At 43.8% G+C, this 144,179-nt stretch overlaps 2 protein-coding genes across 5 annotated transcripts; both read right to left on the bottom strand.

Moving 5' to 3' along the window:
- Positions 1-52,827: 52,827 nt before the first annotated feature.
- Positions 52,828-100,721, bottom strand: CDC5L (cell division cycle 5 like). 2 transcript variants are annotated; one of them, XM_045498427.1, is made up of 16 exons: positions 100,383-100,721; positions 97,989-98,092; positions 96,347-96,508; positions 95,626-95,753; positions 94,153-94,252; positions 86,311-86,529; positions 84,539-84,683; positions 82,763-82,951; positions 78,093-78,241; positions 75,890-76,052; positions 73,440-73,604; positions 70,602-70,682; positions 70,070-70,312; positions 66,372-66,569; positions 54,032-54,244; positions 52,828-53,269 (listed from the first exon to the last, which is right to left on the bottom strand). In XM_045498427.1, exons 1-16 carry the CDS (start codon positions 100,425-100,427, stop codon positions 53,165-53,167), a joined length of 2,409 nt encoding a protein of 802 aa, XP_045354383.1. In that variant the 5' UTR covers positions 100,428-100,721; the 3' UTR covers positions 52,828-53,164. The 2 variants fall into 2 exon arrangements, 1 of the variants encoding a protein (XP_045354383.1); XR_006717236.1 differs by lacking the exon at positions 52,828-53,269 and adding an exon at positions 63,962-64,109 and having other exon boundaries at positions 54,192-54,244; positions 100,383-100,711.
- Positions 100,722-107,372: 6,651 nt separating this feature from the next.
- Positions 107,373-134,892, bottom strand: SPATS1 (spermatogenesis associated serine rich 1). 3 transcript variants are annotated; one of them, XM_045498424.1, is made up of 9 exons: positions 134,603-134,892; positions 134,140-134,274; positions 126,069-126,204; positions 123,138-123,262; positions 120,823-120,984; positions 115,191-115,311; positions 114,309-114,371; positions 108,000-108,115; positions 107,373-107,749 (listed from the first exon to the last, which is right to left on the bottom strand). In XM_045498424.1, the coding sequence occupies exons 1-9, from the start codon at positions 134,871-134,873 to the stop codon at positions 107,721-107,723; spliced, it is 1,158 nt and encodes a 385-aa protein (XP_045354380.1). In that variant the 5' UTR covers positions 134,874-134,892; the 3' UTR covers positions 107,373-107,720. The 3 variants fall into 3 exon arrangements, with proteins under 3 accessions (XP_045354380.1, XP_045354382.1, XP_045354381.1); XM_045498426.1 differs by having other exon boundaries at positions 134,607-134,693; XM_045498425.1 differs by lacking the exon at positions 120,823-120,984.
- Positions 134,893-144,179: the final 9,287 nt, after the last annotated feature.

Genomic DNA, 144,179 nt, shown 5'->3' with positions numbered 1-144,179 from the left:
CCTCGCACAACAAGGAGGACACCGCAGAAGGGGTCCTGCTAACTGAGTGGGTAGCTGGAGTTTTAGCGGAGCAAGTATATGGATACGCTTAGGGGAAAATGACCCGCATTCTATGCTTTGTAGATTGTATTAATCATCAGTTATGACTCAAGGATTCCTAAAGATAATAGCAAATGTGTTCCTAGTCCCAAAGGGTGGACATTATCTGAAAGGAGTACTGAAGACTGTATCTCTCCTGACCCAGACCCCTGGGCAGTCAGGCCTGCAACACTGGGTACAGGGCAGGACTTGTGCTTGGAGAGAGCTGTAGAAAGTGCAGAGGGAAGTGGCCGGGCCTCCTTTTACCAACCACTCTCCACCCTTCGCCTTGCTCTAGGCCCCGGGGAACCAACCCTGGGCTACATCCATGACCCACTTGTCCCCTGGCTCCAACCGATAAGAGGCCCTGGCAGGAGCCAGAGGACGGGAGAGAGTGAGGCCTGGGCGCCCGGGCACCTCTTTCCCTCCCTGCATCCCCCCCCCTCCCCAGTCTGGCTGTGTCCCTCTGCTCCCCTTCCAGGTGCCAGTAACCACCCCTCCCTCCTCCCTTGGGCCTAAGAGTGGTAACAGCTCGGTTATATCAGCCCCAGCCGGGCACAATCCCTTATGGCTCCCCTACACCCACACCTTTGTCCACAAGCTCTCGTCTAAATGCTCTGTTTTTAGTGAGGCGCCAGTCTCCAGTAGGAATATAGGGCAAGGCCACGGATGGGAAAGGCAGACCAAAGAGATGAGCCTCCCAGACTTGGCGGGGAAAGGGTAGGGAGACAGCATGTGGTCTACAAAGGGCAGATCTTGGGGGACACAGACTCACTCCCATACCCTCGAATATGAGACCCGGGTGGGGCACCTCGGTGGCTCAGTCAGTTTAGCATCAAGTTCTCACAGTTATGATCGCACAGTTCATGAGTTCGAGCCCTGCATCAAGTTCTGTGCTGACAGCACGGAGCCTGTTCAGATCCTCTGTCTCCCTCTCTCTCTCTCAGAAATAAAAACATGCACACACACACACACACACACACACACACACAAAAGAATACGAGATCAGAGGAAATGCCTCCACCAGCAGAACACAGGCCTATGACAACTACGGGCAAGTATCGTATAAGTAACACATCATAAGGTCTCTGCCCCACCTAGGCCCCCTTCTCTGGTCATTGCCTGTGCCCATAACATCTGCTGAAGATGGGCCTGAGTAGGAACATCTGTGTGTGAGTCCTGGTTTCCGACCCCCTCCCAATGCCCCCAGTTGGACCAGCCGCAGACAACTGACACAAGCTGGACCAATCATGTTTTCGCCATCTAGAACCACAAACAAGAGACCCAGGCCACTGAGTCGGTGACCGACAGATCTGAGGGAACACATTCTATCACATGGTTATTATGTTACAGAAACGATCACTCCAGAAGATAATAAAGGCCAAAAACATAATGCAAGACAAGACAAGTGAAATATACCCATGGGCCATTTACTATAAATGGATTTGGATTTTGCTCATGTCTTTTTAGATATATAATATGTATCTTAAATATATTTTAATATATTAACATTTTATAAATTAATATATTTTTATTCATGTATATAATTTTACACATATATCATTTCTTCCCAGCTTTTTTAGAATAGATTCTCTCTTTTTTTTTTAATTTTTTTAATGTTTATTTATTTTTGAGACAGAGAGAGACAAAGCATGAACGGGGGAGGGGCAGAGAGAGAGGGAGACACAGAATCAGAAGCAGGCTCCAGGCTCTGGGCCATCAGCCCAGAGCCCAACGCGGGGCTCGAACTCACGGACGGTGAAATCGTGACCTGAGCTGAAGTCGGACACTTAACCGACTGAGCCACCCAGGCGCCCCTAGATTCTCTTTTTTTTAATGTGTATGTATTTATTTTGAGAAAGAGAGAGAGAGAGAGAGAGCAATTGGGGGAGGGGCAGAGAGATCGGGGGAGAGAATCCCAAGCAGGCTCCACGTTCAGTGTGGAGCCTGACACGGGGCTCAGTATCACAACAGTGAGATCGTGACCTGAGCCGAAACCAAGAATCAGACATTTAACCGACTGAGCCACCCAGGTGCCCCTAGAATAGATTCTTAGAGCAGCTGGTTATGGGGAATAAGCAGGAATGTAGGAAGAAGACCTAAGGTTTACTGAACACTGTTCTGTACCAGACTCAATGCCATACACTCTACATAAACCTTACTTGTCCTCACAACCCCCTCAAAGCAACTGTACTTTTCCTCATTTTGAATTTTTTTTTTTCAACGTTTCTTTATTTTTGGGACAGAGAGAGACAGAGCATGAACGGGGGAGGGGCAGAGAGAGAGGGAGACACAGAATCGGAAACAGGCTCCAGGCTCTGAGCCATCAGCCCAGAGCCTGACGCGGGGCTCGAACTCCCGGACCGCGAGATCGTGACCTGGCTGAAGTCGGACGCTTAACCGACTGCGCCACCCAGGCGCCCCTACTTTTCCTCATTTTGTAGTTAAGAAACTCAGGTTCAGAAAAGTTAGGCTCATGTATTGGGCAAATGGCTTTTGAGCACCTGCTATGTGCGCAGCCTGGTTCTAGGCTCTAGGGAAGCATGTCTGTGAACAAAACGGACCAAAGATCTGCCCCCGTGGAGCGACACCTGACACGCCATAGAGAAGAGAGACAAGAACTAAATATCTAGAGTGTGCGGCCATCAGATGACCAAATGCCATAGAGAAAAGAGCAGCAGGGAAGGGGCAGGGGAGTGTACGGGGAGGGATGGAGGGGACAGAGAAGGGCATTCACTAAGTACCAGCTGGTGCAGGCTTTACAGAGGTGACAGCGTGTGCCTCACAGCCATCTCGGCAAGACTGTTCCAGTAGAAAGGAATAGCGAATGCAGGCTTGAGGCTGGCGGAGAAGCAACGGGGAAGCCAGTGTTCCTGGAACAGGAAGGAAACAGGAAATGATGTTACAGAGGTCGCAGGGGGCCGGAGGGTCAGCACCTGAGTGCAGCAGGAGCCTTTGGAGGATCCTGAGCAGAGGAGCGATGTGGTCTAACTCGGGTCTTACAGGCTCTGTCCAGGTTGCAAGAGAGGAGACTGAAGAGGGGTGTTAGGAGGCTGCCCGTGACTTTGTGGGTCAGGACTGGGCTGGCTGGGTAGTTTGTTTCTGCTCCGTGCAGCCGCAGCTGGGGAGGCCCGGGTAGCACATCAACCTCCAAGGTGGCTTCTCCACTCATGCTTAGTGCTCAGTGTCCCTTAGCATCTCTCTCTTCTCACAGCATGGTGGTCCCCAGGCAGGTACACTTCTTACATGGCGGCTGCCTTCCAAGAGGCAGGAAGTGGAGGCTGCCAGGCTACTGAAGGGCTATGCCCCCAAACTGGCACAGCATCATTTCTACCATATTCTATTATTATTCAAAACAGTCCAGGGGTGCCTGGGTGGCTCAGCCAGTTGAGCATCCAACTCTCGGTTTCATCTCAAGTCACGGTTTCACGGTTTCACGAGTTCAAGCCCCACATTGGGTTTCATGCTGATAGTGCAGAGCCTGCTTGGGATCCTCTCTCCCTCTCTCGCTCTCTGCCTCTCCCCCACTCTGTCTCTCTCAAAATAAATAAATAAACTTAAAAAAAAAAAAAAACAGTCCAGAACCTAGCTTATTTCTTTTTCTTTCTTTCTTTCTTTCTTTTTTTTTTTTTTTTTTTTTTGAAAAAGAGAGAGAGAGGGACCGAGAGCAAGTAGGGGAGAGGGACAGAGTGAGAGAGGGAGAGAGAGAAAGGGAGAGAGAATCTTAAGGATGCTCCATACTCAGAGTGCAGCCCAATGCAGGGCTCGATCCCATGACCCTGAGATCATGACCTGAGCTGAAATCAAGAGTTGGACGCTTAACCGATTGAGCCATGCAGCCACCCCCAGAACCTGGCCTATTTCAAGGGGGTGGAAAAATTAACTCTACCTCTGGATGACGGAGTAGCCTGTCACATTGCAGAAGAGCATGGCGGGGACACCGGGGATATTTTCAAAGCCGTCTTTGGAAAACATGATCTGGCCCAGAGGAAGTTCGCATTTCCTAAGATGGAGAGGACAGCAGGGGTTGGAGGGCGATCAGCGTTCCATTTTAAGCATGTTAAGTTTGAGCTCTTCATTGATGGTCTAGGCAGAGGTGGAGAATAAGGCCCCAAATCTGCCTTCAGCCATCCAGTCACCCACCTATCCATCTGCCGGGCCTTTGTGGAGTAAGAAGGAGCTCTCTGGTTGGCTTTTTGGTGTCTGAACTGTTTCAGGGAACATTTATAGCTTTCTGTTGGAGAGGACAGGACAGTGGAGATAAGAAGAGAGATCAACACAGCCTCCTCCCAGGCAACATCAGGCCATTTGTAGTTATAATAAACCCTTCTGCTGGCTCCATCCAAGGCCCCAGCACCAAGGTGTTGTAAAAAAAAAAAAAAAAGGCTCTGAGTCAATGAGAGGCAGCTGGTTGAAGCATTTCCCAGTTTTTCATATGACTCATAAATTTGTTACATGGTGAGGAAATTCCCTGAAAGCTTTTTGGCAGTCTCATCCAGTCTGACCAGTAGCTAAGAAACACATAACCTTCCAGTTAAGAAAAGGAAAGAAAACACACAGGCTTTAACTCAGGGCTTAAACGGAGGGTCACTTTAAAAGCTTTCCTTACACTGAGTTCACAACAGCTTTCCGGGAGAGATCAGAAATTTATCTGGAAGGTTTGCAGTTGCAAGCAGACTCTAAGCTGCAGATAGGTCACAGGGAAGTGTGTGTGTGCACGCGTGTGTGTGTGCACGCACGTGTGTGTGTGTGCACACGCACATGCACGTGCCTCAAAGACAAGCCCCTGGTTGGGGTACATAAAAAGAGGTCGCTCCCTTGACGCGTCTTTCTCTGATCGTTGAGAAATGCATGGCCTTCTCTCCAGAGACACAGACGCCTGTACCTACATGTAGCAAAGTCAAGGCCAGGACAGAGCAGAGCCATGAGTCAAGCCTAGGTCTCCTGTCACTGCCCTCACAGGAATGCCATGCACTTTGGGGGCTCATGTTATAGGCAGTAGAAAGACACTGGTCCCTTTCCTCAGGGAGGAACTTCAGGCAAACTCCCTCACCTATTTGTTAGAAGTCAGATGATGGTTATCTTTGGGAAGGAGAACAGCAGAGAAAGGGGGGGTATTGCTGGGGCACTGGTGGCATTCTATGCCTTGTTCTGAGCAGTGGTCAATGGATGTGTTCACTTTGTGCTAATCTATCAAGGTTTCAATCACCAGACCTAATTATTTTTTTAGGCAAGTTACTTGAAACTTGACATCTTGGCAACATGTGATTCTTCAACCATTCTCTTCTCTCAGCTTCTATGACACGGCTTTCTCTGTATAGGATGTGGGTACTTCCTATGGAAATATATCTATTTCCATTAAAAGTTTATTTTCAAAAATTACCTTGTCAAATCATTATACTGTACACGTTAAATTTATACAGTGCTGTTTGTCAATATATCTCAGTAAAATGGGGGCGGGGATTACCTTTTCCATCTGAGCCTCAACTTCTTCATCTGTAAGAGGGTGATAGGAATTAACACCTCATGCCTCAGGGAGAGTGTAGTAAGGTTAGAGATATTGACACAAAGTGCTCAGCAAGATACCATCACGTAGTAGACATTCGGCACCTGCTGACGCTACACATGACAAAATGTATTTGTATGTTGACCTCTTATGATATGACATGATTGTCATGATAAACCATGACTTATTTTTCCCATCTTTCTCATTGACTCCCAACCGTCAACCCCAAGGCGTCTGTTGGTTGTTTGGCACTGGCATTATTTTCATAGGTTAAATTTTCAGAATTAAAATTCTAGATAAGGGGCACCTGTTGTGGCTCAGTTGGTTGAGCATCCAACTCTTGATTTCAGTTCAGGTCACGATCTCACTCATGAGATTGAGTGCTGTGTCGGGATTCTCTCTCTCCTCTCTCTCTGCCTCTCCCGCCCCCCTGTGTTTCTCTAAATAAATAAATAAATAAATAAATAAATAAATAATTAAAAAATAAAATAAAATACTAGGGGCACCTGGGTGGCTCAGTCAGTTAAGCATCTGACTCTTGATTTCGGCTCAGGTCATGATCTCACAGTTCGTGGGTTTGAGCCCCACGTTGGGCTCTGTGCTGACAGCTCGAAGCCTGAATCCTGCTGCAGATTCTGTCTCTCCCTCTCTCTGCTCTTCCCCAGCTCATGCTCACTTGCTCTCTCTCCCTCTCTCAAAAATAAATTAAATTAATTAAAAAATATATTGACAAAAAAACAGGACACTTCAAAGACCCAAAGGATGTTGTTAATGTTGAATAAAAACCACTGAGGACATGCTAGTGGATGGAATTTCTTGAGGAAAGCTTGGAGGTATAGAGGCAAGGAAAGTCCTGGAACAAACCCAGATAGTAGGAGGATGTTAATGAGAGCAGAAGTTAATGGACATGAGGGCAGACAGGGAACCTTACATTTCCTGGTGCAGGTTGGGATTTTACCCTGAAGGCAGAGGGGGAGACTGAGTTTTAAAGTGTCAGGGGCACCTGGGTGGCTCAGTCAGCTAAGCATCTGACTTTGGCTCAGGTCATGATCTCACCGTTCATGAGTTTGAGTCCCGCATAGGGGTGAGCTCGATGCCCGCTTCAGGTGAACATGAGCCCCACTTAGGTGAGCCCCATTTCTCTCTCTCTCTCTCTCTCTCTGCTCCTTGTGGGATTCCTTTCCTCTCTGCCCCTTGCTAACTTGCTCCCTTTCTCTCTGAAAAGAAAAGAAAGAAAAGAAAAGAAAAGAAAAGAAAAGATAACTATCAGGACTGGAGCCACATCTCAGGAAGAAAGCAGCATGGAGGGTGGAGACTGAGAAGAGGGGCAGACCAGAAGATGCTTAAATCACTTTTTAAAATTGCAGTAAAACACACATAAAAAGTTTGCTAGCTTTTTAAGTGTCTAGTTACACTTACTGTTAAAAGTAACACTTTTAAATGCACAGTTCAAAAGGAGTAAGTATATTCACATAGTTCTGCAAGCCACCTCTAAAACTTGTTCATCTTGCAAAACTGAAACTCTGTGCCCATTGAACAACAACTCCCACCCCCACTCCAGCTCGCTTTCATACAGCTTGCTAACAAACTGGATGTGGAATCGAGGAAGACGGAGGTGACTGGGTGACTCTCAGGTTTTGAGGTTAGAAGGCTGGTTAGGTGGCCGTGCCACTAACCAACTTAAGGGATGTAGGATATTTCAGTTATCTGTTGCTCACAACAAACACTCCAAAACTTAGGGACTTGAAATGACAGATAATTACGATTGCTCATGATTTAGGGGTTAGCTGGATGCTTCCTCTGCTGGCTTCATCTGGGCTCACTCATTCAGCTGTAATGAGCTGGAAGATGCACTGGGCTGGAAGGTCAAAACTGGCCTCACACACGAGTCTGGTGATTGGCACTGGCTGTCAGCTGGAACACTTCCGTTCTCCCCCACCCCTCACCCTCCAACAGGCTAGACTGGCTTCCTTACATGGCAGCTGGCTTCTCCCAGGCCTAGGCTTCAGACTCTCGCAAAGTTACAAGACCAGCCCAGAGTCAAGAGGAGGAGAAATAGATCCCGCTTCTGGACAGGAGGACAGGAGGAAGAAGGTGCGGCCATATTTAATCTGCCACATGAGAGGAGGACCGGGTTTAGCAGGGAAAATGAGTTTACGGTCATAGACATAGAAGACGACATTGAAATCAACTCAAAGGAAGAGACTTCCCAACCCAAAGGGAACATAACACTAAAAAGAATGTAAAAAAGAGGGGAAAGATGGGCCCAGAGAGACAGAGATGAGGTGGAGGTGACCAGAGACTGGAAAGAACCAGAAAACTCAGTCTAGAAGCTGAGAGAAGAGAGGTTGACAGAATCATATGTTGCCAGCATGCAATTTGCCTTTGAAAAAGAAAAAAAGATGGGGCGTCTGGGTGGCTCGGTCGGTTGAGTGTCCGACTTCAGTTTCAGGTCATGATTTCATGGTTCGTGGGTTCAAGCCCCATGTCGGGCTCTGTGCTGACAGCTCGGAGCCTGGAGCCTGCTTCAGATTCTGTGTCTCCCTCTCTCTCTGCCCCTCCCCCACTCGTGCTCTGTCTCTGTCTCTCTCAAAAATAAACATAAAAAAAGCCTTTAAATTAAAAAAAAAAAAAAAAAAAAGAAAAAAGAATCACTACCTGTGACAACTAAAAACACTCTAACGATCATGGTGAGGGAATTTGGGGAGAATGCCAAGAAGAGACACAAAACTACTCTAGATACTATGTCCGAGGGTGCTGAATTTTTCCTGGCATACCCAGGAAGATGCTTGTGCTGGCACTCCCTGGCGAAAGGATTCTTCCTTCCCATCCCACTGACTTCAGGCTTGGTCAAGTGGCCTGCTTTGGCCAATAGGAGATAAACAGAAGTCAGGTGTGCCGCATGCGAGCGTAAGTTTTAAGATCCATACGGGGTTACATCGTTGCTGTCTTATTCCCTCTGGGTGCTGCTCCTTCAACCTGGATCCCAGAATAAATCACTGAGAAGTTGTGGTGTTGGTTAACACAGTATAACCTAGCAAAAGCTAACTCATACAGTACTCGGTAAATACTCATTGAGTTCTATCAACTAACGACAAAACAATGAGAGCCCAGAATTAGGAGTGCTCCATTGTGACTGAGGTGACAGTCAGAGAGGGACTCCAGAGAACAGAACACTTGTGCCAGACGTTGAAATCTGGCCAGGATTTAAAGAGGAGGCAACTGGGGAAGTGGTATGTTAATGTCCTAATAACCAAGACCACATATGCTCTTGGGAGAATTTTTTATGTTATAAACTCTGCATAAAAACTTTCTAGTCCCTATGAATACTTATTTAATAGTATGCTTTGGTTCCCTTTTGAAATATGCTTCGAAAACCTGTAACAGCAAACAGGGGCTGCATGTTAATGGCTTGGCCCAGCTTATGCATAGGAAGGAGGTCCAAATAAAATTGGAGTTTCAGAGGAGAGAAAATAAAGAGGGATTTGAAAAGAGCCCCAGATTCTTGCCTGAAGAAAATTATTCTCTTTTTAAGAGACAGACATCTGACACCCAGGAGACGCTCACCCACAGAAACTGAGCCCCCTTCAGAATGTGGGCAACTGGGGCCTTGCAGCAATATGGCCCCACCAATGCTCCCCTTTCCCTCCCCGGGACCTAGCTGTCTTCAAAATGTAGCAGGAGAAGGCAGGCTGTGAATAGGCTGGGAGTGGAAACCCTCTGGAATTCAGAGGCTGTACCTACCCCTCCAGACGGTGCGTTCCAAGGCTTTGGGTGAGCAGATCTGACAGGGGTGACTCTGTGTGTGTGTGTGTGTGTGTGTGTGTGTGTGTGTGTGTGAGTGTGTGTGCACTCATGCACGTTCAATTTAGCAGAGGAAGTCAAGGCAAATAGTTTAATCACGACCATCCCTCGAGGCAATTTGGAATAATTTTCTCATTAGAGAATGTAACGTGCAGCATGACTAATGTTCAATCAGACGGTAGCTCTCGCAGTCCCCCTGCTCACCGCCATTACGCGGGCCTCAGCTCTGATTAATGGGGGCGGGCTCCCGTCCTTCCTTTTGGGGCCTGGAATGGTGGCTGGAGAAAGGGAGTGGGGGCAAAATCTTTTTCCAAATATAAACAAGAGAAATAAAGTAACGGGACCCCTCGGGGCTTGAAGCTGCAGTGATTAGAGCTGGAGGTGTCTTCACCCCCTGGGAGACCAGGAAGTTGGGGAAGCACACTCCGGCCCCGGAGGGGGCAGAGCCGGGAGCCTCTACTTCTCCCCATGCCCCCACAATTCCCTCCACTCTCCACCTGTACTCTCCCCGGCTGCTTTCCTCCTTCTGTGTGTTTCTCTGCCTCTCTCTCAGGGAACAAACCTCTCCTCCTGTGTTCGTACTATTCTCTGCATCCCTCACTGTACCTGCTCCCTGCCACATGGCACCCACTGCCTTTTTTCCCATTCTTCTCTGTCTCTGTCTTTCCCCCTGTGAAGTGTGTGTGTGTGTGTGTGTGTGTGTGTGTGTGATCTCTGGGTCCAGAGCTGTGTGCTTGAGAAATCCCTGGAATGTGAGAACCCCAGCTCTGCTTGCCCACTTCAAAACCATAGTTCAGCTCTGACTTCACATTGAAAAGACTCTTGGCGATTTTCTAGAGCCTTCCCATTCCAAGTGCAGCCAGTGGACCAGCAGCCTTGGCTTCTCCTGGCACTGGTTAGAAAAGCTCTCAAGCCCCTCCTCAGATCTACTGAATCAGAGCCTGCCTTTTATCAAGATCCCCAGGGGGTTGATGCTCATGGTAAAATCTGGGTTGCATCAGCTTCACTGCCTCATTTCAGAGGATGTGCCCCGGCCCCAAGGCCCAGAGTGACACCACTCACCCTAAGTTAAAGATTGTCACAACTCCCAACCCAGGACGCCTGCCTCACCATAGTCCACACCCCACCCCTAATGATAAGAAGCCCTGTTATTGTCAAGACACCTCTCATTTTAAGATGTCTGGTTTCCAGGTGTTTCCTTCAGGGATCACTTTAGAGAAAGTTTACCCCTCAATACAAAAAAAGATCCTTCTCTTCACAGGGGTAGCACCCCCATCCCTTCTCTCCAAGTGCACTAGGTTACGGGTATTCAGAAAACCTAATAATACACAGGTGCTTTAGACGCACCTGTGAGGTATGGCAAATGCACCCATTTTGGGGCCATGACAGGAGCCATAGACAACTCAGAGCTCAGTTCTTGCCCCCAAGAAACATTCACTCCCAAGATTTCCCACCTGTCCCAAGATACATCAATAGCTCAAGTCAGGGTGGCTGATTCCCCAGGTGCCATAGACACTTGTATGCTAATTACACCCATATCAACACACACACACACACACACACACACACACACACACGTTAAATAAATCAAATAACTGAGACAGCGTGGAATGATCGGGGCCAGAAACACAGTTTACCAAGCCAGACTCCCCTGGAATTAGAACTTCTCAAAACTCTCCCAAAAGTTGCTTTGGGGCAAACCACCCCCGCCCATGCCCCGGTTTTCCCAGTGTAATCAAGCAACAGCACCCGAGCTGCAGGAAAGAGTTGCCCATGGTGGTGTCCTCTTTTCTCACTCTCAGAAGCCTGAGGCTCAGTGGAGAGACAGGAGGGGATGCAGAGCCAGACGACCCCAAATTCCCATTTCCCTTCCCCCATCCCCGCCCCAGAGACAGTGAGTTAACGGGTCATGGAATCCCAATTTACACCAAACAGTACGTTGCCAAGGCCAGCACGTACCAGGCACATCACAGTGAGGACATTCTCCTGCCGTCTAACCTAAATGCTAGAAGCCCGATCAAAATGGAGGAGGCGTGGCCTGTGGGCTCAGGCAGACCTGCAGAATCCCCAGCTGCCTCTTCCGGTTGTACGGACCGACTGTGGCCCGTGGCCTCCCTCAGCCTCGCCTTCCTCTTCTGTGAAATAGGGAGCATCCAAAGAAGGGAGGTACGCGAACGCCTTAGCACGTGTGCACGGCCAGCAGACAATGCTCCCCAGGTGTTGTCGGCAAAATGTAAATATTTCAGAGACCCTCCAGCGACTCCAGACCCCCGAGGCGCGAGGACAGAGGCACGGGGTAAACACTGGGATCTGCTGAGTGGTGGTTTTCATTACACGGTGCATGAGTACCCAAAGATCCGCCGGGCCTCCCCTGACCCCGAGCCCCACCTGGCAGCCCACAGAGTCAGGGGCACCGGAGCACAGCTGGAACCCATCGGCACCACACGTGGGGGCCCCTTTCAGCACCACAACCCCCCCAGCCCCCACAGGTTGGAGTGGGAGGTGGGGTGTCAACACCGACGGACACACTTCACCCCCTCCTGACTCCCACTGAGGCGGCTGGACGGGCCCCCCCATACAAGCCTGAATGCAAAGGTTGTGGGGAGCACCTGTGAGGAGAGCAAGATTTGCTGTGGTGCTCCCCACTCTCTTCACCACCCCCACGTCTTTGCAGCAAGCACCCCTCACTGCCAGCACCTCACACCCACCGTTGAAGTGGCTGCCTTCCCCTCAACATCCCCATCCGGCATCTTCAAGACCCCCAACTGCCCAGACCCCACGTGGATGTTAATGGGGCATTCAGTAGCCATCCCCCTCCCCCTACACACACACACACACACACACACACACACACACACAAAAGCCCCTCTGTGACTTTACTGGAATAGCTACCGGCTTAGTGAGGGACTGGCTGATCTTGGACCTGACTCATTCAAGATTATTAACCCAAAGTCATGGCTTTTAAAAAAGCAATTTGGCGGCGCCTGGGTGGCTCAGTCGGTTAAGCATCTGCCTTCGGCTCAGGTCGTGATCTCACGGGTGGTGATTTCCAGCCCTGCATAGGGCTCTGGGCTGTCAGCTCAGAGCCCGCTTCGGATCCTCTGTCTCCCTCTCTCTCTGCCCCTCCCCTGCTCACGTTCTCTCTCTCTCTCTCTCTCTCTCTCAAAAATAAATAAGCATTTAAAAACTCAATAAAAATAAAAAAGCAATTTAGCCGTAAATGGAGAGGGGGACCAGCCAGGAGAGGCAGGCAGAGGTACCAGGGTCTAGCAGGGACCCTCCGGCTCCACGGCTGGAGGAACCGGACAGAGGGGCAGGAAAAAAGCCCTGAGGGAGAAATCGGTCTGCAGCCTGACCGAGGGCAAATGTCTTCCCCGATCCTACTTGCCCAGGGAGGGAGAAACAGAGCTCCGCGTTCCTAGAATCCTGAATCACCTGGGCTACGAGCCTCTTCCCATGTTGAACCTGAACCGCTCCACAGGAGTTCTGACATCAACTGCCATTGTCCCATCATCCTTCCTCCCTCTGAGGTCCCTGATCACTCAAGCCTTCAGCACCTCCCCGCCCAGAACCAACTCCCAGGAGGTGATGGGGCGGGGGGGGGGGGGGGGAGGGGGGGGGCGGGGGGGCGGGTGGTGACCTCCATCCTTCCTGAGGGCCCAATCTCTGATTTTAAAGACTAAATGAACTGAGAGTGTGAGTATGACTTGGAAACTGGGCCAGTTAGAACAATGTTCTTACAGTTATTTGTGTCTTGACTTCTCTCCCTCCCTTGAGGTCAAGGACCTGACTCATTCATCTTTGAATCCCCCTACAGCACCTAGGGCCATCCCTGGCTCAGGATAGGAGAGCAAAAGACATTTTGGATAGATGGATGGATGGATGGATAGACGGGCGGTTCTGTGGCTGGGAGGGTACAGCAAGCCATCCTGGCAGACAGAAGACGAAGCAGCCCTGACTGCCAAACCCAGTGAGTGGCCAGCCCTCCTGTAGACAAGGCCTGGAAGTTGGGCCCAATTACAGGCACCAGACAGCATTCTTGTGTTCAGCGGTCAATACGGAATATTTGTCAATCTTTAAAAATTCAAATCAATCTTTAAAAAAAAACAAAGGCCCAGTAGAGACCTCTGCACTTAGAGGGGGAATGCCCAACACCTTCAGTGTCTAAAGCCCAAACCACCTTCCCTCATCACCTCTTCAAACCGAGCTATGCCACGCGGTGAGACATAGGAAGAAGGAGCTTGGACAGGAGACAGGGACCGGGATCCAGCAGCCGGCCAGCCTCCTGTGGTAGCCAGTCCCCGGCATCCCGTGTGGAAAAGACCCAAGTGGGATCCAGAGTTGTGGCATCTGGCTCAGCCCTGGCTCCCTGATCTGAGCCTCAGTCAGAACAAGCCAGTCTCCTTCCCGCACTGACACTGTGTGTGCGGTGGGGACTTCTGATCTTTGGCACTTACCGTGATGGTGGTCAAAGTGCCCACCAGACTGGAGGCCAGTGAAAGCCCACACCCCGGAAATGTCTTCTGAATGTAGTGATGCCACATACGCTAAAGCCTAGTTGCTCAAAGCATGGTCTAGACCGATGGCGTGAGCACCACCTAGGAGCTTATTAGAAAGGTGCCCACCCCAGGAGGCACCTGGGTGGCTCAGTCAGTTAAGCATCTGACTTTGGCTCAGTCATAGTCTCACAGTTCGTGGGCTGGAGCCCCTCATTGGGCTCTGTGCCGACAGCTTAGAGCCTGGAGCCTGCTTCGGATTCTGTGTCTCCCTCTCTCTCTGTCCCTCCTCTGCTTGCGCTCTGTCTCTCTCAAAAAAGAAAACGAAAGAAAGAAAGAAAGAAAGAGAAAAAAGAAAAGAAAACAAAAAGAATAAACGTTAAAAAAAAATTTTTTTTATGTTTATTTTTTTTTTTTTAATTTTTTTTTTTCAACGTTTATTTATTTTTGGGACAGAGAGAGACAGAGAATGAACGGGGGAGGGGCAGAGAGAGAGGGAGACACAGAATCGGAAACAGGCTCCAGGCTCTGAGCCATCAGCCCAGAGCCCGACGCGGGGCTCGAACTCACGGACCGCAAGATCGTGACCTGGCTGAAGTCGGACGCTCAACCGACTGCGCCACCCAGGCACCCCAATGTTTATTTATTTTTGAAGGAGAGAGAGGCAAAGCATGAGCAGGGGAGGGGCAAAGAGAGAGGGACACACAGAATCCAAAACAGGCTCCAGGCTCTGAACTGTCAGCACAGAGCCTGATGCAGGGCTCGAACTCCCAAGTCTTGAGATCATGACCTGAGCCAAAGTCAGAGCTCAACAGATTGAGCCACCCAGGCGCCCCCATTAAAAGTAATTTTTAAAAGAAAGGTGCCCACCCCAGACCGAGTGGGTCAGAATCCGCATTTTAGCACCAGTCCTAGGGCGTGCGTGTGCACACTAAAGTGTGAGAAGTGGGTTCTGAAGCACTCTGAGCCTCGGAGGAGACAGCCTTGAGGCCTGGGGCAGGGACTCAAAAGCCAGCTGGCTCTGCACCTTACTAACCGCGTGGCCACAGGACTTTGGCCCATCTCTATGCTCCGGGTTTGCATTTGTAAAGAAGAGGGGATAATGTTTGACCTACACACATCAAATGGCAGATGGGAATGCATTTCTGTAAGTCGGTTAGGTGCCCGGCTAACACAGGGGTGTTCGCGGCAGCTTCATGATAGCCGCCGAACTCGGCACAGTGTAAATATCAGTCCCAAGGGACCTGTGGCAAGAACTGAACTAGGACCATACGATGCAGGACGGCACAGCGAAGAAGGATAAACAAGGACTGTGTGTCCATGATCTACTTGCTAAGTGAAAAAAGTAGCATTACAATATGTGTAGTGTGCTACCAGCCATGTGAAACACACACATGCACACACACACACACACACACACACACTCACGTGCATGTTTATGTACAGATGGAAAAGTCTAGAAGATTATAACCCAAACTGGTAATAGTGGACACATGAGAAATAGAGGGACCTGAATCGGGGGCAGAGAAGAGGCTTTTGCTATCTCGCTGTTGTTTCAAATATTCAAATTGACCAGAAAAAAATACCATGTTGTATAAATCTGGGGCGCCTGGGTGGCTCGGTCGGTTAAGCGCCCGACTTCGGCTCAGGTCATGATCTCGCGGTCCATGAGTTCGAGCCCCGCGTCGGGCTCTGTGCTGACCGCTCAGAGCCTGGAGCCTGTTTCAGATTCTGTGTCTCCCTCTTTCTCTGCCCCTCCCCTGTTCATGCTCTGTCTCTCTCTGTCTCAAAAATAAATAAACGTTAAAAAATAAATAAATAAATAAACTAAATCTGAGATATTATTACCATCATTACTGATGGGACGGAAATAACGTAGTGACTTTATCCAGGAGAGAGAACACATCCAAAAAGTTGTGCTTCTCTCATTGGCATTACTACCCTCCGCGGGATGGAGACACAGGGGCCATGGGGACAGTTGTGAGGCTCCAGGAGGTCCTCAGTCTCAGTTCCTGCGATTAAGTGCGTTGCTGCTTTAGTGAAATAACTCTCAGAGGGTAACGTTTCCAAGATAAGTGCTCCCCTCCCTGTATGTTTGTTCCTCCTACAATACCTATTGTTTACAGTAGAATACAGGTGAAAATGGCATCCAATTTAGAGCAGAATTATATCGCACTCAGTCATTTTGACTTGAATATGTCTGTATCTCATGGGGTTCCACAAAGTCCTGTGTTCCACAGCTGTCGGTAGAAGGTGGGGGAGGTCTGTGGGGTGTTCAGGGATGCCAGGAAGGCTACTGAGGGGTCAGAAGACACTGAATGAGAGCACCATGCCCATGCAGCCCGGAGGTGGCCTCAGGAGAAGGGCACCCTGACAGACCACTACCTCTGCCCAGGGGTGCGGGAAAGTCAGCTGTATGGGATTCACCCAAGAAGGGGAGATAGCAAAGCAAAGGAAACAATCAACAAAACTAAAAGGCAACCAACAGAATGGGAGAAGTTATTTGCAAACAACATATCAGATAAAGGGTTAGTATCCAACATCTATAAAGAATTTATCAAACTCAACACCCAAAAAACAAATAATTCCGTGAAGAAATGGGCAAAAGACATGAATAGACACTTCTCCAAAGAAGACATCCAGATGGCCAACTGACACATGAAAAAATGCTCAACATCACTCATCATCAGGGAAATACAAATCAAACCACAGTGAGATACCACCTCACACCTGTCAGAATGGCAAACGTTAACAATTCAGGAAACAACAGATGTTGGCGAGGATGCAGAGAAAGAGGAACCCTGCTTCCTTGTTGGTGGGAATGCAAACTGGTGCAGCCACTCTGGAGAACAGTATGGAGGTTCCTCAAAAAATTACAAATAGAACTACCCTTCGACCCAGCAACTGCACTCCTAGGTATTTATCCAAGGGACACAGGTGTGCTGTTTCGAAGGGACACATGCACCCCAATGTTTCTAGCAGCACTATCAACAATAGCCAAAGTATGGAAAGAGCCCAAATGTCCACTGATGGGTGAATGGATAAAGAAGATGTGGTAGGAGCGCCTGGGTGGCGCAGTCGGTTAAGCGTCCGACTTCAGCCAGGTCACGATCTCGCGGTCCGTGAGTTCGAGCCCCGCGTCGGGCTCTGGGCTGATGGCTCAGAGCCTGGAGCCTGTTTCCGATTCTGTGTCTCCCTCTCTCTCTGCCCCTCCCCGTTCATGCTCTGTCTCTCTCTGTCCCAAAAAAAAATAAACGTTGAAAAAAAAAAAATTAAAAAAAAAAAAAAGAAGAAGATGTGGTATATATATACAATGGAGTATTACTCGGCAATCAAAAAGAATGACATCTTGCCATATGCAACTACGTGGATGGAACTGGAGGGTATTATGCTAAGTGACATTAGTCAGTCAAAGACAAATATCATATGACTTCACTCATATGAGAAATTTAAGATACAAAACAGATGGACACAAGGGAAGGGAAGCAAAAATAATATAAAAAAAGGGAGGGGGCCAAAACATAAGAGACTCTTAAATATAGAGAACAGAGGGTTGCTGGAGAGGTTGTGGGAGGCGGGTATGGGCTAAATGGGTAAGGGCCTTAATGAATCTACTCCTGAAATCATTGTTGCACCATATGCTAACTAACTTGGATGTAAATTTAAAAATTAATTTATTGATTAATTAATTTTTAAAAATAGGGGTGCCTGGGTGGCTCAGTCAGTTAAGCATCCGATTTCAGCTCAGGTCATGATCTCGCGGTCCATGAGTTCCAGCCCCATGTCGGGCTCTGTGTTGACAGCTCGGAGCCTAGAGCCTGCTTCAGATTCTGTGTCTTCCTCTTTCTCTTCCCTCCCCCGTCTCACACTCTATCTCTCTCTCTCTCTCTCAAAAATAAATAAACATTAAAAAAAATTAAAAATAGAACTACTCTATGACCCAGCAATAACACTACTAAGAATTTATCCAAAGGATACAGGAGTGCTGATTCAAAGGGGCACATTCACCCCAATGTTTATAGCAGCACAATCAACAACAGCCAAATTATGGAAAGAGCCCACATGTCCATCAACTGATGAATGAAGATGTGGTATGTGTATACAATGGACTACTACTCAGCAGTAAAAAAGAATGAAATCTTGCCATTCGCAACGTGGATGGAACTGGAGGGTATTACGCTAAGCAAAGTAAATCAGTCAGAGAAAAACAGATACCATATGATTTCTCTCACGTGGAACTTGAGAAACCTAATGATGAACATAGGGGAAAGGAAAGGAAAATGAGATCAAAACAGAGAGCGAGGCAAGCCATAAGTGACTCTTAAATACAGAGAACAGGGGCGCCTGGGTGGCTCAGTTGGTTGAGAGACCGATTTCGGCTCAGGTCGTGATCTCACGGTTTGTGAGTTCGAGCCTCGCATCGGGCTCTGTGCCGACAGCTCGGAGCCTGGAGCCTGCTTCGGATTCTGTGTCTCCCTCTCTCTCTGCTCCTCCCTCACTCATGCTCCGTCTCTCTCTGTCTCAGAAAGAAATAAACATTAAAAAAAAATTTAAATACAGAGAACAACTGAGGGTTGCTGGAGGGGGGTGAGGAGGGGTGCGTTAAATGGGTGATGGGCATCAAGGAAGGCATTTTTCGGGATGAGCACTGGGTGTCATATGTAAGAGATGAATCACTGGGTTCTCCTCCTGAAGCCATGTCTACACCGTATGTTAACTAGCTTGAAAACTGATTAATTAATTAAAGGAGATAAAGAAAGAGGCCCAGGAGATTCTCGAATAGCTGCCTCAATGCTATCCATTTACACCTGCATAAAAGATTGGGATCCAAGGAGACCGAGGGGAGACCAGAGAGGTAGGATCTTTGGGGGAAATCTCTCCTGACCCAGCACCTACCAGGAGACATATATAGAAAGCCAAGGGCTGAAGCCCCAGAATTATTTCCAAATATACTGCCTGACGAGGTAGGAATCGGGCCTGGGTGCAGAGAGGTGTGGTGAGGTCTGGGAGGGTAAGGGAGTCAGGAAGAGGGTTAGCACCTATGAGCAGGGGGTAAACATGGACACTGGAGTGTTTACCAACTGCCTAGCACACAGTAGGTGCTCAGTAAATAACAGTGCACTGTCCTCACCCCTGCTGCTCGAGGGCCTCAGCCCTCCTGCACTTGTCAGTGCTTGAGGAGCTGTCTCAAGTCCAAGGACGGAGGAGCCCTGACCTCCCCAAGAGAAAAGAGCCCTCCCTCCAAAGGGACAAGACCAGCTGGGGTCCTGGGGAGTCACCTCCCAGGTCCCATCTCCCAATCACTTCCCCGTGTTTCATCTCATGTAGGGTTGCCAAGTAAAATACAAATGAAATATGCCATGGGACATATTTATACTAAATAATTACCCGTGGTTTATTTGATTTTTTTCAATGTATTTGTTTATTTTGAGAGACAGAGTGTGTGTGTGTGCACGCAAACAGGGGAAGGACAGAGAGAGAAGGAGAGAGAGAATCCCAAGCAGCCTCCACGCTGTCAGCACAGAGCCCGAAGTAGGGCTCGATCCCATGAAGGTCAATCTCACAAACCTGAGGCATAATCAAGAGTTGGATGCTCAACCAACTGAGATCCCCCACCCCCACCGGCCCCGGGCGCCCCCCCCCCCCCCAAGATGTATTTGAAATTCAAATTTAAGTAGGCATCTTGTTTGGTCTCACATTGTTGTATTGTTTTTGTTTGTTTGCTTGCTTGCTAAATCTAATCCCAGAACAATCCACAGGCAGGCAGGCAGGCATCAAGGATGTCATTGTCCCTACACTGCAAAGAAGAAAGTGAGGTCCAGAATTTCTTACAGTGCTCACATTCCCAGTGCCGGTGAGTGGGGGAGCTGGGACAAGACCTCAGATTTCTAGTTCCCAGACTATGCTGCCCCCCACAACAATAGTTCCCCATCTTCTCATGCAGCAAAGACAGCTGAGAAACTTAGTACAAATAAAAATGAGACTAAAGAAGTACGTCCCTAGCCAATGGGTCCTCAGGGTGGCGGGGGGGTGGGGAAGTGCTTGGCTGGGGAAACCCAAGGACTGTGTGTTTTGTTTCACACACCTTCACGTTGCTTGACTGGCCTCCTCGAGCATGTGCTGCTTTTGTGATTTTTTTTTTAAGTTTATTTACTTGTTTTGAGAGAGAGAGAGAAAGCATGCACATGAGCATGAGTGAGGTAGAGACAGAGAGAAAGGGAGAGAGAATCCCAAGCAGGCTCCAGGATGTCAGCACGGAGCCCGACGCAGGGTTCGGACTCAGGAACCGTGAGATCATGACCTGAACCGAAATCAAGAGTAGGATGCTTAACCAATGGAGCCATCTGGGCACCCCTGCTTTTGTGATTTTAAAAGTAAGACCATAGGGGCGCCTGGGTGGCTCAGTCGGTTGGGCAGCCGACTTCGGCTCAGGTCATGATCTCGCGGTCCGTGAGTTCGAGCCCCGCGTCGGGCTCTGTGCTGACAGCTCAGAGCCTGGAGCCTGTTTCGGGTTCTGTGTCTCCCTCTCTCTCTGACCCTCCCCCGTTCGTGCTCTGTCTCTCTCTGTCTCAAAAATAAATAAACGTTAAAAAAAATTTTTTTTTTTTAATAAATAAATAAAACTAAGACCATAAATGAGGCTCCACATTGGAAGGGAGCAAAAGCTGGGTGTATCGGGGGAGTGGAACCCAACACAAGGGAATGAACAAAGCTAAGTATTTCAAAGTCTACTCTAGAGCTTTTTCACACACCCAAGAACCCAGCTCGCGGAAGTAATCGGACAAAGATTCCCTTATGTGCGACCCGTACAAAACATGCTTTCAGAAAATATCGAATGTCACGGGAAAATACTCATGAAGCTCAAAAGGAAAAGGACACCAAAGTGAGTGTGGTACTTCTCCAGATATAAATGTCTGTGCAATAATAAAGACCGGAAAGAAGTTTGCAAAAACGCTCAGTGTGACTGTTGGAGGGCAGAAAACATTATGGTTCATATTTTCTTAATTCTCAGAAGGTTTTAAACGAACACGCATGCTTAGATACTCTCTTGAAATAAAAATAAAGGTGCTTGAGTCCTGCATCAGACAGACTGCACCTGAATCTCTAAAGGCCGTGAATTCTAGAAATCTGTGAGTCTTGTGAAGCGTTTGGGATTCCTCTGTGCCTTCGCCAATTCCTTATAACTTGCCACCAAGAATCAAAGGCCAGAAGAGGGTTTGCTAGCACAAGTCTCTGCCCACGTGATTCATTCTGCCCCACCACGTGGTTCTAGGGAAAGAATGGCTGCAGGGGAGAGGGGGCCCTGCCGGGGAGGAAGGGCGCCTCCCAGGCAAATGCTCCCCAGCATGTGACCTCCTCGAACTTGAAGGAAACAGAGCTCTGCGGCTCTATGGAAATGGCTTTGCAAACAAAATGGAAAGCAGGGCCTTTGAGACAGCCAGCCCCACAGCACCCACCCAGAGTCCCTCCCGCGGACACACAGTTATAGTCAAACAGGTGGCACCACCCAGTGTAATCCAATCAGAGTCTTATCTATGAGTTGACATCACTCTGCCAAGGGGCTGCCATCTTGGACTCTGGAGCCCAGGAGGCCCATGTGCTTCGCGAGAAGAAATCTGTGCGCGATCAAACCACAGCAATGAGTAAGTGGTCTGTAATCACCTTAGCCAGGGGTCTGGTGGCGTCTGGACAGAACAGGAGACAGAACACGTCAGCTTGGATACAGCTGAGAGTGGGTGGACCGTTGGACCCTTGAGGTCTACCCCCACCCCTGGCATGTCTTCCTCCCCAAAACACCAAAGTGCCCAACATGTCCTCCTACAGGTGCCACGGCCTGAGCGCCCATAAAGGAGCTCAGCTGTTTAGTTGAGATTCCCTCTCTCTCAATCCATTCTTTCTCCCAAACTTTCAGCCCCTCGAGGGGCAGGGCTTGACTACATATTAAGCAGAAAGAAAATGACCAAATTAATTCACAAGAAGGTGTGATGGACCCATAAACTGACCCCTGTGAGCCACAGGAAATGGGCAGGCCATGAAGAACATCTTGGTTCCTGCCCCCCTTCTGGGCTTGGGGCTCCCATCTCCCCCTGAGAGGTTCGGAAGAGAGGGTCTCTTGGATAACTGCCACCATCTAGAAAGGAGGCTTCTTCCTGGGCTGCCTCGGTGACCATCAGCAGGCCTGGAGCCCCGAGGAGAGACTCACGGGGCAATTACATCAGCACAGGACGCCTTTGTTTTGAGCTGAGGCTGGTTTTCCCACAAGCGACTGAAATAAATTAGAGCATTTTCAACGAGGGCGGTTGAAAGCAGCACTCTTGGAAAAATCACAGCAGCTGCTCTTTATTGGATTATAACTAGGAGCAAAACACCCCAAACCACACAATCGCCTGCAAAGGGGGGAAAAAAATCAAATCAAATGCAACATTGTTGTAGGCTCTGGAAAATGTTTCCCCAGGAAAACCAGCCTGGGAACCTGGTCAATGTTCTCTAGCTCGACTGCTCCGGGAGACAGACACTGCTCCTCGGGGGTCAGATACAGTTTGTCTACACACGGGCGGCCAGAGACACCGACAGACAGCCACACACAGGCAGGCTGGAGACAGGGAACAGGCACCCCAGTGCAGGCTGCCGCCACGGGGGTCTGTGGGGGCCCCACGAGAAGGTCCTATCTGCAAGGCGGCCCAGCCCAGGACCGAGCCACGCCGGGCCCTCTTTGCAAGAGATCTTTAAAAGTCGGTGGAACCACCCTGTTTGTGGGGCAAGCAATCCCCACCGCGCCCTGAAAGCCAGAGGTGGGACACCTTCCCTAGGGAGCCCAAGGAGGCATTAAATCCACTGTTCAGTTCAGCAGCTGGCTTGAAATGGAGAGAACACTTGGCTGGCAGACCAGAAACCTGGGTCATTCTAACCCTGCCACCACCGAGCTCTGTGAGCGTAAGCAAGCTACTTGTACTCCTTTGAGCCTCATCCCTCTTATCCATAAAATGGGTATTATCTTGTTTTCCCTCTTTCCAGGGTGGTGTGGGAGGTGGGGGACAGTTGCTCATTAGCCTCCAATGAGAAGCAAAAGGAGACAGAAATGAGAACAGTGGTTGTTTGGTGGGGGTGGAATGGACCTGGAAGGGGCAGAGGGATCTCTCTGGGTGGATGCAGATGTTCTAGATCTTGACCCCGGGGGCCAGGTCCTCGAGTATGTGCGTCTGTCAGAATCGATCGAACTACGCACTGTGTTTAAAGATGAGAAATAGGGGCGCCTGGGTGGCGCAGTCGGTTAAGCGTCCGACTTCAGCCAGGTCACAATCTCGCGGTCCGTGAGTTTGAGCCCCGCGTCGGGCTCTGGGCTGATGGCTCAGAGCCTGGAGCCTGTTTCCAATTCTGTGTCTCCCTCTCTCTCTGCCCCTCCCCCGTTCATGCTGTGTCTCTCTCTGTCCCAAAAATAAATAAACGTTGAAAAAAAAAAAAAAATTAAAGATGAGAAATAAAGTGGGCTGCCTGGGTGGCTCAGTTGGTTAAGCATCCGATTCTTTATTTTGGCTCAGGTCATGATCCCAGGGTTGTAGGATCGAGCCCCCAGTCGGGCTCTACACTGAGCATGGAATCTGCTGAAGATTCTCTCTCTCTCTCTCTCTCTCTCTCTCTCTCTCAATTCCGGGGCACCTGTGTGGCTCAGTCAGTTAAGCACCCAACTTTTAATTTCGGCTCAAGTCATGATCTCGCAGTTCGTGAGATCAAGCCCCGCATCAGGTGGGGAGCCTGCTTGGGATTCTCTCTCTCTCTCTCTCTCTCTCTCTCTCTCTCTCTGCTCCTCCCATGCTCATGCTCTCTTTCTCTCTCTCAAAATAAACAAATAAACTTAAAAAAAAACCTCTCTCTCTACCCCTTCCCTGCTCACGTGCACACACTCTGTCTCTTAAAAAAAATTAAAATTAAAAAAAAGATGAGAAGTAAAGTTACAGTGCCGAACAAATGAAATAAAGGAAACTCGGCTGGCCTGCTGGGAACAGGACACTCTGAAGCAAATAAAGTCTCACTTCGCCCTCGGATAGGAGATTATTTTGAAGTTCAGGTTCAATAGTTTCAGAAAACACATATGTTTGTGTCTAGTTCAAACTGGCTTGGTAGGTATTTAAGAAAAAAACAGTTCAATTCAGAGTTCAGTTGAAAAATAATAATATTTGGATTCGGTTTTGGGTTCAGTGAATCGGGGCAGTGTTTTCCAATGTGGGGGTCATGGTTCGGTTCAGTTCAAGTTCTTGTTAGAGCGGCCCAGCATGGGGCTTGGCCCCTGGGACACGGCCAGCCTGGCCCACCAACCATTGTGTGCACACTTTCAGCCCCTCCAGATCAGTTTCGGTCAAGGGAGCCCTTTCCAGCCTCTCTCCTGCGCCTTCCAAAAAGAGAAACCAAAATACGAGAGAAAAAGAAAAGAGCTAAATTCTTTGGCTACGTAAAATCAAACTTGGGTCCTCACTGGTGTGCAGGGTGGGTGAGAGGCGGTGGTCGGTCCCTGAGATGCTGCCACCCAGCAGGAGGAAGAGGAAATAATCATGACATCCAGGCAGCTTATGCCCTGGCCATAGGGCGAGTGGGAGCTTCTGGGCCCTTCGGCAAGCAGTGGAACCCCGCGGAAGTGGCTTACCCGGTGCCCTTGTCAGGGGTGAAGACTATGCCTACGGCCAGGTCTACACAGGCAGTGGGCAGGTCTGAGAAGCCCTTGCAGACCACCCCAAGCACAGGGCGGACTCCTTCGCCCCGCACTCTCTGTGCCCTGTCGGTCCCAGCAGGCACACGTGTGGTATCCAAACTCTCTTCTACAGACTTGTCATTTCTGTTGAGAGTAAGGTTCCCAACTTTTATTTCTAAGACTCTCAGCAGGATCAGGCCCGATGGGAGAAGACAGAGCTCAGAACTACCAATGGAGGTTTCCGGACGTCGCATTTATACGGTATGGGGATAAAAATCAGGGGAGCCTACAAAAAGAAGTGTTACCTCCCCGCTCTTCCCTCCTTGCGGCCCCCTTCTCTCCAAGTCCGATTCCTCCCATCCTCAACCACAGAACAACGCACAAAAGCCCAGACCTCTACCCTCTGGCCCCTGCCCACCTCGTCCCCCACTGTCCCCTCCTTGCACCCCACCCTCCAAGCAGCCTGGAGATTTTAGGCCTCTGCGCATCTTCACATGTTATTCCTTTGCCCACGAGGTCCCTCCTCTTCCTTGTCTTCCTGAATAACTTCTTGTGGGTACTTCCCAGGAAGAGGCGGCCACTCCAAGCACACTCCGGCCTCACTCCTGAACCCATTCATGCATGCCTGGCACTCCTCCTTCCTGACAAATTCCCTCCCAAAGGGTTCCTCGGCCCCTGACACAAACAGGCTTCTGTCGGCAGGACCACCATGTGCAGTCGCACAGTTTACGCACTGCACAAAGGCACCCAGCTGAGGGGGTTAGTGGGATCTGAACTTGCAAAGCTGTGCTGCCGAGAGCCGTACACATCCAGAGAGGGCATTTGTCCTTAACTCTCGCCTGTGAAGGCAGCAGCCCTGCTCGGCAGACACACGTAGATCCCAGGAGTGGACGGGTGACACCTTGAGCTCTGTCTTAATGAGCTCGTCACTCGTCCTGGTTGCAGTGACTTGCTGAGGAGTCTGTCTGCTGGGGGCCCAGGAGCTCTCACAGGCAGAGATGGGAAAGCTGGGGCTTCTCTCTGTAACACTGGCCCTGAGCTCGGCAACCAGCCTGGGGGGACAAGAGTTGCTTTTACCGGGTGGATCAAGGACCATGTGGATCATTTCACCTGGGTTTTCACGCTCGTTTGAGTGTTTCCCCAGCTCCCCTGTCAGAACCCAACACCACTCCATGACAAGCTGTGGAGGTAGCTGATGCTGTCCCTGCCCGCCCCACAAGGGGGATGACCGTGAACTTCCTTCAGGATCTGCTTCTTCCCGCTCACCCGGTCCTGCTCGGCTCAGCAAGACAAACCCACAAGTCCTGAGCTCACCAGGCGTTTGTTCTTGTACCAAAAGACATTTAAAAGAAAGACAATTTTTTTAATGTTTATTTATTTTTGAGACAGAGAGAGACAGAGCATGGACAGGGGAGGGTCAGAGAGAGAGGGAGACACAGAAGCCGAAGCAGGCTCCGGGCTCGGAACTGTCAGCACAGAGCCCGACGCGGGGGTCGAACTCACGGACCGCGAGATCATGACCTGAGCCGGAGTTGGACGCTTAACCGACTGAGCCACAAGGCGCCCCCAAAGATACTTTTCTTTAAATGTCTGGGCTATCGAGGGGGTACACGAAATTGTCAGAGCCTCCTTGGTGGTGTGGTCTGTCCCCCCTCCGGCTGACGTAACCTGTGTTGTCCCCCCGCAAGCCCTGTCGGCCCCAGCAGTGCCCCCTTGGCCTGGCCCGTCCCACATCTTCCTTCTGCGTGTGCTCTCGCCGACATGTCCTCATCTCCCCCCAGTTCAGGCAGCGGCCGCAGCACACGTTATAATTATCTATGCCCACGACCCACAGCTGCCTACTGTTTGGGCCTCCCAGATTTGCCTCCGAAAGTCACTTCTCAACTCCCAACTTCGGAGGAATCCAGGAGGCTGTGGAGTGCAATGGAAAGAACACCAGCGCAATGGACTTTCATTCCAATGTCAGCTCTTTCCTCCCCATTCTGAGACCTCCGGCAGCCCCTTTAAGCTCTCTGGCCCTCAGTTTCTTCTTCGGAACAACGGAGGTGACAATGCTACTGCCGGTGTGGATTACATGAAACAGTGCCTGAAACGTGGCGGCTACCCAGTTAGGATGACCAGGGTGTTCCCAGCTTCCCTGGGCTTTCCGGGGTGTAGCACCAAAGTCTTGTATCCTAGCAACCCCTCAGCCCCTAGCCACCCGTCGCTGGGCAAATGGGACCACTGGTCACCCTCTAAACCCATTCAGGTGAGCTACTTCCTTTCCTCCTATGTTGCAGAGGAATAACTCAAAACCTTAGAACAGGACCCTTCAAGAAAGAAAAACCAGGCTGGGGACTCAGCTTGCCAGACCCAGGCTGGGCCCCTCCTTGTTACACTTACACATTCCCCTTCAAGTTGTCCCATCCCCCTGCCGGATTATGAAGTCCAAAACGCCTCTTCATCGGAGCACCCCGACAGCTCCAGGGAGAGCCTGGCAGGCAGTGGTGCCCTGGAGCCCCACGTGGCCAGGAGGCCAGGGAGGACACTGCCAGCCAACCTGCATGGAGTTCTCTTCCGCCCACAGCCTCCCGGCCTCTTTGGGGGAAGGAGGAAGGGGGGGGGGGGTGTCACCCCCTGTCTTAGGCAGAAGTGGGGACGTGGGGGAGAACAGGCTTCTAACCCTGTTATGGCCCAGGGTAAACCCTGCCGGGCGGGAACAGAGCTGTTTGGTCCGTGCGCGGGGCCGTCTGCTGGGGTAGCAGCGACACCTGCTGGTACGGGCCGCCACCGCCACGCTCGGGATGGGCCGGACCGGTTTGCCGCCGCACTGTGCGGGAGCCTCTCTGCGCGCTCGGGGGGGGGGGGGGGGGGGGGGGGGGGGGGGGGGGGGCGCCTGCTCCAGGCCCTGCTCCAGCCTCCCGCAGCCCGGAAGGAGCACCTGGGGTCTGGACGGAGCTGCGAGGGCGTGTAGCAGCCCACACCATGTCCCCGATTTCCCCATCTCCCCTCGTAGTTCTCCAGATGCCCAAGAACACATCGTTTCTCCTGTAAAACTTTTTTCAACGTGTATTTATTTTGAGAGAGAGAGAGAGAGAGAGAGTGCAAGCGAGCAGGGGTGGGGCAGAGAGAGAGGGAGAGAGAAAATCCCAAGCAGGCTCCCCACTTGTCAGGTCAGAGCCGGACATGGGGCTCGATCCCTCTAACGTCAGGTCATAACTTGAGCCAAAATCAAGACTTGGAGGCTTCGTTGACTGAGCCACCCAGGCGCCCCTCTCCCATAACACTTCTTAGTTGTAAGAATCATCCCTCTCTCTGAATCTTCTAGCCCTCATAGCTGGTTTTCGCTTTAGGGCTTCTTCCAGAAGTTAGCGTTTTCGCAATGAGTGAGCATGACGAGGAGATGCCTCTGCCTGCACTCCAGCCTCACAACAGCAGCTTCGGGAAGATGAGGGCTCAGCAAAGTCACAGGCCATCCTGTGCCTCTGGGGCCAATGATCTATACATTATACATCTATACGTATCTATGCTAATTCCCATCGGACAGATGGGGAAACTGAGGCTCAGAGAGGTGGAGTGCCTTGCCCAGGCTCTCACAGGTACCTTCCACCGCCGTAGGCCCCGCGTTCGGCTCCCGGAAGAAGCCATATACATATTTGGGAAGGTCATGATACCAGCGAGAAGAACTGAACACAGCCTTAAATGTTTAGAAGTAGGGGGACTGATATAAACAATGCCTATCCACTCAAAGGAATACTATGGAATACTATGCTCACCTTAAAAAGTAGGCAATAGATACACACATATAGAACTATATGAATGCATTACTACTTTTGGTACACACACACACACACACACACACACACATCTGCATACACAGACTACAAAACAATGTATGTGCTCACCATCAGTCAAGGTCCTACAAAACCTGAGGTGGGGTGATTTGGGGAGAGTTTAATAAAAAGGGTCAGAAAGGAAGGCGGGAAGGAGGGAAGAGGGTGCCTGGGTGGCTCAGTTGGCTACGCTCCAACTCTTGATTTTGGCTCAGGTCATGAGCTCACCATTCATGGGATTGAGCCCACATTGGGCTCCGAGCTGGGTGTTGAGCCTGCTTAGGATTCTCTCTCTCCCTCTGCCCCTCCCACCCTGCTCATGCACACATGCTCGCTCTAACTCTCTCTTAAAAAAATAAAATAAAACAAACAAAAACGCCTAAAAATAAATAATAAATAAATTTTTAAAAGGGTTCTTTATAGGGTTAAGGGAATGGGCAAGGCGTGATGAAGGACTCAGGGGCCAGCAGCACCCCCTCCCCAGCCCGCCACGCGCTAGAGTAAAGGGAGGAGGCGGCTCTGGGGATGGGCAGGAGGGAAGGAATGCACTTGACAGATGCTCTGACCCAGAACAGACACACCTGGCAGAGAGGAAGGAAAAAAACACCACGACACTGTCCTTGCAGGGGCAGAGAGAGGCAGAGCAGGCTGGAGGAGTGAGAGTGGGCCTGGAGGTGTGTCCGGGGAAGAAACCACGCAGGTTGTACACAGATGAAAATGTCCAAAGGGACACACGCCAACATGCGAACGTGTGCGGACTGTTAATCTTGGGGGCGGGGGGCCAGAACTGCAGGCAGTAGGGGAAATGACATGTGACCTTTCACTGTCTGTGCCTCTGCCTTTGAGCTGATGACAAGTAGCATACATGAAACGTACAATGGCCACTAAGAATGAAATACTCAATCCTGGGCACCGTACCTGGACTTCAGGGAGCTGTGATGGCAAGAGCCCTGTGGGGGAGGGAGGGTGGCCGCCTTCACAAGGTCCTGCCAGTCTCCCTACTCCAACCACCCTCTGCCCTCCCTTCTCAGAGCGCCACGTGGGCTCCAGCTCACCTCGGGCTGTTCTGGACTGTTCCACTTAAACAAGGCGTGTGTCTCCACGGCTAGACAGCAGCCACCTCAACGTCCTTGCCAGCAGCCCAGCGTGGGGCACAAAGGAGGTGGCTGCGGCAAATACGCGGTCACGACAGACGGACGGAATGCACAGGGCGACCCGCGCTGTGAGTCAGTAACGTGGTGTCCTCGTCTCTCAGGTGCACAGATCGATGGGGGCCCTGCTCGCTGCCCGGGGCTGCTGTGAATGGGGAGCCTTCTGAGAAGGCAAAAGCACACGCAAACCCAACGTGTCAGGAGTAACACGCTTGGATTCATGCACCTTTGCGAACACTTTTCTTTTCGTTACACATTTTTTTTTTAAGTGTGTTTAAGAAGAGTGATCATTTCTCTTCATTTCCTGCCCTCTCCCCTTCTCGGGGGCATGAGACGTTTCATTCAGGGTCGCAGATTCTGTTTCCGTCTGGGGGAGGCGGGCCTCGGGGGAATGGCCCCCTTTAGGAATTTATACCGGCTGGGAAATATAATCCAGTGTTTTCCAGCCATCATTTAGCAGAGAGTTGTCATCAGAGTGGTTTCCTCCCGCCCGACTTTGCCTCCCACCGCACCCCCTCCCGGCCCCCGATGGACCGACTTGGTGACTCTCTTCGTAGTTATGAACAAATCTGCGAAAACTCAGGAGGCCTCGGCTGAACCAAAACGTTTTTCAAAGAAACACTTTCCAGCCCAAGAAAGGTAATATCCTGGAGGGCTGCCCGCCTTCCTGCAATTAACTAGAATACCACCCAACGGCGCTTTTGTTGGCTACCATTTCCCGTGGAAATACCTCAAATGCTTTTCCTCCTGGTGGTTCAGCAACTAGAGACATGGAAACAGACAGCAGCCCTAAAATGGGACCTTTGTCTCTTTCCTGTTCAAGCCGCAGATGGGCAGCCGGGACCAGTGAGCCCTTCCTCTGCCACCCACCGCAGCCCAGGCGCCGTGGGCAAGGGACAAGGGGCCGGGCTCCCAGGTGGGCTCTGGAGGCCAGGGGCCCAAGGGAGGGAGAGAGGGGAGAGGAAGGGGCACTGTCTTGAAGACGGGCCAGGGGTTGGGATTGTACCAAATGTGCGTGTAAGTGCGGCCCCGCCAGAGAGCCGCCAGCTCTGTGACCTTAACCGAGTAACTGTACCGTCTCAAGCCCCCAAACCTCCACTTCCCTGTCTGTTGAATAGGAAAGTAAACCCATCTGTTGTGGGGATGAAATGAGATGATGCTTTGTGCAAAGCTCCTGGCATCCAGTGGGCGCTCATGACACCCAAGTCTTTTCTTAACTTTTTTTTTTCTTTTGAGAGAGAGAGAGAGTGCACGCATGCGTGCCTGAACTGAAATGGGGGAAGGGCAGAGGGAGGGAGAGAGAGAGAGAGAAACAGAGTCCTAAGCAGGCTCCATGCTTAGCAAGGAGCCCGACTTGGGGCTCAATCCCACGACTCTGAGATCAAGACCTGAGTTGAAATCAAGAGTCAGACGCCCAACCGACTGAGCCACCCAGGCGCCCCTCCACCCTAGTCTTCATTGTGTTCTTTGAGTTGGAGCATTGCCCTCTCTGGTTGCCCCAGTGTCTCCTTTTATAATATAAAAAGGGAGGGAGACCCTTAGAGGGTTTCCAGGAGCCTATCAGGAAGAGAAAAGGAGGCAGGTGATGGTGTCAGGCGGAGGGTCCCAGAGCAGGCACGTCGGACAAACCGAGCCGCAAGGCAGCCATGCTACCAAATAGGGGCCGGTAGCGGAGAAGTCCCCCCAGGCAAGCATCGGGGTACCTGAGCCCCAGGGACACCGAGAAAATGCCCATCAGACTCAAAGGCTACAAAAGCCACCTCCTGTCCGCCCCCCCACACCACCAGAGTTTCACCACTGGCAGGGTGCCCAGGGGAGCTGGCACGCAGGCCACCCCTCCAGTTTCCCGCCTGCCCTGCACCCACCTCCAGGGCCCGCTCTCCGGGTCCGCCGTCTCCTTCATCCACCCCGTGCAGTCTGCCTAGCCTCGGGAGGATCTCCTACCTCAAGCGACCTGTCCCAGCTGCAGTGTCTGTCACTGAAATCACACCACTGGCTGTCGACCTGTTTCAACAGGAAATGTCCAGATCTTGAACACGTTCAGACCATGGGGGAGGAGAGGAAGGGGGAAAAAAAAAAAGTTAGAAAGGGCGGAAGGCAGACCCTAAGAGACTCTTAAAACCTGAGAACAGGGGCGCCTGGGTGGCTCAGTCGGTTAAGCGTCTGACTTCGGCTCAGGTCATGATCTCACGGTCCGTGAGTGAGTTCGAGCCCATCGTCGGGCTCTGTGCTGACAGCTCAGAGTCCGGAGCCTGCTTCAGATTCTGTGTCTCCCTCCCTCTGACCCTCCCCCATTCATGCTCTGTCTCTCTCTGTCTCAAAAATAAATAAACATTAAAAAAAATTTAAAAAAAAAACCTGAGAACAAACTGAGGGCTGATGGGGGGTGGGGGAGGGGCATGGAGGAGGGCGCCTGTTGGGATGAGCACTGGGTGTTGTATGGAAACCAATTGGACAATAAATTTCATATTTAAAATAAAATAAAATCAGGAAAAGAATAAAGAAATAAACAAACAAACATTAAAAAAAAATTTTTTTAACTACTTAAGCACCAGCCCCTCATTGGGATGAATAATCTCAATAGCAATGAGAACTGACACTTACAAAGGGCTTGTTCAATGCCACACACCTTTTTAAATGTATTAAAATGTATAAATGCCACACACCTTTTTAAATGTATTATGTATTAAAATGTATTAAATGTATTTTAAAGGAGGCACCTGGGTGGCTCCGTTTGTCAAGCGTCTGACTCTTGACTTCAGCTCAGGTCATGATCTCATGGTTTTTAGGTTCAAGCGCTCACAGCTCAGAGCCTGCTTGGGATTTTTTTCCCTCTCCTCTGTCTTCCTCTCCCCCTTCCCTGCACACGGTCATACATTTGCGCTGGCTCTCTCTCTCTCCCTCCCTCTCTCTCTCTCAAAATAAATAAACATTAAAAAAAAGTAAATGTACTATATACCTCACTAAGTACTATCATCACCACCATCCCCATTTTTACAGGTGAGGAATCAGAGGGCAGAGATATTTAAAACTTCAATGGCAGAGTGAGTCCAGGCTTCAAAACAGGCCATCTGGCAACGGAGAGCCCACCCACTCAGCCAAGCAGGCTGCCCTCCCTCCAACCGCCTGAAACTTTGCACTTGACCCAACTACACATGACATTTCAAAGAACGATTCCTGGTGATTTTGTCAATAATTAGAGGTATGGAATATAGAAAGCTCAGCTAAGTTTATAAGGCCTAGAAAATGTTTAATTTAATTGCTGTTAGTTTAGCAGAATCGAAGATAAGCATCATTTATAGTATCACTGACATTCAGAATAATTTTCCACTTACGGAGGCTACACGTTACCCAATGACTATAATTTAAGTAGGGAAATTGCCAGAAGAGCTTGGTGCCATGTCCTGCATCAAATCATCATCCAGACAGGTTGCATCACTTCAGAAGGGTCAGCCACAGCAACCGGGAGCCCACACCAACGGTTGTTAAACGTGAACAAGTAATGTGGAAATTATCAGATGTGTTTGATGAACCATTTGTGCTACGACTTAGAGAGTAAAAGAGAATATGTTGTTTTTTAATTTATTCTGTCATTCTGAAGAAAGACAGACTTAAAGTCACTCAAGTTCTGTTTGTCTTTATTAATCATTGCACTGTCATTGCCCATTTCAAATCCGTTGTTTAAACCCAGAAGTACTCACCCGGGGGCTGGAGACACGGGCTGCTCACCAAGCCTGAATGCTTTTGAATAGCTGTGAATTTCTCCTCCAAGTGAATGTACACACAGTGAGTTCCCATGGGTCTGGGGCCACCTGTAGAACTGAGTATTCTCCAAATGTACTTCCAGGTAAAATAGTAATCTTCCTTCCTTTCTTTCTTTCTTTTTTTTAAAGTAGGCTTCACGCCCAGCGTGAAGCCCAACACGGGGCTTGAACCCACGACCCCAAGATCAAGACCTGAACTGAGATCAAGAGTTGGGCGTTCAACCGACTGAGCCACCCAGGTGCCCCAAATATTTATTTCTTAAAAGATAAAGGAGGCGGCTGGGTGGCTCAGTCGGTTAAGTGCCCGACTTCAGCTCAGGTCACGATCTCACGGTCCGTGAGTGAGTTCGAGCCCCACGCCGGGCTCTGTGCTGACAGCTCAGAGCCTGGAGCCTGCTTCGGATTCTGTGCCTCCCTCTCTCTCTGCCCCTCCCTTGCTCATGCTCTGTCTCTGTCTCAAAAATAAATAACAAAACCATTAAAAAAATTATTTTAAAGATAGATTAAAACAAGCTAATTTAAAGCTTATGTATATGTTACAACAATTGTTTATGACTTAAGCCAACAAAACATTTTTTCAAGGAGTCATGTTATCACTGCCATGGTTCAGAACTGCCGGCTTTATTGCTGATGCACGGTGATCGTGAAAAGCTGGTTTTTTGTTGCTGTTGTTCCTTTCATTCTTTAGTCAATGTGCCCCCTTGCCAACTGCTCCCCCCATTCACACCACTGCCATGCTCAGAAGTGTTCCAGTTTAGATGATACATTATTTGGTTAATAATTTATTGGCATCTTTGTTTTTGCTTCCATAGGGACCGGAGGGGGAATGGGGAGGAAATGGCCATTGGATACAAGTAGGAGAGGAGAGAAACAGCCAGAAGCACAGAAGCTTTGAGACACAGCCCTGCACCTTCTTACCAGACAGTCCTCCGTCTCTGCGGAACTGCCCCCCGCCCCCAGCCCTGCTTCTCTCCCTTGAGGTCCTGTAGAAGAAAATTAAGCCTCTTTCCCAGGGCAACCCTCCAAGTATTAGAAGAGGGCTTGTTATGGCTTGAATGGTATTCCCTCCAAAAAGGTGCTGAAGCCCTAAGCCCCCAGTACCTGTCAATATCTTATTTGGGAACAGGGTCTTAGCAGATGAGCCAGTAAAATGAGGTCATTATAGAATAAGCCTAACTTAATATGACTGTGTTTGGACACAGAGACATGCACACAGTGAGACGACCACGTGAAGATAAAGAGATAGGGCTGATGGGTCTACAAGCCAGGGAATGCCGAAGATTGACGGGAAATCACCAGAAGCTAGGAGAGAGGCACAGAAGAAGGAACCAACCCTACCAATGCCTTGATCTTGGCTTTCTAGCCTCCGGAACCATAAGACCACACATTTCTATCATGTTGGAACTTGGTTTTGGCAGCCCAAGGAAACTAAAGGGGCTCTTACCTCATTTCACCCTATCCCACCAGCCCTTCCCTCAACCGGATCTCCCATAACACACGTCTGAGTCTCTTCACACTGATGGCCAGTTGCCCCCAAATTCAGAGCTCAACACAATTCCCGCAGTGGGAATTCTACTGAGGCTGCTGGTGTGTGGTTCCCACATCAGGCAGATTCTTGCATTCAGCCTCATCTCGTGGACCATATTGTTACATTCAGCTCATAAGGCTGTTGGATCAAAGTATGCTTTGCATCTTTCTAATATTTTTCAAAATATCAGCTCTCCCAACTCGTTTCAAATCATCGCCAAATGTTGTAAGGATGCTCTTTAGGGCTTTAGCCAAGTTATTGCGTTATCTATAGGGTCAAGGTCAGAGCCTGGGGCACACCACCAGGTACCACCCTTGGGAGCAGCACTATTCCCGGCACTGGCCGGAGCATTTCCTCTTCCCGTTTCTCTCGCTTACCCACAGCTGAGCTAAGCTCACCAGGCACCACCGCAAGCCTGCTTACTCCTGCTGAAATTTTAAGTACTGCATCAGGAGAGATAATCAGCTTCTTTAGGGATATCTTTGCATGGTCAGAAGTCCAGAGATGGTCCAACTGGGGCGAGTGTGTCCCTCCCTGGTGTCGGGGACCTAAGCACCTTTTATGTTCTTCTCTCCTAAGCCCGGTTTCCCTTATCAGCATGTCCCTGTGGGACTGTCGGTGGCTACTGTGTCCTAACCCCAGTTCCTGGCACAGGGCTCCTAATCTGTTTGGAATGTCCTTGAGTGGTAGGGGTGATGGGAATGTCTTTTGTTATTCGTAACAAGCCCTTTTAGACCATAAGGTGACTCTAATCTAATAAGGTGACTCTTGGTGGTCCCCTAGATGGTGGTAAGGAGGGAGGCTGGTCGTCAGAGGAACGGACCATGTGACTGATTAGAGGGTTGGAACTTGCAGCCCATCCCCCACGCCCCAGGGAGGGGAAGGGACTGGAGGTTGAGTGCAGTCACTAGTTGATTATGACTTTTTTAATGTTTATTTTTGAGAAAGGGGGTGGGGGGCGAGTAGCAGAGAGAAGGGGGACAGAAGAGCAGGCTCTGCACTGACAGCAGTGAACCTGACACGGGGCTCGAACTCATGAACCATCTGACCATGACCTGCGCCGAAGTTGGATGCTCAACCAACTGAGCCATCCAGGTGCCCCATGATTTAGTCAACCGTGCCAACGTAATGGAACCTCCATAAAAACCTGCAAACGACAGGATTCAGAGAGCTTCCAGATGGCAAATGCATCCGTCTGCTGGGAGGGTGGTACACCCCAACTCCATGGGGCCAGAAGTACCTGTGCTTGGGACCCATCCAGACCTCATCATACATGTCTCTTCTTATGGCTGTTCACTAGTACTCTTTATCATATCCTTTATATCCCCAACCAGTAATAGTTGGGGCACCTGGGTGGCTCAGTCAGTTGAGCATCCGACTTCTGCTTGGCTCGTGGTCTCACGGTTTGTGGGTTCAAGCCCCGCGTCGGGCTCTGTGCCGACAGCTCAGAGCCTGGAGCCTGCTTCAAATCCTGTGTCTCCCTCTCTCTCTGCCTCTCCCCCACTTGTGCTCTGTCTCTCTCTCTCAAAAATAAATAACATGTAAAAACAATTTTTTTTTTTAAATAAACCAGTAATAGTTACGTCGAGTGCTTTCTTGTGTTCTGTGAGCCATTCTAGCAAATTGTCAAAACTGAAGGGGTCACGGGAACCCCCGATTTGTAGCCAGTTGGTCAGAAGTGCAGGCACTGGGGTGCCTGGGTGGCTCAGTCGGTTAAGCGTCTGACTCTTGATCTTGGCTCTGGTCGCGATCTCAGGATTCTTGAGTTTGAGCCCTGCGTGGGGCTCTCTGCACGATTAGCACAGAGCCTGCTTGGCATTCTCTCTCTCACTCTCTCTCTTCCCCCTACCTCAAAATAAACAAACAAACAAAAAAACAAACTTAAAAAAAACAAACAAACAGGAAGTGCAGGTGACAGCCCAGGACTTGTGATTGGGCATCTGAAGCGGGGCAGTCTTGTGGGACAGAGCCCTTAACCTGTGGGATCTGACACTAACTCCAGGTCAGTAGTGTTGGAACTGAACTGAACCGTAGGACCCCCGGGTGGTGTGCAGAGAACTGGGAGAATTGGTTGGTGTGGGAAACAAAACCCACACGGTTGGTGTCATAAGTGTTGGGAGTAAACGTGCGGAAAGAGGGACGAAGGGCACCCGGCCTCTTTTTAAGAACACATCTCTCACCTACATTTCTGCTTCCGTCCCACTGGCCAAACCTTAGACACATAGGTCTTTCTTTTTTTTTTTTTTTTTTTTAACGTTTATTTTTTATGTTTGAGACAGAGAGAGACAGAGCATGAACGGGGGAGGGGCAGAGAGAGAGGGAGACACAGAATCGGAAGCAGGCTCCAGGCTCTGAGCCATCAGCCCAGAGCCCGACGCGGGGCTCGAACTCACGGGCTGCGAGATCGTGACCTGAGTTGAAGTTGGACGCTCAACCGACTGAGCCACCCAGGCGCCCCAGACACGTAGGTCTTTTATATGGCCTTGAAAACTTACCGCCAAACCGTGCCGAGAATGTTAACTGAGAAAGTAGTTATTTTAGAAAAATACGAAACAGGCTTAAAGGCTAGGCCGTGTGTAGGAATTCTGGGGCTCGTAACTTTGGGTTCCTCTCCTAAGAGACGTGCGGAGTTTATTTGTAAAGTGAGTGTATTAGTCAGGATTAAGTTCAGCTGTAACACAAAACCCCAAAGTAACAGTGGTTTTGTTCCGTTTCCCGCTTCTGGGCGTTTTAAGTGACGGTAATACCTACCATTGACTGGAGGCCTGCTGCGTGCTGGGCACAGTCCGAGGCACTTTACATTTAATCGCACAAGAGCCTGGAAAGGAGGATCTGCTTTACAGGTGAAGAAACAAGAAACCAAAGCTCAGAGAAGGTAGGTCACTCGCCCAAGGTCACACAGCTCCTTCGTGGTAGAGGCTGCATGAATCCAAAGCTCTTTCCACTCTGCTGTCTGGCCTTCTGGGGACAAATGCCCCCCCACCCCGCCCACTTCTCCCCCCTCAGCCTAAGGGAGGAAGGACATCACCCAGCTTACCGTACAGTTGACAGAAGCATGTTTTTCCAGACCGGCTTTCCGAACATATGTGTTAATGGTTGAAAAGGCAAACCAAAATGTGCTTCCACACTCATCACCCCCACACTGCTCTTCCTGTTAATTTGTTTAAATCCCACAAAGGAACATATTTGGGTTGTGCTTCTGGTTCACCAAGTACAACTAATCAGCACATCCACTCACTCAGATACAAACCAATGCCAAGGACTTCTGAGTCAGGACACTGTGGAATGAGGGAGTCTGCAGGCACTCCCAGCCTTCCCGGCCAAGTCCCCTTTTCCTCCGCAGTCCCGTGTTTGGGCTCGGAACCTGATAGGGGGCTCTCGCTAGAATCTTTCTCCATGAAGGATGGGTCAGGAAGTCGTGAAGAGCTTGGGTGGTAAGGAAGCTTTGCAGGCATGAGCGCTCGGCAGCTCACAAACCCACCCTAACCGGACTCTCGGGACAATCCACGAGAGCAGAACAGCCGCATCGCGCACAGAGAAGTTCAGAGACATCAAGTAACCTGCCCCAAGTCACACAGCCTGAAAATAAACAGAGGCAAGACTCACACCCAGGACTTGAGACTCTGAGAACAGTGGTTTCTCCTTCCCAGGACATTTCTCCTCGACGACTCCCTCTTCCCTTTCCCTTCTGTCCAGCCAGCAAAAGTAATTGTTATTTTCCAGATTGAAGGAGCATCTGCTGGCATGGGGGTCAGGGGTGGGGACTGACAAGGGGATCTGTTTATGGGCCAGAGGTGCCAGGACACAAGAGGTAGACGGGGAAGAGACACAAAGAGACAAAGACAGAGACAGAGACAGAGACAGAGATGAGCAAGATACTTAGATACCCAAGTATCTTTCTGAGGAGATGCTTGAAAGACATGGTTCGAAGAAGCTCTGGTCTAGCTAAGGAGTCAAGAGGAGACACAGGAAGAAATGAAGCCTAAAATACATGCAGCCAAGGAGCACCAGTGCGGCGCAGTCGGTTAAGCGTCCAACTCTTGATTTTGGCTCAGGTCATGATCCCACAGTTTGGGAGATTGAGCCCCGAGTCCGGCTCGGCACTGACAGTGTAGAGCCTGCTTAGGATTCTCTCTCGCTCCCTCTCTTTCAAAACAAACAAACAAACATTTTTTAAACAAATAATAATAATAAAATTCGTATTTTTTATTCACATTTATTCGTATGGGGGCGCCTGGGGTGGCTCAGTCGGTTGAGTGTCCGGCTTCGGCTCAGGTCATGATCTTGCGGTTTGTGAGTTCGAGCCCCGCGTCAGGCTCTGTGCTGACAGTGCAGAGCCTGTCTCAGATCCTCTGCTTCCCTCTCTCTCTCTGCCCTTCCTCCTCTCTCTCTCTCTCTCTCAAAAATAAATAAAACATAAAAGAATTTAATAAAATAAAACAAAACGCGTGAGACCAGATACGCGCCAGCACCACAGGTGACAGAGGAGGGCTGAGTGGGGGAGGGTGGGCTGGGGCTGGCCTTGCTGGACTTGAACAGGGCCGAGAGGGAAGACAAAGACAAGACCGGCCTGAAGCAGGGGTGAGCAGGGGTGGGGGGTGCCCCAGCCCCAGGGCACAGGACTGCATAGCGTTCCATGGCGCAGGCGTTGCTGTGAAGAATTGGATCCGTTTACCGGCATCTGGGCTGTTCCCAGTACTCAGTGCTGCAACAGGGTACCCTTTCGTCGCCGCGGTCTCTGCAGGTAGCTATTCCCAGATGGGCCACTGTGCTAAGACGGCCCCAGAACCACCCTCCTGCTTCTTTCCAGCTCAGTGACATGGAAATCGGTGCTCCGATCGTGCATTGGAAGAAATGTAGAGAAATGAAGGTTTACAGGCTTATTCTGACCTTTTCAAATGTCCGAGGGGGCTAAGCAGGTCTGTAAACCCCACCCCGACTCCCACATACAGCGACCACCCTCTCTTTTATGTGCTGTGGGAAAATGTGTGGGGAGGACACCGTCCTCTGGCAGTGACCTCCGTAACCCCAGGCCCGAGAGGGCCACGCCGGACATGAGACGGAGAACTGGGCTGAACCGCGAATGCCTCCCAACCTTCGCCCTCATCCTAACCTTATCTGAAGCTGGGGTTCCTGACTTGGGCATTCCCTCCCTCACGCCCACTTCCGTGCTGCTGAGTAAGCAAGTTTCCCCCTGTGATCACCCCGTGTCCATGGGATCTCAACGGAGTGCGAAATATTTTGAAATAGGCTTCAAAGACCAAGGCACAGAGAGGAAAGCCTTCGAGACACCGTTTTACTTGTGTATGAGGAGAACCAATCACCAGGGCTAATAACTAAACGCGCCGAAAGAAAAAAACCTTCTTATTCACAGAGGAAACAACTGCTAAGACGAGGTGCTTTGAGCTTGAGGCAGGAAATGTACAGACACATTTGATACGTGCAAACCCTTACGCTTAACCGTTAGCCGTAGGAGAACGCGAACCCGCGAACACCTTTGTGTTTGAAAAGTACCATTTTGAGGAGCTGCCCACTGAGGTTTTGTTCTGTAAAACGGCCTGCATCGGGGTAAGTTTCGAACCTGTTCAAATCAAATCTCTCAAGCAACACGAAACTGGTACAGCTTCCTTGTCTAATACGGTTTCAAGAGCTCACTTCTGCCATGTTTGCCGTGCCTGGTTTTCTTCCAGAGAGAATAATACGCACATTGCTGGAAGTGCAGGGAGCCAGGAGTGTCTTTTTTGTTATTGTTGTCACTTGCTTTTATTGTGGCCGTTTTACTTAACTGAATGAGGATCCGTGAGTTGTTGTTTTGTGGAGGGGTGGGGGTGGGGGGAGGATGGTGTTTTTATTGAGAGACAGAGCATGAGCAGGGGAGGGGCAGAGAGAGAGAGGGAGACACAGAATCCAAAACAGGCTCCAGGTTCTGAGCTGTCGGCACAGAGCCCAATGCGGGGCTCGAACTCGTGAACCGTGAGATCATGACCTGAGCGGAAGTCGGACGCTCAACCGACTGAGCCACCCAGGCGCCCCATCCATGAGTTTTCTTCTGATAAGCCTTGTGGGCAATTCAGAACGACACCATCTCTCGCCTCTCTCCCCACCCCCACCCCCACCCCCCCGCCGTCTCTCTCTCTCTCTCTCTCTCTCTCTCTCTGGCACCCAAGCACACTTCCCAGTTAGTGACACACTATCCTTAGAGACCACTACTGTCCCCTACTGTCCAGTGTGACACAAGGCAATGAAACATGGCCCACAGTTCCTTATCACTTGGGCAAAATGAGCACGGGTGCCCTGTTTTACTTGGTCTTCAAAGCTTTACAGAACTGAAAGGCACACTTATCCCACCACGTCTAGGGAAGACCAGGCAGATCTTCGGGTCCCCTCTTGTAAATTTACTCTTGTGAGTTAATACTGCATGCCAGCAACCGACATGTCAACCCTATACGGCTTTCCCAAATAGCAATGCCCAACAGAACTTTCTTGGTGGAAATGTGGCCGTTGAGCACCTGAAATGTAGCTGAGATCACTGAACATAATTTTATTAAACTTAATTAAAATGTTCATTTTAATAGCTACATGTAGCTAACGTCCATATTGGACGGCGTAGTTCTAGAACCCGCACTTTTTTTTTAAATTTTTTAATGTTTTATTTTTTTACGAATAGAACTTGTCAAATTGGCTTCCATACAACACCCAGTGCTCATCCCAACAAGTGCCCTCCTCAATGCCCATCACGCATTTTCCCCTCTCCCCCACCCCCCTCCATCCACCCTCAGTTTGTTCTCTGTATTTAAGGGTCTCTTGTGGTTTGCCTCCCTCCCTCTCTGTAACTTTCTTCCCCCCATCCTCTCCCCCATGGTCTTCTGTTAAGTTTCTCAAGATCCACAAACGAGTGAAAACATGTACCTGTCCTTCTCGGACTGACTTATTTCACTTGGCATAATACCCTCCAGTTCCATCCACGTTGCTGCAAATGGCCAGATTATATTCTTTCCCGAGTAGTATTCCATTGTATATATAAACCACAGCTTCTTTATCCATTCGTCAGTCGATGGACATTTGGGCTCTTTCCATAATTTGGCTGCTGTGGAGAACGCTGCCCTAAACATTGGGGTACACGTGCCCCTACACATCAGCACTCCTGTGTCCCTTGAACCAGCACCTTTTTGAACTTTTTTCCTTGGATTTCCCGGCCTCTTTGTCAAAGTACAAAAATGGGAATTTACGGATACAGCACGAGTCCTTGTTCTCCCCATCCTCACCCCCTAACCGCCCCTGCCCTTTCTACCTTCCCCCCTTCCACCCAAGTTCTCTAGAGCTTTCTAGGACCAAATATTATTTCTAATAACAGAGCTTTCTCACTCCAGTTATAATCACAAATCCCTCTGGGGAGAAAGTCTTATAGAGAAACAAATGGCCTATCCAAAGGTTTCCGAAAATTGCTTTTTAAAAACTCTTTGGAGTGGACTATGCAGGGAAATGAAATAAGTATCAGGTTGGTTTGAGTAAGTTATCACATAAGCCCCACGAGCTCCAGGGCATGTTTTGAGAAGGCTTTTTTCATGGCTCCCAAATAACGGACAAATTGTTGATATAATGAGTGATCGAAGGAAGGGCTGGTCGGCAGCCTTCAGAGCAGAAAGGCCTCTGCAGGGAGGAGAATATTAATGCAGGCTTCCCGAGAGCAGGGGCAACCGGGAGAGAAACAAGCTTCTCCTTCACGTACAAGGCCGCTCCTGGGTATGTTTCCAGCAGTGTTTCCCGAACTTTAACGTGCATGCACACCAGTTGGGAATAGCATTAAAACGCAGATTCCCATCCAGTGGGACCGGTGCTCTGAGGCCGCTGGTGCAGAAACCACACTTTGTGTAGTGAAGCTTAAGGCCTCAATGCTGCTGGCATCCACGGAGAGAGCCCACTGACGACAGCCGGCAGCTGGTTCCAGCGCCCTGACTCCCGGCCCACTCCTGCCTGCCGAGGGCTAGGTTCTCTTGCAAGGATCACCTCGAAGCCTGTCTCGCAGAAAATCGGCCCTGCTTTGTAAACTCACCTGCTGCAATCAGCAATCAACAGAACTCTGCGAAGTTGCCAGAACCCATCCGAACACAGAGGACCGACGCCCCGAGAGCCCAGGGTCTCTGGGAGAGCCAGCAGTCTGAGTGAACACATCTGCGCCACAAACTCACCGGCTCACAAGGGGGCTGTGCTGAGGCTTGGGAGTGGGGGAAAGACTCCAGAAGCCACTGTCAGCACAAATCTCGGCCCCACCTTCCAGCCTTGTTCCATCGGTAATAATGTTGATATTTTCGCTGATTTCTTCTCGGTTCCTACTCCCTCACACTTAATTCCGTCTAAACTGGGGGTGAAACACTTGGCCCGTTCAAACCACTTTACCTCCATCTGGAAAAGGAGGGTGTGAGAGCACCTACGCTTCTCGGTTTTGTGAGGATCAAGTTAGTGCACAGGGGTCTAGCACCGTCCCTCGTATGACAGGTACTTACTACATGCAAGCCATTACTATAGGCACTTTACAATGTTCGTTCCATGAATAAATACAGATCAGTCTGCAGTAACGACTGCCCTCTGGGCCTCTAGAGCCAATGCCTGCTTGGTATTTTGCTAGAAGCAAACATTTCACCTTTTCTCCAAAATCTGGTCCCCTCAGCATCTTCTGTCAGAAATGACTAACCCGTAGCTTTTTGTTTGTGTGTTTGTTTTGCCTCCATATCCAAATGCCAACACTTTTCAATCCTGCCTTCACCTCTTGAATTCTTCTGCCTTCACTGCCCCCCACCCTCGTCACCTCGGGCTCCTTCGGCAACTTCTCACCAGCCCTCCTGCCTCCACCTCTCTCCTTCCCAACCCCATTACAGAAACAGCCTCCAGGTCAGTCTTTCCCGAGCACCGCTGAAGAAATTCCGAACAATTCCAATAAGCAGTTCCAAAGACTTTTATTTTTAAGCAGTGGTGGCACTGTTGAAGTAAGTGCATGGCTTCCTAGGGGACTGCTTGGGGAAAGGCCACACAAATACACCCTGGCGCTTACGAAATTAGTCCACAATCAGTCATGGTACTTTAGAGCCACATCGCAGGTACTGTGTGACAGAGACGCAGACAGACCTTCGCTGCCTCGTCCACGCTCAGGGAGCCCCCGCTAGGGCTAGACGGTGAGGCATTAACAGCTCAGTCTAGTGAGGGACAGACTCGTCTCGGGTTGGAGGAGCCCGTTTCTCAGACAGCACTGGTTTTGCTTAGGTTTTTTTCCCTTACATATTGGCTGTGATTTTGTCATCAGGAAATCACTGCTTCTGTTTCTTCATTACCTGCTAGGGATGTTAGGGCCTAGTATTATTTTGGAATTCATCTGGTTCAAAAATCAGGATTTCCAAAGAAGCAAGTTCCCTTGAAAATAGCAGTGACACTGGAGAATGAACATGTTCTGTTTCTCAGATTTGAAGGTCAAAAAGTCTTAACCCAGTTGTTGGTTCCTTGGTTGAAAAACAATTCCTCCACTTAACCACTAGATGGCACTTGAGCCGCGGTTCACGGAGACAGCTGGGTGGAGTTTAGGGCCAAACCCCGCTGGGGGCTGACAAGAGACTTGGAATTCGGAAGGTATGCCGCTACTTCCTTAACCCAGACATAACAAGCATGTCGCTCAGAACTGATTCTTATTAAAGGCAAGAACAAAATACTGGACTATCAGCAAAGAAGTAGCAGAAAAGCAAAGAGATGACTTGGAAAATAATTCCACATAGGAGTCTAGGTCATGATTCTTCCTAGCCCCACCCTCTAGTTTCAGCTCCTCACCCCGTGAAAACGACAGCTTTTGCAGGTTAACTATTTCCAAATCCCTCTGGCTTAGCACCAGGTCCCTATCCGCAGGCTCATCGCCGCTAAGATCCCCGCCTTCCCTCTGAGCCCAACTCTCCAAGATGCTATCCTGTAAGTATTCAGAAACCATTCGTTCACACGGGCTCTTAACTCATCAACCAGAAAAGTGGCTCATTGCCAAGCCTCAGTTCCCTTAGCCAAATACCAAATTAAAACATGGCTGTCATCCTCTTTCTTCTTCCTTTACTAGATTTTACGAACCCATTCTGAACTTTGAGGGCAGACACTGGACACTTCCACGGTTGTTAAAAACTTCTACATTTCTCAAGCAAGCAAATCCTGAATCTGGGCAGGTTTTCCGGACATCTCCTTCCTCCAGTAAATAATTTTAAACACAAAACTAATAGTTGGCAGACCTGATGCTTTTTGTTGGGGAGTAGGGAGTTCTCCTTGGGAGAAATCAAGTAACCATCACCTACATATTTTTTTTTTTTTTTTTTTTTAAATTTTTTTTTTCAACGTTTATTTATTTTGGGGACAGAGAGAGACAGAGCATGAACGGGGGAGGGGCAGAGAGAGAGGGAGACACAGAATCGGAAACAGGCTCCAGGCTCTGAGCCATCAGCCCAGAGCCCGACGCGGGGCTCGAACTCATGGACCGCGAGATCGTGACCTGGCTGAAGTCGGACACTTAACCGACTGCGCCACCCAGGCGCCCCTCACCTACATATTTTGAACAGTTCTCTTCCCCGTCAGATACTAAATTTCCCTGCGAGGGCTCTTCTGGAAGCAGAGAGTAAATTACACATTTGATCTTCCAATTAATCCATAACATACCTCCTCGAGGCAAGCCATATGCATCACTTCTAAAATCTGGTCCAGCTTCTGTCTTTTGGCCACTTCACTATACCAGGACAATCTTCAAGTACATTCTGTCAGAAACTCTTGGCAAGAAGGGGCACAGGGACAGAACATCAAGTGATGCTCGGTGGGAAAGGGTGACAATTGCTCTTCCCTGAATCAGTTTCAAGGGTAATCAGTACAAGATAATACTCCTAAGATATAGAAGGGAAGTCCGTAATTATTCATTATTCATTAAAGAGGGATTATTCAAATAGGTGGATTTCTTTAAACTGAAAGGCAGGGCGCCTGGGTGGCTCAGTCGGTTAAGCGTCCAACTTTGACTCAGGTCATGATCTCACAGTCGTGGGTTCGAGCCCTGTGTTGGGCTCTGTGCTGACAGCTAAGTGCCTGGAGCCTGCTTTGGATTCTGAGTCTCCCTCTTTCTCTGCCCCTTCCCTGCTCATGCTCTGTCTCTGTCTCAAAAATAAATAAACCATTAAAAAAAAATTAAAAAATAAACTGAAGGGTGATGAGTCAGTCCCAAGTTTATTAGATTATAGGAACGTACAGTGTGATTTCATTTAAAAACAAGTGTCCTTGGATGCATCTTCTTTGAGATTTCAGATCCCATGGTGCCTGCCTACAGTAGAAAAACCAGGCCTACACTCTGGACGTGGCTTGAACATCAATTTCACTATTTAGGTAAATCCCTTCCCCTCATGAGATTTCAGTCACCCCATCTGCAAAGGAAATTATACTGCACTAACCGCTTCGGGTTTCCTCATGACTATATTTTGCACACCTAATATCAAGAAAGAAAAAATAACAATAAAAACAACAAAATCTAACTAGTCACTTCTGCTATTTAAGTTGAAAAGCCCCAGAATCCAAGAATGAGTGTAAGGACAGGACAGTGACACAGTGCACACACAGGACACAGCCACCACCAGCCTCTCTCAGGCACATACATGTGGGGTGAGAGGCCCAGGAGGGCAGGGCACACCACACTTGTTTTGTTTTTTAATTTTTTTATTTATTTTTGAAGGAGAGAGAGACAGAGCATGAGCAGGTGAGGAACAGAGGAAGAGGGAGATAGAATCTGAAGCAGACTCCAGGCTCTGAGCTATTAGCACAGAGCCCAACCCAGGGATCGAACCCATGGACCATGAGATCATGACCTAAGTTGAAGTCGGATGCTTAACGGACTGAGGCAGCCAGGCGCCCCATCTGCATTTTTTTTGTGTAATTTTTTTTGACATTTATTTATTTTTGAGAGACAGAGCAAGACAGAGCATGAGTGGGGGAGGGGCAGAGAGAGGCAGAGACACAGAATCTAAAGCAGGCTCCAGGCTCTGAACTGTCAGCACAGAGCCTGATGCAGGGCTCGAACTCATGGACCATAAGATCATGACATGAGTCGAAGTCAGACACTAAACCGACTAAGCCACCCAGGCGCCCCGCCCCATCTGCACTTCTGATCAAAGAGCAGAGAAAGCTGTGGATTCTCTGAGTAGATGTTCCTTATTTCCAGCCAGCTCAATCTAAATTAGCAGTTCTCAACTGGGGGGGGGGGGGGGGGGGGGGGTCTCAGGATCCCTTTATACTTTAAAAAAAATTGAGGACCCCGAACATCTTTTTTGTGAGTCACATCTGTTGATATTTACTGAAAACATCACACTCCCTGATTTCTAACTATATTACAAAGCTACAGTAAGTAACACAGTATGGTGTTGGCATAAAAACAGACACACAGATCAATGGAACAGATTATAGAGCCCAGAAATAAACCCATGCATATATGGAAAATTAATTTACAACAAAGGAACCAAAAACATACACTGGGGAAAGAACAGTCCCTTCAATAAATGGTGCTGGGCAATAGGACAGCCACATGCAAAAGAATGAAAGTGGACCCCTGTCTTATACCATACACAAAAATTAACTCAAAATGGATTAAAGACTTAAATGTAAGCCCTGAAACCATACACCCTCTACAAGAAACATAGGCAGTAAACTCCCTGCCTTGGCAATGATTTTTTGAACCTGCCAAAAGCAACAAAAGGAAAAATAAACAAGTGGGGCAACATCAGACTTAAAGCCTTCTGCACAGCAAAGGAAACCATCAACAAAATTAAAAGGCAAGCTATTGGGTGGGAGAAAATATTTGCAAATCATGTATCTGGTGAGGGACTAATATCCAAAATATATAAAGAACTCATACAACTCAATAGCCAAAAAAAAAATCGATTAAAACATGGGCATTTTTCCAAAGACATACAGATGGCCGATGAGTACATGAAAAGATGCTCATCATCATTAACCATCAGAGAAATGCAAGTCAAAACTACAATGAGACATTACCTCACACCTGTCAGAATGACTAGTGTCAGAATTACTAGTATCAAGGGGCGCCTGGGTGGCGCAGTTGGTTAAGCGTCCGACTTCAGCCAGGTCACGATCTCGCAGTCCGTGAGTTCGAGCCCTGCGTCGGGCTCTGGGCTGATGGCTCAGAGCCTGGAGCCTGCTTCCAATTCTGTGTCTCCCTCTCTCTCTGCCCCTCCCCCATTCATGCTCTGTCTCTCTCTGTCCCAAAAATAAATAAACGTTGAAAAAAAAAAAAAAAAAGAATTACTAGTATCAAAATGACAAGAAATAATAAGAGTTGGCAAGGATGTAGAGAAAAGGGAACCCTCGTGTACTGTACTCAGGAATGCAAACTGGTGCAGCAACTATAAAAAACAGTATGGAGCTTCCTCAAAAAAATTAAAAACAGAACTACCCTATGATTCAGCTGTTCCACTTCTGGGTATTTATCCAAAGAAAATGAAAACACTAACTCCAAAAGATATCTGCACCCCCGTGTTCATTGAACCCTTTACAATAGCCGAGATGTGGAAACAACACAGGTATCCATCAGTGGGTGAATAGGTAACAAAAACATCACACACACACACACACACACACACACACACACACACACACACAAGAATATTATTCAGCCATAAAAAAGAATGTTCCTTACTTAGGTACTCTCTATCTGTCTACAAGTAGTAGTTCCTCTCTACATCTGCTAGTCCTACATTCTTTAAGGTTGCCTTTGTCCCTCTTAGTGTTTGATCTCCTGTTACTAGCAAATAATTCTTCGTATTAAATTTCCCTGTTCAAATTACTGGTATGGTTTCTTTGTCCTGAATGGATCCTGAACCCTAAATGATACCATCATCATCTGTAAAACTTAAAAGAGAATGCATATTTCCTAAATCACTAAGAAAATTAAAGCCCAGGGCATTATAGCCCATTTAGGAAATGAGAGGAATCAGTGAGAAAGCATAAAACATGATCACAAAGACCAAAGTCAGTAATTAACATAAAAGCAAATGGATTAGTCTCCCCTATTAAATTGCAAAACCTCTCCAAATGGGTTGAAGTATAAAATCCAACAAGACATGCTCTTTAGAGAAAACAAAAAATTATATAAAAGTTAAAAAAAAAATAGACAACTTATCAAGCAAGTATAAACAAACAAAAAAAAAAGAATATTCCAATCTCAAAGAGATAACACATAAAGGACAAAAAGAATAACTTTATAGATTGCTTGTCTTCTTATGAATGATCCCCAATAGACACAAGTATTTACATACTAAACAACCGTATCAAAATATACAAAGAAAAAGCTCCAAACAAGATAAAACTGAGAGAAAGAACGATCTAGAAGCCTTTAAGACAACACTACTAGTCTATGGTAGTTTACACCCAAAAATAAGAAGATAAAATTTCAATCATATAATTAAAGTGGTTCAGTACGTGTTCAGCTGTCCCACATACACTGAATAAACCTTCATTTATCCATAGCATGCTTTTTTAAAATGCTGGGCCCCAAAACCTCAATCAATTCTAAAAAGCAGAAACTACATAAGCCATTTTTCCTTGCTACAAGTAACAATTATTTAAAACAAACAAAAAAAAGCCAACCACACAGAAAATTTTAAATATTCTTAATTATTTAACCAAAAGTTTAAACACAATGATAAACTACTTAGAAAAAAAAGACACATCAATGTAGCTGGGATAGGAACATATTTGAAATTAAAGATAACTAAAACCCTTCATTTGTATACATATAAAAACAAAAAATAAACATCAGACTCAAAAAGTTACAGGGAAAAATTCTACAGAAAACAAAAGAAATACACATGAGAAATTAAAATATTTTAAAATAAATCACACGTGATAAATCCAAACAGCAGGGATTTTTTTTTAAGGGAAAAAAGATTACCTTTATCAAGTCTAATCAAGGAAAAAAAGGAATGGTCAAACTAAGAAAAGGTCATTTCTTATAACTTAAAAGTAACAAACTTAATATAGAAAATTTCTTACCCTATTCAAATTCTCTGCTAATAAATGTGTTAAATTTCAACAAAATTCAGTTTTCTGGAAAAACATAAATCACTTAAATTTAACAAATAACAAACACAGAAGGAGAAATACATTTGAAACAAAATTTTAAAATCAGATATGAAAGTACTTAAGTTTAAAAATAGGTAACAGTCACAGAAGAAACTTGACAGTTATCAAGAAATGACTTCCAAACAGGGCTCTCAATTCAAAAGTGTTATAAGCGCAATCCTTCCATGTTTAGTGGAACAAGTCACCCCAATGATATACGTGCTTGATGCAAATACCCATATTTATCCTATTCACCTCATACAGCTAGCAAAATCTCTATGCCAAAAATTGGACATGAGCCCAAAAGACTAAATTCACTCACGTAAAAGTGCCATTTTCCTAAATCACATATTAGCAAATCAAATTTTATAAGACCAACAGGGCGGCCACATTTGAGGAGAAATGCACTGCATGACATCACAAATTTCACAACGGATTTTCCCAGAAAAATAAATGTAAAAATCAGGAGAATAAAACGGGTGGACAGCAGAAGTCTACAATTGCCGGTAGCAGAGACGTGACATCATTTCTAATATTTCAGAGAGGAGATCCCACTCATGCTGGCAGGTTTGAGGGCTCTTTATCACATTTAATGTCTGTCCCAAAGTTACTGCCACTTGAACATGATTTTCAACACTAATGTTACCACGACCATTCAATGAATGCCTGTAAGAGAATACGATAAATGTGAAAGTGAAAACAGTCACCAAAATCACTCTGAGTGGTACTGGTGAAGAACCCTGGGCTTTACAGGATGCTCACAAAGGATGGCAGAACTCTTTACCAGTTAAAGCTTCACTGCTACGAAGCAAAAGCAAGAGCCATCCACGATGCAGACTGCCGGTTATGAAATTACACAAACCTTGGTCATTCTTTAGGCTGGAAGTATGTGTGTACTACTTCAGATTTTGAAAACAAAGGGAGCCTTTAATATGAGAGCAACTATTTTAAATCCATATAATTCAAGTCTACACAAGATGCAAGTAAAATGTAAATCTTAAAAAAAAATTTTTTTTTTAATTATCTACCTGATTCCAGGAATTCAAAGATTGGTTTAAAGTTGGAAAAAATCGACTGATGATGTCATCACCAAACTAAATGGAAAAAAACCCATATGACTATCTTACAAGATACCCAAAAAGTGTATGTGACAAAATTCCAGAGCCAATCCTAATTCAGATTCTTTAAAAACTAAAAATAGATGGGTATTTCCTTTCTAGATAAAGAAGAACTCAAAACAGCCAACCTCAAATGAAAATATTACGGACATTCCCATGAAAATCAAAAACAAGAATGTCTGCCATCATCGTCATTTAAAACTGTTCTAAACATTTGTGCCAACAAAATATGCAACAAAAATGAAACTACTAGAAGAAACATTACTGCTATTCACAGATGATGAAGTGTTTCCTAGAAAACCCATGTGAAATTATTGAAAAAAGTTCTAGAATTAAAGTGACTAGGTAACTAGAAAAATATATAGTCTGAGGAGACCGCATACTGATTACTGCTCAAGTCCCTGCACCTGCCCCACCAGGACTGCCTCTATCCTGGTTGGAGTCAGTATTATTGTTCGTCTGCCATTACCTTCATGCTCAACTAAGTGGCTTCCCCACCCCCGTCAGCCTGGTGAGACGTTATGCACTATGACCACAGGATGTTTCTAAACCAAATCTGATGCCATTCCTTTGCTCAGAATCTTCTCACAGCTTCCCATAATAGAATAAAAACCAAATTTCTTACCAAGGCCTTCTACATATGCCCCTATACGCCCAGGCCTTACTCAAATGCCATTCTTGACACCCTAGCCACCTTGTCTTCCTTCCTCTTCCTCAAATACCCCAAAGGCGCTTTGCCGGCATTGCTCTTCCCCACATCCTATCTTAAATGTTACCCCTTTAAAGACCTCTTCTGATCATCCAAACTAAAGTCGCCATCCAGTCACTGTCTCCCATCACCCGATTTTAATTCCCTCCATAGAATCAAAGTTCATGATCTGATACTTTTCCCTGTATGTTGAGTATCTCCTCCCACTAATGTCACCTCCATGAGAGCAAGAAGTTTGTCTTAACTCTTTATCTCCAGCACTTAAATAAGTGGCACTTAAGAAGAGTCACTCAAAAAACATCTGAATTTTAGTCGCCTATCATCATTCCCAATGGACTGTAAGCTCCACAAACTAGGAGTCATACCTACTTTACTCATTGTTCTATCTCCATGACTCTGACACTGGGCGGTTAATAAATTACCTGATAACTGAATAAATCCCTCCTTCCCTCCTTTTAATCCCTAGGATTAAGATGGGGAAATATTCCTGGTATGTCCAACATACTGTTGGTCTATACTGAACTTGTAGCCAACTAATAACTATCCCAAACGATTTCAGGTGAATTATAAAGTCTGGTCTTCCCACTTCTACCAATTCCCAAAATTCTACACTTGTGTAATTAACTTAGGATAAACACAAAGCTTTAATAAAGTGTGATAGCCTTACTGAAATTAATCTTCAACACACCTTTGTAGAAAAGACATTTAAAAGAACCTAACAGGTCAATAAAAATGAAATCTTTTGAGTCCTAATCCATAAACTGTGTGAGTAGCTGGGCAAAGAAGAGAACTTCTTAAAATTATACTTGAAAAAAATCCAAAAAAACAAAAAAACCCTGAGGTATTAAAATGTTAATCCATCTTGTCAGTGTATAGAGAAATGAGTGCCCTGTGCTAAAACTAGCGAGGCCACAAAAGGACTGCCTCTGAAGGAATTAAGATACCGGATCACCATTCTGATTACCCAAGAGTTACTCATTAAATATGACACAGAGTACATGCTTGCTGGTTTGTGGGCACTCTAAGTATCTAATTACTTCAAACAAAAGGCTACACTCACAATTTTTTTATTTTGTTTTTATTCAAGAGTTTACTCACAGGCAGCACTTTAAAACCAGGCTTTTAAAATTAAAGGCCAAAACTAAAAAAATTTTTGCAAATATGACACTGCTAAAAGAATGATCATCTTAATAATTTAAACCCTAAAACATTTTGTGGAGTTAAAGTCTTTATACATAGACTATGTAAGATCAATATCATTTAAAGTAAACAACTGAAAAACCACAGATCGTGGGCAAATTTGTCAATGAAGATAATCATCAGTTTCAGCCTTCCAGAGTATGAAAACCAGCAATTAATTCATCCTGTGACAGAGTATAAACTATGCTTCAGAATTTGGACTTTAAAGTCTCTTTCTCCAGCAGCAGATCAGCATATCTATGCTGAAGTTCTTTTTCTCTTTCCTGTTGTCGCTGAACATCTTCTTTTAGACACTTGAAGAGACAAAAATATTAAATCATTATTTCGTATGTAAGCACGCAATGAAAATTAAAAATATCTTATGGCACTTTATCATCTTACGAACAGAAGGGTTAAGTCATGACTCTTAAGAGAGAAGTATTCCCCAGAGAAACAAGGAAGAACAACTACTTATGCTCTAAAGCCAGTACTACAACCGTTCTTTGGTCATACGACTACCATCTTGTTGGGAGAATCTCTGCTAGCTCAAATACACAAGCCACTGCTGCCCTATCAGTACCCACAAATGCACCTCGATAAGCCCTCACGGCCCTTTATCTGGGTAGGGACTATCATGCACACTTCGGAAATAAAAGTTAAAACAGATCTGGCCAGAGGAATTTCATGCTGTACAATGACCAGCTGCTATATTCCCAGCATTCTAAATTACAAAACAGACAACGGTTTAATGTACCTCAGAGAGCTGTAAGAATGGGATGCAATTAAGTTTCAGGGGGACAAATCACAAGGGTTACTTATTCTATTTCACCGTGTATCTATATGCAAACCAGAAAATCAGTAAAGAAAAGCCATTGTATCCACCACTGGCCTGGTCTATCCACCTATACACAGACAATTCTAGATAAGAAAGTCAAAAACTTCAGGCTCTCACTGAAAAAAGCCAGACAGTATCAACTTCAGAGATAAATCTGCACAGGAGAAAGAAAAAAACAGGAAAGCCCTGGTAATTTTTTGCAGTTCTCTTTTTAAGCAATGCTGCAAGGCAATGATGTTACCTCTAGCCTCCGGGGAATAGCAGAATCTTCGTGTTTCTTGAGTTCTTCAAAAGTGCGTAACTCCAAGTAAGCCTGCTCGATTTGGTCCCATAAGTCATTCAACTGTTTCATAAGCCCCATAGCACGAGACTGGTAACCCCCAAGCAAAATTTTCATCTTCTTTTCCATCTTTGCAGCTCTCTTGGCTTCCGTTGTCATGTGACCCCTGTTTATCTGGGGGAGCAGGGGAAGGTCACATCAGCAGACATGAGAAAAGCAGGCTAAATAACAGAAAAGGCCCTGTTGGTTCATCTACCTCCTCAAAGCCAAGACGCATTAGAATTCCTCATACTTGAGCTACCATAACACAAAATGTGGCCTAAGAAGGATTTGTCTTGCACTGGAAGGGTTGTACAGTGTAGTCCCAAATAATCGATTTGTAATAATCTCACCCATAATTCAATTTCAAAGCAGGCTTGAATTTCACAGTGTAAGAAAAACTAACCTGCACTTCTGAAAATAACTTCTGCTATCATTAATCTGCATGGATTTGGGGACTGGCAGAGACCCGTCTTCACCAGCTTCATCCCCAAAACGCATTGCTATACAACATGACGACTACAGCTAAGACTCCTGTATGACGTACCGGGAAGTTGTTACAAGAGTAAATCGGAAGATCACAAGAGAAAATGTTTTTCTTTCTCTGTTTTCTTCTTCCTTTTCTTTACATTTTATCTATGTGAGATGACAGATTTTTAACTGAGACGAGACTGTGATAATCATTTCACAATATATGTAAGTCAAACCATCATGCTGAATGTCCTCAGTTTATACAAGGATGGATGTCAATTATTTCTCAGTAAAAGTGGAGAAAATGCACTTCTATATTATACATCCAGTACATTTTTAATAACTGAGTAACAACCAATTACTGCACCACAGTTGTAATCAAAATGTAACCCCCTCAAACTATAAAACTACTGGTTATTTTTATAACGTTATAATTCTAAATTTGGCATAAAACCCATAAAGGAAAAACAATGCCACATTTGGCAAAGAAAAAAATACTTAGTTTTTGTACAGTAAAAAGACACCATAAAATTGAGAGATGGCAGTTTTCCTATTAAATATGTATACTGGGCACAGATGGGCTGCCTCCTCGGCTCACTCTAAAATTAGGGGAAAAGAGTTCAAAATATATAAACTCACAAAAGAACAGGAGAAGGACAATGAACAGGGGCAAGATATCAACAAAATTCTAGAGCTGAAGCAGGACAGAGAAGGCCCCAGTTGAGAGAGAACGAGAGAGTCCAAGGAGAGATGGATGAGAAGGGTTTGAAAAGGTATGTAATGCAGAATCCCATCCACATGGCACCTACGCCAGGTATCTAGTCTACGTCCCACAGTATAACCACATCATATTTTAAAGTGATCTGCAAATGCACATACGACACTTACAACTGTGAGGTCAAAGCCTTAAGAGTAACAATTAAATCTGTTAGCTTCTTATATTCAATCTGTGTTACTTTATTATCTATCTATGTCTGTCCGTTCCTTTCCTCTCTCCCTCCCTCCCCTTACTTCACCTCTCTCCACTCTCTTCCACTCCCCCTCAAACTGATTTCATCAAGTGACTCCAAAACTAAGTAGTTTCAAGATAACATACACCCAAATGATAACCCATAATTCATAACAATGTAACTATAAGCAAGGAAGACCATGTGACAATGTAAATACTCTTTTTTTTCTAAGATACCAAATGTGGAATAAATAGGATAGGGATAAGTAAACAGAAATGGTACCACGGATAAATGTCAAATGCAAAATAACTGATAGGAAAAACTATACATAGGATGTTTTATTAAAATATTTAGAAACCATATAATCACCAAAACAAATATATAGCTTTCCAAAATAACAACTTTGAAACATTCACTTCAATGCCTAATATCCGATTTAAAAATAAACACATCAATTACAATGTTTTATGGTTAGAATATATAAGAACACCAAAAAATTAAAATGTTCCTCAAGGGCACCTGGGTGGCTCAGTCAGGTAAGCGTCCAACTCTTGGTTTCGGCTCAGGTCATGATCTCATGGTTCCACGAGTTCAAGCCCCCTCATCGATCTCAGCACTGACAGTGCAAAGCCTGCTTGGGACTCTCTCGCTCTCCCTCTCTCTCTGCCGCTCGCTCCCTCCCCCTCTCTCTCTGCCGCTCGCTGCCTCCCCCCTGCCTCTCTCTCTCGCTCTCGCTCTCAAAATAAATAGATAATAAAGTAAAATAAAACATAACAAAATATTCCTCAAAATACAAAGTATAGTTGAGCCTTGAACAACATAGGTTTGAACTGCAGGGGTCCTCTCACATGGATTTTTTATAGTACTGTAAATGTATTTTCTCTTATAATTTTAATAACATATTCTTTTCTCTAGCTTACTTTACTACAGAAACACAGGGCATAATACATACACAATAGAAAATATGCGTAAATTGACTTTATGTTATCAGTAAGGTGCCCCAGTCAACAGCAGGCTGTAAGTTTTGGGGGAGCCAAGCCATGCATGAATTTTGAACTGGGGGGAGGGGGGCGGTCAGCGGCCATAAACCCTGTGTTGTTCAAGGGTCAAGTGTATACTTTTACCGGAAAAGTAACACTTCATACCTATCCACCTCCAGCTTCGTTTATTAAAAGTCAAAGTCAAATAAGCCTGAGGGGTGGAAAGAACGAACATGTTGCATGTCCACGCCTTGCCTTAAAAATGTGAGATGGATCTAAAATTAAAATACAGCTTTTTAACAACCATTTATATCTTCAGCATTTTATACAAGTTAATAAGCTTTTATTCCTCTGCAATTCATTTGAAGAATAAATCCAAGAATAAACAATGTCCTTTATAAAGGGGCCACTTTCCTCTAATAGATAGCAAATCAAAGTAAGTTCCATGGCAGTTGTATGTCTTCTAAGGAAATACTGGGTGAAGTCAAGGCAGCACAGTATAGTGGGGGAGTGAGTCATTATTTCCTCGCAGCACAGCCACCCAACGGTTGTGAATCGATGCAAGTTATTTAACCTGTCTCCATTTCTCCATCAGTAAAATGGCAGTCACTGCTAAGTTATTATGAAGCTTAAATAAGATAATGTACGTAAAAGCCCTTAGCCACCCAGTGACTGGCACAGAGTAAGCAGTTAACAAATGTCAGCTCTGATTACAATTATTTCATATATACTAAGAGTTTAACCATTTTGACCTCCTCTCTAATGGACCACGGGACTAATGATGAGGCTTTCAAACCTTCTTTAAAATTCCAACCTTAATTAAAAAACGACCTGGAATCCTTGCTGGAAATAAAACAAGGAAAAATAGCTGTTCCTTCTTTAAGAGAGCAGTTTGCCTCATGAGGACAACCATACCAAGTAACACGTACTCAAACACATCTTCTCAAGCCAGTGGTTTTCAATCCCAGCTAAACTTTAGAATTACCTGTAGAGCTTTTACAATGTGCCAGTGTCAGTGCCCTAAACCCAGAGACGCTTATTTAAATGGTCTCAGACTTTGGTATTTTTAAAGCCCCCAAATGATTCTCCTGGACAATCAGGATAGAGAATCTGTTTCAACCACTGTCATTACAGAAGCTGGACATCAATCAGCTGTTTTCTCTGAACTAGACCCACCAAAAAGCTCTCATTCCCAATAATAAGTGAACTAAATCAATGAGTTGCATGCAGTTCCTTAAATATAATTCAGCACATTCTAAGATACTCTAATCACATGTGGATTCAAATAAACATTCCAAAAACCTTACCAGTACAGAATTTCAAATACACATAGCACATTTTTAAAAAAATAGACATACAAATTTTCATTTTCATTGGTCAAGATAATCCACTTAACTATACGCTGCACTCCATGGATATTCAATTTCCAATTTGGTGCAATAGCTTAATACTTATGTTCCAAAAGTGTTTAATTAGTCATCAAGGCACATTTACTATGACTGGTACCTTGCATCCGGGGAATACCTTGCCTCGTACAGTTGAGTCATTTATGCTTCCCTAACTATCAAGGATTTTAAAACTACTAAGCTGCTAGGTTCCATTTCACACCAACAATTTAATTTAGCTCAAGCTTTATATAAAATCTTCTGGCTCGAACACTGTGCTAAGATTTCAAGCAAATATGGAAATAAATGATACCCCAAAAAATTAAGTACAGGAAAAAATTTAGTCGAGTAACTATATAAATTTAATCACTAAAAGTATAAAGAAGAAATTAAATGAAGCTTTTAATATTCAATTTAAGCTCAGTTACCTTAACACTTATCATCTTATCATCTGATCATTAAAATGTGAAGGAAGATATCTGTACACTTTGTAAAATGTTCTATGACTGCTCAATGTGCTTTAGGAGGGAAAAAACTAACCTATAAGGCTGGCGTTTTTCTAGCAACAAGAAATCACAAGCATGAAATAAATGCATATGCAAATTAGTCCAGCCCCCCCCCCCATACACTACAGAAACATTAAAGTCCAACAGGATATAAGACCTTATTGTGGGGCGCCTGGGTGGCGCAGTCGGTTAAGCGTCCGACTTCAGCCAGGTCACGATCTCGCAGTCCCTGAGTTCGAGCCCCGCGTCGGGCTCTGGGCTGATGGCTCAGAGCCTGGAGCCTGTTTCCGATTCTGTGTCTCCCTCTCTCTCTGCCCCTCCCCCGTTCATGCTCTGTCTCTCTCTGTCCCAAAAATAAATAAACGTTGAAAAAAAAAAAAAAAATTAAAAAAAAAAAAAAAAAAAAAAAAAAAAAAAAAGACCTTATTGTTTAAAATACAAAAAATCAGGGATGCCTGCTTGGCTCTGTCAGTTGACCACCCAACTTTTGATTTAGGCTCAGGTCATGATCCAAAAGTTGTGGGATCAAGCCCTGCATCTGGCTCCACTGCTTAATATTCTCTCTCCCCCTCTGCCCCTCTCCCACACTTGCTCACTCTTTCTAAAATAAAGAAAATTTTTAAAGATTTTAAAATACAAAAAAAAAAAAAAAAAAAAACGGAAAAAAAAAGACTCTGATTCAATCATATTCGTGTTTCTAAACGTTTTTTTAAAAATTAAGTATTCGTGGGGCGCCTGGAGGGCTCAGTTGGTTGAGCATCTGACTTTAGCTCAGACCATGATCTCACAGTTCGTGGATTCAAGCCCTGCATCGGGCTCTGTGCTGACAGCTCAGAGCCTGGAGCCTGCTTTGGATTCTATGTCTCCCTCTCTCTCGGCTCTTCCCCCACTCGCTGTGTCTCCCTCTCAAAAATAAATAAATGTAAAAACAAAATTTTTAATAAAAAAATATATATTAAGTATTAGCAACTGCCCTTCCTGAAGGACAACTTATTTTAAACAAAACGATACTGGCTTAAGGAGCTTGGATGGTACATTAGAGCTGACTTACAAAAAGTTCTCAAAAATTTTTTTCAAATCCTTATCTGCACTATAGATATGCACTTCAAATTCCTCTTCAAACATCTAACAGAGGGGTACAGAGGGGTAGCTGGGTGGCTTAGTCACTTGAGCATCCAGCTGGCACAGGTCCTGATCTCACGGTTGGTGAGTTTGTGCCCCACATGGGGCTCGCTCCTGTCAGCACAGAGCCCACTCCAGATCCTCTGTCCCCCCCTCCATCTGCCCCTCCCCCACTCGTGCTCGAGCTCTCTTTCTCTCTCACAAATACTAACAGAGCAGGTAGTGGAGACAGGATTAAATACTTTGTTAACTTGTCACTAGACAAACCTACCAAATATGGTCATAATGGAAGTTTATGCTTTAAATACATTATCAGCACAAAATTTCTAATATCTATGAGGAAATTAAAGTAGGCAACACTTGATATAATTAAAGCTGACTACGCCCAAAATGAAAGAGTAAAATTCAATCCAAGAGATGAATGAGAATATATCTACATATAAGTGTGTAGGGACACCAAGACGACAAATTTCATGTACCATAACTGTTTTACAATACAATGTCTGGAATTTGGTTCAAAATAGTGGGGAAGGGAGAATGCCATATGAAAACAAAAGTGGCGGTGAGTTGATACAGCTGGATGATAACACTGGAGGACTCATTAAACTAATCCACTTCAGGATGTATTTGAAAACTCCCATAATAAAAGGTTTTATAAAATTCAAATTCAAGATCTACTGCAGAGGCTATTTAAGACTGTACACCACAAACCATGAAACACCAATACAATGAAATATAAGAGACATCAAAATTTACATGTCAACGATTTTAGCACACCAGATGTATATATGAAATGTTAAATTAAAATCCACAATTACGTTAAGATCCATTTATACTAACCAAAATCTGAGCCTTCAGTCTTACTCAATCTCTGCGAAAATCAACTCATATCTCCAATTTCAGACAGTCATCAAAACTTCTAGAATAAAAACTCAGCCACCCTGCTGTTCAAGGTAACAAAGTTACTTCATGACACCTAAAAGTATCAAACCAAGTTTAATCCAATTTAGACAACACTAACGGTGGTTAACAGACCTGAAGAGACATGGGAGGGAATTCCCATTTGCTAATACTTGCTATTTGCTAGGCAGACAGTATCTCACTTAATCTTACATTATCTCAAACTCTCACTTCCGTGAGATAAGAACTATTACCCACCCTAATTTTACAGGTAAGTATGAGGAAATACGAGGCTCAGAGATGGTGGTAAGTAACTTGCCCTAGGCCACATGGCCACTAAGTGATAAAGCTATGAAGTACGTCCTACTTGAAAGTTCAACACACCACTACTAATAAACCGAATGTCCCCTCTGCCTCAGCCCGTGAAATGCAAACATGCCTGAAGAAATTCAAGCTGTGGGATTGAATGGCTTAATGCCATCAGACAGTTCCCTGAAAAACAAGTTATTCTAGACACATGTAAACAAGATCTTAATTAATGGATCTGCCCATCACTCTTTCCCTGATTGAGACATTAACCTACAAGAGTTTTATTTGACACTTGAGAAAAGCTTTGACTTTCCTCAGCTTATCCTTTTAAATTCCTAACTCTTCTATTCTTAACAAGCTATAAAATTATAAGAACACAAACATTTCTCAGGAAAAATTTACAGGGAAAAAAAAATGTTATTTAACAACTTCTCAAGAAGTTGGGCAGAATATAACTAGCATAATTGGGGATTTCACCAAACCAGATCTTTGCCACAACTCTATAAATGAGAGCAAGTGATCAGGTCTTTTTAAAATGGTATTTGTAATATGTTATTAAATCTACAAAGTAGTATATGATGATTCCAATTCAGTTTTAAACATCTTCCTCCTTTCATCCACACACAGATGCATACAGTAATTTTTTTCTATATTTAATTATACACACACACACATATTAATAGATATACACACACATACATATCCCTCAAAATGTATAAGGCGATTATGTTTGGATGGTAGGCTTCTTTTCAAATTGTTTTTTAATTTCTTTTTAAATTTTCTACAAAGTACAGGTATTATTTTTAGAAAAACGCCCACAAATGTTATTTTTTAAATGCATAGAAGAGAAACTGTCTAAAAAAGGCTGGCCAGAGACCAATGGAAAACTGATGGTCCCCAGGAGATGAATCAGTGGAACCATAAGTGTTTCCTCGGGTCATTACAAAAGGGGGCTGTATGGGACTTATAAAAGTGTAATTGTTACTTTCAAACTCACTAAGTTTGTTAAGGTTACTAAGCTTAAGTAATTCCAAAATAAACACATTATCCTTGGGTCTCCAATACTGTCTTCAGTTAAACTCTGTTACAGTGAGGTTCAGAAACATTAAGAGCATCCCTCAGTGAAACTCTTGCTTGGAGGCCCAGAATATAACTTTACACCACTGGAAAAACAGGTTTAAGGATACCCAAAGTAAATACATAGTTGATGGCAGCTCCACTTCCTAGTCCATCGTTTAGCAATATGATCCTATGGTAGTAACGATGCGGTTCAACCACCGAAATGTTTGCAAACAACAAGAGCCCATCAGTGCCTTTCCTTTCATCTCTATACTATTCACTAGCATTAAATCGTATCAGTGAACCTTCTCCACACTGACGAGATGCAGGTCCAAGCATGTGATTATTGCTTGCATCTACCAGAGTTAGCATCCACCAGACTGCATCCCGGCAAAGCAAGCTAAACAGTAAGGCAAAAAACCTTACCAAAAACCTTTCCAAGAACAGTAATGTACCAACAAAGCAATACCAAGAGCACCTGACATCTGCATGAGCTAGGAAATGAAACACATAAACTGCATGAAAGAAATTCAACTCAACGTTGAGGCATAACAGAAGCAACACGACTGTACCAAGGAGATCTCTGGTCCAGCTCTTCTTGATAGAAAAAGCAAGAAATCTGCCCGTGCCCTTAAGGGTCAAAGCACAGAGCAGAATTTGAGAAAGGGAGCATTCCAGAGTACCAGAAACTTCTCTCCTGTGCCCCATGTCACCCCTCCCCCACACGCACAAGAGAACATAAACCTGCCGAGTTACTTCAACATACAGTCCTCCATCCAGATCTGCCCAACAACTTGATCCTTACCCTAAATTTTCACTCTTTAAAGTATTAAGGGAATTTTTTCCTATGTAAAAATATCTGACTTTATAAATAAAATCACTGAGAAAATATGATCCATTGTACAGCCAATTTTGCTGAAATATAACCATTCAGTAAAGTCAGGGGTGCTCCTAAGAGTTCTACAAGTACACTGAGAAAGATGTGTTATCTGTGTTTTTCAAGTTACTTTATTTCCAAGAAGTCGATGTTACATAATATTTCTTGACTAAGTTGACTGTGCCAGTAAAATACAGAGAGAAGTATTACTTCTGGACCTAGTTTCCACCTCTAAGGAAAGCCTTTCCATTTTTATAGCTAACATGACAAAATCTACTTTTCAGCCAAACTTCCTCCACGCAGCAGTTTAGATACTATTTCAAATACTATTAAATTTAATAGCAGGCCTAAATTCAGACTTCTCTTTTCACTTTTGCACCTCCTGGAAATTATTTCACTCAAAATAATTATGTCTTCAGACGATTTCCTATTTCCACTTAAAGTGGAAACAAATTAGAACACTTCAAATTCTATTTGCACTTCCCAAATACAGTAATGACTCATTTATCTGGCATCATCAGAAAATGAGGTTCTCCTCCACATGAAGCATTTTCCAGATAACTGATGTCCACAAGAGCATAGAGCTTGTCCGCTTTGTTCCTGCTACACTCCCAGGTGCTAGAACAACGGCTGGCACATTATTAGATGCTCAGTAATAGTCATTGAACATACGATCACATCAAGGACTATAAAGTCCTTTTATTTTTTACCATTTGATACAAAATTTTCCTACTATTTTAGGCATCCTTCTTTGAAAATATATATATAATAGTGAGCAGAAATTAACCATTTTTTTTAAATATCTGGGGCATCACTACAGATAGCAATCACTCTGCTCTCCCACCACACACCCATAATGCCCTCAGAAGCTAATAAAATACTGTATCTAGACATGCTATGCTTTCTAACTTTTCCTTTTCTGATATTAGTTATCATTTCTGTTTGCTGCTGCTGCTGCTGCCTTGTTTGACACACAAATGTATGGCACAGTTCTAAAATTAATTCTGCCTCCAAAGCAGAATAAAACACATGAACTTGGTTACAACTCAGAAGTCTTTCCCACTTACTTCTGACCTGTGACTACTTTCTGATTCCATTTATTTAACAGACTCCTTACACCACCCACCACATTCTACATAAAATCTGAGATGGTTCCATTAGTTTTAAGTGAGTATCCTAAGGATTTTCATTTAAATTCTGCATTTCAAATACTAATCATGAGTAATGGCTCAAAGACCCAGCTCCAATATAAACCTCAGGGCATATTTTTTAATCCATTTAGGAGACACCAACCACGACAAAGCTGGATTTCATCTTGCTTGATACACTGTGATAGGGCCATAATTTAGATTCGCTGTTCCAAAGTTCATGACAGCAAAAATCAAACACACTGGCAGCCATGGTGTATTGTGCTTGCACAGAAAGGCATATCTCCCTGAACCTAAGAGTGGAAAGAATAATTTAAGTATAGCATTTAGTTTATATAATACAACTGGAGTTCCTTCCCCACAACAAACTTTGAATAGTGTTTATAATTTAGCAATCAACTGAAATGATGAAAGAATTACCACAATTGAAATAAAATATTTATGTATTTCAAACCAGGAGAATTGTGTCTTCAAAAACTAAAATAAGCTAACACAAGCCTAGTTCTGAATTAGGGATGGATACAAATAAAATGGGGGAGTTGTTTATTTGGGTTTTTGAGTCTCTTTTCTTCTTTTTAAAGATTTAATGAACTTTCATTTGAAATAAGTGTAGTTTACTAAATTAAAGGATTTGATTACATATTCTTTAAAAGTAACTAGCTGGGTAAACAATAAAGTAAGTTATCCAGAAGTCAAGAAAAGAAAAATTACTTCAGACTGTTCTATGAATATTCTTCCAAAATCACCAATCCTTCAACAAAAATAGTTCAACGGAAGATTTCAGTTCCTGGTACTGAACTGAACAAAGAGAGCCACATGTTTTTAATGGTTGCTCATAAACGACCCAAATAAATCTCCAAAAGAACGGCAGTGGTTCTTTCTGTACTTTTCCCTTCAAAACTCACAAGACCAATTCAACATAAAAATAAAAATTACTGTACTTTATGGCACCACTCACTTCGTGACACATTTATTTGCTGTCACGAAAGTTAGTGCCTCAGCAAAGTAAATGAGATTTAGGGAAAACTTTTTTTATATTTTAAAGAGCACAAAATGTCCTTACCACGTGGGGCAGAAAACGTTTACCCACCTCAAATGAGAAGATTTTCAAACTAAGTGAGAGACCAAAGTATTTATATATAAAGGTTACAAGAAAGCTTTCCAAATAGCTTTCTAATCAATTACAATGCTGACCTTAGATCAGGATTACACTGCTAACTACCACTTATAAATAAACGAAGCCAACACAACAGAAAATGTAACTCAAAATGTGCCCACTGATGTTCTACTTTCCCTGACTTTAAATCCCAAATTAAAACACAGAACAACAGCACACCCTGCTGGAAGTTAGCAGTACAACGGAGTAACAAGCAGCAACTGGACTGCAAAGATTTCACCCACAATGAGAATTACTTCAAAGAGAAACTAATTTCCCACTAAGTGATAAAAGAGGCTCAAAGGCATTAACCACCAGATGCCTATACGTGTAGTCTTAAAGGTAAAATTAAGACTTAGAATAATTTCATATTACAAGAACTCTTTTTCCTGTTCATTTCCCTAGCCCCACATGATACCGACCGCTCCAAGTGGTACTGCTATTTTTATTTTAACTCTAAATAAAAATATTTTCCAATCTGCTTTCTGTAAAGAGAAATTAGTAATCACAAAGGAGGAAATTAGGCCATTTCTGCATGTGACTGCCTGAAGCACCCTTTTCTCCCCACCCTACCCTAGCCTCAGAAACATCCCTGAAGACCACCTTGAAAAATCCACAAGACAGCCCAGTGGTCCATGAACCACAATTTACATGCCATTGGCAAAATGCCTACACAGATTCTGGAATTCAAAACCTGCAGACTATATTAAGAAACCATGTGCCATGAAACTCCCATCTAGTACATTTCAACATTTCCTCAGATGTGAAAAAAATCACAGAAGCCATTATCTAAGATAATCCAGCTCGGTGCTCTCTAACCAACCCAAAGGAATCAGAGAATGAACAGAAAGGAACCAAAGTTACATGAATGTGCTCTCTTGGCTCCAGAAAAAAAAGCTCCTTGGTACCACTGAGATCCTTCTTTACAGAAAACAAGCTATTCTAGCATTGATGGACATTGTTCTGGGTGACCAGTGTTAACTTCTTGTCTTCCTTGCTCCCACATCTAAAAGGTCCTGTTTGACCTGTGATCAACCTGGAGGGCACCATTCTTTATCATAAAGGCCAGCAATTCTGAAAAATCAATGAAAGCCAAACAAGACCAAACACTTTAGTACAGTTTTCCCTCCAGAGCTGCAAAAGCAAGGGGCACTCGGCTGGCTCAGTCAGAAGAGCATGCAACTGTTGATCATGGGGTCGTGAGTTTGAGCCCCATACTGAGTGTAGACATCACTAAACAAAAGAAATAGACTTTAAAAAAAAAAAAAAAAAAAGGCAAGAATTGCAAAACCAGTAACTGCCTCAGATCTATTTTTCTGTAATTGTCTCCAGTGGTTATTACTTGGTCCATTGTCTCAATCAAGGTACATTTAAATTAGAATTTTAAAAGGATACCAACCTCAAGCCTCTTTTCAAGTGACTCGATTCTGTCCTTTTTGCTAGCTAAGTTGGCCCGTGTGTAGCGGCTCTGCCCAGGAAGATACAAAACTTGACTGTAGCATTCTTCCCACACCTGGTTATAAGCTTCACTTGAGAGTTCTCCGTGGCTCATACCTTGTTTCACCACTTCCATCTCCTGTACCAAAACATCCTGGGCCTGTGTACAGTAATAATTTCAGTAAGCTTGGGTACCAGAATTACTTGCTATCAAGAGAGAACTTTAAAAAACTAATTTTTCCTCTTTCTTTGGGTAAAGGCAAGGTGTTGTGGTTGACTGGGTTTTTTTGTTTTTCGTTTTGGAAGGGGGGAACAATATCTAAACAAAATGAATTAAGAAGCCAGTAAGTTGACGCAGACTGATTTGAAAGTCAAGCTTCCATATATCACCAATAAACATCTTTGCCTTCACTCTATTATTAACAGTAGCTACCATTTCTTGGACATCTATTCTATGCCAAGAACTCAATTTAAAAATTTTATCTACATTATCTCCAAACACCATTAACACATTACAAAGTAGCTGGTATTACTCTCTTATTAAAGATGATGAAACTAAGGCTCAGAAAGATTAAGCAATTTTTCAAAAACACATCACACTAGTAAAGGCAAGACAGGATCCTGCCCCAAGCCGAATGGTACCTTCGCTTGGGTGTGCTCCTTCCACTCTACCAATTCCTCCATACACTTCAGACTTCACAGGATTATGAAGGGGAACCAGGCATTTATTGCTTCTGATACATGCCTTTTTTCTCATCTGAAGAGATGCCCCTGACATTGCCAAAGAATGAGATGGGGGCACAGATCAAATAATAATGGCTCACACACCAGCCTTTACTTTACTAAAGAGAGTTTAAGATGACAGAATGAGGAGAGATAAAGTTGGACAGGCCTGGGTACATATCATACCCTTACCATTTAAGTAGCTGTCTGAACTTGCTTAACATCTCTGAGCCCATTTCTCATCTGTAAAATGAGGATAATACCCACCTGACATGTTTGTTATCAGAATTAAATGATAAAACATACACACAGAGTGTGGCCCAACTCGAGACCCAAGGACTCCACAAGCATACCACATCAACTTTTTCCAGCCCTTTGCATCCTGGCTCAAAACTGACAACTATCGTTTTGTGCCTTAAAGAAAGCTTTCGATCATTCCAGTACATCAAAGACCAAAATATATAATAAAATCAAATACAAAAACTTAAAACAACGGAAAATCATGTCTATAGAAGATAAAGAACGGATATTTTTAAACAAGATCTCTGAGAAAATAACAAAAACCAATTTTAACACACTTAATGAAAACCCAACATTTCATAGTAACAGAAATGGTATTTCACTCCAAAACTGTACACAGTAAAAATTTACAAATTCAGCTCTTATGATTATTAGAAGACAGTAGTACTAAGTTATCTTTAAATTTTTTTTTATGTTTATTTTTTTTTTTAATTTTTTTTTTTTTCAACGTTTATTTATTTTTGGGACAGAGAGAGACAGAGCATGAACGGGGGAGGGGCAGAGAGAGAGGGAGACACAGAACCGGAAACAGGCTCCAGGCTCTGAGCCATCAGCCCAGAGCCTGATGCGGGGCTCGAACTCACGGACCGCGAGATCGTGACCTGGCTGAAGTCGGACGCTTAACCGACTGCGCCACCCAGGCGCCCCTATGTTTATTTATTTTTGATAGAGAGACAGAACACGAGCGGAGGGACAGGCAGAGAGAGAGGGAGACACAGAATCTGAAACAGGCTCCAGGCTCTGAGCTGTCAGCACAGAGCCCGACGCGGGGCTCGAACTCACAGATGCAAAATCATGACCTGAGCTGAAGTCGGACGCTCAACCAACTGAGCCACCCAGGCGCCCTACTAATTTATCTTTAAACTGCCCATAGAGAATCTGCTCGCTAAGTAAATGCTGTTTCAAATTCATTTTGGAACAGAGAAGAATATAAATACATACAATAAAATATGAAAGAATATTTAAACTAAAAAAAAAAAAAAAAAAACAAAAAAAAAAAAAACTAGGGCTGCATGGGTGGCTCAGTCAGTTAAGCACCCAATTCTTGATTTCAGCTCAGGTCACGATCTCACTCATGGTTCATGGGTTTGAGCCCTGCATAGGGCTGCACACTGACAGCAGAGGCTGCTTGGGATTCTCGCTCTCTTTCTCTCCTCTCTGCCCCTCCCCTACTCACCCTCTCTCTCAAAATAAACTTAAAAAAAAAAAAAAAAAATTCAAACTACTTTGTAATGGTTTCCAATAATTCTAAAGCACTACCTACAACTATTATTTTTTAAAGTTTTATTAGAATCGATTCCCCACAGAACCTTCTGTTACGTAACAATGTGATCCCTATTTCAGGTTTCCATACACACAGTAAATTTCTCAAATCCCATCTTCCCCTATTTTCACTTTAAAAAGAGGAGACTGGGGGCGCCTGGGTGGCGCAGTCGGTTAAGCGTCCGACTTCAGCCAGGTCACGATCTTGCGGTCCGTGAGTTCGAGCCCCGCGTCGGGCTCTGGGCTGATGGCTCAGGGCCTGGAGCCGGTTTCCGATTCTGTGTCTCCCTCTCTCTCTGCCCCTCCCCCGTTCATGCTCTGTCTCTCTCTGTCCCAAAAATAAATAAGTGTTGAAAAATTTTTTTTTAAAAAGAGGAGACTGTTCAAGTATGGAGTTCAGAGTGTAATTCTCAACCCCAGTCCAATGGTAAAATGTGCCTGCCACAAGTGTAAGCATTCAACAGATGTCAGTTTCCTATCATACTTACTAAGAGTAATTCAAGGTTACTCAGAAATCAGGGGCAAACTATCCTTCCTTCCTCTAATTTCTAAAAATCCTTCAATAAACACGTATTACTTTTGCAAAAAGGAAAATAGAAAGCAAGAAAAAAATACAGGTAAAGAGCAGGAGAGAAGACAGAAAAAAATATATATATATTGTAGGGATTCTCTCCCCAAGTATTCAATAACCCATTCCAATCAACAAGTCTATAACTGCCCCTCAGGGCTAAGGACTAAAGAAATAAGATGAAAGCTAATGACCACTCTGCTTCCAACCATGACACCAACTGTATTTTCTCATACCATGGAACAGATTTCTATTCGCAATCACAGCTGTTTGCTCTGTCAGAACAGAAAAATCAAATGCATACGGAGGAAGAGGCAGGACAGACTTTATACAAGAAAATGTTCCTGCATTTCCTTATCTAAAAAGATAGTGGGAAATGATTTAAGGGAAAAAGATTCAGTAAACCGTATTTCTTTTCTTTGAATAGGTGAAAAAAAACGTTTTTTACGCATGCCTGCTTTTTCATATTAATCTAAATAAATGAGGTTTAGGTATTAAAGGTATTCAATTCAACTCAGAAGTAGCAGAGTTAAACACAGAAAATGGCAATTTGCAGCAACTGTCCATGAGGCATACACCCATGAAACAAAACACCTCGCCACCTAAGCCAGTGTTTACCTGGAAAGGTCTGTCACTGAACGAAAAGGAGGGGGGGGGGGTGATTAAGTATGTCTTCTTCATAACACTTACTATGAACATTTATCTCCTAATCATGAAATTCACTTGTTTATAAATATCAGAATGAGAAAAGACAGTGTTTGCCCATTATACACAGTATTTAATGAATACTTTATAATCAATGATACCTTTTTCAGCTCTTCTTTGGAGAACTTTTCATAAGGGTTATGTTCCAGATAGGCAATGTGCTCTGAATTATTAGTACCAAATCCTACAGTTTTTCCTTTTTTATTTCCAGATGGTTCATAAGGGTGATGTAGAAGGTCATAATGAAGCATTGTGATCATTTCTTTTTTGATTAGTTCTTCACTTTTTTGTAAGTCTGTTAGAGGTGGTTCTACATTTAAGGGTCTTAGAATAGTTTCATTTACCTAAAATTTTAAGACAAGTACAATTACCAAACATTATCACTCCAATGCTGATGTTATTACTTGTTCTAGCATGAATTAAATAGTAGTTCTACATTTTCAAAAGAATTTCGCTTTCCTTCTAAGGTCTTATTTGTACCAGCAAAACATTTTACATTATATCTGGGAAGTGCTTTACTATATTCCAGAAAGAATATAATATTTTGTTTCACAAACTTTATGAATGATATAAAAGCATCAATCACATAAGAAGAAACTCAAAACTTCCTAAGCCAGAAATTCTAATACTTACTTCTGATGGTCTTGGCAGATCTTTCTGGACAGCTTTGTGCATTCGCTTCATTTCCTTTACACGCTCTGCCTCTCGTATAGCCTAAAAAAATTATTTTTATATCCATTATTACAGCTATATGGTATTTGCCACATTTCAATAAAGTTGAAAACATGTATAAGAACATGTATGTTCAAGAGTTAAAGCTGTCAAAGTCTGTGTAAGTTTGTAGAAAGGTAATATAAGGCAACAGAAATCAGTCTATTCATTCTCTCATTACAATACAAACTAAGAACTGCCAACAGCTACTAGAGCATTCTCCAAGTTTATGTGGCTCCATCCATCAGATAATCATTCTTTTCTTGTTTAATTTGGAATTCTAATAAAAATCCTAGAAGAGAGCATAGGCAGGAATGTCCCTGACACCAGCTGTAGCAACATTTTTCTAGATATGTCTCCAGAGGCAAGGGATATAAAAGTGAAAATAAACTATGGGAATTACATCAAAATAAAAAGCACAATGAAGAAAATAATCAACAAAAGACAACCTGTTGAATGAGAAAAGATATTTGTATACAACATATCCAAGAAAAGGTTAGTATCCAAAATATATAAAGAACTTATACATCCCAACACGAGAAAACAAATACTCAGTTACAAAGTGGGCAAAAGACATGAACAGACACTTATCCAAGAAGACATCAAGATGGCTAATGGACACATGAAAAGATGCTCAACATCTCTCATCATCAGGGAAATACAAATCAAAACTACAATGAGATATCACTTCATACCTGTCAGAATGGCTAAAATCAAAAACACAAGAAAGAACAAGTATTGGCGAGGATGTGAAGAAAAAGGAACCCTTGAGCACCGGTGGTGGGCATGCAAACTGGTACAGTCACTGAGAAAAACAGTATGGAGGTTCCTCAAAAAGTTAAAAATAGAACTACCCTACAATCCAGAATCACACTATGGGGCATTTACCCAAAAAATACAAAAACACTAATTCAAAGGGACATGCACCTTTATGTTTAGAGCAACATGATTTACAAGAGCCAAACTACAGAAGCAGCCCAAATGTCAACGGATTGATGAATGGATAAAGAAGTTGTGGTGTGTATATGTGCATATATGTATATACCTATAAAGATAATGAAGATGTAATACATACACATACACACACACACACACACACACATATATATATATACACATGGAATATTACTCCACCATGAAAAGGAATGAAATCTTGCCATTTGCAACAACATGGACGGAGCTAGAGAGTGCAATGCTAAGTGAAATAGAGAAAGACAAATACCATAAAATTTCACTCATATGTAGAATGTAAGAAACAAAACAAACCAGCAAAAGAAAAAAAAAAAAAAGAGACAAACCAAGAAACAGACTCTTAACTATAGAGAACTGATGGTTACCACAGAGGAGGTGGGTGGGGGGGATGGGTGAAATAGGTGATGGGGATTAAAGAATGTACTAGTCGTGATGAGCACTGGGTGAGGTATGGAATTGTTGAAACACTATACTGTACACCTGAAACTAATATCACATTGTATATTAACTAAATTGTAATTAAAATAAAATTTAAAAATTTAAATAATCAATTGGAATCCTAAACTTAGAGGGGACTCTTATTTGTTCCTCTTGCAATACAACCCTCACTTCCACCCCAAAAGCTACTGATTTTTAATTTAAAAAACTAGCCAATGTGTTGTTTCCTGATTCTTAAATCACGAATAATGTAAGTTAACATATTAGAATTTCAAGGCATTTCTGAGAGTAAATGTAGGGCAAAGTAACTAAGAAAACTGAACATAAAAAGTAATATCCTGGGGGCACGTGGGTGGTTCAGTGTGTTAAGTATCCAACTCTTGATTTCACTTCAGGTCATGATCTCATGGTTCATGAGTTCGAGCCCTGCACTGGGCTCTGTGCTCACAGTGCGGAGCTTGCTTTGAGGTTCTCTCTCCCCATCTCTCTCTCTCTGTCTCAAAATAAATTAACTTAAAAAATAAAGTATTATCCTGTACTACCAACTAAAAAGCACATTCAGGGGCGCCTGGGTGGCTCAGTCGGTTAAGCGTCCGACTTCAGCTCAGGTCATAATCTCATGGTCCGTGAGTTCAAGCCCCGCGTCGGGCTCTGTGCTGATAGCTCAGAGCCTGGAGCCTGCTTCGGATTCTGTCTCTCCCTCTCTCTCTGACCCTCCCCTGTTCATGCTCTGTCTGTCTCAAAAATAAATAAACATTTAAAAAAATTAAAAAATAAATAAATAAAAAGAAAAAGCACATTCATGTTGACTTCTCTCCGAAATACATTTACATTGATGCTATTCACACTCGAGTCCCATGAAATTCCATTTCTAAAATTACCCTAGGCGTGCCTGGGTAGCTCAGTCAATTAAGCATCCGACTCCTGATTTTGGCTCAGGTCACGATCTCACAGTTCACGAGACTGAATCCTAATTTGGGCTCTGTGCACTGAACATGCACTTGTTTTTAAGACTGATCAATAACACCTTTTCTTGGCTAGAGTGAAAAGCAATGTCTAAAAGAACATTTATGTGTATTTTAAAGAAGCATAATAAATTTGACAGGAGGTATTTAAATTATGTACATACACATATACATACACACATTTTAAGACTGCCTATCAAGATATTCTTGTATATTATTAATTACATGAGTACATATTATTAACTATGTTAAGCAATTTTGGGTAATTTCTTTTTTTAGATATTGAAAAAACTTTTAAATATGGACACATTTAATGAGCATTCTTCATTCTTTCAGCCTACTGACACAGTCAGCGACTTCACACTTTTCTAGCACAATTACCCACCTGCTTTCGTGCATCCACATCAGCAGCATCTTCAATATAAGTATCATCTATTTCACGGTCTTCCAGCTCCTTCTCAGCATTTTCTGGCAGAACAATCTCAAAGTCATTCTTAGGGGCAGGGAGGCCCAACAATCCTAAACGGAGATGCTCACGAGATTCTCTTTCCTGTAGAAAAAAAATTGATCTTCTCAATTCATACATCTTAAGTATTCAACCTCCATTCTTAAGAGTTTCTAAAAAATAATTAGCCTAATCTTAATTCTAGAAAAATGATCCCTAATTTCAGAGCTGAGACAAGTTTGTTTGATTTCTATCTCAGTTTCTTCTCTAAATTAAGATCAAAAACTCTGATTTGTGATCCGTAAAGTTACTCTCGGATATTCTAATAAAAGGTTTGGGAATTATCTCTGCAGGGCAGAAAAAAATCCTTTAGAATTTCCATTTAAGGAATACATTTCTGACCATGAAATTTAATAGCAAATGAAAGAACAAATTCAGAAGTCAATTTGTTCTTGGACTAATAAAATCTAATCTGAAAAGATGCCTGAGTTTTTGTGTGTGTTTATTTTTAATAGAAATTACCAAATCATGGGGTGCCTGGTTGGCTCAGTCAATAGAGCATGTGATTCTCGATCTTGGGGTTTTGAGTTCAAACCCCAAATTGAGGGTAAAATTTACTTAAAAACAAATTAATTAATTAAAAAAAGAAAAAGAAAGGAAGAAATGACTAGATCATATGATGACCAAAGAATACAGTCCACACTTCCCAAAAGAAACTGCCTGGTACCCAAAGTTTTCCCCAGTACATCCTTGACTTACCTTTTATTCCTCATAGCTCCATTACACGTATGGTAGGTGTGAGGCCCAACCAGATGACCTGCTATGTCCAAAATACACTCCATGCTTACTCATTTTGTGGCCTCTATCTGAGACAGCCCCCACCTCTCCTTCTGAGCACACCTCAACGAAGGTTTTCCTAGTACCCACCCAACAAATGTGATTATTTCTGTCTTTGGCCCCCCCAAGCATGTTGGTTTTACACAGAAAGCTTATTTTGTTCTTACATTACAATTATTTGTGGACTTGGTTTAGCATTGTCAATCTCTCCAGAGTATAAACTTCCTTAAGACAAAGGACATCTTTACTCAACTTTAGATCCTCTGAAGTCTCCAAATCAGCACTCTGCACACATTAAATTCATTTGTTTAGCTATTATGTAGCCATTCACAGTTGACATTACTTGATATCAAGCTGGGCATTAAAAAAATTCTAAACTTGGGATGCCTGGGTGGCTCAGTCAGTTAAGCGTCCAACTTCAGCTCAGGTCATGATCTCATGGTTCGTGAGTTCAAGCCAGCGTCAGGCTCTGTGCAGACAGCTCAGAGCCTGGAGCTTACTTTAGATTCTGTGTCTCCCTCTCTCTCTACCCTCCCCAGCCTGCGCACTCTCTCTCTCTCTCCCTCTCTCAAAAATAAACAGTAAAAAAAACACTCTTTTTAATAAAAAATTCTAAACTAACCAAATCTATACACTAGGTTAGAATTAATTTGTAAACTAAAAACAGGTATCACTGGAACTCATTAAAAAAAAAAAAAAAAAACTCACAATGCTTTTCTGTGGCATCATATAAGACCCAAGAGTGACATAAGAAAAGCAATAACATGGGCAGAAACAAAACTGTGGCTTTTATGATTAGCTGTCTGTATCAGCTTGCAAAATATACAAAAGAAAACTTCACTAAGATAAGCAATAAATATCAACTGAATTTGGCTTTGAGATCTAGATAGTTCTTCTAAAAGTCTAGAGCAAACAAGAATCAAGGCTCAAAATCTAATTTATGAGGCATTCCAAACTCACAATTTGTTTTACAGAAGTTAAAGAAAAAAAAGAGTGCCATTCAAGAAAGTAAACTATTAATTAGTGAATGATAAAAAATAAAATCATATGACATACAAGGAGAACTACTATCAGCATAATCAGTATTCACAAACACATTAAAAATTAGTCAGCTTAGGGGCACCTGAGTGGCCCAGTTAGTTGAGCGTCCAACTTCAGCTCAGGTCATGATCTTACGGTTCATGGGCTCGAGCCCCGCGTCAGGCTCTGTGCTGACAGCTCAGAGCCTGGAGCCTACTTTGGATTCAGTATCTCCCTCTCTCTCTGCCCCTCCCTTACTCACATGCTCCCTCCTCTCTCTCTGTCAAAAATAAATATATTTTTTTTAATGTTTTAAATTAAAAAAAAAAAAAAGAGTAAGTAGGCTTAGGAGACCAAAAGGTTCTCCTTCTCAAGTTCTATAAATCATTTTCCTTTTCTGGAATCCATAGGTGTACAGTTATCTTAAAGTATATGTAATATGCACCAACAAGGGAAAATATTTTAATACAACGTCCATGAGATAGAACAGTTTTAAAAAAAAAAAAAGAGTATTAAAGGGATTTGACATGTACCATCTGCTTCACATAAGAGGGATCACTGTAGTCTGCCATTCCATCCTCGGGATTAATGTTTAACTTGTCTCGAAGAGGAGTTCTACCCGGGGTGGAGTTAATAACTGGTTTGGGAGTTGTCCCACTGCGGGGAGTCAACCCTTCAGATCCATGAGAAGGAGTCCTAGAAAGACAGAAATTCCAATTAATAAAAGTGCCAATTTTATCTGGATTGTGCTTCCAAATATTTTTCACATAAATTATTTTACAAAGAAAGCATAAAAGAAAGAAACTAAGATTGCAGAATATCTGTCTTCCTACCTGGTTTTAAGTGAGATCTCTACGTTGGAGTACAGGTTTAGTTCAACTAGCTTAGTATTTACACACAGTATTTTTATTTTAATGACTTCAAGTAAAGTTATTACATTTGACATTTTCTTGCCTTGCTAAACTAGGCCCACCAAACATTATTTCAACCTTTTCTTGATGCATTGTGGGGTGGCTAAGAACATACCATGGGCAGAGGGCAGCCATAATGCTCAAAGACCCCTAGGAAATTGTTTGTAAGTTCACAATAGTGTCTTCATCTTATCATTTGCCCCTCACCACCAGTAGCTGCTGGCTAGAACACCACTATCAGAGGTATGCATTCACTTCAGTGGTTCCTCCTTTATGTTCTGTTTGGAAACCGAATACCATGTCTACATATGAACAGTTCTGAGTGAGGGCTGAGACTCTCTTAGCAATAAATAAAATCCACAGACTTTGCAACTGATATCTTAGTTGTTCAAAGCCTGTTTTTGTTTGTTTGGTTGGCTGGGTGCTTACTTCCTATACCTTAGCTCTGTTCCAGACAAGTGATCTGCCAGGCAGATGTTCCCAAAGGTGAGATGAGGTGTTATCAAAAGACATGGTCCCTGCCCCCAAGGAGCTTACAATCTAGTTGAGAGACAAGACATACACAGGGAAAGAAGGATTAGGCTCTCTTACAAGCCCTGCAAAAGTGTTAAGTTGTATATTAGGATTTGGCTGCCAATGCTTCTTGATCCTGCTGTCAGGCACAGTTGTAACAGTTTGAGACACTCCCATACTAAATAACCAGTACGAGGATATATCCTAACACTGAAAAGTAAAAACGAACCTAAAAGATTTCCAAACTTAAAAGCTCAAATTTCATTTTAATATGACCTGCTTCTACAAGGTTTCTATCTAAAAAATTCCTCTTAAGAAAGAGTAACTTAAAAAAAAATCATAAAAAAAGACTGAACTCTGGACTCTAGTTCATGATAAGCACAAGAAAGTGTTAGAAGTGAAACGGACTGAAACCTGCAACTTATTTTGAAAAGCACTAAATAATTAGATGGACTGACGGATGGATATGTGAAAAGCAAATACGGTAAAATGTTAACAACTGTAGAATCTAGATGGTGAAATATGAATGTTTGCTTTCCCATTCTTTTAACCTCTCTGAATGTTAGAAATTTTCAAAATAAAATGTTGGGATATGCGGCATCTGGGTGGCTTAATCAGTTAAGCATCTGACTCTTGTTTTCAGTTCAGGTCATGATCTCACAGTCATGAGATCAAGCCCCACAAAGGGCATGGAGCCTGCTTAAGATTCTCTCTCCCTCTCTCTTTCTGCCCCTCTCCCACTTGCTATCTCTCTCACTCTCTTTCTCAAAAAAAAAAAAAAAAATGTTGGGAGACAAGCAATAGTAACATACAGATAAAGGACTACAATTTTTATAAAATTCAACAAATGATCAAATGAACAATGGACTGATTTGTTCTTTTAAAGCAGATAAAATGGGGGTGCCTGGTGGTTCAGTTGGTTAAGCGTCTGACTTCGGCTCAGGTCACAATCCTGCAGTTCATGAATTCGAGCTGCATGTTGGGCTTTGTGCTGACAGCTCAGAGCCTGGAGCCTGTTTCAGATTCTTTTTTTTTTTAATTAAAAAAAAAATTTTTTTTAAGTCAATAAATCAGATAAAATGTATTCAGAAAAAAGGTGATAGCATCAGAAACTCTGAAAAAAGAAGACAGTTCCATACAGTAATAACCAATTCCTGGGTATTATTATGTTATTTACTACCATGAGTGAGAAGAAATCAAAAAGCCATGTTAAATACTTATTTCCATTCTCTGTCAACATTACTAAAACAAACATGTTGTCCAAATCCTTGAAGTTTTTCTAAAACAATAAAGATGTATTCCTTTACAATACCTGAATGGAGTAGAAAGAACTGTGTTTGGAGTCTGTACAACCTGCCGCTGTGGAGTCACACCTGAGAAGTCGCTCTCATGCAAAGGGGTATTAAGTCCACCTTTCAATGGGGTGTCCACATTGGTCAGGGCCATGAGGTTCTGAGCTTCCTGATAAACAAGAAGGTAAAGAAGTGTGTTTTAACAGTTCAGCCAGAATAGCCAAATCCTCTCTTCTGGTCCTACTATATAAACCTTAAAGGAGACAGAATTCTTATACATTTTCTTAATGAACACCAACAGATAAAATGAACTCGCCATGACAGAATTCAATACTTCCATTCCTCTGTCAACCTAACACAGCAGATCAGAAGTTTTGGAATAAAGTTTTAAATATCAAAAAATGTTTTAAAATGAAAGTATCATGACTCAAAAGCTTCTACCACCTGTGCCAAATCTCTTTACAATCATAAAGAACTAAAAATGGAAATTTCCCAATGTGAACTTAGGCTAAATGTCAGAATACCCAGATTTTAGTCTGGCTTTATCACGAACTCTCTCCAGTGTTCATTAGCCCCTCTGACTCTCCGTTTCCTCTACTGGGAAGTTAAGATACCTCTAACTGGCCAGTCCAATCCACTTCCTGAGAAAACTCATGAAGGCAAATTCCTTTCGGAAGTCTTGTCCTCTTTAGGCAGGCCTGCCAATGTTCTGAAGTCTTTAGTCCCTCTGCCACAACCCTGCAGCACTTACTACTATCACTGCACCCACAATCTCCTAATCCCCAACTCCGGGCCTGTGAAAAACTACATCTTCCAAGATAATGACAGCCATATCTCTCATCTTATGTGCTCTTCTTAGAATCCAACCTTGATACTCCTCCCATCATGAAGTGGAGGTCTATGTCCCCTCCTTTTGAATCCAGGTGGCCTTGTGAATTACCTGTAACTAACAGAATGCAGGAAAAGTGACACAGCTTGACTTCCAAGGCAGGGTGAGCAAACATACAGCTTCCTACCACACTCTTTACAACACCCCTAATGGAGCCTTGAGACACCATAAGAGAAGTTTAACTGTCCTGAGGCCACAGGCTGAAAGAAAGCACAAGCTTTGGAGAGGCCACATGCAGATGCATTCCCCATTCTCAGGTGAGGACCCAACCCACAGCCAGCATCAACCACCAGTCATGGAAAGATGATTCAAGTCCCTATGTGTCAAGACACCCCCCAGTGCTGAGTCTTCTTAGCTGAGGCCCTTGACATCATGGAGCAGAGACAAGCCACTTTTCCTGTGCCTGGTCCGAATTCCTGACCAAGAGAGACCATTAGCATCAATGACATGTTTTAAGCCAGTAAGTTTTGGGGCAAAATGAAGATAACCAGGGGCACGTGGATGGCTCAGTTGGTTGAGTGTTCCTTGACTTCAGCTCAGGTCATGATCCTAGGGTCATGGGATTGAGCCCCACATTAGGCTCTGTGCTGAGCATGGAGCCTGTTTAAGATTCTCCCTCTTTCTCTCCCTCTGCCACTCTCCCCCGCCCACTTGTGCACACACTCTCTCTAAAAAAAAAATAAATAAAAATTTAAAAAATAAATGAAGATAACCAGAATAAGGCTTATTCCATTATCCATTACTCTGTTCTTAATTCATGGAAAAAACCTTGAATTTCACACTACCAAAGTCCTGTGTGTGTTCTTTTTGCTAGTCCAAATACAAAACACTTTCCCCAACTAGGCTCCTAAAAGTCTGGCCAGCTTTATACCTTTGGGCAGAAAATTGGAAGCTACTTTTCTCAAGAATCTGACTAACCCAAAAGATGTAGAATACTGACATCAAGAATTTGCCAAAGAAACCCAGCAGACAGTTCAGCCTACAGGGAAGCCTGGAGTTGAGGAGCCTTACCCACACCTAGAGAGCTTCTAGTCTACTTTTAACTGCCCTGCCCTTAACCCCTAGATACAGGCAGAGAACCAAAGATCAAAAGATATTTGAGGAAACATCCAATATGAAAAACAGAGAACAAAAGAAACTTAAATACTATACAGGGAAAAGAAAACCTAAAAATAAAACAAAACCATCATTAATAGCTTCAGAGAAATAAGACAAAATATTCACTAAATGAAACATTTAGAAACTGAATACATTTTTTTTAAAGAGCTCTTAGAAATTAAAAATGTGATTGTAGAAATTTAAAAACCGAAAAATGATAAAATTCACAGAAAATCTCCTAGCAAGAAGTCAAAAGGTCAATTAAAACAGAAAACCAGAGAGGAATAAATAAGAAAATTCTTATTTTATTTCATAAGAGAAATAGACCAATGAAAGGGAGGAAACAAAATTTTCAAAATAACATCCTAGAACTGAAGGCCAGGAATCTCCAGAATGAAAAGATCACGAAGTTCCTAGCAAGTGATTGAAAACAGACCCACACCAAGAACTATGCATGTGAAAAAGAGATCATATTGGCTTCTAGAGAAAGGAAAAAACGGATTTGCTAAATGGCAGAGATCTCAATAGCTACAATAGAAGCCAGAAGACACTGGAGCACTGCCTTCAAAACTATAAACAAAAACCATTTCAATCTGGGAGCACCTGGCTGGCTCAGCCAGTGGAGCATGCAACTCTTAATCTCAGGGTCATGAGTTCAAGCTCCACGTTGGGTGTAGAGTTTAAAAGACAAAAAAAAAAAAAAAAAAAAAAAAGATTTCAATCTGGAATTCTATACCCAGTTATACTATAGATAGACCAATAATTCACAGCTATGCAAGGTCTTAAAAATTCCATCTGCCATGAACCCTTCCTCAGAAAGTTATTGAAGGAACTTCCATAGCTTCAGTAACCTTTCACTAACAGACATAAACCAAAAAAACCAAAGACATGGGAGCCAGGAAAGAGGTGATCCAAGAGACTTTCTAGGGTGCCAGTAACAGGAAATCAAGAGAACAAGCTGTAAACAAGATCTAATCGTCCAGGGGTATTTTGGTGGCTCAGCTAGTTAAGCACCGACTTCAGCTCAGGTCATGATCTCATGGTTTGTGGGTTTAAGCCCCAAGTCAGGCTTTGTGCTGACAGCTGGGAGCCTGAAACCTGCTGTGAATTCTGTGTCCTCCTCTCTCTCTGTTCCTCCCCCATTCATTCTCTGTCTCTGTCTCTCTCAAAAAAAAAAACATAGGGGCACCTGAGTGGCTCTGCTGGTTAAGTGTCCAACTCTTGGTTTCAGCTTAGGTCATCATCTCATAGTCTGTGAGTTCGAGCCCTGCATCAGGCTCTGCGCTGATAGCACAGAGCCTGCCTGGGATTCTTTCTCTCCCTCTCTCTCTGCCCCTCCTCTGCTCTCTCAAAATAAATAAACTTAAAAAAATAAATAAATAAGTGGGGCGCCTGGGTGGCTCAATTGGTTGAGTGTCCAACTTCGGCTCAGGTCATGATCTCACGGTCCGTGGGTTCGAGCCCCGCGTGGGGCTCCGTGCCAACAGCTCAGAGCCTGGAGCCTGCTTCGGATTCTGGGTCTCCCTCTCTCTCTACCCCTCCTCCGCTCACGCTCTGTCTCAAAAATAAACATTAAAAAAATATTTTTAAAAAAGAAAAAATAAGTAAAAATAAAAATTAAAACATTAAAATAAAAAAGATAAAATAAAAGAGTAATCGTCCAGAATAGAACACTCAGAAATTCTGAGAAAGACTTTTTCAAGAAGCTGAGAATATCTAAAATTTGATCAGATTACAAGAGATTTGCACAGACAGTGTCAATCTAGAGTTGAATTTGTGCTAAGTCATCAAAAAATTTAGCATCTGAATAAAACAAGTATTAACTAAAAAAAAACATAATCATAAGTAATCATAAGGCACTTTGTGGGCTCAGCAATGAATATAGCTTGCACAGTCATAAAGTAAACCATGAATACAGAGCTAATCAAAATTATGATATAACCATAATGGAAAATGAGGGAATAGAAAGAGTGTGCATGCATGATAGAGGAAGAGGGTGGGAGAGCCAAATGTTCAAATCCCCAGGTAGAGAAGTGGCTAAAACTGAAAATAAAATCAACAAGTAACAAGTGTCCAAGCAAGAAGATGGTAAAAACAGAGTTGTAATTGGTGCCTCTAGAGAGCAAGCAATGAGGAGCACAACTATTTTTCTAAGTTTTAATAGGTACCATGTGACTCCCAATAAAGACCTTAAAATGTACTTCTGACTATTAGAGAAGAGGAAATGAGATGTAAGGATGTTCAATAGTGTTTTGTTAGGTGTGGCTATTCTCTGGCATACAAACCCCCTACAGAGCTGTATACCCCATGTGTTTAGGAGAGAGAGGGAAACAGTACTGATGGCAGCCTGTGCCAAGCTAAGCACAGAAATGCAAGGAAATTTTCAAAGTTACTGACTACATACATCTGACTTCTTTCTAGGACTGCTAGGCAATGTGAAATTTTAAAATGCTTTGCTTTACTAATAGGTACTAAAGATTTCGAAGGGCTAGCTTCAAAAAAACAAAACAAAACAAACCAACCTATGAATAAATGTGGAAATGAAATCACCTCGTTATTGAATCTGCTAATTTAGGTTCCTAATAACGAAATCTCTAGGATCTAGTTTACCCCTTTTAAAAGAAACAAACCAAATCACTTACTATGCTCCTTCACTTTCAAGGACAAGAAGTGAAAGGCTCACTCTACTATCCGACAGCTTACCTGCAGAATTCTGTCCTGGGAAGCCGGTGTACGAGGTGTTCTAAGAGCGATGCTGTTGTTGGTGACATTGTACTCAGACAAAAGCGTACTGGAGGCAGAGTTTGTTATGCCAGATTCCTCAGCGGTCTGACGTGCGATTTCACTTGCTTGGCCTACTTTTACAACCTCCTGGAGTTCTGCATCTGAAATCTAAAAATCATCATACAGCAACATTTTAACCAAAGAACAATACAGCCTAAAACTTCCATATTCCAGAAAGACGAATCACTGAAGCTGTCTGATGAGTACACAGGGGTTTGCTGTACTACTTTCTTCACTATTGTGGGTTTGAAAAATTCTACAAAAAAGTTTTTAAGTCTTCCCATATAATGTGGGGATAAATTCTATATATGATATACTATCAAGCGGCAAAGTCTTGCATTTCTATAATGAAATGCTTTCAAACCAACTAACACATCAATAAACCAAGAACATAAAATAATCACGTTTGTATACAACCATCAAAGGAGGGGGGCCTAAAAACGAATTAAAACATCAAAGTCCACTGAGCCATAAGATCCCTGAGAAAATCAAAAAGCATTATCTTAGTAATTTTACAAAAACAAGTATCCTAGGGGCATCTGGGTGGCTCAGTCGGTTAAGTGTCTGACTTCAGCTCCAGGTCATGATCTCACAATTTGTGGGTTCGAGCCCCACATCGGGCTCTGTACTGACAGCTCAGTCAGCTGTTCTCGCTCTCAAAAACAAATAAACATAAAAAAATAATAAATTTTTAAAAAGTAAGTATCCCAAAGAGAACTAAGAAAAAAAAAATTACAGGCAAAATCTCAATTTAAGAAATATCACTACTTTAGGGTGCCTGGGTGGCTCAGTTAAGCAATCAACTCTTGATTTTGGCTCAGGTCATGATCTCACAGTTCGTGGGTTTGAGCCCCATGCTGGGCTCCACACTGCGGAGCCTGCTTGAGATTCTCTCCCTCTCTGCCCCTTCCCCATTCAGGCACATGAGCACTTTCTCTATCAAAAGAAATAAACTTTTAAAAAAAAAAAAAAAGGGAGTATCAGTACTTGGATGGCAGCATCTGACAAAATTATGTCATGTTTATGCCCAAGAATTTTGTGTTGACGTAAGTGCATCGTTTGGATAAAGAAAGAAGCTCTTCTGACCTCCTAAGTCCATCCTTCTGCTCCATTAAACCAAACAGTCCAATTCTACAGAGCTGTACTATTCAAAATAAACCAAGAACTTTTTCAAAATTCCCATGGTTCTGACCAACTATAATTAAGTCAAAGGAAGAGAAGGCTCTTCCTTGATAAGCTGAATGATAAGCTGAATGAGGGTATGTTTCTCTCTTCACATCTCCCACATTAATTTTCACAGCTGTTGTCTCAAAAAGAGAAGTATGACACAACAAAACATTTCCTGTAAGAAAGCAGCCTAAAGTCCACACAGCCAAATACCACCTGTATCCTAATCGGCTACAATAAGAGGCCGGGAGCCCTAACATGCTCACAAATTGCTAAAAGCTGACAATTACTTACTAAACCATCACGGGGCAATTTAAGGCCAGATATAATAATTTATACAGAGAAGTTGTTACTTATCATAGTAAATCACAAGGACTTATCCTTATGTGGCTCACCTATTACACTGTAAATTTCTTAAGGGCACCCAACAGTTAGCAAAAGCCTGGCATGTAGACCCTTCAAACATGTTCTAAATAAATTATAAGCATATGAGTTCACACAATAAAAAAACTGTTATTATTAGATTACCTGAGGGGCAGGGAGTACTAGTTTGCTTCTTTTTTTAGTAAATTCAGAAACACCACTAGTCTGAAGAATAGCTGATGGTAAATCAGATTCTTTTTTCCTTTTTAAATGCTGCTTGTCTTTTTTTCTGTCTCTTCCTTCTTTTTCCCTACCATGAATCAAAGCAGAGATTTTTTAAAGTTACACATAGACAATAACAGTAAAAGCCATATAAATACTCATACATTTCGAACAAAATAATCCCATTCCTAAAAAAATTACTGATAAAAAGACAAAATCCAAATACATTAAGCTGTGCCCTACACCATTACTCACCCACTATACTCAAGAGGAATGCAGGCTGAGAACAGCGATAGAATTAATAAGAAGATATAGTACTAAGTAACTTACATATTAAATATCAAGCCTACATAAAGACTATGATGATAAACAAAATTTTATATATAATTTCAACAAGAAAATAAAACTATTCCTATATCATGATTACATTCTTACAAAAGTATGTGCGTGCACTTACGAAAATGATGGAGACAAGCATATAAAAAAACGGAAAACATGGGGCGCCTGGGTGGCTCGGTCAGTTAAGCGTCTGACTTCGGCCCAGGTCATGATCTCGCGGTCTGTGAGTTCGAGCCCCGCGTCGGGCTCTGTGCTGACAGCTCAGAGCCTGGAGCCTGTTTCAGATTCTGTGTCTCCCTCTTTCTCTGCCCCTCCCCTGTTCATGCTCTGTCTCTCTCTGTCTCAAAAATAAATAAACGTTAAAAAAATTAAAAAAAAAAAAAAAACAAAAACGGAAAACAGTAATACAAAGGGGATGGGATTAAAACACTGAATTTTTAAATTTCCCTTTAAAACTGTTCTTCAATTGTTCATTATGATTCTTTTAATTCACTTGTTTTTTTAAAGGATATTTCAGTCCTGACAAATGGTTAAAGTCTAACGCCAGGCTCGAGGCCACCTCTGAAAGCTCCAAGAATGCCTCCTCCCAGTCTGGGTGTCAGCCTCTTCCCCATCCAGCCTGTTCCTTCCAGATGAGCTGCTCACACTTCCACCTCTTTATTCAAACAGCCTACCTCATACAAGGTCTTAATTTGAGAAACAAATACAATGGAGTACATCCAAGAAAATCCTGTTTCATGGTGCCTGACACCTATCATTTAGTCCCAATTCATGTCAACAGAGTGGAAGATCAGTAGGGGAGTAGAAAACTAAAACTCTCTGACAACCATAAAAAGTTCTCCCCACAAAATTCAGATGGAAGAAATAGAGAAAACTCTAAAAATCCCTAGAAATAGGCAAAATCCTCTGCACCTTTAGACAAACATTTTATAAATACACTTACGTATCCCCATTAGATAAAAAGACTTAGGTATGCATCGGTAACTTTAATTTCATTCAAAGAAAACAAGATAAAATTTTCACTAGAATATACAAAAAAACCAGACCAGATTTTGACAGATTCCTCAGTCCATTAGTAAAATAACTAACTTGTTCACAAATGCACATCAACGTTAAGACTGTGACTCAATGAGTAAAGACTACACTAAGAGCCAAGTGCTGATGTGTCAGGAGATGCAAACAGCCTTCTATGCCAAAGACAAGACCGCAAGGGTCAGTGGTTTTCTCAGAAACGTGAATCCAGTAAATAAATAAAAACATTATGTAGGTCACATTGTCCTAAATAATAAAAATCTGGCTCTGACAAGGATAGCGCATGGACCTCCATAAAATTCCTACTATACTTTTCCATTTTCAAAATCAGAAAGGCAACTTACGATCTTAGTTCCCCATCAAGATCTTGTTGTCTTAATTTTCTGAAATCTGCATCAAGAGCCTGGTAGTTTTCCTCAGAAGTATCATAGAAACCAAGAGCGGGCTTTTTTTCAAATGGGATTTCAGCATTATAATCAACTCCTCTCTTCTTTTTTCTCTTCTTCTGAATTTCTATGCCAGCTGCTCTAAGTTCTCTTCTCTTCTGGAGGGCTGCAAGACGCCTGAAGAAAAACAACACAAGATCACCCTGAAAATCACATACCATGGGGAAGGGACAGATCATCTAATAGAGTTAAGAAAACTACTTGGATATTTGGGGAAGAAATATTTATTTAAATTTTTTCTTAATGTTTTTATTTATTTTTGAGACAGAGAGAGACAGAGCATGAGCGGGGAGGGGCAGACAGAGAGGGAGACACAGAATCTGAAGCAGGCTCCAGGCTCTGAGCTGTCAGCACAGAGCCCGACGCAGGGCTCAAACTCATGGAGTGTGAGATCATGACCTGAGCTGACATCGGACGCTTAACCGACTGAGCCACCCAGGCACCCCAAGAAATATTTATTTAAATCCTCACCTCACAACCATTCACCAAAATAAATTCCCCTTTTGATTTAAAGATACGCACACACAAGCAAAAAGAAAAACCAGAAGGAACTATATAAGTAAGCATCTTATCTGTGGTTGGGAATTACTCACAATATAAATTAAATAAAAGGCAAAGGTAAATACCCAACAGCTTTGAATTTTAAATTTTATATCTCTATAGAATTATTTTTTTTAATCATAAAACAAAAGTTAAACAACAGGAAAAAACATTTGCAATTTATACTGGGAACGGTTAGATATAAACAATCTATTCAGGTTTTTTTGTTTAATATATTCCAAGAGGGGGTGGGGGAGGAAACAGAAGAAAACAAATAGTTCTCTAAGGAAAAATATGCAAATAGCCAAAATGATAAAAGGTATACTTAGCTAATAATCACAAATTAAATCAAGTACTATTTCTGCAGATCTAATTAATAGTGTTCAGTTTTTTGTTTCAATGGCAAGTACACAAAAAGTGGACAGTCACCCTCAGTGGTAATGGAAAACAAATGGGTGTAGTTTCCCCAAAGAGAATTTGGAAATACACATTAAAACCCTGAAGTTTCTCACATTTTTTAACCCAATAATTTCATTCCTCAGCCTTTAGCCTAAAGAAATAAGTAACATAAACAAGGCCTTGGCTGCAAGACTTCATCAAGCAGCTAATAAATAAGCTAATAACTGGACACAATCTAGACATCCAACAAGAAATTAAGAAAATGTATAGCATAGTTATAAGCTAGAATATCTATATCTAGATATCGTTTATATCTATATAACGATATCTATATAACGTTTAAAAAACCTGTAAATCTACTTTGCCAGGGAAAGATGCTCAAGACATACTGGTGTGTAAAACACATTACAAAGTTTACATGTTATAGAGCAACATGTAAAAATTACATGCATATATCTATCAGAGAATATACGCTTGTAAGATGTGAAGGATGTCCAACAAAATATGAACAATAATCACTGGGGGTTAGAATTTCATTTAATCTTTACTTTTTTGTATTTTCCCATGATGCTATAATTCTAATGATATAATGATGAGAAAAGTTATTTACAACATTAAAAGGGGAAATCAGCATATAAGAACACTTTCCAGCATGAGGCTCTGCAGACCTACACCCCCAGTAAAACTGATAAAAATTAGAAAAAAAAAAAAAAAAAGTTTAAGTCTCTGGAAAGGATCCAAAGGAGATATAGCACATGATGAAACATTTATTCAAGAAAACCTGAGGGGTGCCTGGGTGGCTCAGTCAATTAAATATCCGACTTTGGCTCAGGTCATTATCTCACAGTTCAGGAGTTTGAGCACCACGTCGGGCTCTCTGCTGTCAGTGCAAAGCCCACTTCAGATCCTCTGTCCCCCTCTCTCTGGCCCTCCCCTGCTTGCGCTTTTCTCTCTCTCAAAAATAGACATTTAAAATTTTTTTCTTTAAAAAATTTTTAATGTTTATTTTTAAGACAGAGGGAGACAGAGCACAAGTGGGGGAGGGACAGAGAGTGAGGGAGACACAATCTGAAACAGGCTCCAGACTCTGAGCTGTCAGCACAGAGCCCAATGCAGGGCTCGTACCCACAACTGTGAGATCATGACCTGAGCCGAAGTCGGACGCTCAACTGACTGAGCCACCCAGGCGTCCCTTATTTTTTTTCTTAATGTTTACTTTATTTTTGAGAGAGAGCATGAGTGAGGAGGAGCAGAGAGAGAAACACACACAGAATCTGAAGCAGGCTCCAGGTTCTGAGCTGTCAGCACAGAGCCCTACTGGGGGCTCAAACTCACAAACCAAGATCATGACCTGAGCCCAAGTCAGATGCTTAACCAACTGAGCCACCTAGGTGCCCCCCAAAAAATATTTTAATTAAAAAAAAAGAGAGAGAAAGAAAGAAAATTTGAAAGACAAGGCACCTGGGTGGCTCATCAGTTAAGCATCCAACTTTTGATTCTGGCTCACGTCATGATCTCAGTTTGTGAGATCAAGCCCCGTGTCAGGCTCCGAGCTGACAGGTCAGAGCCTGCTTGGGATTTTCCTCTCTCCCTATCCAACCCCTCAAAATAAATAAATAAACTTTAAAAAAAAAAGGGGGGGGGGAAGAAAATCTGAAAGAGGGCTTCAACTACCCCCATTGTGCTATCAGTCTGTACTTTTTAAATTTTTATTTTTTTTAATTTACATCCAAGTTAGCATATAGTGCAACAATGATTTCAGGAGTAGATTCCTTAATGCCCCTTACCCATTTAGCCCACCCCCCTCCCACAACCCCACAGTCTGTACTTTCTAATTAAGTTCTTCTTTCCAGCTTACCCCATCAAGCAATAAGGACTGCCCCAAGCCAGCAAGACCCTGCAGGTAATGAACTCCAAGACCTTGAGTGCCAGACTTTTCCTGCCCACCTGCACATACCCACTGACCTTTGTCCCACTTTCCTTACATAAACCAGGAAGTATTTTTGGCACTTTGGAGGCAGTCTTTGAAACGCTAGTCCAAGTCTTCCCGGCGTTGGCCTCACTGAAATAAATTTCTGTCTTGTTCCACCACCACTCATCCCTCTGCCTTTGCATTTTGTCAATGGGGAGTGGCCAAATCTGGTGTGTTTGGGACCCCCCAGAGCCAGGTACTCTTGCACCCCTGCACCCCAGCTACAAATCTAGTAAAATTCATTAAAGAAAAGTGAAAGTCTATAGTATCTGAATTAAGACCCATTTCCTCATCTCCTACCCCTGTCAGCACTGGGAGATATAAACTCTACTCCACACTGGTGCAGCCAAAACCACAGGGTTCTCTCTCCCCTCCAGTTCCCAACAGGAAGGCTTTCATTACAAGAGGGGCAGAACACCAGCAATTTTCATCCTGCCTCCAGATACCTGTTGCAGAGGTTAAATTCCAACAAGAGTGGCCCAGAACCAGGGCCACTTCTTTCTTGTGCCCAGACAGAGGCTCTATCTTGGACACAATGCTGCTAAGAATGCTGGGGCTCCAGGAGTCCTTGCCCTAGCTTGCGGGATGAGGCTTCCATACTAGGAGAAGCAAGTGGAGGAGACCTAGGGCTGCTGCCCACACGGAGCACTCAGCTCCTGAAATGGAGATGTCATTCAGAGAGACAAACACACCACAGCCCAAGGGTAGAAGAGAGAATGCCAAATCTCCCCGCAAGAAAATTGACTTCGTTTGCAACAGAGTATGGAGAAAACGTTCAAGCCTAAAAGCACTCTCAAAAACAGTGGAACTTGTGGTAAGAGGTAACTGGGAAGAAACTGGTAGACTCACTGAAGAAAGAGACTAAACTGTTGGCCCACTAGTTTGCCAGAAAAAAATGGGAGGAGACTTCCTGGGGTCAGAGCAAATACCAAGCACTGATCTGAGAAACTATGCCTTCAACTGGGTGTTGTAAGTGACAAATGAATCACTGAATTTTACTCCTGAAACCAATATTGCACTGTATGTTAACTAAAATTTAAATTTAAAAAAGGAGGAGGAGGAGGAAGGAAGAGGAGGAGGGAGGAGGAGGAGGGAGGAGGAGGAGGGAGGAGGAGGAGGGAGGAGGAGGAGGGAGGAGGAGGAGGGAGGAGGAGGAGGGAGGAGGAGGAGAAACAACCATCCTTTCAAAGGAGCCCAAATTTAATTGGATAGGTTTGTGGAACACTTTATGTCCCAAGACATTGTTGAAAACAATACACCAATCAGCTGGCAATTAGTAGAGCTTAAAATGTGGGTGTAGCTAGGGAAAAAGATGCCAAAAAGTGTGGTCAAAACCACACCATCCCAGGTGACTGTGGGCATACCCAAGACTGCACCCCCCATGAGGTGCAACATCAGAGGCTTTGCATTCTGAGGGGGCCGCTAGGGGAGAAGAGACTTCACTAACATAACCCACACACAAGCAAATAACAATAAAAAGTCTGGATGGAGAGAACACAGCACCCAGAATTGCTACAATGTATGATCTAAAGTGTCCAGTTCCCACAAAAAAAATTTGAGACCTGAGAAGAAACAGGAAAGCAAGACCCATATGGGAGAAAAAAAGCTGGCAACAGAAACTGCCAGTGAGAGCAACTAGATGTCAGATGTAGCAGACAGACTTCAATGGACCCATTATAAATATTTCCAAAAAACAAAAAGAAACCATGATTAAAGCAGCAAAGGAAAGTATGATGAAAATATTGCATCAAATAGAGAAAATCACTTAAAGATAGAAATAACTTAAAAGAACCTAGAGAGAGATGGTAAAGATTAGGCAATCCAGAAAAAAAAAAAAAAAAAAGTAAGAACAGAGCCTCACAGAAATGCAGGGCATCATTAGGTGCACCAAAAGGAGAGAGAAAAAGAGTAAAATATTCAAAGAAATAATGGCTGAAAATTCTCCCAAATTTACCGAACCTACACATCCAGAATGCTCAACGAACTACAAGTCAGATAAAGAAATCTGCACACAGCGGGTGCCTGGGTGGCTCAGTCGGTTAAGTGTCCGACTTCAGCCCAGGTCGTGATCTCGTGGTCCGTGAGTTCGAGCCCCGCGTCAGGCTCTGTGCTGACAGCTCAGAGCCAGGAGCCTGTTTCAGATTCTGTGTCTCCCTCTCTCTGACCCTCCCCCATTCATGCTCTGTCTCTCTCTGTCTCAAAAATAAATAAACGTTAAAAAAAAAAAAAAAGAAATCTGCACACAGAAACATCATGCTAAAAATGTTCAAAGCCAAGGGAACTCCAGTAAGATTAACAGCTAACATCCCATCAAAACAACATGTAACAATATCCCATTTTATACAAATATTACTGTGTGTATATGTACACATAAATGTACCTCTGTATTGAAAGAAAGGCTTGCAAGGACACACATTTCAAAAATAAAGTTATTTCATTCTTTTTTTTTTTTAATGTTTATTTATTTGGAGAGAAAGAGAGCTGGGGAGGGACAGAGAGAGAGGAGAAAGAGAATCCCAAGCAGCCTCTGTGCTGTTAGCACAGAACCAGACATGGGGCTCAATCCCATTAACCGTGAGATCATGATCTGAGCCGAAACCAGGAGTCAGACACTTAACCAACTGAGCCACCCAGGCGCACCAATAATTTCATTCTTTAAATAAAGGAAATAAAGACTTCAAATGGCATCAGAAATGCTTTCACTAAGTGAATATAACCAAGCTAATAGCATCATATCAACCTCAAAAAGAAAATAGTGCAATACCGGAGGAAAAACGTATTACATTTATAATCAATAAAAAGCTTTAATGGGAATGCAAGCTGGTGCAGCCACTCTGGAAAACAGTATGGAGGTTCCTCAAAAAACTAAAACCTACAACCCAGCAATTGCACTACTAGGTATTTATCCAAGGGATACAGGTGTGCTGTTTCGAAGGGACACATGCACCTCAATGTTTATAGCAGCACTATTGACAATAGCCAAAGTATGGAAAGAGCCCAAATCTCCATCGACAAATGAATGCATAAAGAAAATACAGTATATGTATACAATGGAGTTTTACTCAGCAATCAAAAAGAATGAAATCTTGCCATTTGCAACTACATGGATGGAACTGGAGGGTATGATGCTAAGTGAAATTAGTCAGTCAGAGAAAGACAAATACCATATGACTTCACTCATATGAGGACTTTAAGAGACAAAACAGATGAACATAAGGGAAGGGAAACAAAAATAATATAAAAACAGGGAGGGGGACAAAACAGAAGAGACTCATAAATATGGAGAACAAACTGAGGTTTACGGGAGGGGTGGCGGGAAGGGGGATGGGCTACATGGGTCAGGGGCACTAAGGAATCTACTCCTGAAATCATTGTTGCACTAGATGCTACCTGATTTGGATGTAAATTTTAAAAAATTAAAAATAAAATTAAAAAAAAAAAGCTTTAAAACACATCTGTAATTTAGCATTAAAGAAATAGTCCTGCAACGTATTTTACATACAGACCAATCTGGTCTATTACAAGATATATGTACAAGTTAAGACACACAGATTCTATAAGAAAATCTACAAGATAGACCAGAGAAAATTTAAATCTGTAAAACAGTATTTAAAGCAAGCAATACCACTTATACTTAGAGAAGCATCCTTAGCCATGGCTCAAAATTATTTGGTCTCCAAACAACAATGGACGAAAATGGAAAAGTGAATTCTTTTCAACCCTACTCACATTATTTAACCCTAAATAGTGTACAAAATACAAAAATAACTGAAACTGGGCAGAAAATTGAGTATCTCCTCTTGGTTTCTGTTTATTGTTCCAGGCCATTCATACTTCCATTAAGTAACTATTCTGGACTAGTGGCTGGCCAGCTTAGCTATGCCAAGAAGCATCCTCAGGTATGAAAGAATCCTCCACCCCAAGATCTGGCACTTCAAAGTCACTACTGGGGAAACCATCAACATAATGCTAGTCATCAGGTCAGGAAGGACTTCCTAGTGTGGGGACCAAAAACGGCAGCTGTGTAGGCTAGGAAGGTCACCCCAGTACCCAAATTCCAAAAGCTAATAAGCTCTTAGACAATTCAGATTTTCCCTTTAACCACTTCATGGTTTCTGGGCCATAGGAAATGAGCTCAATCATAGATCTAACCAAAAGGAAAAAGGAAGGGGAAAGTGGAGAAAACCTCGAGCAGACGGCAATGATACCACTCACTTTTTAAACAAAAATTTCTAGAAGGGCCTAAAATTTGGTTCAAGGCTCATTAACTCCCTCTACATTCAGCCAAGTTTCTTATTTCACAGCCAATATCTGCACAATACTAATCAAGGAGAGTAAGTAAAAATCACATAGCCTTGTATGTCCTCTAGCCATATGACTCCAAGATGCCTACAACAAATGAAGCTCTCCTATGTTAACCGAACAAATCCAACATAATCAAGCAATTACCTGGGCGTCACTTCTGCCAACATCTTTTACAACATCTCTTTAAAGACGTATTTTTTTCCTGTATCTATTCTATGATGGTTAGGGAGAAAAAAATAAGATTTTTCCAAAGTATAAGGGTGTCTGGCTGGCTCAGAAGAGAAAGTATGCAACTCTTGATCTCAGGGTTATGGATTCAAGCCCCATGCAAGGTGTACAGATTACTAAAAAAATAAACTTAAAAAAAAAAAAAACTTTTCCAAAGTATAAAGGAACTAAAGAGTATTAGCAAAACTGGAATCGGACGATTCTAATTATTACCCAACAGAGTTGACAGATCACAGTTTTATGGGGTCTAAGGATGCACAAACTAATTGTTCAACTACAGATGGAAACAACTATACCTTGCTTCTTCCAACTGTTTCTCTCTTGCTTTCCTCTTGGCTTTCTTTCCCTGAGTATTTGCCAAGCGGGCTCTAGCTTCAGAAAGCATCTCAAGTTCATCTGCAAAAATAGAGAAGAAAAACTAAGTTCTTCAAGAGAAGTGTGGTATGTGAGAGATATACTGTAGTACTTAAGAAGAGAAAAACCATAAATATAATCATTACATGGTGTTGTATGGGTTTTGAAGTCAGAGAAACCAAAGTTAAAAACCAGGCCCACCACTTGCTAGCTCTGTGACCCTGGATAACTTATTTACCCTCCCTGAGCATGTTGCATCATCTATAAAAAGGGAATAACAAGTCTTATTTCACAGGAATGTTGAGAAGAGCTAAGTAAAATATAATAGGTAAAGCATACAAAAGTATTCATTAAATAGTAGCTATAATTACCATATCTCTCATTATCATCAATTAACTGGCACAGCACCAATCATAACAAACTACTGTAAAAACTACTATTTAATTATAAGGAAACAGATACTCTATTAAACAAACCTTTTTTTCCTCAGAAAAGGTTCTTTTCTCCCCTCCAATACATTTCCACGGCTCCCAAAATAGAATAAATTTCATTACTGATGTCTTACAGCAATTCCTGTATAAGGTTGTTGAGTGGAATCACAACTTTTTTTTTTTTTTTTTTTAACAAGATAACTTTTTAAAAAACTCAGATCCCAAGATTACCCACTCCATGCTGCAGCTTACTGACTCAGATCTCCTGGGGAGACCCTGGTACTTGTATTTTTAGAAGGTCACCACGTAACAATGATGCAGGTAGGAACCACTACTTTTAAACTTTTAAATTTTAAAATTTCAACAAACATTCGCTGAACACTTCACAACATCTCTGTTGAGGTAAGATAGCTATCATTATTCTCTATCTAGCAGAAAAGAGAATCAAATCTCAGAAGGATTATGATCTTGCCTAAGATCAATAGCTAATAAGTGGCAGGCAGGAGACTAAAATCCAGTTCCTCTGATTCTTGATTCAGTGTCTGAAGAAGGCATCATGAGTCTGCCTCCTAGTACCGCACTGCTGCCTTAACACAAAGATTAAATTACCTGCCTGAAGTCAAAATAGTTAACAGGACTGAACTCCAAATCCTGTCGTGGTGCCTCTCTCCACAGAATGGGAAGGAGAAAACAGAACTCTCAAGGGCTTACAACTAGCCTTTAGGAAATCTGTCCAGTATTATTACGCTGCTTAATTTATTAAATGAAATGAAAAATCAAAAAATAAAGAGACACTGTCCAGAAAAAACAATTACTCTATAATAGAAGACTGGACACAATTAGAGAAGAGAGAAAAACAACTGCAGACAGAACTGGGGTTCTAAAAAGTCAGAGGAGCTTAAAAAGAAAACTCAAAGAGTTAAAAAGAGGCCTGAGGACTCTATGGTTACCAAAGAAATAAAGTCCTCAGAAGCACGCACTCACCCTCATCCATATCAATCGGATCAGGCCGTGCTGGTTTTGTTTCTGGATTTGGATCTATTTCCCCAGGTTTAAGTTTTCGTGGATCATCTGTCGTTTCCTCTTCATTGTCTCTTTGTGCAGCTTTATCCCTAGAAAAAAGCCCATAAAAGTTAGTCACACTATCACACCATTCAGTCTTAAGAAACACCAGGTTTCCTAGCACTGGCACTCTTTTCTTTCAAAAACCCAACAGATGGACATTCACAAAATAAAGTGATTCTACTTTAGAGATGGTATTCAAATTCTAATTTCAGTGAGTGTTCCATTCACTATGAAACAGAATCCAAGGAGCTCCTTAATCACAAATGCAATAAAGTCATACAAAAAAAAAAAAAAAACCTTTTCGTGAAGAACCAAGATGTTCTGGTTCACTCTTAGCAATGTAATTACGGGTGTAATTATGGGTGATTATTAGCTTTTTCACCATTTTTTCCCTAATTTTCTAAAAAAATAGAATATGTATGATTATATAATTTTAAGTTACTCTTTCAAAAAGCATGTAACAAGTATGTAATATTATCAATAACATGAGACTTAAGAGTATATAATCCGATAGCTTTAGCTCCTTTGGCTTTACTCAGATCTGTAACTGAATGTTTAAACACAGAAAATGCTAAACGCTTATTCAGCCTCATTCAGGAGATATACATACATTTTAATACTGATTTGGAAATTCACTTACAAAAGAAACTCATAGTGTTCCAAGCACTGGGCAGCTGTTCTTCCAATGATTGGCGCAATGGTCCTCCACTGAGTTGGCATCAACTTGGCCAAGTGCAATAGTTTCTCCTCTTCTTCTCGGGACCATTCTGTTTTCTTAATGCTTGGATCTAGCCACTCATACCTATTAAAATGATACCATTTGATACATTCATTAGTCACTCGGCATGAATATCCTATTTACACATTAGATATACTAACTTCTGGTGTCTGAAAAACACAAGCTAACTCTCACCCTTCAATTACAAAAGCTGTTCTTTTTAACACTATTTGGTTAACTTTACCCCATTTACTATTCCCTATCTCACTGACTTCTACTGTTTTTTCTAATTATGCAAGACTAGTAATGCTTGAAAAAGGTACCCTAACTGAAACATGATCATATGCCTTCTTTCTCTACTATCAATTGTTTTCATTTATTTTACACTTTATTAGAGGTTTTGAAATTACCTGAAATAAGACAGTACCACCTCACATTTTTAGTGTTTCTAGTTTTCATAGTACTTTCTCACACTTTTTTTTAATTTTATTTAAGTAATCTCTACACCCAACATGGGGTTCAAACTCCCAACCCCAAGATCATGAGTCACATGCTCTTCTGCCTGAGCCAGCCAGGTGCCCCTCTCCTACTTTGATTCAATTCTCACAATACCCTGGCTTACTTTAAGTATCTGACTTATACTCACTAAATGCTTCCCAATATCATATGATTTTGGAGTTTTTTAATTTAAGTAAAACTACTATGCCATCCTCTATCTTTCCTATTGCCCAACCCAACCCACCTTTTCCATCCAGTCTACTTAGCTGCAATTAAGATACAAGCCTTACTAAATATTGGGGCAGGAGCTTAGCTCCACTAAGACAAGCAGAAATCAAAACTTCTTCAGGCTGAGGACAATCTTCCTCTTTGGGATCCAATCTCTACATTCTGATCCTTTCTCCCACCCAGGTGCCTAGGAAATGAAATCATTCTTGTACAATCCAAAATATGATCTTAGTACCACATGGGTCAAGGCTGGGGCCAGATCACTCATGCCAAGAGCTTAATGTGTCCACTACCCTGTGACTTAAAAGGAGACACCACAGGTGCAGTGTTAAGTTATATTTTGGGATAGCAAATACACAATATTTCAACCATGTTGATGAGAAAAACTCACTACTGTGAGCTAGCCTAGAAAATTAACCATTATTTATCATTAATTTCTTTGAGAAAGTAAGTTCTAAATCAACTTACAAATTTTTGGAACACAATCCACTTACAAGCTGGGGTCCATCAGTACTAAAAGTAAATTTATTTTATGCTTAACAAAACACTCTCAAGCACATTAACTCATCTGTACCTCGTATCTCCATCAGTTAGTAAGGATTATTATCCCCAATTGGGAGAAAACAGAGACAGGAAAGAGGGTATAAAAAAAATGCCTTGCCTAAGATCACACAGGAAGCAAGTGACAGCTAAGGCTTAAATCTAAATTCCCATCTCCTACTCCATACTTTCTGTTGTATCACACTGCCTGCTTTCTTTGGCAAGGTTCAAAGAACTGACATTTTCCTCATCATAATTAAGGTCGCTTTCTGTTTTCCACTCATTAAGTGGTACATACCATCTGGCTTTGCACTGCTTTGCTGATTTTCTATGCAGCAGTGAGGCAATCCTAGACCACTGGTTTTTTCCATATTTCATTACTGCTGCTTTCAGAATTTCATCCTAAAAAAATTGTCAAGGAAAAACAATATATTCAATCACAAAATTCCAAGTGAGAACAGACAAAATTTCTCCCTAGGATTGATAGGGAGAAAAGTCATAAACACACACACACACACACACACACACACACAAAGACCAAGGTCTGGAAAAAAAATACAAAAATTTCATTTACTATAACAAACAACAAGCCAGAATTGGCAAAATGCAAAATATTAAGAAGAAATCCCTCCGAAGAACATCCTACCCTCCCTAATACACAACCTCCCCACCCTAATAAACTGGGAGTGAGTACAGCCCAATCTGAGAAACACTACCTGGCAGTGATTAACAAAAAGTACTCCCCAACGTTTGGCTGTCATTCTCAAAAGGATACAGCTCCATCATTTATTCATTCACTCAAAAAACATTTCCTATTTCCTGTACCAGGTCTTCCATACTTAAAAAAAGAGAATGAAATAGGTCTCATCCAGCCCTCAAGAAGCAAAGCAAGACTCTGGGAATCCATTCTCCACTCCAGTTTACAAATGTCATTTTCTCTCCAGTCCCATAACCCCTGCTCTGACCCAAAAATCCACAGGTATAACTCGAGAATTAAGTATTTTTCCCCTACTACACCAGTCAGCTCTTCTTCTAGCCTTTAGTTATTGTTTCACCAGGGCACCCATTCTGCTTTGGAATTCACTACTCCCCGGGGAGTCCAGAAAGCTAAGCCATAGATAGACACCAAGGATAACAGAGCGACAGATGAACGCACTTGGGGCATCTTACTTTTAGGCTTTTTTCCACATTGAACTTGTGATACATGCCTCATATATGAGCCACTCCACCCCATCCCACCCCCTACCTCATCATCAGAGATTTAAAAAGACTGCAGGGCTTTGGCCACTACACAGGAATCCTGCTGTTACTTGATTTTGTACATCTGTCTCTCCCCCAGAAATCATCTCTTCTCCAATTTAAACAGCCTGGTTCCCTCTGTACAAACTGTGAGACAAGGTTGTCACTGATTTTACGTGTCACTTTGTTACAATACGCATCTTGAAGTAAAAAATAGCAACTGTCCACCCTACTAGATTCATTCTGCAACCATTTGCCAAAAAAATTATTTCATGGTGGTTACTGTCCGAGGTTCTAGGGATTCCAAGACCTGGTTCTCTTGCAGTGCTGTCTGCTGGGGAAAAGCAATGTCAACTAGCACTTACCGAAAGACTACTACGTGCCAGACTCTATTCTAAATGTTGATTCATTTAATCTATAAAAGATTGCTGTTACTATTATCACCCCCAGTAGAAAACTGAGGCTCTGAAAGGTTAAGAAACCTATCGGCATCACCCAGAAGAATATGATGCTTGCAAAAAGATAAAACATGCTATATCAGATGGATGAAAGATGTACCATGGGGCCACTTATTTTTACAGGGTGACAGGGAAAAATTCAAGAGTTTCTGAACTGGGTTTTGAAGGATGGTCAGAAAGATGTCAAGCAGTAGGGCATTCTGAGAGGGCACAAGAAGTAAAAAGACACAACATAAAAAGATAAGATGTGCTCCTGAAACTGAAAGTTCAGTGCACTATGAACACAAAATGCATCAAAATCTTACTTGTATTTTACTTTTTCTCTATTGCCCTTTAGCTAGCCATTGGCATTATCCATTGCGTTTCTGAAGCAAAGAGACTACTGCAGGTAGTTTGTCCTATCTGGTTTCTATCCTGGCTGAGGCGGAGGGACAGGAAGAGACAGGCCTTAGGATCCGTAGTGAGGGCAAACAAGTTATGCCTTGATAAGAGATAACAAGAGGGATGCGGGCATACACGGGCCCTGAACTTGGCACTAAAGCTGCTTCCCCTCCGCAAGGAAGTCAATGAAGGAACAAAGTTGTGGCCACAGCACTTCTCTATATTTTAGCAGAGAAGCACAATGCCCAGGCTGAGGGACGGGGGTGTGCCAGATAACCAACTCTCCCAGAAGTCCTATCCCGCCCCTTCTACACAGTGAGCTCCTCCATGGCAGGGGCGCGTCCTCAATTCAACAAATATTCACTTAGGGCCTAACAAGTGCCTGGCACGTCAAGTGATTAAATCACGGTCCCTGTCCTTGAGGTGCTCTGATGACTCAAGGCCGGACATCAAGTTAAGACCTCGAGGGTCCGCCCCGCGCTGCACCCCACCCCCAGCACCACGCCCACGTAGACCCCGCAGGGTATCCTCCTCGCCTCCCCGACCTCCGCGCGCGTGCGCACAAGCCGCCGGAGGGGGCGGAGGGCAGCGGACGGCGGGAAAGGGGGACTTACCTCGGTATTCCTCCACACGCCTCCCTTGATCATAATTCGAGGCATCTTGGCTGCGGGGTGTCTCGGCAAGCGGCCGAGAGGAGCTTCACAGAAGTAGTAACGGCGCTACGGCCACGGGACCTGAAGCCGACACTTCCTCCAAGCGCGACCTTCTGGTTTGAAGAGATGTGCGCAGGCGCAAGGTGGGGGGCGGGGGGAGCAGAGTAGCAAGTCTCGCGAGAACCGAGGCTGCTGAAAGGACTAAGTGCCTTGTTGTTATAGCTCTGGTCTGGGAAGACTGACAGAAACCCATCAAGCCCCTCTGGCTAAAGCGCTCTACGCCCCGCGCATGTCCAGAACAGGTCGAAGGAAACCACGACTCTCGCGAGATACCGCCGGTGGCTCTTAGTAAGCAAGGTTATGGTGGGATTGATCGTGAGGTCACCTAGTGGCGGAGAAAGGGAACGTCACGCGTGCAGAATTAGCCAGCTGGTTTAGGAAGAGCTTTGTTAACTTATTAATTTAGCATTTTATTAGGCATGTAACTAATAGGAATTTACTCGCGGAATACTCATGAAAAGGAAATAATTTAACCCTAATTTTTTTTTAAGTTTATTTTGAGAGCGTGGGCTCGTGAGCGAGGGAGGGGCAGAGAGAGAGAAAGAGGGAGAGAGAATCCCAGACAGCCTCCGCGCTGTCAGTGCAGAGTCCAGCGCCAGGCTCAAACTGAAGAACGAGGATATCATGACCTGAGCTGAAATCAAGAGTGGGAGGCTTAACCAACTGAGCCACCCAGGCATCCGTAACCCTAAATTTTTTAAGCTGTAAAATAGGGATAATAGTATAGCAACCTCATAGGGTCGTCCTAAGGATTAAATGAGATCATAAACCTAGCCCAGTATCTGATACATATAACTGCCCCCAAAAGTGGCAGCTGTTATTACAAGAAAGGCAACTTCAGATGATCAGTGATTGTCCCAGAAACCCACAAAAATATCTCATCAGTTTTTCATATATTTCTATTCAATCTATGTGGATTAATAATAAAGTGTTACCATTGATAGGCACTGGTATTAGACAAACTCAGGTTGGATTGAAATCTTCGCTCTCTCATTAGCTTGGGTAATAACCTTGCTGAATCTCAGTATCCTCATCTAAAAAGTGGAGTTAACAATTCCTACCTACATAAATTTGGGTGGCAAATTAATTGATACATACCTAAAAACCCAATGAGGTAGAGCTTGTCAAAATGCTATTCCAGCACCCAGGGACTCACTCAGTGTCTACCATTTCTACGATGTAAGTCATGCCCCCTAAGGGCATGCATTATACAACCTGCCCATTGGGACAGAGCAACCCTGTCAAAATGTCCCCCAAGACACCCTTGAACATGCAGACTGCATGTCTCACTTAAGGATTCAGAAAATGCAACATCATGCCACTTCCATAATGTCTAAAACCAAACCCAATAGCCATGAACACAAGAGACTGTCCTCCGACGTCGCGTGCACTGGCCAAACCCCCACACTATCACCCAAGCTTCACCAGCCAGGGCTCAAGAGTCCCCACAAAGAGGCCATCACCATCCCAGCTGGCAACACTAGAACTAAGAGAGAGGCATGCTATATCTCCCCGCCTTGAGCACCCGAGAATGAACCAACCTTGCTGACACCTTGATTTCTGATTTCCAGCCTCCTGAACTGTGAGAGATTAAATTTCTCTCACCGTAAACCACCCAGTTTGTGGTTTGTTACAGCATCCCTAGGAAACAAAAAAGCTCCCTTTTTAATATAACATTTCCAAACAAAGTTGACCCTGGAAACATTTTTTCTTATACTATCTATTGGTATTTAGGAAACACAATTTGAGAAACTCTGGCCCAGGAAAAAGAAATTGCCTGCCTCACTCGGTCAGTGGAGCATGTGACACTCGATCACAGGGTGGTGAGTTCAAGCCCCACGTTGGGTGTAGAGAATACTTAAAAATAAAATCTTTCTTAAAGGCGGGGGGTTGGGGGGTGGCACCTGGGTGGCTTAGTTCGTTGAGCATCAGACTTCAGCTCAGGTCGCGGTCTCACGATTCATGGGTTCAAGCCCTGCATCAGGCTTTGCACTGACAGTGTGGAGCCTGCTTCAGATTCTGTGTCTCCCTCTCTCTCTGCTCCTCCCCCCTCCCCAATAATAAACATTAAAAGTATTTTTTTAAGAAGTTGGCAGTCCATCCAGCTTACAAAGGAGTAACAGGGATGTTAGCAGGAGGGTTTGTAGGTTGCAATGTCCCCCATTTCTCCACCTCTCATTCCTTTCTGAGGAACCGGTTCTGACTGGCTTAACCTTGCTTAGCCAAGAAAACAATCGAAATTCTAGTTTCCTCCTTGTCCAGTTTTTACCATCAAATTGTGCAGGAAAAGGGCTAAAGTTAGGGTCAGAAGCCTGTGACAATACCAAGACATTGGGGGCTGGGGTTATAATCTTCATCATCTCCCCAAATAAGCAGATGGAATTTCAGTAGAAACACTGTGCTGCTTTGCAAATACAATTTCAAGACCTCTAGGCCTGCCCTGTCTATTGGATTGCTACCCCTAAGCCTTTCCCTTCCATTTAGAAACCCTTCAGCTAATGTTGGAAAAAGCTAATGTCTGGGTAGACATGAAATTCCACGCACCCTAAGTGCTGGTAATTCATACCGTAATGCTAACCATGGTTAATCATCTAAGTTGGCTTGGGGATGCCTGGGTGGCTCAGTCAGTTAACCTTCGGTCTCTTGATTTCTGCTCAGGTCACGATCTCACAATTCGATTCTTTAGTTTGAGCCATGCATCAGGCTCTGTGCCGACAGTGCAAAGCCTGCTTGAGATTCTCTCTCTCCCCCTCTGTCTCTGCCCCTCCCCCACCTCAAAATAAACTTTATTTTTTTAATATGAAATTTGTCAAATTGGTTTCCGTACAACACCCAGTGCTCATCCCAACAGGTGCCCTCCTCGATGCCCATCACCCATTTTCCCCTCCCTCCTACCCCCCTAAATAAACTTAAAAAAAAAAAAAACAACAAAATAAACTGGTTTGGGTTTCGCCTACTGATGCTTCTTCATGGTGGACCCAGTTGTAGTTTGTAGTCTTTTTCTCAGGTGCTCATATTCATTATTTCTAGGGAGTCCCCTACGCCCTGGGGTGGCAAAGTGTTCCCAAAGAGGATTTGGGTTTTTTTCTCAGGCCACAGAGTTTCAGAGCTCTCTTTGAGCGCCTATCTTGGTTTGGGATCAATATTCTGATCAGGTTATTTATTATCTAGACCCTGCATCCACATGGCACAGGCTTGAGATTCATATTTCTCACAGGAGCCTTTTTTCTACATTCACGTACCAGTCCCCAGATGCATATACCCAACTACATCCCAAACAATTCCACTCTGTGTGTGTCACAGTTTCCTCAAATTCAACTTCCCAAAATTGAGCTCCCCCTAGAAGACTTCCCCAGCATTCTCTATTTCAGCAAATAGCACAGGGCTGCCGTGTACGGTTGTGTAAGTAGTTCACTGCACAGGGACAGAAGGGGGCTGAAATCTACCTGGCACACTGCTTACCAGGCAATGCATCCATACGACTATCTCCCCCAAGAGGGCATCTTTCCCTAAGTGTATAAAGACACCACATGCTGCCCTGGCAAGGGCACCACCAGCCACCTGGTTGCTACTTGTCCTTTTCCATACCTTCCCCCTACCCATATCCAAGTCTTTTTACCTCCTAGTTAGCCCTCAAATCCATCTCCTTTGTGCCACTTCTGTAAGTTGCCAGATTTAGCAAATAAAAATACAGAACTCCCAGTTAAACTTCAATTTCAAGTAAAAACAAAACAAAACAAAACATATTTTTAGTATAATTATGTCTCATGGGTCCATTCCGTCCTCTCTAAGAGGACCCCGCGTGTTACACCAACCCACACTGTACCCAAACAAAAGAGCACGTTTCTAACCAGATGATCCTAGCCACGCTCACACCATCACCCCTAAAAGCTGCCCCCACACCATATTTATATTTGGTGGAAACCAACACATTTCCTCAGAAAACAAGTCATGGGGTGGGGAGTGGTTCAGTTGGTTGAGCGTCAGACTCTTGATTTTGGCTCAGGTATTGATTTTGGCTCAGGTCATGATGCCAGGGTCGTGGGATCAAGCCCCACATCGGATTCCACACCGAATGTGAAGCCTACTTAATATCCTCTCACTTTCTCCCTCTGTCCCTCGCCCCCACTCAGTCTTTCTCTCTAAATTAAATTAAATTAAATTAAATTAAATTAAACAAGTCATTGGTATATTTGGCTTCTCTTCGGATATGAGGCTGGGCCTCCTCCCCCATGCACATTAAGAAATGTTTACTTTTCATATTAGTATTTCTTACAAGGTCCGGGTTTCAGAGCCTCAGTGTTGGTTCCTCAAGTCGGTAGTGGCGCCCCCATCTCCAGGGAGGGTTCGGGCCATAACTCTTCCTAGAGTTGCCCAGCATCAGAAAGACACCACATGGGTCCCCACGTCCTTTCCCAGAGCCCACAGGGAACTTGGCCAGTAGACCCCCTGCAAGTGCCCCATCTACATCAGGCCCATTGCTCAGTTTCGGGTCAAGGTATCACGGTGTCCTGATTTTCCAGCCGAGAAAGAAAAGCCTCTCCGTCAGTAGCATGATCTGGAGGAGCTCCAGCACTGATATATTTCAGCAAGAAATCCTATACACGAGGCTTTTATCTGCCCAGCTTTTAAGGATCAAAGGCCTAAGAGCAAAAGGAAACAGTCTAACCAAATTGGGTAGCTCATACCAGAAATGTGGACAATTAATGAAATTATACAGAATATTCATAACCCGTTTGTGGAACTGTAAAAGTTTAACATCCAAATATCTTAACATTTTGATGACTAGGAGTGCAGAGACTATAGAAACAGTCTTGGAATTGTCTTCATTTAGCTTATTTGGACTTGAGTGTCACCAGCTGTATAACATAATATTCCCTCCAGTCCACAGAGGCCAGTTTTCATTCTTCCCAGGATCTGAAATTAGAATACCCTGTGTACAATATGAAGTTGTTCCTCTAATGAATCTACTTGGAAATGTCATGGACAGGTTGCTTCCATTAAGCGTGAGAGTTTCAGTGATTGAAAGTAGGAGGCGAACACACACACACACACGTACACACATGTGCACCTGCACCCACATGCTTATTTACCAAGGAACCTGAAGTGAGGTGAGGGGGGTTTTCACGCCTTAAAAGGTCCAACATTTTTGTGCCTAGGAAGAAAGGACTGGGACAGCTAGGACACCCACATATTTTTGCCATTTGGCCATTTAGTCTATGCCTTACTCTCCCCATAAGGTTTGTGAGTTTGAGCCCTGCGTCGGGCTCTGTGCTAACAGCCTAGAGCCTGGAGCCTGCTTGGGATTCCATGTCTCCCTCTCTCTCTGCCCCTCCCCTACTCGCGCTCTCTCTCTCTCTCTCTCAAAACTAAGCAAACCTAAAAAAAAAATGATATAGACCTCTTTGAAATCTTGAGGCCGCTATACATCTTCCAAAACTGTACTCTGGGTGTTTTTCTCAATACCTTTGTTATATAGGACTCCTTCCCTCCAAAACACTAGGGTCCCCTCTGAGAGCAGTTTCCTGGTCCACCTAGATAATCCCACCTAGAAATTCCTGCAGAATCCTTTTTTGCATCTATATCGTGTTCTCCATTATCCATCCAACACAGGTGGTTGCCACTGAGTTTTTTATATTTTAAATAATAGAAGCACAAAAGTTCTCTTTTACAGGAGTAGGTGTCTTTGAGAAAATTTGTTGGCAGCCTCTTTTTCTTCCTTTTCTAAATTATTTGGTTTTGTTTGTTTGTTTGTTTGTTTGTTTATTTATTTATTGTGGATTTTGTCGGGGACAGCGGTGAGCTTTGCATCCCAGGCGCAAGGAAACCAGCGCAGAGGTATGCTGATGCTAACCCAAAGAGTGGCCAGACACAGTTGCTGGCCGTGGCCACCATGTTGTCTTCTAGTTGATCCAAAGGCGTGTATAAAGACAGCAAGAATGTACTCCGTTCTAAACCCGCTTCATTTACTTCACTTATTGGCTACCTCTGGAGACAATGTTTTCACAGAGAAAGAAGTCGTGTCTCGTGTCTCGAACAATTTGGAGTCTCAGCATGGACCCCAGTTCTCTCTTTGCGCTTTAACGTTTCGCGAGACCAGACCCACAGCCCTCATTAGCCAGCCAGTGGGGTCTCCTTAGTAAAGGAGATCGGCTATGAAGATGCTGAGTCACTGGCTTGACTGCCGAGGGTCACAGCCTGAATGTATATGGTTGGCTTTTATTCCTATCTTTTCTTCCAAATATTTGCTTCTCGCCTGATTGATGAAAGGCCCTAAGACTCACGACTGGCACTCACTGAGCTCTCGTCCTGCTGGGCTGTGTGGTCAAACAAATACAGGAGTGAGGGAGGGAGTTACAGGGGCAATGGTATGAGTCGCCTGTGGCGATCCAGCCTTCACATTTTTCTGACATGTACCACGTGAATAGTAGAGAAAATCTCGAATGGTATTAATGAGAATAGTTTTACCAAACTAAAGCTGACAGCTACATTTTACCATTGATATGAGGGCATTCTTAGAAAACGAAATTTAACTGACTAAAACTGAAGGTGGACCGTCAGAGAATTGTTATCAATGTTAGGTTCCCCGAACTTGTTATTTTGTATTGCAACTGTTGGCGCATAACCTTGACCTTAGGAGATGCATATCGAAGTATATAGTATGTAGGAGCACAGGGTGATGATGTCTGCCACTCCTTCTCAAACAATTCTTCAAAATAATAACAGGAGGGGCACCTGGGTGGCTCAGTCGGTTAAGCGGCCGACTTCAGCTCAGGTCATGATCTCGCGGTCCGTGAGTTCGAGCCCCGCGTCGGGCTCTGGGCTGATGGCTCAGAGCCTGGAGCCTGCTTCCGATTCTGTGTCTCCCTCTCTCTCTGCCCCTCCCCCGTTCATGCTCTGTCTCTCTCTGTCTCAAAAATAAATAAAACGTTAAAAAAATTTTTTTTTAAATAATAACAGGAATGAAAGAGAGAGAAAGAATGCACAAATTCTGACAAAGGCTAACCACGGTGAATTCTAAGTGAAGGACATGTAGGTATTTGTTCATTGTATGATCCTCACAACTTTTCTGTAAGTTTGAAGGTTTTCAGAACATAGAGTTAAAAAAAAAAGGCAACGCACAGTGATTACTTATCAAAGTCAAACATTTGACTTAGAGCAATCACACTGACAGAAGCGACCAATTGGAAGAGGCTCTCCAGAGTACAATCAGTGCATGCTCTGTGGGCCTGTTTCTGCTTAGGATTGTCTTGGCGAATCCAAAGAACCTGTGGATAGAGGCACAGAGTTGAAGGTTGTGCCCCATTACAAGACTAATGGTGCTCAACCAACACACTCAACCAGTGATGCATGGCCATGATAACAGCAGCCCAAGGGACCACGGTGTGGGGCAAAAGATACCATCCACTCTGGGAGAGGCTTTGCCTTCTCTCCTCTCCACTGCGAAGCCTCTCAAAAGCCTGCTCTTCTGGGCTTGCCTCCAGTTTTATACTATTCTTTAAAGGTTCTTTAACCCACCAGCAGGGAATAAACTGTGCACCAAGGGGACCGCTGGGTGCCAATTGTCAAGCTCCTCCACCTCTCTTATCTCGGTCTTCAGCCTGTTGGCCTTCTCCTTCACCCAGAAAGGCAAGCTGCAGGAAGAAAACAACACCTGAGTTTGAGTTTGTCTAAAGCAAAATGCACAGACACGTTCAGTGGATAAGGTACTACATCCTCCGAAGTAAGAAGGCCTCCGATTTAGGAGATCAGTGACGAAACACCATGTGAAGTTGTTCCGCATTTGCCCCTCCCTCCAAACCCAGATCTCTTTTCTGCCCTTCTCTGCCCAGGGAGCTGACCCCTGCAACTTGCATCACCTTGATTCCTCTGTGCCCTCACCTTTGAGCTGGGCTTAGCTAATGGGAGGCACCAGTAAGAGACCAGAAAGCCAGAAGAGAGAGAGGTTGGGGTATTTCTCACCTAGCTTCTCTACTCCCGCTCATCTCCTGAAGCACCTCGGTTCCAGCAGTGAGTGCACTCTCCACTGCCACAACCCCTTCCAGACAGCCCATCTCCACCTCCCCCCACACAGGGGGGACAAGATCACTCTTCCTGCTGCTCAGACACATGAGTGGTAAGAGCTGCCCACTGGTGGGAGCCCCTGGATGCTTCGCCCTTCCATGTGAGTTCCCTCGACTGGTTCACACATCTGTAAACAGTCCTTTCATTCAGGATTCTTCAGAATCCCACCTGAGCATGCTTTCTGTTTTTCTAACGCTGACAGCCAGCATCCTCCCAAGTCTGTTGGGATTTGAAAGGACGTATGCTGAGCCACACTGTGTATGTTCCAAGAGGTACCAGGAATTGTGACTCCTGGGATGAGTCAGAGAAAGAAGATGAAGAATTTTTTTTTTATCTTTTAGCAGCTTTGATTTCCATACATTTAGGGAGAAATGCACCATAATTGGGAAAATGGCCCGATACACCTGCTAGGGATGTGGAAGTTCTTGCAAGAAGGAACGGGGTATTACCACGTAGGTAATAGTTGGGAGTCAAGGGCATCATGTAAAGCTGACAAACCAGTAGGAGAAGCCCAAATAAGACCAGCAGGATGAAGAGCAGTACAGAACAATTCTAGCATAAAGAATCCCTAGAACAAGGGGCGCCTGGCTGGCTCAGTCGGTTAAGCGTCCGACTCTTGACTTCAGGTCAGGTCATGATCTCACAGTTTGTGGGTTTGAGCCCCACATCGGGCTCTGTACTGACAGCACAGAGCCTGCTTGGGATTCTCTCTCTCCCTCTCTCGGCACCTCCCCTGCTCGCTCTCTCTCTCTCTCTCTCTCAAAATAAATAAATAAGCTTTAAAAGAAAAGAATCTCTCGAACAAAACCACCATGGTAAAAATAATACAGTACACATAATAAATGTAACAAAATATTAGGATAGAATTGAAACAAATCTGTCGAATCATTAATGTGAAAGATCTTAATTCACCTATTACAGACAAAATTTTTCGGATCAGCTCACAAAGCAAAAATCCAACTCTGTGTCTATAAGACAGACCTAAACCGAAGTGCTTTGAAAGTCTAAAAACAAAAGAATGGGAAAGGTATATCAGTCAATGCAAACAAAACAAAGTATGAGTTGTAATCTTAATATCCGTCAATGTACAATATAAGACAAAGAGCATTAAATGAGAAAAAGAAGATTTTTTTATTTTAATTCTAATCTAGTTAATATAGGATGTTATATTCATTTCAGGTATGCAATACAGTGATTCATCACTTCCATATTACTCAATGCTCATCAAGATAAGTATACTCTTGATCCCCTTCACCAATTTCCCCCAACTCTCACCCACCTCCCCTCTGGTAACCATCAATTTGTTCTTTATAGTTTAAAGTCTGGTTTCGGTTTGTCTAGTAAGATATTTTTATAATGTTAATGGCTATACTTAACAATATAGATAGAAATACATTAATATTAGCACACAATTAACACACCCATTTTCAGTCCTAGCTAGGTCAAAAGGACAATTTTAATCAAAAGGATAAATCTTCTGGGGGCGCCTGGGTGGCTCAGTCAGTTAAGCGTCCGACTTCGGCTCAGGTCATGATCTCACGGTCTGTGAGTTCGAGCCCCGTATCGGGCTCTGGGCTGACAGCTCGGAGCCTGGAGCCTGCTTCACATTCTGTGTCTCCCTCTCTCTCTGACCCTCCCCCGTTCATGCTCTGTCTCTCTCTGTCTCAAAAATAAGCAAACATTACAAAAAAATTTTTGTTAAAAAAAAAGATAAATCTTCTGGGTATGTATCTAACTTTGCAGCCTGATGAAACAGATACACCTTCAAATGCATAGAGAGACAGTCCCCATGTTGAGCATGTATTCAGTCACAATGAAAAGTTGGCAAGTTCCATAAAATAAAAATAATAAAAACAATATCTTCTGATCATTGGGTGATAAAAGTAAAAATGAACTGCAAAATAAAAATCCAAAAGCTCTTCCACCTGGAAATTTTAAGTCTATTAAGTAATTCTTTAGTCAAAAGGAAAAGACCAACACAGAATTCTTTTAAAAAGTAAGGATAATCTACACTTCAAAATGTGTAAAATAAAAGGAGAGCAGCGGTCAGAGGTGCTTTCATAGCCTTTAATGTATATAGTAAGGAATTTAAAAATGAATTAAACATCCCATTCAAAAAATTTAAAAAGTGGGAGCACCTGGGTGGCTCAGTTGGTTAGGCATCCAACTTCCGCTCAGGTCATGATTTCATAGTTCATGGGTTCGAGCCCTGCATCAGGATCTCTATCAGTGCAGAGCCCACTTTGAATCCTCTGTCCCCCTCTCTCTCTGCCTTTCTCTCTCTCTCTCTCTTTCAAAATAAATAAACTTAAATACATAAATAGGGGCGCCTGGATGGCTCAGTGAGTTAAGCATCAGACTCCTGGTTTTGACTCAAGTCACGATTTCACAGTTTGTGAGTTTGAGCCCCACTTGACTTTGACCTTTGCCATCAGGCTCTACGCTGATAGTGTGGAGACTGCTTGGGATATTCTCTGTCCTCTCCCTCTCTCTACCCCTCCCTCAGTCATGCTCACTCTCTTTCTCTCTCTTTCTCAAAATAAATAATAAAAATAAATAATATACAAGTGATGAGTTTACTTATGGGGCTCCTAGATGGCTCAGTCAGTAGAGCATGTGACTCTTGACCTCAGAATGAGATCTCAGAGTGAGTTCGAGCCCCACATAGGGTGTAGAGATTACTTTTTAAAAAAACAGAAAAAGAACAAAAATAAACCAAAAGAGTAGAAAGAAGAAAATAATAACAATAGAAGCAAAGATTGATGCTTTAAAAACAGAGAAAGAGACAGTATAAAAAGAGAATACAATCTTTAAAGCTGCTTTTTAAAAATAACAAATACACAAACCACTATCTAACCTAATGAAGAAAAGGGGGAATAAAGCACCAACACACAAAATTAACGATAAGGGAGAAACAAGTGAAAGAAGACAGGAAATTGTTTGGAACAATTCTATGCAAATAAATTTGAAAACCTAAAAGAAATGGATAACATTCTGGAAAAATTAAACATTACTCATAAGAAAGATTAAGTTTGAACATATGTTGAGGTATGTTCCCTCTGTACCCAATTCGTTGAGAGTTTTTATGTCACGAAACGATGGTGAATTTTACCAAATGCTTTTTCTGCATCTGTTGAGATGATCATGATTGTTATCCTTCCTTCCGTTAATGTGGTAGATCGCATTCATTGATCTGCGGATGTCGGACCATCTTGCATCCCTGGAATAAACCCACTTGCTCATGATGTATGATATTTTTAATGTAATGTTTAATTTGTTTTGCTGATAGTTGAGGATTTTTGCACCTATATTCATCAGGGATACTGGCTTGTAATTATGTTTTCTGGCAGTGTCCTTGTCTAGTTTTGGTATCAGGGTAATGCAGACCTCATAAAATGAGTTTGGAAGTATTCCCTCCTCTTCTACTTTTTTGGAAGTTTGGGAAGGAATGAAATTAGTTTCTTCTTTAAATGTTTGATAGAATTCACCAGTGAAACCATTTGGTTTTGGGCTTAAGTTAACAGATTTCTGATTACTGATTCCGTCTCCTTACAAGTCATTGGTCTGTTCAGATTTATTTCTTCAAAGCGGCGCCTCGGTGGCTCAGTCGGTTAGCATCCAACTTCGGCTCAGGTCATGATCTCATGGTTCACGAGTTTGAGCCCCGCATTGGGCTCTGTGCTGACAACTCAGAGCCTGGAGCCTGCTTCGGATTCTGTGTCTCCCGCTCTCTCTGCCCCTCCCCCACTTGCGCTCTGTCTCTGTCTCTCTCTCTCAAAAATAAATGAACATTAAAATAAATAAATAAATAAATAAATAAATAAATAAATAAATAAGATTTATTTCTCCATGATTCAGTCTTGTTAAGTTGTATGTTTCTAGGAATGCACCCGGTTTTTATAAGTTGTCCAATTTGTTTGGTGGATAATTGTTCATAGCAGTCTCTTAAATCCTTTATATTTCTGGGATATCAGTTGTAATGTCTCCTTTTTCACTTAATGTTATTTGAGTCCTGTCCCTTTTTTCTTTGGTTAGTGTAGCTAAAGGTTTATCTATTTGGTTTATCTTTAAAAAAAAAAAAACAAAACAAAACAGCTCTTCATTTCATTGATTTTTTTCTATTACCTTTTTAGTCTCTATTTCATTTATTTCCCCTCAGGTTTTTGTTATTTCCTTCCTTCTACTAACCTTGAGCTTAGTTTGTTCTTCTTTTTCTAGATCCTTGAGGTGTAAAGTTAGGCTGTTCATTTGATATCTTTCTTTTTTCTTAATGTAGGCATTTACTACTCTAAACTTCTCTTTTTGATCTGTTTTCGCTGCATGCATGGTTTTGGGGTGCTGTATTTCCACTTTCACTTGTCTCGAAGTGTTGTTGTTTTTTTTTAATGTTCCTCTTTTGATTTCTCCTTTGACCCATTGGTTACTCAGGAGCATGCTGTTTAATCTTCATATATTTGGACATTTTCCAGTTTTCCTCTTGCAAACGTTTTCTATTTTCACACCATGTGGTCACAAAAGATACTTGATAGGATTTCAGTCTTCTTAAATGTATAGACTTGTTTTGTACCCCGGCAATTACTTTTATTTTAAATATTTTAGAATAGCATTTACCAAAAGTGTGCAGTACACAAGGTACCTTGGTGGCTTGGTCAGTTAAGCATCCTACTCTTGATCTCAGCTCAAGTCTTGATCTCAGGGTCATGAATTCAAACTCCACATTGGGCTCCACATCCAGCGTGGAGCCTAGTTTTAAAAAAGAAAAAAAGTATACAGGGGTGCCTGGGTGGCTCAGTCAGTTAAGTGTCCAACTTCGGCTCAGGTCACGGTCTCGAGGTTCATGGGTTCGAGCCCCTCATCGGGCTCTGTGCTGACAGCTCAGAGCCTGGAGCCTGTTTTGGATTCTGTCTCCCTCTCTCTCTGCCCCTCCCCCACTCACGCTCTGTCTCTCTCAAAAATAAACGTTAAAAAAAAAGTGTTTATGTATACAGTACAGACATGAGAGGCCCTAATTATCTGCTTCATGTAATAACACCGTATAATGAAGGTATTAAAGCTCCCAAGTTTGGAATAAAAGGCTTTTTATTTCCACTGAGCTCCAGGGTTTGGTTTCCCAGCTGGACTCCAGTGGGTCAGACTGTGGGTCACTTGCCCACTCTATCTATGTTTATATGAAACTGTTTTGTATTAGAAAGCCAAATTTTTTATACTGACACATATCTTTTTCTAGGTCTAAACCCTTCTTGGGCAACTAGATGAGGTTCAGAAAGGACCTGAACTTAAAGTATGACATCAGAGGAATGATACTTCCCTCTAGTGCGAAAATATTCTGACAGCTTTTTCTCTGCCTCTTCAAACTCTAACCATCCTCCCTGGCTGGACTCATTTAAGCCTGTCCTTCTTTTCTGACAACTCTTAGGTTTTAAAAATCAGGGACCCTGCCTTCTTTCTCCATATAAACATCCACTAGTGCATACCTACCACAACACATGGCATCCAGCGGCCTGTCCATCATATGGGGTAAAGACGTGGACAGCCCAGCTGATAGACTGCACAGCACTTGCCCTCCAAGTGTCTCACTAAAAACGCTCCATACAAACTGCCCCACCCACCAGCTCAGATTCTGTGAGCTGTGTTGGGTGTTGTGAGCTGTGTTGAGCTCAGATTCTGTGTTGGGTGTCTATGAGTTCGTCCATAGGAGAAAATAATAAATAACTGATAACTTAATAAAACTTGGATAATATAAAACATGGTGAGAGAACTCACATAGGAATTTGTGGAAGAGGCTCAAGTGGAATAAATGTATCAAATTTCTTTTCATAAGGCACTCTGAAAAACAGAAAAGGCAACCATAAAATTGGTATGGCATCTACAGCAGAGAGATCGATAGAAACATCTTTGTGTTCAAGAAGATGTCTTGGGACCCCTGGGTGGCCCAGTTGGTTGGGCGTCCGACTTCGGCTCAGGTCATGATCTCGCAGTTCGTGAATTCGAGCCCCGCGTCAGGCTCTGTGCTGACAGCTCGGAGCCTGGAGCCTGCCTCGGATTCTGTGTCTCCTTCTCCCTCTGCCCCTCCCCAGCTTGTGCTCTGTCTCTTCCTATCTATCAAAAATAAATAAATGTAAAAAAAAATTTTTTTTAAAGAATATGTCTTATTTTCTGGTTTAATGGCCACCTATGGGCTTCACAACTATAAAGGTCATAATTCTTATTATAATTTTTATTAAACATCAGTAAACCAAAAATAATCGATTTTTAAAAATATTAATATAATACACCAACTTTTTTTCTTTCAACTTAATGATCCTCTTCTGAATCGCTTTGGCCTAAGTTTAGTTCCAAGTGTACATCAACCAAACAGTAAACACTAATAATCTGATTCAGTATGAAACCGAAAAGTCCTCAGATTTGTGGTAACAACAATAGTGACAAAATTAACAACGACCTTTTTGTAGTCAAGATCTTGTGTATAAGTTCAATTGCACACGCACATGTGTGTAGACACTAAGGAACTAGAGATTAACTTTTTAAGGAATTTTCAGCAACCATGTTTTGTTGGAACCTACTCCTTATGAAATATAACATATATAGTACAGAGAGCTACAATTCCTTTATAATTAACTAACCCTGCTATTCACATACACTTACATTGAGAAATTCACTGGTGGGAGAGTTGAGCCTGCTTTGTGGAAGCCTTTACTCTGTTCTGGGTACATATATGGATTGTCTCCTGGAGTTAACTTTGGTATTCCATTCCTAGGATCAATATCTGTGAAATGTTTAAAAACAAGATCATAAAAGGGACTGAAGGTAATCTACAGATAATGCTCTATCCATATGACAATGGAAACAGGATAATTTCATGTTTTATTATGAAGTACATAGAGGCTTCCTAAAGTTCTGTTCGTGGTCATCTTGCCTGGAGAATATGAAGATAAAAGTGTTCTTGAGAAACACTGTGTTTGGGACATTGTTCCAGAAAGTGTCCCGATTACCCCCACCCCCGGAAAGACCAGTAGCTTAGGTGCAGGCAGGATGTTTTGGTTTAAAATGAGGGGCACTTGGGTGGTTCAGTTGGTTAAGTGTCCGACTCTTGATTTCAGCTCACGGTTCATGAGAAGGAGCCCCACATTGGGCTCTGTGCTGGGCTTGAAGCCTGCTTGGGATTCCCCTTCTCTCTCTCTCTCTCTCTCTCTCTCTCAAAATAAATAAGTAAACATTAAAAAAATAACTACAGTTGACCCTTAAACAAAAATAAATATGTAGATAGATAGCGAGATAGATAATATAAGAAGTGAATCAAAGGTATCTGCAAAGGAAAATCAAGAACTCTGCTTAAAATTTGAGCATTGGTGTACTTTGAATCCCTGTGCCCTATGAATCTTAAGGAGCAACTATAATTGGGCTCTGCCTCTCTGACTAGATCTCAGAAGGGAATTAGCTAATGAGGAAGAGCTACAGAAGAGAAAAATCAGTTCCAGGTCAATTTCCCTATAACCTATAACCATAGACAACATTTTGTTCTTCTTCCATGACAACAAATTAGGCCTTTAAGGAACTCCACCAATGGCCTGATCATAGCTGATCATCAGAGTTAACTCTTAATGAAATACATTTTGATTGGATTTTTTCTATAATAAATGTGTTGAATTTCAGTTCATAATGGAAGCTGACTGGCAGTCATAAACGCTGCCTCTCCGTCTTGTCCAAGAAGTAACAAGGGAGAAGAGAATAACGAAGAAATGTCCAGTGCCAAGCTTAAAAATATTAAATGCTGCAAGAGATCAAGGAAGAGAAAAAATGGAAAAGAGACCATTGTATTTGAGGTTTAAGGAAGTCACTGCACATTACCCAAGAACTAGTCACACTAAAACGAATCGAGCCTGTATATCCAACTATAAGTGTACAAGAAATACACAGGACAGAGAAACCTGTTAAATGGTACCAAGGGATGTAATCAGCAAAATCCTGACTGTGGCAAACTTTATAGGATAAATAATCTAGTTTCTTCACCAAATAAATTGCAAGAAAAAAAGAGGAAGAAGACCTATAATTAAAAAGAGATTTTAAAGACATTTTAATTAATTGTTAAGTGTGGACCTTTCTTGGACCCTGATTCAAACTCTAAATATTTTTAAATTGTGGCATTTGTGAGGCAATTGACTATTTGAACACTGACAATATTTGGTGATATAAGGAATTATTGTTAGTTTTTTTAAGATATGAAAATGGTATTGTGGCCATTTAATAAAAATAATCCTTGTCTATTAGAGGTATACACAAAAACATATACGGATGTAATTATCTGATGTCAGGAACTTGCTTTAAAATAATCCCTGGGGGAGGGGGATAAAAATTAAATAAGATTAGCCACATGTGATAATTGTCGAAACTAAGTGATGGGTACATCAGGAAACAGTATGGTCTTCTCTCTACTTTGGCAAATGTTTGAAAATGTCCCCCATAAAAAGTTTTTCTTTGTATTAAAGGTGGAATTGGAGTTACCTGTGGAGTTGGGGGAGGAAAGATGTCATATTCAGGGAGGGGCCTATCAGTAGCTTCAAATGTAAAGACAGTACTCTATGTCTTAAATGGAGTAAGAAGCATACAAATGATTGTGATACTTAACGGGAGCCCAGGTGGCTCAGTTAAATGTCCTGCTTGGGCTCAGGTCATGATCTCACAGTTCGTGAATTCGAGCCCTACATTGGGCTCTCTGCTGTCAGCACAGAGCCCATTTTGGGTCCTCTGTCTCCCTCTCTCTCTGCCCCTCCCCTGCTTGCTCTCTCTCTCTCTCTCCCTCTCAAAAATAAATAAACATTAAAAAAAAAAAAAAAACACAAGTGAGGGGCACCTGGGTGGCTCAGTCGGTTAGCCATCCAGCTTCGGCTCAGGTCATGATCTCACAGTTTGTGTGTTCAAGCCCCGAGTCAGGTTCTGTGTTGATAGCTCAGAGCCTAGAGCCTGCTTCCGATTCTGTGTCTCCCCTCTTTCTCTGCCCCCCCACCCCCGCTCATGCTCTGCCTCTCTCTCTCAAAAATAAATTAGAAATTTAAACAAAAACACAAGTGATTGTGATACTTTATTCTATATATTCAATAAATACTTCATAAATATACCTTTGCATGCATTCAGTATGTATAAAAACCATAAAAAGACAGAAGAGACAAATGAAGGAAGGATGGAAGGGAAATAATAATAAACAAAATTCAGGGGTGCCTGGGTGGCTCACCCAGTAGCTCACCGGACTTCAGCTCAGGTCATGATCTCACAGTTCGTGGGTTCGAGCCCCATGTCTGGCTCTGTGCTGACAGCTCAGAGCCTGGAGCCCGCTTCAGATTCTGTGTCCCCCTCTCTCTTGACCCCTGCTCAGCTCACACTCTGTCTCTGTCTGTCTGTCTGTCTCTCTCTAAAATAAATAAACTTTAAAAAATAATAATAAACAAAATTCAGGATAATGTTTGAGTTAGGAGGGAAGTGATGGATTAGGGTCAGGACTTGAGTCATCACGATAATACCATTTATTTTTGATAAATACTTGTCACTGGCCCAGTTCTAGTCAGTGAGACATGAGTGGAAGGAAGTCTCCTAAGGACCATATGGGAAAATTTTTCCCTCATTCTAAAAAGGGAAGGCAACAAGAGAGATTCCTCTTTTTCATGTTTTGAAATATAGACGTGATGCTTGGAACTGCAACAGTTCTCTTGTGACCATAAGATGACAAGTGTGAAGACAAAAATCCAACACAACTAAGAATAGCAGCACATAAACACAAAATGAGCCTATTATCTTTGGGGCGCCTGGGCGGCTCAGTCCATCAAGCATCCAACTCTTGATTTCGGCTCAGGCCATGATCTCACGGTTCGTGAGTTCAAGCCCTGCATCGGACTCTGTGCTGACAATGCAGAGCCTGCTTGAGATTCTCTCTCTCCCTTTCTCTCTGCCCCTCCCCTGCTTGCTCTTTCACTCTCTCTCAAAATAAATAAATATACTTAATAAAAAAAAAAAAAAGAGCTATATCTTTGGTGACATCACTGGGCAATCAGACAATATAGACCACCTAGATTCCAAAGCTTCTCATTAAGTATATAATAAATGTCTTATGGGGGCGCCTGGGTGGCGCAGTCGGTTAAGCGTCCGACTTCAGCCAGGTCACGATCTCGCGGTCCGTGAGTTCGAGCCCCACGTCAGGCTCTGGGCTGATGGCTCAGAGCCTGGAGCCTGCTTCCGATTCTGTGTCTCCCTCTCTCTCTGCCCCTCCCCCGTTCGTGCTCTGTCTCTCTCTGTCCCAAAAATAAATAAACATTGAAAAAAAAATTTTTTTTTTTAATTTTAATGTCTTATGATTTAAGCCTCTGACAGTTTGGCTTTTGTCTGACTGTAGCTGAGAGCGTTCCTAAGTACTATACAGCTAAACTTAGTCCCTTCTTGGTCTTTCTCTGCTCTTTCATGTTTAAACCAGTTAAATAAATCTTTCCTATTCTACCCTATGGCTGCAACTCAGTTGGGGGTGGGGAGTAAGCGTGTGCACAACAGGCTTATGTGATATCAAGGCTTTGGTATAAGCCTTTGGGTCCTGGATCACTGTCTGAACCACCCTGGTGTCTGACCCTCATCTTATCTCTGCTACTCTCTGTAGGTAGGTATCTATTTCCGTTGTCTGCTAAAATGTGTCATCTAGTCTGATCCTCAGGAAGTCAGCCCGCTCCACAATGCATCAGGTGAGACATAAAGTCGTTCTTATGACCCCTGGCTTGATGGTCCACAGAGCCTCACACGGTGGCCTCCTGCCGTTTTGGTCGTGAGAGCTATGGAGCTCTCCTGGCTTGCTCTCTTCCTTTCATTCTTTCTATGTGTCCCGACCTCCACAGTCCTCACGGGGCACAAGAATGCAGCTATTACCCACGTCTCCTGGGTGGGTGAGACCCCGCATCTGGCTTTCTGCCCAGACATTGCCCATAGCTATCACTACGCTGAGGTTCCCCAACCACAGTCTGAGGCAGAAGCCCCAGCTAGAGTCACATCTGATCACCGACTAGATTTTGGTCCCAGGAACTGAGCAGGATACAGGACTCCTCAAAACACCCACCTCAGTGACAACTCTCCCACCTCCTCTAGTATGGCTTCTTATATATTCTCTATCCAGACAAAAGCCTTGATCTTTAAAACTTTATCTCTGGGGGCACCTGGGGGGCTCAGTTGCTTAAGCGACTGACTTCCGCTAAGGTTCCCGAGTTCGAGCCCTGCATTGAGCTCTCTGCAGTCAGCACAGAGCCCGCTTCAGATACTCTGTCCCCCTCTCTCTGCCCCTTCCCAACTTCCCCACTCACATGTGCTCTCTCTCTCTCTCTCTCTCTCTCTCTCAAAAATAAATAAACACTTAAAACTATTTGCCTGTGCAATGAGTTTAAAAGTCCATTTTAGGGGCACCTGGGTGGCTCAGTCTTACTCTTGACTTTGGTTCAGGTTGTGAGATCGAGCCCTGTGTTCTCCATGCCGAGCATGGAGCCTGTTTGAGACTCTCTCTCCCCCCCTCCCCCGCCCCTCTCCCCCCCGCTGGCGTGCTCTCTCTCTCTAAGGCAGAATAAACAAAAAAAGTCTATTTTAAACCTCAAAAATGAAAACTTTCTATTTCTTCCTCTTTGTATTCCTGCTACAGCAATCCTATTCATCCATGAAGCAAGGGCTGCCTCCTGTATGGGTATTTCTATGGAAGAATGTGCTATAATGATCCATTGGAACTCAGCAACACTAGGATCTTTCCATAAATCTATTATGGGTAGGTTGGGACAGAGAACTCACCAAGTAACAAACTATATAAGTATATACACACACTCATCTCAAATTACCTTTAATAAGGTACGAAATAACACAATGCACTTCAGGCTAAGGTTTATGGGCTATTTTCCTTTTGAAGAATATAATGTATAATTTAAATACATATCATGGGCAGCATCTAATTGAAACAAATTATTTTCTTCCGACTTGAATGAAGGTTTCTATTAATAAGTATCTGAGAGAACTTGTCTGATGACTTAAATGTCACATTAGCATTTTATGAAATGCAGAGAAAAACAAAAATGTGGATCGGCATATGTTGTCGGTTCTTTGCCAAAGAGAATTGCCAAACATCCCCTTCGCTTTCCTATCTTCCTGGCCGCCCTACAGTAACATGGTGACCCCCGAGGGCTGACACCAGCCGTGGAATGTTGGCCTGGCAGAACCACAACTCAAGTATTTTCAGACATCGCACAGTCAAGGTCCAGGAGGAAAACATTACCAGACTTCTTCCTCCCAAAGCACTCGTCCACCATTCTCTCTGATAGAGACCTCCTGTTGCCGAGGAAGACCCCGTTAAAGAAGCACTGCTTTCCAACGTGGTAGGTGTGGATATTGCTGCTAAACCTCGGGTAAAATGTCCATTCAGGACGGTGCCCATCCTCTGCAAGACATCAGAAATCCTTCCATCAGCTCCGCTCCCGGCCTCATAATGCAATTAAATGACAGAAAGTTGTCCCAGGCATTCTCTGACTGTACAGCCTTTATCAACATGTTTAATTCCTTGGTTCTACATCAAGGGCAGTGTTAACCTCTGGGGGGACTCAGCACGAGAGGAAGGGAACGGGCACCTGGGTGGCTCAGTCGGCTAAGCGTCAGGCTTCAATCAGGTCATGATCTCACGGTTCATGAGGTCAAGCTCCACATCAGGCTCTGCTTGCAGTGCAGAACCCGCTTCGGATCCTCTGCCCCTCCCCTGCTCGTGCTTGCTCTCTCTCTCTCTCAAAAATAAACATTTAAAAAAAAAAAGAGGGGAAGTGGGGAGATAGGTATCTAAGAGGCCTCTTTTTTTGTTTTCCTTTTTACCCTCTCCTCCAAAAATAAAGCCACCTTTATGGTTGGAAGCGATGTCTGGAATGGGAAGCTAAGAGACAGTTGGACAAGCACCTATGATCCAGCCTTCGCTCTGATGAGTGGGTAGGAAGAACAGAATGCCCATCAACCAGGGAAGGGCTGGGCCAACCATGGCAACTTAGTGGATGGACCACAGTGTTGGCAGCAACGATGGGACACGCGTGCACTAGAGTGACTCTGGGAAATGTAGACATGCAACTCTGGCAAATGAGAAAGGCCGTCGCGAGACCTCAGGCAAATCACCGGACCTCTCAGGGCTTTGTTTCCTCGCTCAATACTTTTCCTACAAAATGGCTAAAGTGATTTTAAACAACGAGAGATCCTCTAACAGCTCTAGGGTTGTTTGAGAAACACTTGGGCTCTGTGGTGGCCAAGAAAGAACACAGGCTCTGGGGGCAGGTGAGCCTGGAGTCTAATCCCATCACTGTACTTCCTAGCCAGGTGGTCTTGTACGAGTGACTAAGTCTCTCCGTGCCTCAGTTGCCTTGGGTGTTAAATGGGTAGGCCTATATTAGCCACCTAGATTTATGTGTATTGACACAGAAAGAGTTCCATGATCTATTTGCTCTGAGTGAAAACAGTTTGTATACTATTTTCCACTAGTGAAAATATGGTTGTAGACTCCAACCCATGTATAGATAAGTACATACATACCAGCACACACACTCTTCAAAATTCTTCATGGCTACGGGGCCCATGGGGGATACATTGGAGAACACTGGGGAAGGGGTTTCTATACTCTACCTTATATACTCCTTTATTATTTTAATACTTTGCTATGATACTTTTATGGTTTTTATATAAAGCCATGTCAGTTTGGGAAAACATATCATGACAGCTCCCCAGCAGAGCTGCTGCGAGAATTAGAAAACCTGTCTGGGAATGCAAGCTGGTGCAGCCACTCTGGAAAACAGTATGGAGGTTCCTCAAAAAACTAAAAATAGAACTACCATACGACCCAGCAATTGCACTACTAGGCATTTATCCACGGGATACAGGTGTGCTGTTTCGAAGGGACACGTGCACCCCATGTTTATAGCAGCGCTATCGACAATAGCCAAAGTATGGAAAGAGCCCAAATGTCCATCGATGGATGAATGGACTAAGAAGATGTGGCATATATATACAATGGAGCATTACTCGGCAATCAAAAAGAATGAAATCTTGCCATTTGCAACTACGTGGGTGGAACTGGAGGGTACGATGCTAAGTGAAATTAGTCAGTCAGAGAAAGACAAATATCATATGACTTCACTCATATGAGGACTTTAACAGACAAAACAGAGGAACATAAGGGAAGGGAAATGAAAATAATATAAAAACAGGGAGGGGAACAAAACAGAAGAGACTCATAAATATGGAGAACAAACTGAGGGTTATGGGAGGGGTGGTGGGAGGGGAGATGGGCTAAATGGGTAAGGGGCATTAAGGAATCCTCTCCTGAAATCATTGTTGCACTAGATGCTAACTAATTTGGACGTAAATGTTAAAAAATAAAATTAAAAAGAAAAAGAAAGAAGGAAAGAAAGAAAGAAAGAAAGAAAGAAAGAAAGAGAAAGAAAGAAAACATGTCAAATGCCTGGCACTTCGTGAGTCTTCAGTGAACTGCGCCCAACAGTACAGCAGACTTCTGGAAAGCCCTGGGTATGGAGGCATGCAGAGGGGAGGCTAGGACGTACTCACTTGTCTGCAACTTAAGCAGGCTGAACTCCTTGGGATATTTATCCTTGGAGACTTCAGGGAATGAGGTTTCAGAGGACTGATCAGAATGTGCGGAGGAGGATTTCAGATCCAAATCTGTAGCAGAGCTGGAAAGGAGGCAGAAGGATTAGAATCTTCTATGTGTTTAAATTGGTAGTTAGAATCTGATTTTATATATCTTACGCTAGAATTACGCTCACGTGCGTCAACTAAGCCTACCCCTCCATAAACGTCCATAACATAGCATTTACTTACTTACAATTTGAGGGGGCTGAAACAGAGCCCAAAGGTGCGTCCTTAAAAACAGTGTGGTGGTTCCTCAAAAAGTTAAATATAGAATTACATATAACCCAGCAACTCCACTCCTAGGCACATATCCCAAAGAACGGAAAACAGGGACTTAGACACTTGTAAACGAATGTTCTTCGCAGTGTGACTCACGTTAGCCATGCAGTGGAAACCACCCAAATGTTCACTGACAGATGAATGGATGAGCAAAATGTAGCGCTGACATACAATGGAATATGATTCAGCCATAGAACGGAAGAAAGTTCTGATACATGCTATGACGCGAATGAAACTTGAAATATTGTGTTAAATGAACTAGGCCAAACACAAAAGGACAAGTATTATATGACTCTACTTCCACAAAATATCTAAACAGGTAAATTCAGAGAGACAGAAAGTAGATTAGGTTAGCGGATTAGGGTGGATTAGAGTACCAAGGTCTGGGAGAAATTATCGCCTAACGGGTACAGCATTTCTGTTTGGGCTGATGAAAATGTTTAAAAAAATAGCAGTGACGGCTGCACAACATGGAAAGGTAATTAATGCCAATGGGTAACAGTAGATAAAATGGCAAATGTTATGTTAATATATATTTCACCCTAATTTTTTTTAAAAAAGGAATGATGTGGGGCGCCTGGGTGGCTCAGTCAGTTGAGCATCTGACTTCGGCTCAGGTCATGATCTCACGGTCTGTGAGTTCGAGCCCCACGTCGGGCTCTGTGCTGACTGCTCAGAGCCTGGAGCCTGTTTCCGATTCTGTGTCTCCCTCTCTCTCTGACCCTCCCCCGTTCATGCTCTGTCTCTCCCTGTCTCCAAAATAAATAAACGTTAAAAAAAAATTAAAAAAAAAAAGGAATGATGTGCTGATACATGTTGAAACCTAGATGAAACTTAAAAATACGGTGCTAGGGGCTCCTGGGTGGCTCAGTCTATTGAGTGACCAACTTTGGCTCAGGTCGTGATCTCACGGTTTGTGGGTTTGAACCTCGTGTTGGGCTCTGTGCTGACAGCTCAGAGCCTGTGCTTCGGATTCTGTGTCTCCCTCTCTCTCTGCCCCTCCTCTGCTTGTGCTCTGTCTCTCAAAAATAAATAAACATTAAAAAAAATTTTTTTTATGATTCTAAATGAAAGGAGCCAGACACCGAAGACCACATATTCCTTTTATATAAAGTGTCCAGAGATAAAAAGTAGATTAGTGGCTGTCTAGGGCTGGGGGGTGGGGGGGTGGGGGGGGAGGGGCAGGTAGAGTAGGGGCCACGGTGGGGGTGACTGCTCAAGAGGATGGGCTTCTTTTTGAGGTGATGAAAATGTTCTAAAATTGATTGTGGTAATGGTTGCACAGCTCTGTTGACTACACTAAAAACCACTGAACTGCACACTTTGAAAGGATGAATTACACAGTATGTGAATTACGTTTCCGCAAAAACTGCTACCAAAAGATACGCACGTTCAATAAAACCATTAAATGGAAATTAAAAATCTGGGGCGCCTGGGTGGCGCAGTCGGTTAAGCGTCCGACTTCAGCCAGGTCACGATCTCGCGGTCCGTGAGTTCGAGCCCCACGTCAGGCTCTGGGCTGATGGCTCAGAGCCTGGAGCCTGTTTCCGATTCTGTGTCTCCCTCTCTCTCTGCCCCTCCCCCGTTCATGCTCTGTCGCTCTCTGTCCCAAAAATAAATAAACGTTGAAAAAAAAAAATTTTAAAAATCAACAAAGATAAAAGGAAGAGGAAGAAGTAACCAAAAAACAAACCTAAGCTGAAATGGTTGTAATAACAGAGCATCGTGTTTCGTGAAGTTCCTGGCCATTAAAAACCAAAACCAAAACCAAAACCTACAACAAACCATTTTCAGCGGTAAAAGCAATCACTTCTTGTTTAAGTAGCTTTACAGTTGACAGATGGCTTTGGTCTTCAGGTAGAGTTATCAGTTATCAAATCATGGGATGTTTTTTCACAACATTACATCGCTCTCCCGGTTGAAGGGCTTCAAAGCAACGTCATGACGCTGGTCTTCTTTGCTCCCTTCTAATAATCCTGCGATGTAGGCAGGACCCATATAATCATTTCCATTTGAAAAGGAAATAGGGGGCACCTGAGTAGCTCAGTCCACTGAGTGGCTGACTCTTGATTTCGGCTCAGGTCATGATCCCAGGTTGTGGGATCGAGCCCTGCGTCGGGCTTTGTACTAGGCACGAAGCCTGCTTAGGATTCTCTCTCTCCCTCTGCCCCTCTCCCCACTCGCTCTCTAAAATGAAATTTTAAAACATTAAAAACAAAAACAGCTTAGTTTCGCTTGCTTTTACATTTGATAATGACAACCGTGCACATAACATTTATCGTGTGCCAGAGAGTCTTGCGATCACTTTCCATGCATTACCTCCTTTAATCCTCAAAACCATCCTATGAAGTATTATCTCCGTTTTGTAGATAAAAAACTGAGTCCCAGGGAGGTAAAGTGATTTTCCCAAGTTCACACAGATGAAGTTGGCAGACCTGGGGTTTAAACCTAGACAGTCTGGCTCCAGAATCTATGCTCTTGCCAAACATGTCATTCTACTTCTTAGACTGTTGGCTTCCCAGTCAGAATTTATGCCAACAGTATGGACTGTACCGGCCTCTTACTTACTCTAGGTGAACGGACACTTTGCCGGGGACTGGAGGCTCACTCACGCTAGGACATGTTTCAGCAGAAGATGAGGGGCTGACCTTTCTTCCCGAGGATGTTGTGCCAGCAAAGCATCCCTTAGATTCCAGAAAATCACCTGCAACACATCACCATTGGAGTTCGTTAATGAAACGAAATATCTACCCCTCCATCGTGTCCCTGGATTACAAAAATTATTTAAAAAAAAAAACAAAACAAAAAAACTAACGTTTAGGGGCACCTGGGTGGCTTGGTTGAGCATCCGACTTTGGCTCAGGCCATGATATCACGGTTGGTGAGTTTGAACCCCACATTGGGCTCTCTGCTGTCAGCACAGAGCCAGCTTCAGATCCTATGTCCCCCTCTGTCTCTGCCCCTCTCCCACTCTCTCTTTCTCTCTCTCTCTCTCAAAAATAAATAAACATTTTTTAAAAATAATGTTTATTGAGCATTTATTGTGTATTGGGGATGGTGTTAACATCTTACACACATTATCCCATTTAATTCCCATAATACCCCACAGACATAAGCATTGCTTATCCTTCCGTTTTACTGATGAGGAGACCAAAGCACAGATGGTTAAGCAACTTGCCTAAGATCACACAGAAAGCAAACATCTAGATCTAGATTTGATCATGGTTCTTGTGATACTAAAGTCAAAAATCCTAACCACAATGCTACACTACTTGTCCCTCCGGAGTTTGTCTACTTTGAATTAAGTGGTAGAGATAACCTCTGAATCAACTTATATTGAGCATCTCAATACAATTTTCCAAAGGACTGATTCATAGAAAGACTGATGAATAATCCAAAGAACTGTCATCAGAAACTTCCAAGAGGGGCGCCTGGGTGGCTCAGTCGGTTAAGCGTCCAACTTCGGCTCAGGTCATGATCTCATGGGTTCGTGAGGTTGGGCTCTGTGCTGACAGCTCAGAGCCTGGAGCCTGCTTCAGACTCTGTGTCTTCCTCTCTCTCTGCCCCTCCCCTGCTCATGCTCTGTCTCTCTCTGTCTCAAAAATAAATAAAAACATTAAAAAAAAAAAAAGTCAGATGAATGGATATTGCATTTCTTTATGCATAACTTTAGCCCAATAGACACAACGTTACCTCCGGTGATTAGAAAATTACAAAAAGGGGCGCCTGGGTGGTTTAGTCGGTTAAGCATCCGACTCTTGATTTTGGCTCAGGTCATGACCTCACAGTTCGTTATTTTGAGCCTTGAATCACGCTCTGTGCTGTCAGTGTGGAGCTTGCTTGGGATTCTCTCTCTTCCTCTCTCTCAAAATAAATAAACAAATAAACTTTTAAAAAATTAAGAGTCAGACTTCTGTGACTCTTGAGTACATTCCCCTCCCCTCCCAGTATCCCCATTCTCAGGTTGTTCAGGGTATGGCATAAAGACTGCCTGCGTCAGAATGACCTGGGACGCCTGTTAAAAATACAGATTCTCGGGGCACCTGGGTGGCTCAGTCGGTTAGGCGTCCGACTTCAGCTCAGGTCATGATCTCACGGTTCGTGTTTTGAGCCCCAAGTTGGGTTCTGTGCTGACAGCTCAGAGCCTGCAGCCTGCTTCGGATTCTGGGTCTCCCTCTCTCTGCCCCTCCCCCTCCCCAAATAAATAAAACATTAAAAAAAAATACAAATTCTCAAAGCCCATCACAAATCTCTCTAAGTGAGGCCTGGGAACCCACATTTTTAATTTGCTCGGTCATGAGAATCATCTTGGGGCACTTCTCCAAAACTCAGATCCCAGAGCTCCAACTCAGACCTACAGGGCAAGACCCGGGTGTCAGAATGTTAAAGAAGCACCTCAGGTGATTCTCAGAGCCGGCCAAGTGTGGGAGGAGCCATTCTGGAATGTGCCACAGCACCTGGAACAGCCCTAGGTACAGAAAGGGTCAACTGGTTGCCTGAGGTGTGAATAGCAGGGATGGACTGGAGCCCAGGGGAGGGGAGCTGAGAAGAGGAGAGCACAGGGTCCCAGTAGCCAAAGGCGTAACCACCCACCTACAAACCATAAAAGTAGCGTCAACCAATGTAACACAGACCACACTCTCTGACCACAATGCAATACAATTTTAGGGATCGATAATAAAAAGACAGCCAAAAACATCCATGAGCTTGGAAACGCAAACCACACTTCTAAATATTTCACATAAAAGAAGAAATCGTGAGGGGAATCACGAGGTGCTTAATGGTCAATGACATACGTACTATAAATCAAACTTGTGGGACTCAAATAAAGCGGTAAGTAGAAACGAGAGCCCGAAATGCACCTACTGTATTCCACCAAATATGAGACACCAGCAACTGTAATAACGTTATTATTTTATGTACCACAAAGAACAAAGGTTGCCAATTAAAGTAGGAGAGAATGCTCTACCACTTAGAATGTTTATTATATATTTATTGAAGCATTCTTTCAGACTTACTTAGATGTATATTTTAAATACATACCATTCATGTGCATATTTAAAGAAGGAAAATATAAGCAAAATAAATTGGTTAAGACCTTCTTCTTTTTTTTTTTTTTTTTTAATGTTTATTTATTTTTGAGACAGAGAGAGAGACAGAGCATGAACGGGGGAGGGGCAGAGAGAGAGGAAGACACAGAATCAGAAGCAGGCTCCAGGCTCTGAGCCATCAGCCCAGAGCCCAATGCGGGGCTCGAACCCACGGACCGCGAGATCGTGACCTGAGCTGAAGTCAGACGCTTAACCGACTGAGCCACGCAGGTGCCCCTCTTTCCTTTTTTTTAATGTTAATATGTTTTTGCGAGAGAGACAGAGCGTGAGCAGGGGATCGGCCGAGAGAGAGGGAGACAGAGAATCAGATGCAGGCTTCAGGCTCTGAGCTGTCAGCACAGAGCCCAACGTGGGGCTCAAACTCACAAAGCACGAGATCATGACCTGAGCCGAAAAAGAGTTGGATGCTTAAACGACTGAGCCACCCAGGTGCCCAGCCTTCTTTTTTTTTTTTTTTTTTTAAGTTTATTTATTTTGAGAGAGAGAGAGCGCGCGCACGCGCACGCAGGGGAGGGGCAGACAGAGAGAGGGAGAGAGAGAATCCCAAGCAGGCTCCACACTGTCAGTGCAGAGCCCAACGCAGGGCTCAATCCCACAAACCATGAGATCACGACCTGAGCCGAAACCAAGGGTCAGTCAACCGAGGGGCCCCTGGTTAAGGACTTCTTAAATCTTACATTCAAAAGCCTGATTACTGAATCACTTTTCAACTCAATCACTGATGTCCACATTTTCCACCCAAATTGACCTCAGTGCAACAAGAACATGGGTGATGCAGCACTTCTTAAATAAGTGCTCCTCGATTGCCTCTGGAATTTTCTTCCAAGACACAGACACACCCTCTATATTATTCAGGGCTCATTCAGCAAAGCTTATAAAGACTACTTCACACCTGCTGCTGGGCCCACAGCTCTGGTAAGACCAATCCAACCTCAGAGATGTTTACACGCTGAAAAATGTCCATCTTAGAACTGACAGATGGTTAAAAAACAAAGATTCCAAAATTAATGAGCTAACTTGCAATACAAAAAAAATAAGGAAAAAAGAATAAACCTCCCAACGTGGTTAAAAAAAAAAGGATATTATAAAAATAAAAGCAGAAATGAATGAAATAGAGAAGATTATCAGAACTTTGGTATGGCTTCGTGGAAAGTACCAATAATATAGGTAAGTGAAGTTCAAGAAAAAACAATTTTTTTTTTTAATTTTTTTTTTCAACGTTTATTTATTTTGGGGACAGAGAGAGACAGAGCATGAACGGGGGAGGGGCAGAGAGAGAGGGAGACACAGAATCGGAAACAGGCTCCAGGCTCTGAGCCATCAGCCCAGAGCCCGACGCGGGGCTCGAACTCACGGACCGCGAGATCGTGACCTGGCTGAAGTCGGCCGCTTAACCGACTGCGCCACCCAGGCGCCCCGAAAAAACAATTTTTAACACAAGTAAACAGTATTAGCAATGAAATACCATAATCACAAATGGAATAGAAATAACTTTACACATAAAGAAATTGAGGGTCAGAAATGTCCAGTAACCTATTCAAGGTGACAGAGCTATACAGTATAATTTATAAAATATAGTTTAATGTCACATAATCAAGATGGTACTGACACTGATTCTAACAGATTAATCAAGAGAACAAAATAGAAAATGTAGATAGAATAAAACTTTATATAATCGTGGCACTTCATGTCGTGGGGAAAGAATAGATTATTCAAAAATTTTGCTGAAACAACTAATCATTTGGAATGAAAATAAAATTAATTAATCCCCAAATAAATCCAGATGAATGATAGATTTGAATATCAGATTTAAAATAAAAGATGTACCTGAAAAAAATGATAATTTAATGTTTACATAATCTTAGACTGGGGATGTTATTTCTAAGAAAGATATCAAATACAGGCAAAATAAAGGAAAAGATACGTGATTTGAAAACATATCCATTTAAAAGTTCCACAGAAAACTATAAACTGGGGGAAAGTTTATAGCATACACAACAAGAAAAAGAGTTAGTAGTCATGCCAAATTGTGAGTTTTCATAAATTTATAAAATGAAAATAAATACCCAAGGAAAAAATGGGCAAAAAACATGATTAGGTAATGAATTAAACACACACAGGGGCACCTGGGTGGCTCAGTCGGTTGAGCATCCGACTTCAGTTCAGGTCAGGATCTTGCGATTTGTGGGTTCAAGCCCTGCGTCGGGCTCTGTGCTGACAGCTCAGAGCCTGGAGCCTGCTTTGGATTCCGTCTCCTTCTCTCTCTGCCCCTTCCCCCTTTGTCTCTCAAAAATAAATGAATATTAAAAAAAATCTTACACACACACACACACACACACACAAATAGCCAATATACATTTGGGGGGAAAAAATCCATCCTTCCTAATAATCAAAGAGCTGAATTTAAGCCACAATAAACACAGGGGCGCCTGGGTGGCTCAGTTGGTTAAGCATCCAACTTCGGCTCAGGTCATGATCTCACCATTTCTGAGTTTGAGCCCCACGTAGGGCTCTGCGCTGACAGCTCAGAGCCTGGAGCCTGCTTCAGATCTGTGTCTCTGTCTCTGTCTCTCTCTCTGCCCCTCCCCTGCTTGCACTCTATCTCTCTCTCTCAAAAATAAATAAACATAAAAAAAAAAAAAAGACACGATACCAGTATTTGCTAGGAGTCTGCAAAAACCTAAGATTGGCAGAGGTTAGAGGAATGGCGTTCTTGTACATTGCTGGTAGAAATGTCTCCATCTTACTAAAACGCACTTTGGCCATATGCATCCTCTAAAGTCCGTGAGAAGTGCACTGTTGCTACGGTGCTTCTATTTCCAGAAACATAGCTATGAAAAAAGTATGAAACTTATCTATAAGGAATCAGAAAGGATCCACATATGTAGAGAAGACAAAAGCAAGTGCAGATATATCTTCTAGGTTGATAATCATATGTAAGCTCTGAGTTAATACAGCATTTACTGATAATAATTTTTGCCCCTGGATTTTAACAGTGGTTGCCTTTTCATAGCATGTAAACATTCTAATTGTATATTTGCCACTAGAGGACTTACGAGTTCACCAAAGCAAGAACTGGTTGCTATGGATGACATTACAAAACAAACACTGTTTTTTTCTTTGTTTGTTTGTTTTTTTTAGGGGCAAAATTTAAATATATTATATAACCCTGAGCAGCAAGCAGTGAAATCACACGTACAAATTTAGCATATTTCCTTGTTTGCTTAAGAAGCTTTGTGTTGGCAACTCTCTAGAAAGTGGCCTGTGGCTGCTTTGAAAGGGAAAGCTTATCTGACAGGCAAGCATAGGAAGAGCGGTCTCTCTTCTAAACAGGCAAAGGGCACATCCTCCAAATCCAGCTTACTACAGGATCTTCCCGGAAGTAACTCAGCCTCTACAGCCTGGAGACACTTAAACGTGGCCTCTGGCTGCCTCTCCACGTGTCCTCCAGTAGAAGAGGCTGGAATTGCAAGTCTGACCCCTTCTGTTCTGACACTGATGCTCGCCTTGTGTAAAGGTAACATCCAGTTACTTCAAGTAAGTCAATTACCTCTCCAGCCCAGCTCCCAACACCTGCCCGCCCCCCCCCCCCCCCCCCCCCAGCTCACTAGGCTGAGATGATACAAAGAAGCTAAGGCACTTGCTTCTTGAAAATGTCATCATTTAGCATGGTAATTGTTATTCAAATTCAATGTCCAGGAAGCCATAAGATGGGAAATTCTAACAAGTTGCCAAAACACAGTGATATAAGAAAAGATGATTCAACAGAAGGGACCGAGAGAAGGTTCTGGCGACTAGAAAGAAATTTAGGGGGAAATGGAGAGTTTAGAAGAAAGTCTGTTTCTTTGGTACCATCTGTGGAATCCACGCTAATTATTTCCATTTCTTTAGGCAGGAATAACACCTTACATAACCAAGAACTTTCACATACTTGTCATCACAACTGATTTACACAATAGCATGGTCTGGCAGGGAGAAAATGATACATCAAGCCAAGTTAGCTTAATGTGGTTACCTTTTAACCACTCAGTTTCTCACCCCTGCTTATCTGCTCCACAAACAGCCTAAGGGTCTAGGACTGTGGTTTTTAACCCTTCGGATCACAGACTCCCCTGGAAAGTAATGAAAACAACAGCCCCCCCGCCCTTGCTGGAAAAATGCATATACACCCACAGTTTTGTATTCATGTTCAACTGGTTTGTGGAGCCCCGTCCTTCCCAAAACCCCTGGACTCCATGTGAAGCTGAGTTCAGATATGGTCTCCTGAACAGACACACCTACATAGCAGGAAAGGAAGTCATGACTCTCTCTGGTTAATGTGGTCTGGGGATCTCAGACTCTGGTGCTCCTCTAGTACCCCTAACTCAGAAACATGAACCCCCTCTCCCCCACCTTTAAAACAGCAGCTCCCTCTGTTACCTGAGCTCAACATGGGAACTGCAGAAAAGCCTAGAGCTTAAAGTTAGAATCCCCAAACCTTTTTCTCTTGCTGACTTAGCCACATTGGGCACTCTGGGTTCCAACTCCTGCTCTTCTGGTTCCCGCTTACAGGTGCATATGGTAAGTCATACCTCCCCGTTCTCTGTGCACTTGTGAAGGAGAACGAGGAGACAGAAGATCTGCAATACAAAGGGCCGAGGACCAAGCTATGATCTGATGGGGCACAGACAGAACATTCTACAACATTCCCTGTTTCCAGCATTCAGGCCACTCACCTATAAAGGCATACACTCATTCCAAGGTTTTCTGAGAGACTGTGGCTGTTCTGCTTCATGATTCTGTTCTCTAGAGGCAGTGTGCCCCCCAAACATCCTCCTCAGCTTCAGAACCAATTAAGGAGCCACAATCCATTATTTTAATTGAAGCCTTTCCTTAAAATGTTCATACTTTTTGCCCGAGCTGCCCATCCAATAAATAGTGCCACAAATCTAGTAATATTTGAGCGAAGAAAAAATTGAAGGACACAGGTTTGGGGGGGATGGGAGGCAGAAGACTGTGGTTAATCCTCAGATTTACCATTTATTGACCGTAGCACTGGGCAGGTCAAAACTCTGGCTCCCCCGACCCTTTATTTTTTTTATTTATTTATCTTGAGATTGAGAGAGAAAGAGTGAGTACACAAGCGGAGGAGGGGCAGAGAGTGAGAAGAGAATCCCAAGCAGGCCCAAGCCCTATGTGGGACTTGATCCCACTAATGGTGAGATCATAAACTGAGCCAAAATCAGGAGTCTGACGTTCAATGGACTGAGCCACCCAGGCGCCCCTGGCTCTCTTTACTCATTAGTAATATTCCTCTGGGCTGTTATGAGATCCAAGGACTTAATTTGTGGGAATCTCTGCGTTGAGCTGCTATCCGCTTCATCAGATCTTGGGTTAAGAGAGACATAGCTACTTTTCAAAGACTACTTTTTATATGCCCGCAAACTGGCCTCCCTGTACACTTTAAGTGGTTTGAACTTCCCGGCTCTGGTATACTTGGATCTGGCGACCAAATCCACACCCAGCCCTTCTGATTTCTTCAACTCAACTGTAGCTCTTCTCCATCGTGGTCATGCCAGGGTCTCCTTCCTCTTGAACCTTCTCCAGCTCTCTGCTGCAGGTCGCTCTGGAGATGGAGGGGAGAGAACAGTCCTGGGGACCTTTTCCAGGGTACATGAACTTATCTATGCATGTGTTGATTTTAAGTACGAAAAGCAACCCGGAGACAAAGAAAAGACCTTTGTAAGAAAGGCATCAAAGAAAGCCAAGAGAAAGTCCACAAGCCATTGAAAGTCAAAGAGGGCAGGGGTGGCATCTTAATCAGAACTTCCCTCCCGCCCCCTCCTCGGGCTTTTCTCAGGTCGGGATGCCCCCGGGGTTCCCGTGGGTTCTCTCCGCCGCCCACACTCGCTGCCCCGCCCGCCCAAGGTGCTCCTTCCCTTTCCACCTCCGGGTCTTCCACCCCTTCCCCCAACGGAAGCCTCCTCGGGCGAGGCTGCGAGATCAACGCACCCACTGGCAGCCGAACTGCCACTGCCGGGCGCCGGGCGGGCGAGGAACCGGAGCGGAGGGCCGGAGGGCCGCGGGGCCACCTGCTTCTCCCGCGGAGACGCGTCTGGGGGTTGCCTGGACACCGGCCGCAGCCGCGCGCGGCCGCGCTGCGTCCCGCCAGGCGCGCTCCCGGTCCTCCTGCCTCCGCGTCCGGGGCGCTCCCGCCCTCCTCAGGCGCCGGGGTCCCCCGAAGGGCAGGGCTACTCGCCCCGGCTAGTGGGGGCGGCGCCATCAAGGGCCGCCGGAAAAGCTGCTCAGTGTTTCTGGATTTTTTTTTTTTTTTTTTTTTTTTAATTTTCTTGAGAGTTGTGGGTTTTCTCCAGGCAGATGTCATTATTGGAACCGTAGCCTCTGGTGGCAGTGAAGGATGGGCCGTCCACAAAGCCTGCAGATGCCTGTTCATAATTGGCACTGATTAGGCAGGATCACCTACCACTTTTCTGGGCCAGGCGCCCTGCTGGATGTTATCTTCCCTAAGCAGCTGCATTTTTCAAAATAGAAAGCCGAATTTGAGCAAGGACTTGCTCAAGGTCACCCAAAAAACTAGGATTCATTTCCAAGTTTCCTCACTCCAAATCGACCACTCTTTCCATCATACCAACTCGAATGTATCTCTAATTCTTTCCAGCATCTAACTAATCTTGCATGGAAAATTTTTCTCCAAGTCTGGCTTACGTCCCTCAATTCAAATTCAGACCTAGTTTCTCCCTTGGTGAAGTGGAGGGAAAAATTAGACCATGTTTTTATTTTTGATAACAGTTTTTTTCCGATTATAAAAGAAGTCATTGTAGAAATCTTGGAAAACATAGGAAAGTAGTGTTGATACCCAGGATCCCACAATCCTAAGTCACTTCTTCTGCATATCGATTGCTAGATAGCAAACCATCCCCAAACTCTGTGGCTTTAAACAACCATCATCACGATTGTTAAACCCTGATTCTGGGGGTTGGCTAGGCTAACCGTTCATGTGTGGGGGTGTCTCATGCAGTTGCAGTCAGAAGGTAGCTGGAGCTTTCTCATTCATATGTCTGGTGACTTGTGCTGGCCATCAGCAGGGACCTCCGCTGGGGCTTTGGTGTACATTTCTAGCAGGTTCTATAGTGAGGTCAATGGGAGTGGCCTGGTCTTTAGCCCCCAATTTCCCACTCTGACGTGCAGGACCCCATTTTGTGTTCACTGACTGGGATCAGCTCTGAGAAGGGACAACCGACAGAAGGCAGGGTGGTGGTGTAAGAAGGTTACAGGCAGAGAGGGTCCCTGCTGGTTCTCCCTTGGCTCAGGTGCCTCCTGTGACCCCCCCCCCCTCCGCCCCAGACCCTTGACAGCGGCTGGGGAAGCTCTAAGAATTAGGTGCTCAGGGATTCAAAAAAAACTAGACGGCAGACAGGGAATAGTATCAAACTCTACCCCGTCCCTTTTGGCCAAGGCCAAACACAAAATGCCTAAGAAATCTAATCCTAGAAAGATGGCATTATCTGATGGCTGAGCGGTGAGGGACATTGGTAAAAAGCCTCTTGTGTTTGGTAAGCCTCAGGAGTTGCAAGCTAAATTGGGGAGGAGGTCTTAAACACTACCTCTCCCCCCAACAGGATTGCAAGCAGCCCATAGAGGGGAGCCTCTCCCAATGTCAAGAAAACGTCACCGCAAACCCTCATCGAACATGCTTATCCCGTAAGCACACAGCAGAGGGCAGTGTAAACCAGGCCATGGAAAATACAAAGCGCCGGAGAATCTTGACTGCTGCCTTCAGGCTGAGACATTCCAGGGCCTCAGACAAAGAGGGCGCTGAGAGAATGGGGGCTGAGTGGATTACTGACACACAGTCGCCTTCCAAAACCTTCAGTGGTAGGCAAGGGGGCCTGGCAAAGATGAGAGAGAGAGAGACAGAGAGAGAGAGACAGAGAGAGAACACGCATTAATTGCCTCAGAACCTGCTAACACTACCAGCACCCAAATCCTCAAAGAGCCTCACCATCAGTTCAGGTCAGGAAACAACTCCAAGCACCTTCTATGTGTCAGGTACTGTGCCAGGGGCAAGGGGTTCAAAGGTGAGTAAAACCCAGCCCCTTCCCCAGGTGAGTGCCGATGATATGCCAATCCCTTTGCATTCATTATCTCATTTAATCCCTACGATAATGAAGTGCCATAAAAACCATCCCCATCTTACAGTTGAGGAAAGACAGACTCAAGGGGGTGAACTACTAGTCCAATTAGCCAGCCAGGCTATCGCCATTCCCATCGTAGGCTGCCAAACTGCCCGGGAGAGGTCCGGGGTGATGCTTGTCCCCAGAAGCACAAAAATCCCCTTGGCCTGGATATCAGAGTAAGATAAATAAATGAGTAAGATTTTAAAATATATATAACCTTTACAATGTATGAAACAGACACACAGAATAACGACACCGGCAAATGGAGTGCAAGGTCTGTTCTCTATAGATGCAGAAGGAAGAAGGCTGGATTTGATGGGGCTGTTGGGGGAATTCCTTGAATCCCAGGTTTGACCCAACATGGAATGATCCCTGCAGATCCCTCTGTGGAAGAAGGAGGCAGAAGCAGTGTATCCTCATATCCTCCCTGGGCCCCTCCAGGTCAACTCTCCACCCTGCTCTGCTTCCAGAGGCTGATCTGTATGGAAAGAATTCCCCAGCTCCCTCAGGAGGCAATGGACCCAAGGAAAAAGAGGGACAGAGGGAGGGTGGGAGGGAGCTGTGCACCTCTGGGCAAGCTACTCATCCTTTGTGAGACTCAGTTTCCTCATCTGTAAAGGGGGATAATAATAGTGCCCAGTCCAAAAGGTAATTGAGAGGATTCATGAATAAATACATGTAAAGCACTTAGCTTAGCACTTACCAAAGCCATGCACTTGGTAAGAAGCCAATAAGCGGGCACTTTTGTAAAGAGCCTTTCCTTCTGTGACTGATTTCTATAATGAAATACAAACTCAAATCCGATGCAAGAGGAACTGAACAGCATTTGGCCTGTTCTCTTGGGGAAGGAGAGAGGAGAGAAAACAATAGAAGCGATTTTCATTGTTGCAGGTTGTTGAAAAGTTAGAGGCCTTTGGGGAGAGAGAAAGGTCATCCCCCTTACTCTGCTCACCCTAAGCTCCATGAAGAGGGCTGCTAAACCCCCGTGTGTCCCTGCTCAGGTATTGAACAGGACCAAGGACAAAGAGCCTCCGGAAGGATTGACTGTTGGAAGCAAATGCCTTCTGGGGCAGATGGGCTCCTCTCCTCAAACTCTAAGAAACATGTAAAACTGGCTGGGCAGGGAGCCCACTGATCTGGGAAATTCTTCCCTGGAAAAGGAGCATACAAGACAGATCTAGAGCAATCATAGGCAGCAGATTAGGAAAATAAATGCAAGTTAGTGTTTAGAGAACAGTCTAGCTAAAAATACCCCCGCTGAAGTTATGATAAAGGTCATCGGAACCTTTTTATAAACCAGAGGTGCGACAGAGGGGTCACCCAGCTCTCGGTGGAAGAGCCAACTAGAAAATGATGCTGCCCACAGCCCACGCTGGTGGTAAGATGGGGCATCCTACTGAGCTCTGTCATCTGCTTCTTCAGGTCTATCTCCACCTTTTTTCCCCCTACAAGCTTAAGAAAAATAGATTTCCCTGAGAAAAAGAGAAACGGGAGAACAAAAGCCAGCGGATCGACTGATGTGGGCTGAAGAATAATAAATGGTGGGAGAACAGCTTTCTGCTCAGAGTATCGCCAGCGAGAGTTCCGGAGTTGGTCAGGTGTCATGGACCATTGGGTGGGACTCCTGTCTTTATTCAACATCTAGGCTCAGAAAAACAAGACATGTCAATGCCTTACTGAACACTGGATATCAGTTCTTTTTACAAGGTAGCAGCGTGGTCGTTGATATTAATCTATGGACGGCCTCACTCTGCCCCAGGTACCGTGTCACTCTCTCTCACAGCTCAAGACAAGCCTTCAGGTAGGTCATTACTATTTCCATTATCTCTAAATGTCAGTCTGGAGAGATTAAATAGCCTCCCCAAGGTCACAAGACCTTACAGACCCCAGCTCACACCAGGCACTTGCGCTTTGGAGAGCCGGTTCCCTGCTTAAAGTTAGGGCGCATCCCAGCTAGTGGTGCTAATACTCCCTTCAGGGGAGTCCTCAGATCTCACATGCCCCGCCTTCCCATTATTGCAACCATGAGCCCAGATAGACCCTAAAATTGGAAGTCTAAACCTTCCTAGGAATCAAACTTCTACTCCCTGGAAACCTCTCAGACAACATTGAACAATGACACCAGAAAGGTCCAGGGCTCACCAAAGGCACAGAGGGACTATGTGTGTGTGCGTGTGTGCGTGTGTGCACACGCGGCTCCTGCCCATCCCAACACCTAAAGGAGCTGCCGCCATAGTACTCCTTGCCTCTCATCTTCTCCTTATTCTTCTTGGGGGCCCCTTTTCCACTTGCTCTTTGCTCAGAGCCACCATCACTTCCTTCCTTCCTTCCTCCCTTATGCGTCCATCAGCCGTCTACTTCACTTACTCTTTTACTCTCTGCTTCTGCATTGTGGTCTTTGTATTAGTCATCTATTGCCATAATAATGCTCTATAACAAACTTCCCCAAAATGTTGCAGCCTATGACCAGCATATATTTAATAACTCATGAGTTTACAAGCCAACCAGGTCAATATACTTTAAGCTGCAGATCAGCCTGGCTCCAGGGTGTAGGTCAGGTTTGCTCCCCGAGATTTGTCTCATTCTCCTGGGTTCAGAAGCTCCGTCATGCATGTTCATCTCGTGTGAAATGGCATGAGCACAAGAGGGCTGAATGAAATGGCACATTGTCACTTCCTCCCATATTCTGCGGGCCAAAGCAAGTTACACAGGAAAGCCTAAGATCTCTGAAGGGAGGACATAAACTCCATCCACACCGGTGGGGGAATAACACAAAGTCACATGGCACAGGGCGTGGCTGTGTACTCTTTTTTTAAGTTTATTTATATATTTTGAGAGAGGGGGAGCAAGCGTGAGCAGGGGAGGAGGCAGAGAGAGAGGGAGACAAGATCCCAAGCACAGAGCCCGACTCGGGGTTCTGTCTCACAAACCGTAAGATCATGACCTGAGCCAAAATCAAGAGTTGGACACTTCACCAACTGAGCCACCCAGGTGTCCTAGTCCTTGTTACTTTAAAGTGGAAGGATGGGGCACCTGGGTGGCTCAGTCGGGCTCAGGTCATGATCTCGCAGTCTGTGAGTTCAAGCCCCGCATACGGCTCTGTGCTAACAGCTCAGAGCCTCGAGCCTGTTTCAGATTCTGTGTCTCCCTCTCTCTCTGGCCCTCCCCCATTCATACTCTGTCTCTCTCTGTCTCAAAAATAAATAAATGTTAAAAAAATTTTTTTAAATAAATAAATAAATAAAGTGGAAGGAGGCTCAGTCATTTAAGCATCCAGCTTCAGCTCAGGTCATGATCTCATAGTTCGTGAGTTCGAGCCCTGTGTCGGGCTCTGTGCTGACAGCTCAGAGCCTGGAACCTGCTTTGGATTCTGTGTCTCCCTCTCTCTCTCTGCCCCTCCCCCGCTTGTTCTGTGTCTCTTTCTCTCAAAAATAAATAAAAACATTAAACATTTTTTTTGAAAAAAAATACAGTGGAGGGAAACACCTTCTCTTCTGTCTTCTCCAACTCCTATGACAAAATCATGATCCACTTTTCTGACGCCTGGACTGCTCACTGGGTTTGCTCTATGGGCCTTTGAACAGAGTAAGGCCTTACCTGCAGGACTACCCATTTCCTCCAAACCAACCGTCCTCATGATTCTCATGCTTTGGAATAAGGTATGGACACGTCCTCCCAACACACATCGATCTTTTTCAAATTTCTATTCTCCTTTTTCATTTTCCAGAAACACTCCAAACCAGATGTGCCTTCCTCTCGGATGAAACAGGCCTCTAAAAGTTCCAGATGTTCCTTGCTCAGCTACACAGGATTCAGATTTAGGAAAGGAATCCGGGCAGGAAAGAAGCGGAACTGCATACTCGACACATTTTTCTTTTAAGCAGAGACTCTTGAATACAAAACCTTCGTAGTTAGGAAGCGTTTCAGAGCAGAGGAAGAAGAGACATTCAGAAATCAGAAATTCAGAAATCAAAATTCAGAAATGGCTTCGATTTATTCTAAGAGATGGCATTCAAACCACCACCGAGCACTTAACCGAATCCACTTAAGGAGGAAGGAATCCACTTATTACTGTGCTGGGCAAGAGAAGTTAACTGGGAAGCTGGCGGCTCCTGTAACTCACACTGGAGACCGTGGTCTGCCACTGAAACAATAGCCACAGAGCAGTTTCTCCTGGTGATGACAGCAATGGGAGAAAAATCTACAAGAACAGTCTTCAGGGCACCCTGGCTGGTTGGGGACTGTCATCACACAGCTGGACATTAATAAATTCACACCAAGTAGAAGGAAATGAGAGGCACACTGTGTCTGATCTCAGAGTCTCGGCCAGTCCACTTTATATCCAAAACCCATGGCCTGGGCACTTGGGTGGCTCAGTTGGTTGAGCATCTGACTTTGGCTCAGGTCGTGATCTCTTGCGTTCAAGTCCCACATCTGGTTGTTTGGGATCCTCTGTCCCCCTCTCTCTCTGCCCCTCCCCTGCTCTCTCTCTCTCTCTCTCAAAAATAAACGTTAAAAAAAGAACTAAAAAAAAAAGTCCATGGCCATGTAGGTGGTCCCCAGAGGAATCCAATGCATAGAGACTGAAAATAGAATGGTGGTTACCAGGAACTGGGGGGAGGAGAAAAGCAGAGTTGGTGTTCAGTGGGGACAGAGTTTCAGTGGAGAGTGACGGAAATGTCGTGGACGGTTGCACACCACCGCAGCTATACTGACTGAATGCCGCTGAATCGTATGCCAAAAACAGTTGAAACAGTAAGTACATCGTATCTTTTTTACGGTAAAAATAAATTAAGAAAAAAAATTTTTAATGTTTTTGTTTATTGTCGAGAGAAAGAGACACAGAGCAAGCAGGAGAGGAGCAGAGACAGAGAGAGAGAGAGAGAGGGAGACACGGAATCCAAAGCAGGCTCCACGCCCTGAGCTGTCAGCACAAAGCCTGACGAGGGGCTCGAACTCGCGAACTGTGAGCGCCAAAGTCAGACGCTCAACCGACTGAGCCACCCAGGTGCCCCTACAATAAAAATGAATTTTGGGGGGGACGCCTGGGTGGCTCAGTCGGTTAAGCTTCCGACGTCAGCTGGGGTCATGATTTCGCAGTCTGTGGGTTCGAGCCCTGCGTAGGGCTCCATGCTGACGGCTCAGAGCCTGGAACCTGCTTCGGATTCTACGTCTCCCTCTATCTCTGCTCCTCCCGTGCTCGCCCTCTGTCTCTCTCGTTCTCAAAACTAAATAAACATTAAAAAAAATTTTTTTTAATGAATTTTTAAAGCCCATGACTATTGGAAAATCCATCCAGCCATCCCCTAAATGCGTTTTTGGCCCCTATAGTTCAATGACAAGGTTTCTTTTTTGTAAAGTAATTTTTTCTAACTTTTTTAATGTATTTATTTTTGAGAGAGACAAAAGGACAGAGAGAAAGGGAGACACAAAATCCGAAGTAAGCTCCAGGCTCCGAGCTATCAGCACAGAGCCCGACGTGGGAATCGAACCCACAAACCATGAGATCGTGACCCCAGCTGAAGTCGGACGCTTAACCGACTGAGCCACCCAGGTGCCCCCCAATGACAAGATTTCAAATGGTGGAGAAATAAATGTGAGGACAAGGACACAGATAAGTACTGTGAAGAAAGTGAAGCCAGGTAGGGGACGGAGAGGCAGGGCTTGGGACCCAGAGCTTGCCAATGAGCTTATAGATGTCACGCTCTCTCCTAAGAACATCAGGAAGCAATCTTATACTTTCTTGGTTTGGGTTTGTTTTGTTTTGCGGGGAGAGATGAGATTAAAATTCAAGTGCTTTGTGCAATGTGCCAAAGAGTTACTGCTCAATACATTTATCTATTATATAAAAGAGGACAATGTTCATTCAGAGCAAATAGAAGCCTTCTCATTTATAATTGAAATTTATCATTTCAGCAAAATTCAAGGGCTTTTATCCTCCTATTTTATTTATTTTATTTTTAGGATCTTTTTTCATCCAGCCACAGTTTTGCATGAAAAACAAATGTGGTAAGTCTTTGTTAGAAGTCAAAGGAAAACATTTATATGTGTATATATACATATACATATGTATATATGTAGGTGTGTACATGTATATACACATGTATATGTGTGCACACATATAGGGGGGACAATTTACCTTAAAATCAAATTTAAGCAATTTTTACAAATTTTTTTATTTACAAAAAATTTTTTAATGTTTATTTATTTTTGAGAGAGAGAGAAAGAGAGAGAGAAAGAGCGAGTGGGGTAGGGGCAGAAAGAGCCAGAGACGCAGAATCCGAAGCAGGCTCCAGGCTCTGAGCTGTCAGCCCAGAGCTCGATGCGGGGCTCGAACCCACGAACTGTGCAATCATGACCTGAGCCCAAGTCAGAGGCTTAACCACTGAGCCACCCAGGCACCCCTAAGCAATTTTTTTTAACTTTTTTTTTTTTTTAATTTTGGCTTTGACTTAAGGCCCAGCTAAAATCAGACCCAGGTCTTAACTTTGGGAACTAAAGAGTTAAGCAAAAATTTGGGGTGAGACCCCAAGGAAGCCAGCCTCGAACCTCAGTTCAGGGAAAGACAGCTCTTGACTGCTCTTCTCTACCTTTCCTAGCTTCTCCTCTGTGCTCTGCAGCTCAGCCCTCTACCCCAACACCCACAGTCTGGATGCTTCCCCTGAGTTAAAACTGTCTGGGGAAAAGAAAATGTCAAGTGTCTTTCAGGCATCGATATTTCTGCAAGTCTGCTCCAAAGTAATTAATTACTGTTCCTTGTCAGTCTGCCAAGTGCCATCTAATACCTTCGATTGATCATTCCCTGTAGTCCCTTGCTGCAGTAAGGGTAACATCATCATCCGCAGAACTGACAACCAGAATTAAATAATTTACCCATTATCTATCAGCCTGTCGTCGAGGACGAGACAATGAGCCAACTCGTGCTTTTGTGAGCACAGATTCAATTTCAGAGGCTCCCGGCCACTCCTTCAGCTTTTCCCACTGCTTAACAATGAAAGAACAGATGCTATTTGCTAAAGACCCTTCTGATTCCTGGATGATATATCCCAGGTAATGTCTGCTTACCCACATCCCAAAAGGGTACATTGCTCACCCTAAAGTTTGCTGGATTCTGTCTCATGCATGGGAAGATCTTGGAATAAGAAAGAAAGGAGAAAGAAATTCAAAACGTTCATTTCATCAGTTATATTTCTCAAGGCAGGAAAGCCTCTGAACGGGCTTTTCAGCTCGGGCTTTCATAAGACACAAATACCCCGCTTTTTAAGGGGAACTTAACACTGCCAGGAGCTAGAACATGGCCAGCATGATTCTGCTCAGCCTTGGGACTTGGCTGGGATGTCCCCACACACCCCCTACCCCACTGTTGGGTCCCTGAGGTCACCTAGTAGCCA

This window comes from Leopardus geoffroyi, chromosome B2 (genome assembly GCF_018350155.1).
Source record: "Leopardus geoffroyi isolate Oge1 chromosome B2, O.geoffroyi_Oge1_pat1.0, whole genome shotgun sequence".
Classification (NCBI taxonomy): domain Eukaryota; kingdom Metazoa; phylum Chordata; class Mammalia; order Carnivora; family Felidae; genus Leopardus; species Leopardus geoffroyi.
The sequence above is the reverse complement of the archived record's forward strand: the minus strand, read 5'-3'. Positions and strand labels throughout refer to the sequence as shown.

Bases quoted from the DNA above. Each gene is read 5' to 3' on its own strand.
- CDC5L (XM_045498427.1), bottom strand. From the start codon at position 100,427: ATGCCTCGAATTATGATCAAGGGAGGCGTGTGGAGGAATACCGAG. The intron at 73,605-75,889 runs GTACATGTCAAA...TTTTTTCTACAG, and splicing joins CCTCTTATGTGAAGCAGATG to GAAAGAGAATCTCGTGAGCA. The intron at 54,245-66,371 runs GTTGGTATCCTT...CTGCTCCCCCAG, and splicing joins CACTTGAAAAGAGGCTTGAG to ATAAACAGGGGTCACATGAC.
- SPATS1 (XM_045498424.1), bottom strand. From the start codon at position 134,873: ATGGCGCCGCCCCCACTAGCCGGGGCGAGTAGCCCTGCCCTTCGGGGG. The intron at 134,275-134,602 runs GTGCGTTGATCT...ACACATGCATAG, and splicing joins GGCAGTTCGGCTGCCAGTGG to ATAAGTTCATGTACCCTGGA. The intron at 115,312-120,822 runs GTAATGTTTTCC...AACATTTCACAG, and splicing joins CTTTGGGAGGAAGAAGTCTG to ATATTGATCCTAGGAATGGA.